The sequence below is a fragment of the Malus sylvestris genome, chromosome 5 (genome assembly GCF_916048215.2).
Source record: "Malus sylvestris chromosome 5, drMalSylv7.2, whole genome shotgun sequence".
Taxonomy (NCBI): domain Eukaryota; kingdom Viridiplantae; phylum Streptophyta; class Magnoliopsida; order Rosales; family Rosaceae; genus Malus; species Malus sylvestris.
In genome coordinates, this window is record NC_062264.1 from 39,587,312 (window position 1) to 39,723,160 (window position 135,849).

At 37.2% G+C, this 135,849-nt stretch overlaps 6 protein-coding genes, 1 long non-coding RNA gene and 6 pseudogenes across 13 annotated transcripts; 6 read left to right on the forward strand and 7 right to left on the reverse strand.

Moving 5' to 3' along the window:
- The first annotated feature begins 15,309 nt into the window (after positions 1-15,309).
- Positions 15,310-24,934, forward strand: LOC126622897 (wall-associated receptor kinase 5-like; annotated as a pseudogene).
- Positions 24,935-25,728: 794 nt separating this feature from the next.
- On the reverse strand, positions 25,729-29,337 carry LOC126624723 (uncharacterized). The gene is made up of 4 exons (XR_007624202.1): positions 29,194-29,337; positions 27,574-27,642; positions 26,703-26,762; positions 25,729-25,934 (listed from the first exon to the last, which is right to left on the reverse strand). It is a non-coding gene; the product is annotated as an uncharacterized LOC126624723 (long non-coding RNA).
- On the forward strand, positions 28,344-34,289 carry LOC126624718 (putative wall-associated receptor kinase-like 16; annotated as a pseudogene).
- On the forward strand, positions 28,364-74,640 carry LOC126624717 (putative wall-associated receptor kinase-like 16; annotated as a pseudogene).
- LOC126622898 (proteasome subunit alpha type-7-like) lies at positions 29,821-30,389 on the reverse strand. The gene is made up of 2 exons (XM_050291582.1): positions 30,366-30,389; positions 29,821-30,297 (listed from the first exon to the last, which is right to left on the reverse strand). The coding sequence occupies exons 1-2, from the start codon at positions 30,387-30,389 to the stop codon at positions 29,821-29,823; spliced, it is 501 nt and encodes a 166-aa protein (XP_050147539.1).
- On the forward strand, positions 61,920-67,201 carry LOC126622900 (wall-associated receptor kinase 2-like; annotated as a pseudogene).
- LOC126622901 (proteasome subunit alpha type-7-like) lies at positions 69,593-70,203 on the reverse strand. The gene is made up of 2 exons (XM_050291583.1): positions 70,165-70,203; positions 69,593-70,069 (listed from the first exon to the last, which is right to left on the reverse strand). The coding sequence occupies exons 1-2, from the start codon at positions 70,201-70,203 to the stop codon at positions 69,593-69,595; spliced, it is 516 nt and encodes a 171-aa protein (XP_050147540.1).
- Positions 74,641-102,307: 27,667 nt separating the features above from the next.
- LOC126622902 (wall-associated receptor kinase 3-like) lies at positions 102,308-109,086 on the forward strand (annotated as a pseudogene).
- Positions 109,087-109,983: 897 nt separating this feature from the next.
- On the reverse strand, positions 109,984-112,554 carry LOC126622903 (proteasome subunit alpha type-7-like). Its single transcript, XM_050291585.1, has 3 exons — positions 112,314-112,554; positions 112,188-112,249; positions 109,984-110,352 (listed from the first exon to the last, which is right to left on the reverse strand). The coding sequence occupies exons 1-3, from the start codon at positions 112,552-112,554 to the stop codon at positions 109,984-109,986; spliced, it is 672 nt and encodes a 223-aa protein (XP_050147542.1).
- Positions 112,555-112,723: 169 nt separating this feature from the next.
- LOC126624721 (putative wall-associated receptor kinase-like 16) lies at positions 112,724-115,107 on the forward strand (annotated as a pseudogene).
- On the reverse strand, positions 114,971-120,992 carry LOC126624716 (coatomer subunit alpha-1-like). 5 transcript variants are annotated; one of them, XM_050293817.1, is made up of 5 exons: positions 120,838-120,992; positions 120,577-120,732; positions 120,146-120,381; positions 119,244-119,738; positions 114,971-118,304 (listed from the first exon to the last, which is right to left on the reverse strand). In XM_050293817.1, exons 3-5 carry the CDS (start codon positions 120,351-120,353, stop codon positions 115,354-115,356), a joined length of 3,654 nt encoding a protein of 1,217 aa, XP_050149774.1. In that variant the 5' UTR covers positions 120,354-120,381; positions 120,577-120,732; positions 120,838-120,992; the 3' UTR covers positions 114,971-115,353. The 5 variants fall into 5 exon arrangements, with proteins under 5 accessions (XP_050149774.1, XP_050149776.1, XP_050149777.1 ...); XM_050293819.1 differs by having other exon boundaries at positions 120,577-120,669; positions 120,838-120,981; XM_050293820.1 differs by having other exon boundaries at positions 114,971-115,184; positions 115,318-118,304; positions 120,577-120,970.
- Positions 120,993-121,582: 590 nt separating this feature from the next.
- On the reverse strand, positions 121,583-126,752 carry LOC126624722 (histidinol dehydrogenase, chloroplastic). 2 transcript variants are annotated; one of them, XM_050293823.1, is made up of 14 exons: positions 126,372-126,752; positions 125,644-125,765; positions 125,471-125,523; positions 125,271-125,343; positions 125,092-125,193; positions 124,916-125,017; positions 124,721-124,792; positions 124,580-124,642; positions 124,464-124,505; positions 124,131-124,190; positions 123,933-124,043; positions 123,447-123,617; positions 122,655-122,745; positions 121,583-122,357 (listed from the first exon to the last, which is right to left on the reverse strand). In XM_050293823.1, the coding sequence occupies exons 2-14, from the start codon at positions 125,734-125,736 to the stop codon at positions 122,080-122,082; spliced, it is 1,311 nt and encodes a 436-aa protein (XP_050149780.1). In that variant the 5' UTR covers positions 125,737-125,765; positions 126,372-126,752; the 3' UTR covers positions 121,583-122,079. The 2 variants fall into 2 exon arrangements, with proteins under 2 accessions (XP_050149780.1, XP_050149781.1); XM_050293824.1 differs by lacking the exon at positions 126,372-126,752 and adding an exon at positions 126,289-126,310.
- Positions 126,753-127,454: 702 nt separating this feature from the next.
- Positions 127,455-130,937, reverse strand: LOC126621548 (uncharacterized). Of its 2 annotated transcripts, none has more exons than XM_050290074.1 (5): positions 130,392-130,937; positions 129,902-130,114; positions 129,132-129,280; positions 128,975-129,043; positions 127,455-128,883 (listed from the first exon to the last, which is right to left on the reverse strand). In XM_050290074.1, the coding sequence occupies exons 1-5, from the start codon at positions 130,584-130,586 to the stop codon at positions 127,683-127,685; spliced, it is 1,827 nt and encodes a 608-aa protein (XP_050146031.1). In that variant the 5' UTR covers positions 130,587-130,937; the 3' UTR covers positions 127,455-127,682. The 2 variants fall into 2 exon arrangements, with proteins under 2 accessions (XP_050146031.1, XP_050146030.1); XM_050290073.1 differs by having other exon boundaries at positions 130,386-130,937.
- Positions 130,938-135,849: the final 4,912 nt, after the last annotated feature.

Sequence of the window (135,849 nt, forward strand, 5' to 3'; positions counted from 1 at the left end):
TATCGTCAACTCGATCTCGTATTCAGGTAACTAGGTCGCCAGAAGAGATATAACTCTAGACAAGAACTAAGTTATTGTTGGTAACCAAGTAATGCCATATTTGACCATGTATATGAGTAAGTGGGTCATCTTGTTCTTTTAGAGCAATTTGAACAATTTGCAAATCAAATGTTATTATTTTTCGGATTGGTGTGTGTACCAAAGAGTTATCAGGTTTTTAGATTTTCATTTCATTTATCATTTCTTAATCTGATAATATGTATTCCATCTCTTCGAATCATGTCTGACAATCCCCATTGTCCTCTAGTTATCTTAATTGTTCCAAAGATCAAATGGCCATGAGCAACACATTTACCCTTTGTGTCGTTGCTCATTGTTGTGTTCTATTTGCATTGAAATGATGAATACAAAAATTCTTAGCTGCAGGATATCAGCCAACAATATATCTGCTACAGGATGCTCAAGCTTAACAAGTTTAGCTGCTTATCCAAACAACTTTATGACACTAGTAGAACTTTAAGGAAAAAAAATACACAAACTTGTAAGGTTTAGTTCAATGTTCTTGTTTTAGAACAATTACACTTCTAAGTTGAAGGTCAAAATTTAACTGGTTCCCACGCTTGAGATTTTCAAATTTTACAGGTAACTGTTGATTGAGCTCATTACTTCTAAATAGTGCAACAAATATACCCATACATACCACATTGTCTGAAAGAGGATCCATGACATTTCTTAAAACATGTTACCAATTTGCATGTTTCTTGTTTCATCCACCTGATGATGTCAGTATATCTCTTTTCAGAAATGGAAGGATTGTGGTGACGGACGAAGCATTGAACACAATGGATTTTACTAACCCTTAATTATGCTTCACTAATACTACCTTAAATATTTTGTATGATCAAGCTACGAAGTAATGAAATTCTGTGGAGGAAGATAAACATCATAAGATATGTTCTGGTGTACTATGACCTTAAGTTTGCAACTGCAAAGATATGGACAGTTGGTAATTAATGTAGTGACATGGAAAGTTGTTTCTTTAATATCTTCTTACTATCCCTTAATTTCACTTTGGTTGCCCGTTTGTTCATTTTTGTTTTAAATTTCTTAAAAAGAAATTTAAAAAAAAGAAAGCATTTCGACAACTGTATATTTTTTACAAAACCAAGAACCTGGTTAAAAGTCCAAACAAATTTCTAGATTCATCCCTCAATCCAGAGCTATCATGTTGTTGAAAACCATATATAGAAATTTTGAGTTATAAAACAAGATGTCACAATGACATTATACCAACAATGAATAAACAAAATTGCAACAAATATTGCCTAAAATTGCCAAATGCCATCACAATAAATAGGGAATTTCTCAAATCCATGACATCATCACCTCATCTAAATCCCATCCGATCTCCCACAATCCTCATTATCTGACTAGTCTCTATAGAGAACAAGTTGAACCATTTAAAATTTGTTCGGAAGAAATGGCCATGTCAAAGACGTTTACACTTTGCATCGTTGCTGTCTTGGTGTGCTCGGTTTGCATCGAAACAACGAGTGCAAAACCCATTGGATATCCAATCATGAGGCACGACCAGCCCATTCATTGTAGGGACTCACGTTGCCTGCCGCCGCCATCTCGTCGTTATCGCAGACGTTGTGAGTCGGATGAGAGGTGCCGAGGTGGTCGTAAATTAAAATAAATCTTCACAACCACAAGAGATTGATGAAACTTCAAGCCATTAACAAAAGTCCACCCTTTTCAGCTGAACCATTCTTATATATATATATATATTGTTCTTTATCTAAACTCATTGTGAGATTAGTATGATGTAACCTCGAAAATCCCCTTATTCATAACTAATTAATTGATAATTGTTTCTAAGTACAATCAAGATATATATATATATATATATATATATATATTGTTCTTTATCTAAACTCATTGTGAGATTAGTATGATGTAACCGCGAAATTCCCATTATTCATAACTAATTAATTGATAATTGTTTCTAAGTACAATCAAGTTCAACTTTCTTTTTTAATTATCCGCATCAATGACTGTTACACGAATCTGGCAAGTATTGAATTCAATACAACACGTGTAGCGAAAAGCTATTGAGTTTTGTTGTTTCTGAACCGGCGATATATTTGGAAGAGCAATGACTCTAGACTAAGAACTAGTTGATTCTTATTAACCAAGTTTATATGTCGACTCGATCTCGTATTCAGGTAACTAGGTTGCTAGAAGAAATATAACTCTAGACAAGAACTAGGTTATTGTTGGTAACCAAGTAATGATATCTGCCCATGCATCTCGACCAAGCGTTTCGTTCCATGGGGTGATGATGCATGCTTCATCATCGAACTCATATACAATGATTGTGAGGGGGAGAACAGGCGCGTAGCTTGTCTTAAATTAGAATAATTCTTCCGAAACACAAGAGATAATGATCTTCAAGACATTACCATTATGTACATATTTACAATATAGTTCTTCATCTAACTATTTTGTTAATGTGATGTGATTATAACGCACAATTTTTTTTCTTCATTCATCAAATCACGATAGTTCTTTGAAAACTAATTCTTTGTTGACCAAGTGATTAGCGATTTTGTAAACAAATGCGGTAAACACATCACTCTAATTCATAAAAGAATGATCATGAACACATACTCGTACCAGAAATTCAAGGGACGGATTGATTTTTGGTAACAGGTAGATATGTGAAAGCTACAAATATACGCTAACATAGCTACCATCAAAACTTGTCTATTACAATAACGGGCTAACTAGTCTATACATGAGCACAGAAATTCGTTGCAAACATTTCAAAATAGAAAATCTTAGCATTGCCTTTTTAACATGTAACTTTGCTACATCAGTTGAGACAAACCTTTCCATCTGAAACTATCAGAATGTAAATATGCGGTCTTCTGCTACGATCTTGGAAAACCCACAAATCAGTATCCTCGTTAGTTTGTCGCCATTTAAGGTTTTAACAGTGCTGAAATGAACTAAATATCGGCTAACAATATATTTGCTACAGGCAGCTTAAGCTTAACCAGTTTAGCTACTTATCCAAACAACTTTATGACACTAGTAGAACTTTAAGGAAAAAAAACACATAAACTTGTAAGGTTCAATGTTCTTGTTTTAGAACAATTATACTTCTAAGCTGAAGGTCAAAATTTAACTGGTTCCCGTGCTTGAGATTTTCAAATTTTACGGGTAACTGTTGATTGAGCTCACAACTTCTAAATAGTGCAACAAATATACGCATACATACCACATTGTCTTAATGAGGATCCATGACATTTCTTAAAACATGTTACCAATTTGCGTGTTTCTTGTTTCAACCACCTGATGACGTGTGTATATCTCTTTTCAAAAATGGAAGGACTGTGGCGATGGAGGAAGCATTGAACACAGTGGATTTTCCTAACCCTTAATTATGCTTCACTAATACTACCTTAAATATTTTGTATGATCAAGCTACGAAGTAATGAAATTCTGTGGAGGAAGATAAACATCATAAGATATGTTATGGTGTACTATGACCTTAAGTTTGCAACTGCAAAGATATGGACAGTTGGTAATTAATGTAGTGACATGGAAAGTTGTTTCTTTAATATCTTCTTACTATCCCTTAATTTCACTTTGGTTGCCCGTTTGTTCATTTTTGTTTTAAATTTCTTATAAAAAAATTAAAAAAAAAAGAAAGCATTTCGACAACTGTATATTTTTTACAAAACCAAGAACCTGGTTAAAAGTCCAAACAAATTTCTAGATTCATCCCTCAATCCAGAGCTATCATGTTGTTGAAAACCATATATAGAAATTTTGAGTTATAAAACAAGATGTCACAATGACATTATACCAACAATGAATAAACAAAATTGCAACAAATATTGCCTAAAATTGCCAAATGCCATCACAATAAATAGGGAATTTCTCAAATCCATGACATCATCACCTCATCTAAATCCCATCCGATCTCCCACAATCCTCATTATCTGACTAGTCTCTATAGAGACCAAGTTGAACCATTTAAAATTTGTTCAGAAGAAATGGCCATGTCAAAGACGTTTACACTTTGCATCGTTGCTGTCTTGGTGTGCTCGGTTTGCATCGAAACAACGAGTGCAAAACCCATTGGATATCCAATCATGAGGCACGACCAGCACATTCATTGTAGGGACTCACGTTGCCTGCCGCCGCCATCTCATCGTTATCGCAGACGTTGTAAGCTGGAAGAGAGGTGCCGAGGTGGTCGTAAATTAAAATAAATCTTCACAACCACAAGAGATTGATGAAACTTCAAGCCATTAACAAAAGTCCACCCTTTTCAGCTGAACCATTCTTATATATATATATATATATATATATATTGTTCTTTATCTAAACTCATTGTGAGATTGGTATGATGTAACCTCGAAAATCCCCTTATTCATAACTAATTAATTGATAATTGTTTCTAAGTACAATCAAGATATATATATATATATATATATTGTTCTTTATCTAAACTCATTGTGAGATTAGTATGATGTAACCGCGAAATTCCCATTATTCATAACTAATTAATTGATAATTGTTTCTAAGTACAATCAAGTTCAACTTTCTTTTTTAATTATCCGCATCAATGACTGTTACACGAATCTGGCAAGTATTGAATTCAATACAACACGTGTAGCGAAAAGCTATTGAGTTTTGTTGTTTCTAAACCGGCGATATATTTGGAAGAGCAATGACTCTAGACTAAGAACTAGTTGATTCTTATTAACCAAGTTTATATGTCGACTCGATCTCGTATTCAGGTAACTAGGTTGCTAGAAGAAATATAACTCTAGACAAGAACTAGGTTATTGTTGGTAACCAAGTAATGATATCTGCCCATGCATCTCGACCAAGCGTTTCGTTCCATGGGGTGATGATGCATGCTTCATCATCGAACTCATATACAATGATTGTGAGGGGGAGAACAGGCGCGTAGCTTGTCTTAAATTAGAATAATTCTTCCGAAACACAAGAGATAATGATCTTCAAGACATTACCATTATGTACATATTTACAATATAGTTCTTCATCTAACTATTTTGTTAATGTGATGTGATTATAACGCACAATCTTTTTTCTTCATTCATCAAATCACGATAGTTCTTTGAAAACTAATTCTTTGTTGACCAAGTGATTAGCGATTTTGTAAACAAATGCGGTAAACACATCACTCTAATTCATAAAAGAATGATCATGAACACATACTCGTACCAGAAATTCAAGGGACGGATTGATTTTTGGTAACAGGTAGATATGTGAAAGCTACAAATATACGCTAACATAGCTACCATCAAAACTTGTCTATTACAATAACGGGCTAACTAGTCTATACATGAGCACAGAAATTCGTTGCAAACATTTCAAAATAGAAAATCTTAGCATTGCCTTTTTAACATGTAACTTTGCTACATCAGTTGAGACAAACCTTTCCATCTGAAACTATCAGAATGTAAATATGCGGTCTTCTGCTACGATCTTGGAAAACCCACAAATCAGTATCCTCGTTAGTTTGTCGCCATTTAAGGTTTTAACAGTGCTGAAATGAACTAAATATCGGCTAACAATATATTTGCTACAGGCAGCTTAAGCTTAACCAGTTTAGCTACTTATCCAAACAACTTTATGACACTAGTAGAACTTTAAGGAAAAAAAACACATAAACTTGTAAGGTTCAATGTTCTTGTTTTAGAACAATTATACTTCTAAGCTGAAGGTCAAAATTTAACTGGTTCCCGTGCTTGAGATTTTCAAATTTTACGGGTAACTGTTGATTGAGCTCACAACTTCTAAATAGTGCAACAAATATACGCATACATACCACATTGTCTTAATGAGGATCCATGACATTTCTTAAAACATGTTACCAATTTGCGTGTTTCTTGTTTCAACCACCTGATGACGTGTGTATATCTCTTTTCAAAAATGGAAGGACTGTGGCGATGGAGGAAGCATTGAACACAGTGGATTTTCCTAACCCTTAATTATGCTTCACTAATACTACCTTAAATATTTTGTATGATCAAGCTACGAAGTAATGAAATTCTGTGGAGGAAGATAAACATCATAAGATATGTTATGGTGTACTATGACCTTAAGTTTGCAACTGCAAAGATATGGACAGTTGGTAATTAATGTAGTGACATGGAAAGTTGTTTCTTTAATATCTTCTTACTATCCCTTAATTTCACTTTGGTTGCCCGCTTGTTCATTTTTGTTTTAAATTTCTTATAAAAAAATTAAAAAAAAAGAAAGCATTTCGACAACTGTATATTTTTTACAAAACCAAGAACCTGGTTAAAAGTCCAAACAAATTTCTAGATTCATCCCTCAATCCAGAGCTATCATGTTGTTGAAAACCATATATAGAAATTTTGAGTTATAAAACAAGATGTCACAATGACATTATACCAACAATGAATAAACAAAATTGCAACAAATATTGCCTAAAATTGCCAAATGCCATCACAATAAATAGGGAATTTCTCAAATCCATGACATCATCACCTCATCTAAATCCCATCCGATCTCCCACAATCCTCATTATCTGACTAGTCTCTATAGAGACCAAGTTGAACCATTTAAAATTTGTTCGGAAGAAATGGCCATGTCAAAGACGTTTACACTTTGCATCGTTGCTGTCTTGGTGTGCTCGGTTTGCATCGAAACAACGAGTGCAAAACCCATTGGATATCCAATCATGAGGCACGACCAGCACATTCATTGTAGGGACTCACGTTGCCTGCCGCCGCCATCTCGTCGTTATCGCAGACGTTGTAAGCCGGAGGAGAGGTGCCGAGGTGGTCGTAAATTAAAATAAATCTTCACAACCACAAGAGATTGATGAAACTTCAAGCCATTAACAAAAGTCCACCCTTTTCAGCTGAACCATTCTTTTATATATATATATATATATATATATATTGTTCTTTATCTAAACTCATTGTGAGATTAGTATGATGTAACCTCGAAAATCCCCTTATTCATAACTAATTAATTGATAATTGTTTCTAAGTACAATCAAGATATATATATATATATATATATATATATTGTTCTTTATCTAAACTCATTGTGAGATTAGTATGATGTAACCGCGAAATTCCCATTAGTCATAACTAATTAATTGATAATTGTTTCTAAGTACAATCAAGTTCAACTTTCTTTTTTAATTATCCGCATCAATGACTGTTACACGAATCTGGCAAGTATTGAATTCAATACAACACGTGTAGCGAAAAGCTATTGAGTTTTGTTGTTTCTGAACCGGCGATATATTTGGAAGAGCAATGACTCTAGACTAAGAACTAGTTGATTCTTATTAACCAAGTTTATATGTCAACTCGATCTCGTATTCAGGTAACTAGGTTGCTAGAAGAAATATAACTCTAGACAAGAACTAGGTTATTGTTGGTAACCAAGTAATGATATCTGCCCATGCATCTCGACCAAGCGTTTCGTTCCATGGGGTGATGATGCATGCTTCATCATCCAACTCATATACAATGATTGTGAGGGGGAGAACAGGCGCGTAGCTTGTCTTAAATTAGAATAATTCTTCCGAAACACAAGAGATAATGATCTTCAAGACATTACCATTATGTACATATTTACAATATAGTTCTTCATCTAACTATTTTGTTAATGTGATGTGATTATAACGCACAATTTTTTTTCTTCATTCATCAAATCACGATAGTTCTTTGAAAACTAATTCTTTGTTGACCAAGTGATTAGCGATTTTGTAAACAAATGCGGTAAACACATCACTCTAATTCATAAAAGAATGATCATGAACACATACTCGTACCAGAAATTCAAGGGACGGATTGATTTTTGGTAACAGGTAGATATGTGAAAGCTACAAATATACGCTAACATAGCTACCATCAAAACTTGTCTATTACAATAACGGGCTAACTAGTCTATACATGAGCACAGAAATTCGTTGCAAACATTTCAAAATAGAAAATCTTAGCATTGCCTTTTTAACATGTAACTTTGCTACATCAGTTGAGACAAACCTTTCCATCTGAAACTATCAGAATGTAAATATGCGGTCTTCTGCTACGATCTTGGAAAACCCACAAATCAGTATCCTCGTTAGTTTGTCGCCATTTAAGGTTTTAACAGTGCTGAAATGAACTAAATATCGGCTAACAATATATTTGCTACAGGCAGCTTAAGCTTAACCAGTTTAGCTACTTATCCAAACAACTTTATGACACTAGTAGAACTTTAAGGAAAAAAAACACATAAACTTGTAAGGTTCAATGTTCTTGTTTTAGAACAATTATACTTCTAAGCTGAAGGTCAAAATTTAACTGGTTCCCGTGCTTGAGATTTTCAAATTTTACGGGTAACTGTTGATTGAGCTCACAACTTCTAAATAGTGCAACAAATATACGCATACATACCACATTGTCTTAATGAGGATCCATGACATTTCTTAAAACATGTTACCAATTTGCGTGTTTCTTGTTTCAACCACCTGATGACGTGTGTATATCTCTTTTCAAAAATGGAAGGACTGTGGCGATGGAGGAAGCATTGAACACAGTGGATTTTCCTAACCCTTAATTATGCTTCACTAATACTACCTTAAATATTTTGTATGATCAAGCTACGAAGTAATGAAATTCTGTGGAGGAAGATAAACATCATAAGATATGTTCTGGTGTACTATGACCTTAAGTTTGCAACTGCAAAGATATGGACAGTTGGTAATTAATGTAGTGACATGGAAAGTTGTTTCTTTAATATCTTCTTACTATCCCTTAATTTCACTTTGGTTGCCCGTTTGTTCATTTTTGTTTTAAATTTCTTATAAAAAAATTAAAAAAAAAGAAAGCATTTCGACAACTGTATATTTTTTACAAAACCAAGAACCTGGTTAAAAGTCCAAACAAATTTCTAGATTCATCTCTCAATCCAGAGCTATCATGTTGTTGAAAACCATATATAGAAATTTTGAGTTATAAAACAAGATGTCACAATGACATTATACCAACAATGAATAAACAAAATTGCAACAAATATTGCCTAAAATTGCCAAATGCCATCACAATAAATAGGGAATTTCTCAAATCCATGACATCATCACCTCAACTAAATCCCATCCGATCTCCCACAATCCTCATTATCTGACTAGTCTCTATAGAGACCAAGTTGAACCATTTAAAATTTGTTCGGAAGAAATGGCCATGTCAAAGACGTTTACACTTTGCATCGTTGCTGTCTTGGTGTGCTCGGTTTGCATCGAAACAACGAGTGCAAAACCCATTGGATATCCAATCATGAGGCACGACCAGCACATTCATTGTAGGGACTCACGTTGCCTGCCGCCGCCATCTCGTCGTTATCGCAGACGTTGTAAGCCGGAGGAGAGGTGCCGAGGTGGTCGTAAATTAAAATAAATCTTCACAACCACAAGAGATTGATGAAACTTCAAGCCATTAACAAAAGTCCACCCTTTTCAGCTGAACCATTCTTATATATATATATATATATATATATATATATATATTGTTCTTTATCTAAACTCATTGTGAGATTAGTATGATGTAACCTCGAAAATCCCCTTATTCATAACTAATTAATTGATAATTGTTTCTAAGTACAATCAAGATATATATATATATATATATATATATATATATATATTGTTCTTTATCTAAACTCATTGTGAGATTAGTATGATGTAACCGCGAAATTCCCATTAGTCATAACTAATTAATTGATAATTGTTTCTAAGTACAATCAAGTTCAACTTTCTTTTTTAATTATCCGCATCAATGACTGTTACACGAATCTGGCAAGTATTGAATTCAATACAACACGTGTAGCGAAAAGCTATTGAGTTTTGTTGTTTCTGAACCGGCGATATATTTGGAAGAGCAATGACTCTAGACTAAGAACTAGTTGATTCTTATTAACCAAGTTTATATGTCGACTCGATCTCGTATTCAGGTAACTAGGTTGCTAGAAGAAATATAACTCTAGACAAGAACTAGGTTATTGTTGGTAACCAAGTAATGATATCTGCCCATGCATCTCGACCAAGCGTTTCGTTCCATGGGGTGATGATGCATGCTTCATCATCGAACTCATATACAATGATTGTGAGGGGGAGAACAGGCGCGTAGCTTGTCTTAAATTAGAATAATTCTTCCGAAACACAAGAGATAATGATCTTCAAGACATTACCATTATGTACATATTTACAATATAGTTCTTCATCTAACTATTTTGTTAATGTGATGTGATTATAACGCACAATCTTTTTTCTTCATTCATCAAATCACGATAGTTCTTTGAAAACTAATTCTTTGTTGACCAAGTGATTAGCGATTTTGTAAACAAATGCGGTAAACACATCACTCTAATTCATAAAAGAATGATCATGAACACATACTCGTACCAGAAATTCAAGGGACGGATTGATTTTTGGTAACAGGTAGATATGTGAAAGCTACAAATATACGCTAACATAGCTACCATCAAAACTTGTCTATTACAATAACGGGCTAACTAGTCTATACATGAGCACAGAAATTCGTTGCAAACATTTCAAAATAGAAAATCTTAGCATTGCCTTTTTAACATGTAACTTTGCTACATCAGTTGAGACAAACCTTTCCATCTGAAACTATCAGAATGTAAATATGCGGTCTTCTGCTACGATCTTGGAAAACCCACAAATCAGTATCCTCGTTAGTTTGTCGCCATTTAAGGTTTTAACAGTGCTGAAATGAACTAAATATCGGCTAACAATATATTTGCTACAGGCAGCTTAAGCTTAACCAGTTTAGCTACTTATCCAAACAACTTTATGACACTAGTAGAACTTTAAGGAAAAAAAACACATAAACTTGTAAGGTTCAATGTTCTTGTTTTAGAACAATTATACTTCTAAGCTGAAGGTCAAAATTTAACTGGTTCCCGTGCTTGAGATTTTCAAATTTTACGGGTAACTGTTGATTGAGCTCACAACTTCTAAATAGTGCAACAAATATACGCATACATACCACATTGTCTTAATGAGGATCCATGACATTTCTTAAAACATGTTACCAATTTGCGTGTTTCTTGTTTCAACCACCTGATGACGTGTGTATATCTCTTTTCAAAAATGGAAGGACTGTGGCGATGGAGGAAGCATTGAACACAGTGGATTTTCCTAACCCTTAATTATGCTTCACTAATACTACCTTAAATATTTTGTATGATCAAGCTACGAAGTAATGAAATTCTGTGGAGGAAGATAAACATCATAAGATATGTTCTGGTGTACTATGACCTTAAGTTTGCAACTGCAAAGATATGGACAGTTGGTAATTAATGTAGTGACATGGAAAGTTGTTTCTTTAATATCTTCTTACTATCCCTTAATTTCACTTTGGTTGCCCGTTTGTTCATTTTTGTTTTAAATTTCTTATAAAAAAATTAAAAAAAAAGAAAGCATTTCGACAACTGTATATTTTTTACAAAACCAAGAACCTGGTTAAAAGTCCAAACAAATTTCTAGATTCATCCCTCAATCCAGAGCTATCATGTTGTTGAAAACCATATATAGAAATTTTGAGTTATAAAACAAGATGTCACAATGACATTATACCAACAATGAATAAACAAAATTGCAACAAATATTGCCTAAAATTGCCAAATGCCATCACAATAAATAGGGAATTTCTCAAATCCATGACATCATCACCTCATCTAAATCCCATCCGATCTCCCACAATCCTCATTATCTGACTAGTCTCTATAGAGACCAAGTTGAACCATTTAAAATTTGTTCGGAAGAAATGGCCATGTCAAAGACGTTTACACTTTGCATCGTTGCTGTCTTGGTGTGCTCGGTTTGCATCGAAACAACGAGTGCAAAACCCATTGGATATCCAATCATGAGGCACGACCAGCACATTCATTGTAGGGACTCACGTTGCCTGCCGCCGCCATCTCGTCGTTATCGCAGACGTTGTAAGCCGGAGGAGAGGTGCCGAGGTGGTCGTAAATTAAAATAAATCTTCACAACCACAAGAGATTGATGAAACTTCAAGCCATTAACAAAAGTCCACCCTTTTCAGCTGAACCATTCTTATATATATATATATATATATTGTTCTTTATCTAAACTCATTGTGAGATTATATATATATATATATATATATATATACTACCTTAAATATTTTGTATGATCAAGCTACGAAGTAATGAAATTCTGTGGTAGAAGATAAACATCATAAGATATGTTCTGGTGTACTATGACCTTAAGTTTGCAGCTGCAAAGATATGGACAGTTGGTAATTAATGTAGTGATATGGAAATGTTGTTTCTTTAATATCTTCTTACTATCCCTTAATTTCACTTTGGTTGCCCGTTTGTTCATTTTTGTTTTAAATTTCTTTAAAAAAAATTAAAAAAGAAAGCATTTCGACAACTGTATATTTTTTACAAAACCAAGACCTCGGTTCAAAGTCCAAACAAATTTCTTGCTTCACCCTTCAATCCAAAGTTGTCGTGTTGTTGTAAACCATATATAGAAATTTTGAGTTATAAAACAAGATGTCACAAAGACATTATACCAACAAATAATAAACAAAATTTCAACAAATATTGCCTAAGATTGCCAAATGTCATCACATTAAATAGGGAATTTCTCAAATCCATGACATCATCACCTCCTCTAAATCCCATTTGATCTCCCACAATCCTCATTATTTGACTAGTCTCTATAGAGACCAAGTTGAACCATTTAAAATTTGTTCGGAAGAAATGGCCATGTACTGGACGTTTACACTTTGCATCGTTGCTGTCTTGGTGTGCTCGGTTTGCATCGAAACAGCGAGTGCAAAATCCATTGGTTATCCAGTCACAAGGCACGACCAACCCATTCATTGTAGGGACTCACGTTGCCTGCCGCCGCCATCTCGTCGTTATCGCAGAGGTTGTGAGCCAGAGGAGAGGTGCCGAGGTGGTCGTAAATTAAAATAAATCTTCACAACCACAAGAGATTAATGAAACTTCAAGCCATTACCAAAAGTCCACCCTTTTCAGATGAAGATGGTGCCCATTCTTTTATATATATTCTATATATATACACATTTTTTTTTTATCTAAACTCATTGTGAGATTAGTATGATGTAACCGTAAAAATCCCCTTGTTCATAACTAATTAATTGATAATTGTTTCTAAATACAATCAAGTTCAACTTTCTTTTTTAATTATCCGCATCAATGACTGTTACACGAATCTACCAAGTATTGAATTCAATACAATACGTGTAGTGAAAAGCTATTGAGTTTCGTTCTTTCCGAACTGGCGATATATTTGGAAGAGCAATGACTCTAGACTAAGAACTAGTTGATTCTTATTAACCAAGTTTATATGTCAACTCGATCTCGTATTCAAGTAACTAGGTCGCCAGAAGAGATATAACTCTACAGAAGAACTAGGTTGTTGTTGGTAACCAAGTAATGATATCTGCCCATGAATCTCGACCAGGCGTATTGTTGCATGGGGTGACGATGCATGCTTCATCATCGAACTCATATACAATGACTATGAGGGGGAAAACAGGCATGTACCTTGTCTTAAATTAGAATAAGTCTTCCGAAACACAAGAGATAATGATCTTCAAGACTTTACCATTATGTACATATTTACAATATAGTTCTTCATCTAACTTATTTTGTAAATGTGATTTGATTATAATGCACAATCTTTTTTCTTCATTCATCAAATGACGATAATTCTTTGAAAACTAATTCTTTGTTGACCAAGCGATAGCAATTTTGTAAACAAATTCGGTAAACACATCACTCTTATTCGCAAAAAAAATGATCATGGACACATTCTCATATAAAAAATTAAAGGGACGGATTGATCTTTTGTAACAGGTTTGTGAAACCTAGAAATATACGCTAACATAGCTACCATCAGAACTTGTCTATTACAATAATGGGCTAACTAGTCTATACATGAGCACATAAATTGGTTGCAAACATTTCAAAATAGAAAATCTTAACATTGCCTTTTTAACATGTAACTTTGCTACATCAGTGGAGACAAACCTCTCTATATGAAACTATCAGATTGTAAATATGTGGTCATCTGCTACGATCTTGGAAAACACGCAAATCAGTGTCCTCGTTAGTTTGTCGCCATTTAAGGTTTTAACAGTGCTGAAATGATCAACTGGATATCGGCCAACAATATATCTGCTACATGCAACTTAAGATTAACCAGTTTAGCTGCTTATCCAAACAACTTTATGACACTAGTAGAACTTTAAGGAAAAAAAAACGCACAAACTTGTAAGATTTAGTTCAATGTTCTTGTTTTAGAACAATTACACTTCTAAGCTGAAGGTCAAAATTTAACCCGTTCCCGTGCTTGAGATTTTCAAATTTTACAGATAACTATTGATTGAGCTCACTACTTCTAAACAGTGCAACAAATATACCCATACATACCACATTGTCTTAACGAGGATCCATGGCATTTCTAAAACATGTTACCAATTTTCGTGTTCCATGTTTCATCCACCTGATGATGTGCATATATCTCTTTTCAGAAATGGAAGGACTGCGGCGACGGAGGAAACATTGAACACAGTGGATTTTCCTAACCCTTAATTATGCTTCACTAATACTACCTTAAATATTTTGTATGATCAAGCTACGAAGTAATGAAATTCTGTGGTAGAAGATAAACATCATAAGATATGTTCTGGTGTACTATGACCTTAAGTTTGCAGCTGCAAAGATATGGACCGTTGGTAATTAATGGAGTGACATGGAAACGTTGTTTCTTTAATATGTTCTTACTATCCCTTAATTTCACTTTGGTTGCCCATTTGTTCATTTTTGTTTTAAATTTCTTTAAAAAAAATAAAAAAAGAAAGCATTTCGACAACTGTATATTTTTTACAAAACCAAGACCTCGGTTCAAAGTCTAAACAAATTTCTAGCTTCACCCTTCAATCCAGAGCTATTGTGATGTTGAAAACCATATATAGAAATTTTGAGTTATAAAACAAGATGTCACAATGACATTATACCAACAATGAATAAACAAAATTGCAACAAATATTGCCTAAAATTGCCAAATGCCATCACAATAAATAGGGAATTTCTCAAATCCATGACATCATCACCTCTTCTAAATCCCATCCGATCTCCCACAATCCTCATTATCTGACTAGTCTCTATAGAGACCAAGTTGAACAATTTAAAATTTGTTCTGAAGAAATGGCCATGTCCAAGACGTTTACACTTTGCATCGTTGCTGTCAAGGTGTGCTCGGTTTGCATCGAAACAGCGAGTGCAAAATCCATTGGTTATCCAGTCATGAGGCACGGCCAGCCTATTCATTGTTGGGACTCACGTTGCCTGCCACCGCCATCTCGTCGTTATCCCAAGGTTGTGAGCCGGATGAGAGGTGCCGAGGTGGTCGTAAATTAAAATAAATCTTCATAACCACAAGAGATTGATGAAACTAATTCTCTGTTGACCACGCGGTTAGCAATTTTGTAAACAAATTCGGTAAACACATCACTCTTATTCGTAAAAAAATGATCATGAACACATACTCGTATAAAAAATTCAAGGGACAGATTGATCTTTTGTAACAGGTATGTGAAACCTACAAATATACGCTAACATAGCTACCATTAGAACTTGTCTATTACAATAACGGGCTAACTAGTCTATACATGAGCACAGAAATTAGTTGCGAACATTTCAAAATAGAAAATCTTAACATTGCCTTTTTAACATGAAACCTTGCTACATCAGTGGAGACAAACCTCTCTATCTGAAACTATCAGAATGTAAATATGTGGTCATCTGCTATGATCTTGGAAAACACGCAAATCAGTGTCCTCGTTACTTTGTCCCCATTTAAGGTTTTAACAGTGCTGAAATGATCAACTGGATATCGGCCAACAATATATCTACTACAGGAAACTTAAGCTTAACCAATTTAGCGGCTTATCCAAACAACTTTATGACACTAGTAGAACTTTAAGGAAAAAAAACACACAAACTTGTAAGGTTTAGTTCAATGTTCTTGTCTTAGAACAATTACACTTCTAAGCTGAAGGTCAAAATCTAACTCGTTCTCGCGCTTGAGATTTTCAAATTTTACAGGTAACTGTTGATTGAGCTCACTACTTCTAAACAGTGCAACAAATTTACCCATACATACCACATTGTCTTAATGAGGATCCATGGGATTTCTAAAACATGTTACCAATTTTCGTGTTCCTTGTTTCATCCACCTGATGATGTGTGTATATCTCTTTTCAGAAATGGAAGGACTGTGGCGACGAAGGAAGCATTGAACACAGTGGATTTTCCTAACCCTTAATTATGCTTCACTAATAATACCTTAAATATTTTGTATGATCAAGCTACGAAGTAATGAAATTCTGTGGTAGAAGATAAACATCATAAGATATGTTCTGGTGTACTATGACCTTAAGTTTGCACCTGCAAAGATATGGACAGTTGGAAATTAATGTGGTGACATGGGAACGTTGTTTCTTTAATATCTTCTTACTATCCCTTAATTTCACTTTGGTTGCCCGTTTGTTCATTTTTGTTTTAAATTTCTTTAAAAAAAATTAAAAAAGAAAGCATTTCGACAACTGTATATTTTTTACAAAACCAAGACCTCGGTTCAAAGTCCAAACAAATTTCTAGCTTCACCCTTCAATCCAGAGCTATCGTGTTGTTGAAAACCATATATAGAAATTTTGAATTATAAAACAAGATGTCACAATGACATTATACCGACAATGAATAAACAAAATTGCAACAAATATTGCCTAAAATTGCCAATTGCCATCACAATAAATAGGGAATTTCCCAAATCCATGACATCATCACCTCTTCTAAATCCCATCCGATCTCCCACAATCCTCATTATTTGACTAGTCTCTATAGAGACCAAGTTGAACCATTTAAAATTTGTTTTGAAGAAATGGCCATGTCCAAGACGTTTACACTTTGCATTCTTGCTGTCTTGGTGAGCTCAGTTTGCATCGAAATTGCGAGTGCAAAATCCATTGGTTATCCAGTCATGAGGCACGACTAGCCCATTCATTGTAGGGACTCACGTTGCCTGCCGCCGCCATCTCTTCGTTATCGCAGAGGTTGTGAGCTTAAGGAAAGGTGCCGAGGTGGTCGTAAATTAAAATAAATCTTCACAACCACAATAGATTGATGAAATTTCAAGCCATTACCAAAAGTCTACCCTTTTCAGCTGAAGATGGTGCGTATTCTTTTATAGATATACTATATATATATATATATATTGTTCTTTATCTAAACTTATTGTGAGATTAGTACGATGTAACCGTGAAAATCCCCTTATTCATAACTAATTAATTGATAATTGTTTCTAAATACAATCAAGTTCAACTTTCTTTTTTAATTATCCGCATCAATGACTGTTACACAAATCTGGCAAGTATTGAATTCAATACAACACGTGTAGCGAAAAGCTATTGAGTTTTGTTGTTTCCGAACCGGCGATATATTTGGAAGAGCAATGACTCTAGACTAAGAACTAGTTGATTCTTATTAACCAAGTTTATATGTCAACTCGATCTCGTATTCAGGTAACTAGGTCGCCAGAAGAGATATAACTCTAGACAAGAACTAGGTTATTGTTGGTAACCAACTAATGATATATGCCCATGAAGCTCGACCAGGCATCGTTGCATGGAGTGATGATGCATGCTTCATCATCGAACTCATATACAATGTCTGTGAGGGGGAGAACAGGCGCGTACCTTGTCCAAAATTAGAATAAATCTTCCGAAACACAAGAGATAATGATCTTCAAGACTTTACCATTATGTACATACTTACTATATAGTTCTTCATCTAACTATTTTGTGAATGTAATGTGATTATAACGCACAATCTTTTTGCTTCATTCGTCAAATGACGATAGTTCTTTGAAAACTAATTCTTTGTTGACCAAGCGGTTAGCGATTTGTAAACAAATTCGGTAAACACATCACTCTTATTCGTAAAAAAAATGATCAGGAACACATACTCGTTCCAAAAATTCTAGGGACGGATTGATCTTTTGTAACTGGTAGATATGTGAAAGCTACAAATATACGCTAACATAGCTACCATCAGAACTTGTCTATTACAATAACGGGCTAACTAGTCTATACATGAGCACAGAAATTCGTTGCAAACATTTCAAAATAGAAAATCTTAAAATTGCCTTTTTAACATGTAACTTTGCTACATCAGTGGAGACAAACCTCTTTATCTGAAACTATTAGATTGTAAATATGTGGTCATCTGCTAAGATCTTGGAAAACACACAAATCAGTGTCCTCGTTAGTTTGTCGCCATTTAAGGTTTTAACAATGCTGAAATGATCAGCTGGATATCGGCCAACAATATATTTGCTACAGGCAACTTAAGCTTAATCGGTTTAGCTGCTTATCCAAACAACTTTATGACACTCGTAGAACTTTACGAAAAAAAAAACACACAAACTTGTAAGGTTTAGTTCAATGTTCCTTTTTTAGAACAATTACACTTCTGAGCCGAAGGTCAAAATTTAACTCGTTCCCGCGCTTGAGATTTTCAAATTTTAGAGGTAACTGTTGATTGAGCTCACTACTTCTATACAGTACAACAAATATACCCATACATACCACATTGTCTTAAAGAGGATCCATGGCATTTCTTAAACATGTTACCAATTTTCGTGTTTCTTGTTTCATCCTCCTGATGATGTGTGTATGTCTCTTTTCAGAAATGGAAGGAATGTGGAAACGGAGAAAGCATTGAACAAAATAGATTTTCCTAACCTTCAATTATGCTTCACTAATACTGCCTTAAATATTTTGTATGATCAAGCTACGAAGTAATGAAATTCTGTGGTAGAAGATAAACATCATAAGATATACTCTGGTGTACTATGACTTTAAGTTTGCAGCTGCAAAGATCTGGACAGTTGGTAATTAATGTAGTGACATGGAAACGTTGTTTCTTTAATATCTTCTTACTATCCCTAAATTTCACTTTGGTTGCCCGTTTGTTCATTTTTGTTTTAAATTTCTTGAAAAAAATTAAAAAGAAAGCATTTCGACAACTCTATATTTTTTACAAAACCAAGACCTCGGTTCAAAGTCCAAACACATTTCTAGCTTAACCCTTCAATCCAGAGCGATCATGTTGTTGAAAACCATATATAGAAATTTTGAGTTATAAAACAAGATGTCACAATGACATTATACCAACAATGAATAAACAAAATTGCAACAAATATTGCCTAAAATTGCCAAATGCCATCACAATAAATAGGGAATTTCTCAAATCCCTGACATCATCACCTCTTCTAAATCCCATCCGATCTCCCACAATCCTCATTATTTGACTAGCCTCTATAGAGACCAAGTTGAACCATTTAAAATTTGTTCTGAAAATATGGCCATGTCCAATATGTTTACACTTTGCATCATTGTTGTCTTGGTGTGCTCGGTTTGCATCGAAACAGCGAGTGCAAAATCCATTGGTTATCCAGTCATGAGGCACGACCAGCCCATTCATTGTAAGGACTAACGTTGCCTGCCGCCGCCATCTCGTCGTTATCGCAGAGGTTGTGAGCCGGAGGAGAGGTGCCGAAGTGGTCGTAAATTAAAATAAATCTTCGCAACCACAAGTGATTGATGAAACTTCAAGCCATTACCAAAAGTCTACCCTTTTTCAGCTGAAGATGATGCCCATTATTTTATATATATACTATATATATTGTTCTTTATCTAAACTCATTGTGAGATTAGTATGATGTAACCGCAAAAATCCCCTTATTCATAACTAATTAATTGATAATTGTTTCTAAATATAATCAAGTTCAACTTTCTTTTTAATTATCCGCATCAATGACTGTTACATGAATCTGGCAAGTATTGAATTCAATACAACACGTGTAGCGAAAAGCTATTAAGTTTCGTTGTTTCTGAACTGGCGATATATTTGGAATAGCAATGACTCTAGACTAAGAACTAGTTGATTGTTATTAACCAAGTTTATATGTCAACTCGATCTCGTATTCAGGTAACTAGGTCGCCAGAAGAGATATAACTCTAGACAAGAACTAGGTTATTGTTGGTAACCAAGTAATGATATCTGCCCATGGATCTCGACCAAGCGTATCGTTGCATGGGGTGACGATGCATGCTTCATCATCGAACTCATATACAATGATTGTGAGGGGGAGAACAGGCGCGTAGCTTGTCTTATATTAGAATAAGTCTTCCGAAACACAAGAGATAATGATCTTCACGACATTACCATTATGTAAATATTTACTATATAGTTCTTCATCTAACTATTTTGTAAATGTGATGTGATTATAACGCACAATCTTTTTTCTTCATTCATCAAATGACAATGGTTCTTTGAAAACTAATTCTTTGTTGACCAAGCGATTAGCGATTTTGTAAACAAATGCGGTAAACACATCACTCTAATTCATAAAAGAATGATCATGAACACATACTCGTATCAGAAATTCAAGGTACGGATTGATCTTTTGTAACAGGTAGATATGTGAAAGCTTCAAATATACGCTAACATAGCAACCGTCAGAACTTGTCTATTACAATAATGGGCTAACTAGTCTATACATGAGCACATAAATTGGTTGCAAACATTTCAAAATAGAAAATCTTAGCATTGCCTTTTTAACATGTAACTTTGCTACATCAGTGGAGACAAACCTGTCCATCTAAAACTATCAAAATGTAAATATGTGGTCATCTGCTACGATCTTGGAAAACCCGCAAATCAGTGTCCTCGTTAGTTTGTTGGCATTTAAGGTTTTAACAATGTTAAAATGATCAACTGGATATCGGCCAACAATATATCTGCTACAGGCAGCTTAAGCTTAACCAGTTTAGCTTCTTATCCAAACAACTTTATGACACTAGTAGAACTTTAAGATAAAAAAAAAACACACACAAACTTGTAAGGTTTAGTTCAATGTTCTTGTTTTAGAACAATTACACTTCTAAGCTGAATGTCAAAATTTAATTGGTTCCCGCGCATGAGATTTTCAAATTTTATGGGTAACTGTTGATTGAGCTCACTACTTCTAAACAGTGCAACAAATATACCCAAACATGCCACAATTTCTGAATGAGGATCCATGACATTTCTTAAAACATGTTGCTATTGAAGATCTCCTTGTGTAACTCTTTCACAAATTAAGTGATAGTCGATCTCGATGGGTTTGGACTTGGCATGAAACACAGGATTGGTTGATAGAGTTATGGCTGAGATGTTATCACAGTGATTCATTGGTGCTTGATAAAGGGGAATGTGTAAATCACAAAATAACTATCTTATCCAGGCTATTTAAGCAGCTGTGATAGCAAGAGCTCAATACTCAACTTCTATGGATGAGCTCGATACTCAGCTTCTGTGACAATTCTTCGATACACAGTGTGCTTGATACTCAGCTTTTGTCTTATCACCGAAATTAAAAACAGGTTCGTCGTAGTTGGATGCGACACATGTGCTTTTTTTATCGGTCACCGTGTGAACAAAAGTACACAACCGGGTGCATGTCCATATGTGACAATCTTGACAACGCTATCGATCAGCTAGACACTTCCTCTGGCGTTGGATGTAGCCAAACTAAAATCCCTAGTGGGCTGAAAAATCAGACTCTAAATTTGAGAACCTTTAACAATCATACGGATGTGTGGGACTTCAACCCATGCAGCTACGCCTTGCTTGTGCAAGAAGGTGAGTTCAACTTCAACAGTACAAGTTTTCAAGAACTAAACGACACAACCCGACTTTCGGCGATTCTTGATTGGGAAATTGGGGATGAGTAATGTGATATAGCAGCTAATAACGAGAGCACTTTTGCATGCAAGGCAAATACTCCTGCCATGATCGGTCTTCAGGTTACACATGATGGTGCCTGCCAGGTTTCGTAGGGAACCCATACCTCCTAGGTGGTTGCGAAGGTAAATAAATCTAGACACCATTTGATTATTATCGTGTGCACTTTTGCATGCAAGGCGAATAAATCTAGACACCATTTGACCATTTGATTATTATGATGAACAATTTTGTGTTTATCAAAACATAGTAGGGTAAATCTTCAAAATGGTCCCTGAGATTTGCATAACTCATCACTTTGGTCCCTGAGATTCCAAATCAATAAAAGTGGTCCCTGAGATTGTCCACCATCCATCATTTTGGTCCTTCTATTAAAAACTTCGTTAAGTGTCCCAGAGTTCTTGGCCGGAAGTTTTGGCAATTTTCAAAGCTTGGTAACTCAATCGTTTCTAAACCAAATTCGACCCATATGTTAGTTTTATTTTACGTTTTTTGTGATTTTTTTGGGTAGTGCTATCCACATACTCGTTTTTACTTCTCACATATCCCTTTTAATTTCCAGGTGTCGGATCGAATGATTTGAAAAAGATCAATGAACAAAATTTAACAAGGGTACGTGAGAAGTAAAAATAGGTCTGTGAATAGCAATTCCCTTTTTTATACAAGGGATATTGGGGGAGGGAGGTCAAAGTTGGGCATTAATAAAGAATAACGGTGAATACTCTTAACCAATTAAACTACAAACCTCTTATTTTTCTTTAGGCATGCTTGTTTATTTACATATGTCGTAGCCTAAAATCATAAACCTATTATTTTCTTTTGAACAATTGACCTCAAATTTTATTTGCTCGACCCACTTATATTAGAATTCCTCTCTGCAACACGAATTTTTCAATAGATATTGTCGATAATGTATAGATCGTTATGTACATTTTCTTATTGAGATGATATCAAAATTGATTTCACGCCTTGTCATATACCATATGGACGGTTTGTCTTGCCCAGAGGATGACTAATATCTATGACTTAGAAAAGATCCATGTACAAAATGAATAAATAGTCTTCATTGTAGCTAGTATTATACGCACGTATGTCATTTTTTGTCCCAATATATCACCTTACTGTCGTAAACAAAACAACAAAACACTAGCCAGACAACAAAAACAAGATTAATACATTGATGATACGCTCTATATAATTTGTTTTTTAGCAATATATGTTATCTTTAACATCCTAATATTATAGACATGCATAAACAAACTATAAATAAGATTTTCTTGTTATTTTGCATCTTTTTGCAGGTGCCACTGGAGGCTTCTTGCTTTTACTAGGTGGATTTTCATGGATATATTGGGGGATGCAGAGAAGAAAGTTCATCAAACTCAAAGAAAATGGTGTGGCTTATTGTTACAGCAACAAATCGCTAGTCAAGGAGCCTCCATAGAGACAACCTTAACAATCATACGTAGTTCTTTCAATTACTCATGAATTACCCATTCATATTTTGAAGGTTAGGTTTTCCTAATATATATTCTACTTGGAACCTCCAACATAGAACGTATATCTAACATACAACCCGTCCGGACGTTCGGATCAAATATGAACATGAAAGACTTATTAAGTTTCATGAACCATGCAACCCTTAAAACGTGGTGTTCATCTTAAGTGAAATTACAATTATTAACCACAAGAAGCCAGCGCCAATTTCAGGGAACGTAATGTTCAAAATAAGGATGGGTAATTCATAAGTAATTGGAATAACTATATAGGATTGTTAAGGTAACGGCGGAACCCTAATGTCTCTTTAAATTGGTTTCTAGTTGATTTATTCAATTGTTTTTAATTTAAATTCATTTTTATTATTTTAAATCTCAAAATTAACATTTTCCAAACTCTATTTTAAATAATTAATTAAGAGTTGGTTTTAAATATACAAATTATTCATTCAATTCTTGTGAAAAATGACCTTGCTTAATTGAGTCGTTTATATTACAACTACCTTGTTCTCTTGTAAGTATTTTTAAGTTTTTTATCCCTATTTGTGCAAGCGGTAAAAATCCTATCAGTGAGGTTATTGGGTTATTGTTTAGAGTCAGAAGTTCCTCTACTAGTTTACGGGTTTGTCACTCATGGCACTCTCTTTCAGCACATTCATGGTAAAAAGAGCAAAGGATCATCATTTTCATTGGAATTATGACTGAAGATAACAGCTGGAGCACTAGCATACTTACACTCCTCCGCTCTCATGCAAATTATGCATCGATATGTGAAAGCGACAAATATACTATTAGATGTAAATTACACTACAAAAGTGTCAAACTTTGGAGCTTCACAATTGATTCCTCTAGACCAAGCTCAACTTGCAACTTTAGTGCAAGGAACATTCGAATACTTAGACCCTGAATACTTCCTCACGAATCAACTAACAGAAAAGAGTGATGTCTATAGCTTTGGAGTTGTCCTGATGGAGCTACTAACAAGCAAAGTGGCACTCGCTTTTGACAGGCCTGAGGAAGAGAGAAACCTAGCAAGCTTTTTTGTTTGTTAAAAGGAGGAGGATCGCTTGAATCAAATTCTCGATGATGATATGGTCAATGAGAGAAACATCGAGACACTAAAAACAGTGGCCAATCTCGCGAGAAGATGTGTAAGGTTAAAAGGGGAGGACAGGCCTAAGATGAAAGAAGTTGCCATGGAGTTGGAAGGAATGAGAATTACAGAAATGCATGCATGGGGAAAAGCTGAATTTATTCCAAAGGAGACTGAGTACTTACTTGGGGCAGCTAACTCAGATGTGTATCATGTGGATGTTAGGGCTGATTGTGGTCCTAGTACTGGTACAGCTAGTGAGTATGACAGCATGCAGATCCAGATGTTAATTTCATATGATGATGGACGATTGCTTGAAATAATCAACTCAACATTGTTTATCATTCTAGCCATAGTGAAGAACCTACAAACATTAAGTAGATGTCATTGTTAGTTGGTGTAGTCACATTGGCTAGAGCGGATGTGCTCTCTCTATGCACTCAAGTTTGAATTTTCCTAGATACAATTTAAATTTAGTAAAAAGTAAATATGGCCTGTATAAAAGATAACATTCTTCTTCATTCATTTTGAAAGTTTTTAGTTAGGGTGTGTAATGTGTATCAGAGCACTAGGTGGTGAAGATCCTTAAAAAAATAAAAAAAAATAAAAAAAAATAAAAGACCTTAAAAAAAGGGATCTCAAACAAGCCTTGCATGTAAGAAGTGGCCCAACATCAAAAACTAATTTCTTCTTCAAAAGGATTTGCATGGAATTTAGGGTGTGTATCAGAGCATTTGGTGGGGGATGTATACCAATTGTTTGACTGGTTAAATGTTGTGTATTGGCATTTAATGTTTGGACGTTAGACTTTGATACTTTCTGAAGCTAAATAAAAAATGAGTTTGGAAGATCCTGAGTTGGTAAGGAATGTAAAATACAGTAGAACATTGATAATTAATATTTGTTAAATTAATAATTTTGGTCGATCCCAATTGGAAATAAATGTTAGATTAAGAAGTTGATGGGGTTTGAACCCACCTTGTGGTGCAACAGCAACAACAACGCTTCTCTCTATTACTGTGGTACAAGGTCACTTGTAATTCTCTCTCATCTTTCACCCTTTCCAACTTCTCTCTCTATGGCCTCGTTTGACACGCCCCGACCCTGATATTCCCTGAATACCAGGATAGACACGTGCTGGCCGACACCCGAGGGTGACGAAAGCCATTAATTGATACAAAAGCTAAGTATAAGAAATAAATAAGGGTTAGAAATTTAAAATACGAAGAATTAATAATTTTAGGAACGTGCTCAGAGCATACAACTAACCTAATCACTAAAAAGGATTAAGATAAAATTGGATGAATAAGGAAGTGGGTCCTACATCGAGAGGATCCGAAGATGCTACTGCGGAAGTGTCTTCATGCCGGGATTAGGTGCCTTGATTCTAAGTCCTGAATGGGGGCGCAAAACAAAGGTGAGTGGGCCAAGTTCATATATATAATAATAATAAAACAATTATCAAGATATTAACCCCCACAGTTTATATATAATGAAAACTACTAGCATAATAAGTGATGGATTTAATGAAAATCCTAGCATGCCAAATATCTCAAAAGCCATATCGCGGAAACGCATCGCGGAAATCAAAACAGTAAACGTATCATAAATCGTCTCGTATAACGCGGTGTGCTGCTAGAAAGATCACTGAATAAATATAACTCCCGGCCCAATGCCTGCACCTCAATCTCTGTGCCCGTAGCCAGAGATAACTCCCTCCCGGCCCAGTGTCTGTCACCGTGTCCCTCAGCCTTTCGCTAGGGATTATTTCTCCCGGCCTACATGCCAACACCAGATCCTCGCCCCAGGCGGCATAGTGCCCACTAGGTACGCACAAATAGTTACGTCTCTCTTAAATAACCACTTCATAGCATAGGTTACCGATCATCGTCTACACTATAAAGAGGGGTTCAAAAACATGTTCTAGCATCCTATCGTCATCTATCAGATAGTCTACCAGTTCATGGTTTTTATAGAAAATATGATATATATTAAAATATAGCTCAATATAAGCTAACAATTATTTCCTCACCAAAACACGAGACGAAATCAATAAATTGAGTAAACAGGATTGATATAAATCAATTCATAAAATTCGTAGGCATGCTAATCATTTATGCAATTACTATTAAATCATGTAATTTTAGAAGGGGTTCACTCACAATACTTAGTTGCCAAAAGCTGCGCCACTAGTAAAGACGGAAACGTCACAATAATTGCCCCTAAGCACATAAAGAGTACAATAATTAAAACTATATAATAGCAATTGAATTTGGGAAAATGGACATTGGAAATGGATTCAGAACGTCGAATTACCCTAAGAAGGGTCCCGGACGAAAACCCGAAAAGTCAACCATAAAGTCAACGTTGACCGAGGGTCAACGATCAAATTAGGTCAAACGGATTTTAGGCTTGAAATCCGGATTAGGGTTTAGGTTTAGGTTAAGTAGGGTTAGGACCTATTGGGTTTTGAACTAAATAAAATAAGGGAATTGGGTTGGATGGGTTAGGCCCTAATAGATTTTAGAAACCTAGGGTTTTTGGGTTAAAAGGGTTTAGGATGGAAAAATTGGGGTTTGGGCTTTAGCCCAAACACACACACTAAAAGCACACACACACATGCACGGCATGCATGTGCATGCATAAACACACACACACACATGCCTAAGCATACCCACACACACACACGGGCACAAGGCCCTAAGGCCTCACAAGGGCAGGGCTTTAAGCCCCTTTAAATCAAAACCGGTCCAAGGCCATTTATATAAGGCCCGAGCCCTTTTTGGGTTTTAAAACCAATAAACAAAACTTAAAAACTAAAGGGGCTAGGGTTTTAGGCTTAAGACAACACGGGCCTAAGGCCCGAGGGAGAGGGAAAGGCCGGGTGGCCTGTTGCCAAGGAAGAAGAAGGCCGGAAATTCGGCCGGAAAACCACCCCACTTTAAACGGTCATAACTTTGTTACTACTCAACGAAATCAAGCGAGACAAAAAAAAAAAAGTTGTATTCCTTGAAGAGACGAAGAGAATGGTACCTCACACGACGTCTAACTCGCCGTTTTTTGGCCGAAAAATTCCTCGAAAGCCTCGGAGGTCGCCGGAAACTGGGTAAAATTCAAATGAGTATAACTTCTTCAATACGCCATTAAATTGAGTAAAACAAAAATGAAAGTTATAGTACTCGACGAGACGAAGAGATTGATACCTTTCACTAGGGCTGGAAAAAAATCCCAAAAATCCCAAACCAAACCAAAAAAATCCCGATCCCAAACCAAAATTCCCGAAATTTTCGGGACGTAATCCCAAACCAAACCGAAAGTTTCGGTATGGGATTCGGTATTGCATTTCATTTTTTCGGTATTCCCATACCGAACCGAAAAAAAAATATATATATATATATATAATTTTTTGATTATAAGAGAATTATTTCAACCGTTGATTGTTTTGGATTTAATCTATGTCGTTGATTAGTTTTTAGGTCAGATCACATTTAAGTTCCTCCGTTCATTCGATCCCTCAAGAATCCAATCCTACGACCAATCCTATTCCTACCAGGCCTATTATCCCTACAATCACCCCCAACAATCCGACCACCAACAACAATACCAACAATACTACAATCCCACCACCACCACCCAGGATTACGCCACCGCCCACCACCACTAATACCATCAAGAACCCATTTCGATTCATCCTCCCGGGGTCCCACTTCCGCCCCAACAGCCACAAACGGCGGATCCTGACCCGACCCATTTGCAGAATGCGTATTACCCACATGGGGTTGCGGAGGATCAGAAGCAGCAGGTGGATTCGAGCTCGGGCTATGGTGGGTTGAATGCAGCGGCCGTGGCAGCGCTTTCGCAGCTCTCGCAGCTTACTGGGAACATCGAGGCGGCCTAGCGGACTGCTCAACCCCCGGTAAGTGGTTGGTTTTCTTATTTCTGGTTTCAATTTAGCATTTTTTGTTATTAGGCACTGGGAATTCTTGTTCTTATAATAATGCGATGCCTTTTCTCTTTATCAGTCCAGTCTTATGAATTTGATGTGTATAATCTACTTGTAGTTCGGGGCATGTTTTCGCATTTAATTTGATATGTAGAGTGTGAACTTTGTTTTAAAACATGTTATATATTTTCTCGAATGTCTTCTTTCATTTGGTGAAATTCGGGTGGGGGTGAATTTATGGAACTTTTGGCTTTCGATATGAAGGTTATATCTTGACAAAATTCGTGCTATTTAGTTTTGACTGTAAGTAGATAAGCAAAAGGAGTGGAACTTGAGTCGCAGAAACTGCAGGTCATGTCTTCTTGACAAAATTCGTGCTATTTAGTTTTGGCTTTCGATATGAAGGTCATGTCTTCTTATTTGATTGAATCAAGTTAAGCCCATATGGGGCTGTTACATTCAGTGGGCACGGCCCAATATTAGGTTTTTGTCCAATTGGACCAATATTAGCTTTTTTTGTCCAAAAGCCCAAAATTATTTTGGGATTCCCGATTTGTCCCGAAATCCCGAAATTATTTCAGGATTCCCGAAAATTGGGATTCCTGAAAATTTGGTTTGGGATCGGTATTGAAATTGGGATTCCCGAAAATTTCGGTATGGGAATCGGGACAAGAGTTTCGGTATGGGATCCCATACCGAACCACCCCTACCTTTCACGCCGGCCAACTCGCTGTGGTTTGGCCGGAAATGACCTCGAAAGCCGTCGGACTCGCCGGAGGTTATTTTCTTGGTTTCGCCGAGTTGCGCAGAGGCAAGAGGAAGAGGAAAGGAACGAGGTTTAGATGGTGATTGTGTCTTCCTCGAGCAGGGAGTGCAGCTGGGTGTGAGTGTGGTCATAGAGAAGAGAGGAATAGGGTCATAGGTAAGAGAGGAATAGAAGTAAACGGGAAAAGGAAGAAGGAGAGGAAGAAAGAGAGAAGAGGGCTCGGGGACAAAATCAGGGGGGTGGGTCCGCTCACCATTTAAGACCAAAAACAAATTTTAAAAGGAAGATAAACTCCCAAACTTGATGAAAATACAAAAATACCATTTATGTATATTAAATCCCGAGACGGGTTGTTACATTGTTTGGCAACTCGGACTGTACTGACTATTTCTGTCAGATAGGATAAATAGTCACCGGATAGTACTGACTAAATTAGTCGGGTGTTTGGTGCAGTATCGGACTAATGACCGTATTATTTATATTGTGTTTGGTACTATACCGGATAGGAGGAATTTAAAGTATTATTATTTTAAGATAAACTGTAGAGATTAGTTTTAACCATAAAGTATTATCATGTCTCCCTGGGTGGTCCATTCTTAGCGGCCATAGCAGATGCTTTCTCTGCTTCTATGTCAACAACAATGGCATCAATTTCAGCTTCTTCAAGTTGCTTCAGACCATGATCCTTTGTCATCACAGCAACTTCTATGTGTTTTCCTCCACTCTCGACAACCTCAAGCAAAGCCCAGATTGCAAGCTTTACAGTTTCTTGCCCAGATCTCTCTGCCGCACCCCCCAAACTCCCTCCCTCTCTCTCCTTTCTTCTTCTTCCCCGACTGTTTGCAAGATCCAGTTGTAGAAGAAGCCCAGAGCCTTCGACGCGTGATGGCCAGACCTCGGGGATCTTGTAGCAGAGGAAGACATGGAGGCCGTAGGCGTTGACAGTGCCGGCAAGAATGACGACGGGGAGAACGACGTTAGCGAGAGGGACGACGGCGAGAGGAGATGTCGTGGAAACGAAGTGCGAGAGAGAGGGAAGTGAGCCAGACTAATAATCCATTCATTTTGGAAGGGTTTATTAAGCAGGTGTATACCCGACTAAATAGGCAGACTGACAACCGGCTTCGTATAATTAGTCATATCCGATGCTCTATAGGGTGTGCCAAACAAGGCCTATATGTGAATATAATTAATATATATATATATATATATATATTTTAATTATTTTTCATGAAGGGGGCTAGGCGGCCTCGGCAACCGCTAGGCGGCTTTGATGGTAAGTTGATTATAACGTCGTTCTTCCGCTGTGGTAATGAGGTTGGACGATTAGGCGACCATCCCAACGGGTTTCGATCTATAATTGCAGAGAAAGAAAGAAGAGGGACAGGACGGGTTTCGATCTACAATTGCAAAGAAAGAAAGAAGAGGGACAAGACGGGTTTCTATAGGGACAGCTTGGCTGGGGAGGGAGGGAGGGAGGGAGGGAGGGATATGCAATTGCAGAGAAATGGGGCGGCTGCTTAGGTAATTAGAGTTAGGGTTTGGTAAAGAAGAAAGAAGAGGGACGGCTTGGCTTGGTGGGGAGAGAGAGAGAGAGAGAGAGAAAGGTAGATGTATCTGTAGAGAAATGGGGCGGCTGTGCTTTAGAAAATTAGAGCTAGGGTTTTTTTGGCTAGGAATTGCATTCCTTTAAAACATGGCCGAATTTGTTTATAATGAAAAACAAAGGCCCAGTTCATTTTCAATGAAAAACAAAGGCCCAACAAATGATTAAAATAAATGGGATGACTAAATGTTACAAAATTAACATAAAAAGTTCTAAAATTTTACACATATACTTAAATCCGCCTTGACCACCTAGGCGGACCGCCTAGGCGTCCGCCTAGGCGCTAGGCGCTAGCGCCTAGCGTTTTTTAGAACCTTGAATAATAGGCAAGTGCAAGCTGCGCAATAACAGTTTGATACCAAAAAAAAAATTCTTCAAATGTCTTTTTAAGTGTTTTTACACTATGAAATGAAGTTCCGAGATGTTTGTAAAGAGTTTTTTATCCAAAAATTTTACAAAGCTCAGATATAGCAATGGAGAGTTGGATGTGAACCCAAGAATTTAACTGTCAATAATCCAATGGCGAAGATTCCAAGTAGAAATAAAAACTCCTTTTCCCCGTCTGTTTGGTTTCTTCATTTTTAACTCTCTTATATAAATGAAACCTACTGATTATTGGTCTATTATTTGTCTCGACTTTGTCACATAATTATTTGTCATCATTCTTTTGGTTTATAATCAGAGGACTATATGGTCCTTATCTGTCATCACCTTGCTTGGAATGTAAACCTGCAGACAAGAATTAGAGCCGGCTAAGACAACTTCAACCCGGACTGGAATATTAGAGCGTACAAATTAGTCCCGAGAAGGGAGATGTTGGCATGATTGCCATGGTACCTGGGATTCTTATCCAACTGGTCTCCTTCGTGGGATTGTTTGTATTTTTAGCTGCGGTAGCAGCAGCGCAAGCTTTGCCTGGCTGCCCAAACAAATGCGGGAATTTGTCAATCCCATACCCTTTTGGGATATCCGATGGCTGCCAGCTCAGTGATGAATTCCTCATCGTTTGCAACGAAACCTCACAACCCCCCACAGCATTTTTGACAGGAACTGCAATCCCGGTCTCCAACATATCCCTTGACGGCGAGCTACAAATAATGCAGTTTGTAGCAAGAGATTGTTACGTCGAGGGGGTTTATCAGATACCAAAAAAAGCAACACCCCAAGGCTAAAGCTCTTCCCTCCTTACACGATTTCCGGCACGAAAAACAAGTTCATTGCTGTTGGTTGTGACACTTACGCGATCTTTGAAGGAGTGCGTGGGAGCGAAAAGTACGTAACGGTTGCATGACCTTCTGCGAGAGCTTAGGGAGCATTCGTGAGTCTTGCTCCGGCATTGGGTGCTGCCAGACTTCAATCCCAAGTGGGCTTCAAGTTCGTACCGTGATGATGAGTAGCTACTCCAATCATACGCTTATATGGGACTTTAATCCATGTAGCTATTCCTTCATTGTGGAAGAAGGCCAGTTCACATTTTCTAATAGAAGTTTCCAAGAGCTCGAAAACACAAGCCGGCTTCCGATGGTTCTCAATTGGGCAATTGGGGATGAAGAATGTGATGCAGCTCAAAAGAGGGAGGACTATGCATGCAAGGGAAATAGCACTTGTGTCAGCCCCGTCAATCTGTCCGGCTACTTTTGTCAGTGCTTGCCAGGTTACGAAGGAAATCCGTACCTCCCAGAGGGTTGTCATGGTACTGATCATCTTTTAGATACACCTAATTTATAACTATGTGCCTTAATTATGTGTTAGTGAGTAATCTGTACTCTTTTCAGATATCGACGAGTGTGAGATTTCAAACCGTTGCAGCGCAGGAGCGTGTATAAATTTACCTGGAAATTATTCTTGTGTCTGTCCAAAAGGGTTCAAAGGCGACGGAATGAAAACTGGAACTGGAACTGGTTGCAGCAAAGACAATGGAAGCAATCTTTCCAAAAGCATTCGCTTGCTTATTATTTCATTGGGTAAGTATTTGCATTGGTAGACTATGTAACGGGCGTCGATCAAACTGTGTCACTATGTCAGCAATAAAATGTCGATTCCATTACCGTAGGCAACACAATATGGATGTGTATTGATTCTTTAATCTATAAACGGATGTCCTGCACAAAAAAATTCGGATTAAATGCATGCTATTGCTATATTATCATGTAGATCGTAATAAATTGAAGTCTAATTTGGTGGTGAATTGCAGCTGTGACAATAGCCTCCTTGATTTTCCTGGTGGGAGGTTCATGGACCTACTGGGGAATGAAGAAAAACAACTACATCAAACTCAGAGAAAAGTATTTCAAAGAGAATGGTGGCATGTTGTTACAACAACGACCCGCGAGTCGCCAAGGAGGATTGGTGGAGACAACAAAAATCTTTACAGCAGAAGAACTTGACAAGGCTACAGGCTACTACGATGACAGTAGAGTCCTCGGCGAAGGAGGCTACGGTACAGTTTACAAAGGAATACTACCAGATAATGAAGTGGTTGCCATAAAAAAGTCGAAAATCGGAGCTTCAATCCAAAGTGAGCAGTTTATAAACGAAGTTATTGTTCTTTCTCAAGTCAACCACAGAAATGTGGTGAAGCTACTGGGTTGCTGTTTGGAGACACAAGTGCCTTTACTAGTTTACGAGTTCATCACCAGGGGAACTCTTTTTTATCATCTTCATAACGTAAAGAGCAAAGAATCGTCGCTTTCGTGGGAGTTACGACTGAAGATCGCAGCTGAAACTGCCGGAGCACTAGCGTACTTGCACTCCTCCACTTCCATGCCAATCATACACCGAGATGTGAAAACAACAAATATATTATTAGACGAAAATTACACAGCAAAAGTGTCGGACTTCGGAGCTTCGCGATTGATTCCTCTAGATCAAGCTCAAATCACAACTCTAGTGCAAGGGACGCTAGGGTACTTGGACCCTGAATACTTCCATTCAAACCAGCTGACAGAAAAGAGTGACGTCTACAGTTTCGGAGTTGTTCTTGTGGAGCTGCTAACAAGAAAAGTGGCACTGTCATTTACTAGGCCTGAAGAAGAGAGAAACCTGGCAAACTTCTTCGTTTGTTCCGTGGAACAGGGTCGCTTGACTCAAATTCTCGATGACGACATAGTCACCGACAGAAATCTTGAGACACTGAAAAGAGTGGCTAATCTTGCAAGTAGATGCTTGAGGGTGAAAAGGGAGGAAAGGCCTAGCATGAAAAAGGTAGCAATGGAGCTAGAAGGATACAGACTCTGGCGAAGCATCCACGGAGAACTGCTGATTTCAGTCCAGAGGACACTGAATACTTGCTCGGGCCGCCTTCAATGGCTTATGCTAGAGGTGATAGTTGTTCCAGTACTAGCATAACCATTGGTGCAACTAGTGTGTACGAAGGCATGCAAATCGAAATGTTAATGCGACAGGGTGATGGCCGATAATCCATCGTTTCTCAATAGTGTACATCTTCGAATATAATTAACAGAAAGCTACTCAGGCACACAAGAAATGAAATACATTTCAAGCACAACATATTCAAAATCCCCGGCAGATTGACATTTCTCCGGTGGAATTCACAAACGAGTTCTAACACGAAAATGGTGTCTATAATATATGGAATTTCAAAGCTACAAGTCTCAGGAAAAGCAAGTAATTTGGACAACTCAATCTAATTTGTTTATTCTCAGAAGTCACAAGAATCACCGAGACCAAAATGCTCAACCTGTTCATTACAGCGAAAATCATGATCACGAACCTTGCAATAAAATTTGAAATAGAAATACAAGAGAAGCACAACCTAATCAAATTGCGTTCTTTAAAAGATAAACATTGCTCAAGGAGACGAGGGAGTTAAACATAACCGTTGTCATATGTGAAGGTTGAAACAGGAGATCATCTTATCCAACCACTGCAAGATCACAAACAGAACAGATCTTCCCTTCATGGTCCGGAACAAACCGAAAGCTGCAGTACGGGCATGACACATCCTTCTGTCCACAGTAAATAGGCACGTATGTTCCCCCTCAAACCACAAATGGGTTTCTGAAGGCATAGTTTAGCTGGGTTGCATCAGTCATGTTCTATTCTGCAGCTTGCAGGATTTGTCTTGCTGTCTTTGCATGGTTTTCAACGCTGGGGTTGGTCTCCAAAAGTCACCTGGCAAAGTTAGCTGCCGTGTTGAGATTACCAGCCTTATAGCAAACACTCATGGCATTTAGTAATGCTAGCCTCAAGTGAGGGATCTGAAGGTTACGGTGGGTGAAGTAAGCTGCTAGCTCCTGTTGGCGAACCGGATCGCCTTTAAGTTCCCTCCTCTTAATCTCCATCTTCAAACCCAGAACATACTCCTTTACAATGATTATTAATTCTTTTACTTCATCAACCTCTCTCCTTGAATCAACTACAATCAGAGGAATAGTATGCAGAATACCAAGGAAAAGACGTAAATTAAAATCTTCACAACCACAAGAGATTAATGAAACTTCAAGCCATTACCAAAAGTCCCTTTTCAGCTGAAGAGGGTGCCTATTCTTTTATATATATACTATATATATTGTTCTTTATCTAATCTCATTGTGATATTAGTATGTGTTGGGGCATAAAAAGACTTCACTACTTTGGAGATGTTTATCTCACAAAGAAGAATGTAATGCAGTGGAATTGATAGGCAAGAGAAAGAAAGAATACTCAAAGTATTACACAAGATTTTTATTCACTCACAAACTTAGTATAAGAGGAAACACTCAAACACTCTTAGAAGTTTTGTTGCTTCTTCTCACTTCTCACTTGTCACTCTCACTTCTCACTACTTGCTCTCTTGGTTGTTACAAATGGTGTGGATGCCTTCTCCTTTTATAGGCATGGATGGAACCTTGGAGAAGCATGGAAGCATCATGCTAGAGATATCTAGATAATTCCACTACCTTCCTAAGCTAGAATTGTCTACACTAATCTTGTATGTTGGTGGAATCCTCACCATTCTTCTAGACTCTTCCACCAACTTTTGCTAGAATTCTCTAGCATGTGCATAGATCTTTGTTTGTGCATGGGCTGGATCCATTATCTTTGGGTCAAGACAAGATTACAATTCAACATCCCCCCTTAATCTTGTCTTGTGACGCCGATTGTGTTCCTCAATCTAACAAAGTCTTCTTGCCTGAGTGGTTTGGTGAATATGTCGGCGACTTGGTCTTGTGACTTCACGTATTCCACTTGCACATCCTTTCTTGCAATACATTCTCTTATGTAATGATAGCGAGTATCCATGTGTTTGCTCCTGTCATGAAATACTAGATTATTTGCTAGAGCTATTGCAGACTTGTTGTCGACATAAATCTCTTTTGGCTCTTCTTGTGGCATGCTTAATTCTTTCAGCAAGTTTTTCAGCCAGATTGCGTGATAGACACATGAGGTAGCAACTACGTATTCAGCTTCGCAGGTAGAGAGTGTGATAATCAGTTGTTTCTTTGACATCCATGTGAATGCAATGTTTCCCATGAAGAACACAAATCCAGTAGTGCTTTTTCTATCATCTGAATCTCCTGCCCAATCACTGTCGCTATATTCAGCAAGTTTGTAGTTATCAAAACTTGAATAGAACAAGCTAAAGTTAACAGTACCGTAAAGATATCGAAGAATTTTTTTTGCGGTCTTCAAATGTGTAGTTGTGGGATTCTCCATGTAGCGACTGACTAATTCGACGGCATAGAGAATATCTGGTCTTGTGCAAGTCAAGTAGTGCAAGCTTCCAACTAGACTTTTGAAAAATGTTGGATTTACGCTTTCTCCTTTGTCATGCTTGGTTAGTTTGACTTCGCACTGGTGTGCTTATGGGCTTACAGTCGTCCATTTTGAACTTTTTTAGTACCTCATTTGTGTAGCTTTCTTGGGAGATGAAAATTCCTTCTTCGTTTTGCTTGACTTCAATGCCTAGGTAGTATGCCATCAGCCTGATGTTGGTAATCTCGAATTCTTTAGTCATCACTTTCGTGAACTCTTCATACATGCTTGGATTACTTCCGGTGAAGATTAGATCATCCACATATAAGCACACAATTAGAATATCTCCATCTTTGACTTTGACGTAGAGAGCATGTTCATGAGGGCACTTGGTGAAGTTGTTTTCTTGGAAGTACTTGTTAATGAGACTATTCCATGCTCATGGCACTTGTTTTAACCTATAGAGGGCTTTCTTCAGCTTCAGAACTTTGTCTTCATGCCCTTTGATTTCATAGCTTGGCGGTTGCTGAATGTAGACTTCTTCTTCAAGGACTTCATTTAGGAAAGTGGACTTCACACCCATTTGTTGAATCTTCATTTATTTTGAGTTGCCAAATAAATTAGTAATCGTATAGTTTCCAACCGAGCAATGGGTGCAAATACCTCATCGTAGTCGATTCCAGCTCTTTGACTATAGCCTTTTGCCACTAGTCTCTCCTTGTATCTTTCGACATCTTCGTTGGCATTTTTCTTTGTCTTGTACACCCATTTGACTCCGATGGCTTTGTGTTCTTTCGGAAGAATAGCGAATTCCCATGTATCATTTTTCTGGATTGATTCAATTTCTTCATCCATTGCTTTCCTCCACTTAGTATCTTGCACTGCTTCTTCAAAGTCGACTGGTTCACAATTAGCAAAGAGACAGAAAAATGTATGATTATCGAGTCTTTCAGCTACCTCATAGAGATCTCATAAACTTCTTGTGCGTGGTACTTCTCTTTCATTTAGACTCCCACTTGATGATGCTGATGCTGGTGAATTACCATGATTGGTTGATATTGGTGAAGCAAGTGGAGTAGTGGATTCTTGTTGAACCTCTCTTGTTTGCTCCATCATCCCTTGTTCATTCTCTTCTTCAAACTGAGGAAAAAAATGAAGATCACCTGCATGAGAGCCAAAATCCCATTCTTTTTCTTCATCAAACGTCACATCTCGACTGATCACCGTCTTCCCATTGTTTGGATTATACAACTTATAGCCTTTTGAAATTGAGTCATAGTCGATGAAGATGAACTTCTCACTTTTGTCGTCGAGTTTGGTTCTCCTTTCGTCTGGTACATGTACATGGGCTATGCTTCCAAAAACTCTTAGATGGGAGATACCCGGCTTTCTTCCACTCCATGCTTCTTATGGAGTCTTTCCCACACACTTCTTGTTGGAGACCGATTTGATAGGTAGACAGCATATGCTACCGCTCTGCCCACAACTCCTAAGGTAACCTCTTACTTTTAAGCATACTTCGAGCCATGTCAAGGATAGTTCGATTTTTTCTTTCCGCTACACCATTTTGTTGAGGGGATCTTGGAACTGTCAAAGGTCGACGAATTCCATTGGCTTCACAAAATTCTTGAAATTCCTTCGAAGTGAATTCTCCTCCTCGATCAAATCTTATGGCTTTGATCTTGCAACCACTTTCTTTTTCTACAACGGCTTTGAACTTCTTGAATGCTCCAAAGGCCTCTGATTTCTGCTTCAAGAAATATACCCAGGTTTTCCTTGAAAAATCATCAATGAAGAGAAGGAAATCATTATTTTTACCCAAAGAGCTTGGTTTTATTAGACCGCACACATCATTGTGAATAAGCTCGAGTGGCTTCTGGGCACTTGTGGTCGACTTCTTTGGAAAGCTTTTCCTGAACTGTTTCCCAAGTAAACATCATTCGTAAACTTGATCAAGGTGGTTGATGCATGATCGAATCATATTTATATATATTTTTACTTCGAATTCACTCGTCTTTTCTTAGTTAGTTCCTTATATTTTTGAGCTATTTACTTTGTTTTTGCGTATTATAGGATTTGTCTAGCAAAGAAAATAAAAATAGAACAAGTGAAATTTTATGTAATAAATTCGTCAAAACTGTCTGTGTAGATCAGCTTTTAAATAAAATTAAAAAAAAATAATAATGATAAGTCATGATGATGTTTGAAACATCATCATGATTCATGTTTTGTAGGAGAGTGTTGGACGGCAAAAACAAAAGAAAAGGAATAAAGAATGGAATGATGGAGGAATAAAAGCAACATAAAGAAAGGAATGGTGGAAAGAAAAACAGAAATTGAATAAGGAAAGGGGAGAAGTGAAAGGCAGCGAGGCTGCCAAAAAGAAAACAGAAAAATAAAGAGAGAGGGAGATAGCATATAAGCGGGGAGAGCGGAGAGACCAAGGGAAACGAAATAATAAAAAAATAAAAGAAGAAAAGAATAAGAGGGGGGCCTCGGGAAAAGCTGAGGGAGGAGAAAACCAGCTGCCCTTGGCAGCAACTTTCAGAAGGAAATAAGCCTCGAGTAGCTAGGGGAGCCTCGGAACCAGCAGAATAAAAACTTGGCAGCTTACGGGGAGTCCACACGCAGAGATTGGCGGGGAAAGAGGAGAGCTAAGCTGTCCTTGCAGCTTTGAACCAACACGTGCAGGGATAGACAGAAATCAGAGGGCTGCCTTGCGGAAACTGACAGAAAAGGATAGAGCAAGGCAGCAAGAAAAATTAGAGGCTTCACTCCATTTCTCTCGGTTAAATCTTTCCAAACTTATATTTTATTTCTGTTTTAATAATGTGTAACTAATTTTATTTTGGCTAGAGGTTAATTCAAAGCCATGAATATATTTGTAATATGAATTGATTACCTTCAGTTGTGATTTATAAGTTGTGATTTAATTTGCTTAACTGCTTGATTGATAACTTATTTTTGTATGTCGATTAAGAATGCATGCTTAATTTACATGCATGAATTTGATGCTAGAATATAAGTGAATTTCACCTAATCGTTATGAACTTATATTCATAAGTAGTGAAGGTTGCTAGTCACAATCACGTTAAGTAAATTCTAGGCTGGATTAACATGCGTATTCCATAGTTATGAATGCCTAGTCAATGTTTATGATTTCCGTTGAACTTAATGATCTTTGTTGAATGTCTCTATCATGCGTATTCCATAGTTAGGGACTTTGATGAGGAATAATTTGGTTGTAATGCGTATTCCATTCAATCCAATGAATCTAGGGAAATCTAAGAGTTAATTTAAGCGGACCTAATTAACTTGGAACATTGTCATTCACAATTTATTGAAAGAACAACTGAAAATCAATTTAGGTTGCATATGTGTCATGTGTGGAGAAGAACCCTCTAGCTAGTCTGTCACCTATCCTTTCACCTTAATTTCATACTTTTGTCAATTCTGTAATTTATTTAAGTTTAATTTACTTCTCGTCAAAACCAAATCCCCCCCCCCATTATTAAATTATATTATTTAGTAAGTTTCATTGTTGATAGTCTTTTAATTCAATTTCCGTCCATTTCAGTTCCTAGTGTCTAATTTGATTGTTTTCATTATTTTGAGTCATTCTAAGTGTGTTTCGAGTTATTAGAGTTTTTAGCCTAGTTTTGTGTCCTTGAGTCTTGTTTAATATTTTTAAATTAATTTAGAATAGATTAGCAATCCCTCCTAATCCCCGGCCTAGAACGATACCCTACTTACATCTATAATACATTTAATAAGTTACTCACCTCTTTGAATCAGGGAGTAGAAAATCAAAACCAGGAGATGCAAGATCGAGTCAAAAGAGTGGACGAATTGGATATGCAAGTTGGGCAGATTGTGGAATTCATGGCACATATTCGAGATCAAAGTGAACTTTCCAACTCAAACATTGCAAATTCAAAGGCAGAAAGTGAAATCGATGAAGCCATCACTTTGGAAGGTGACATGAAGGATGAAGCTGTCCCAGAACCATCCAAACACAGCCCGAACATGGATGAATTGCTGCTGCAAGCAGAAGAGGAGGAGGACGACCTGGGCAGTTTAGAAGAATTCTTGCTGCAAGCTCCTCAAATCCCTATGTCATCCAACTCAGGTGAGGAAGTTCTAAATTCACTTCATTCTAACATTATTCCACCGAATGTCCTTTGTCCTTGCAGGTTTTTTATTCCAAATATCAAAGAGAGTGAAAAAGACATTGTGGAAGCTCTTCCAAAGGTGCAAAGTGATATCCCAATTCTTGGTGCACCAAAACAAGTTCCCGATGGTATTGAAACGTTCAAAGAACCTTGCACACCAAGAAAAGGGATTCAAGAAAATGAAGTGGTTGAAGCATATCAAGAATACATCCAAGAGGCTGTGCATGAGATAATCAAGCCCAAAGCAGTTGAGTTTGATAACACGGGACAAGCCACAACCATCATAGTAAACCTGGCCAAGTTCAAAGTCCCGGAAATGTTCAAAGATGTGGTGTTTGTCATTGAGTTTGTGTCAGAAAAAGAAAGTAAGCCATCTTCTCCAATTCTAATTTTAATTTATACTAACATGTTTCTGATTTTGATGATTCAGGCACCCACTCTTGAATTTAAACCATTGCCGAATCATTTCAAGTATCACCTCCCATTAAAAGATAAATTCCATGCTTTGGAGCCGAGGGGAGTTTAAAGGAAAGATTCGTCCGGCTAAAGACGTTAAATCAAGCGCTTCTTGGGAGGCAACCCAAGCATTCAATGAAGAGAGACTTTGGAATCGCTAACCAAATCAGATTTGCATTCTTACACCCTTATCTTTACTGCTTTCATTTTATTTTGTTTAGTTAGTTGTGTTATTTGGTTGATTTTTGTGAGTTTGTGTTATTTAGTTTAAGTGTGGGGGAAGGTTAAACAAAGTCTTTTTACATTGATTTACATATTTTACATTGATTTAAAAAAAAAACAAAACAAAACAAAACACACCTAAAAAAAAATAAAAAAAATAAAAAAAATAAAAAAAAAACATAAAAGTAAAAATATTTTACAATGATGTGTAAACTAATAGCATTCATTGGTCAGGTGGTGCTTCAGTAGTCGGCGGAGCTTCAGCAGTCGGCGGGGCCACGGAAGGAGGAGGTATCGGAGGTTGATTAGTTGGAGCTTCACTACGCGGTGCCGCCCCAGAAGACGAAGGCAGATGCGGTTGGAACAAACCCACAAACCTCCGGTGATCAAGTAAAATCTGACCATCATTTTCCTGCAGCTGGTCAATTTTCCTCTTCATGTTTGTGGCATAATTGTGTGCAAGCTTGTGCAATTGTTTATTTTCATGCTTGAGTCCTCTAATCTCCTCTTTGAGACTCTGTATTTCAGCCACCAACGATTCAACGTGACGGGTTCGAGCAAATAGGCGTTGGGCCATGTTGGACACAGAACCCGCACACTGCACGCTAAGAGCCAGAGATTCCTTAACCGCCAATTCATCAGACCGTCTAGCGAGCAGTCTGTTATCTCTGGGGGTAACAAGGTTCCGGGCCACCACCGCAGCTGTCATATCATTTTTCATCACCGAATCCCCCACGGTAAGGGGACCGGTAGAGGATATGAAATATGGGCGCCATATGTTGTCTGGTGAAGGCGGAGCTGCCTCTTCACCAATGTTCAAGTCAAAACGACGATCGGAAGGGCCAGACATTTTTCAGAATGGTAAAGAAAAAATAGATCGGACAGATTAAGATTTTGGAAGTGCAAGAATGGAGTGTTTACAGGAGGGAGCTCAAGTGTGTTGTGGAACAAAATTAACGCCTCTATAAAAAGAAGAAATCAAAGAGGCGCTCCTCAGAGAGGCGTCCTCTCGCAAATCGAAGAGTCGGGGCTCCTTTCTCAAACGCCTAATTCTTTTCTCAAAAGAGGAGTTTCCTTTCTCAAAAGCCGGATTCTTTTCTCAAAAGAGGCGTTTCATTTCTTAAAAGTTGGGCTTGCTCAGAAACCACGAGCCGAACCCTGGATTTCAAAAGATCAATTTGTCCAGACGTGTGGTCACTCGTCACATGCAACTAGCAGCTTTGCGGAAATTATGGGCAGCTTTGTCAGAAAGCGCGTAATTTGTACTATTCATCCATCCACCGGCTGCCGACAATGAGTGAGGGAATAGTTCCGGTTGTGAAGAAAAGTCCTATAAGTATCTACCTTCGCCTTCCCACAGCAAAGGCACACCCTCTCAACACTTCTTCATCTCCGAGAATGTATTCCCAAAGAAACCTTTCTAGTCACTCTATATTTTTCATCCCCTGGGATACCCCTGCAAACAACCCATCCAGAGCACAAGTATTTCATATCATCAAGGTTGAGAGCACGAGTATCTCATATCATGCTTTCTCCATGTCCTTTCTCCAGTCAGCCCTTGCTCTCGAGTACTCATCATCTTATGCTTTTGCTTTGTTTCTCACTTATAAGGGAAGTGAAGATGATACCTCGAAGCATGTGGAGAGAACGTGTTGATTCATCCTCAACTAAGGACAAGGAGAAAGAGAGCAAGAGGTGGGCACTTGGAAAGATTGAAGAAAGAAACAGACCAACACCTCTCCCTCGTGCCTGCCCGTCGTGCAGAAGAAACAAGCAGAGAAGAATGCAGATTGCACAATCATCCCAGCAGAAGGAGTCTGAGATGAAGAACTAGAGAAGCTGCCACATCTGCTTGGAGAACAAATAAGGAACTGCAACATCACCAAAGAGCAAAGCCTCGCCGTACAATATCATCAAATCATCACTTGCAAGTAAAAAGCTAAGTGTCACCCCGTTCAAGAGGAAAGCTGTGGAAAGTCAACAAGCACGACCAATGATCACTTATTAGTTCTATTCATTGTCTTTTATCGTGATTTTCAATTTTTCGTTTGCAATTTTTTTTACATTTTCTTGCGTTACTTAACTGAATTATTTCTTTTCTTTGCAGGAATTTTTGGTTATTTCCACCCTTGAAGTTGATTGCAGAATTTTAGCTTGGGGGGGTCATCGCTTGATTTTACTGCAAACTAAGGAAGTTTTCAGTCCAATTGCTTTATTTTGTTTCTTATTATTTATTTATTTTATTTTTATTTGCATTATAGTGTTTTCTAACATTGGGGACAATGTCCAGTTTAAGTTTGGGGGTAAAGAGTATAAAAATGACCAAATTGAAATTTTTTTTTTTTTTTTTTTGTACCTTCAACTACGAACGAGTTTCATTTGTTTCCATGTTGTTGCTTTTTGTTTTCTTAATTAATTTTGTTTTCTTTTAAAAAAAAAATTTTAAAAATCGGAAAATTTAAAAATCCAAAAATATTGTCTTGTTTCCTTTATTGTTATGAATTAGATTTTTGTTAGTTTCCCGACCCAATGATATAATTGGATCAAATTTGAACCATGATTATCAAGAACTTAGTTAACATGTGTTTTGTGAAATTCCTAATTCTCTTGTTAGTTTTGTACATGTTTGACCATCTTTGAAAAACCAAATGCACATAGCCTTGTTAATGTGAAACTAAAGTATGACTTAAAGCTTCATATGTGAATTTAGTGACCATATACATCCTATGTGAGTTTTTGAGCCGATTGAAAGTGTGTGCATTTTTCATACTCCTATTCTTTCATGTGTGATGAACTTATGTGAGATACATCTCTAGAACTTGCGTAACGATCTTTCGAAATGTTTGTCATTGATTGCATGAACTTGGAAATGATAGAGGCATCAGGTTTACCACTATGGCCCAAATAACCATGTTTCCCAAATATATCATTAGATTGCCAATTTGAGCCGTGTATGTTGAGCCTTTTATTTCTTATCACCAGATATGTCTACCCTTATACCTGAAACATTTGTTTTTTTTTTCCTTACCCTTTCCAAGCAAGCTAGTGAGCAATGTGAGATTGTCTTATGAGAAATGTTTGTGAAGTACTTTGAAGGTGTAGTTATGTGTTTATCAAAAAAAAAAAAAAAAAAAAAAAAAAAAAAAAAAAAAAGGAGAAAAGAAAAAGAAAAAGAAAGATTGTATACAAAGAAAATAAAAAGTTTTTAAAGTTTCAGTTTAAGGGTGTGGTTGGAGGTGCTAGAAGAATTGCTAGAGAGCTTGAGTTCTTATAAATCTAAAGAAAAGAATTGCTTGCAATGTAGCTTGGAACTTGTGTTTTCCTATTCTTTCGTTTCAATAACCCTATCCCTAACCCTCATTACATCCAATAAAAGTCCTCTTGATTTAAGTTTTGCAATTACGACTGCGGAGAAGTGATCTTTATGCAAGCTTATGGTAGAACTTTCACATTTGATTCTTTGAGCGAAACACATTTAAACTAAACACATGTGTGATTGAGTGTATATCTCGTGAGAAGGTTGCTAGTTTGCATATGATGATTTTAAAAATATAAAAAAAATTTGCATTAGCATGGCTATCTCACACACTACACTTCAAGGATGATTCAAAGATTACTGCTAATATTTGAATAAGGAAGATGAACTTGGATTAGCTTGTTTGGTGCCAGCTATGGTTCTTGTTGATTTGTGTTCTCAAATGAAATTCTATGAGGGTCACATAGGGGGAAGCTAACGTTTTTCTTGTTACTACTTGTTCTTTTTTTCTTTGTTTTGCTCGAGGACTAGCAAAAGTTAAGTGTGGGGGTATTTGATCGGATCATATTTATATATATTTTTACTTCGAATTCATTCGTCTTTTCTTAGTTAGTTCCTTATATTTTTGAGCTATTTACTTTGTTTTTGCGTATTATAGGATTTGTCTAGCAAAGAAAATAAAAATAGAACAAGTGAAATTTTATGTAATAAATTCGTCAAAACTGTCTGTGTAGATCAGCTTTTAAATAAAATTAAAAAAAAATAATAATGATAAGTCATGATGATGTTTGAAACATCATCGTGATTCATGTTTTGTAGGAGAGTGTTGGACGGCAAAAACAAAAGAAAAGGAATAAAGAATGGAATGATGGAGGAATAAAAGAAACATAAAGAAAGGAATGGTGGAAAGAAAAACAGAAATTGAATAAGGAAAGGGGAGAAGTGAAAGGCAGCGAGGCTGCCAAAAAGAAAACAGAAAAATAAAGAGAGAGGGAGATAGCATAGAAGCGGGGAGAGGGGAGAGACCAAGGGAAACGAAATAATAAAAAAATAAAAGAAGAAACAGAAGGATGACAGGAGGGAGAGAGAGATAGGGACGGAAAGAAGCAGCCAAGCTGCCTTGAAAGGCAGCGCCATTTGAAAAGCTAGTGGGAGAGACTGACAGCGAGGTCAGGCGAGCAGAAAGCTGCCTTAGGCAGCGAGAAAAATAGGGAAGCAGAGAGCTGCCTTGGCAGGTCAGAGCCTTGCAGCGCAGGTCAGAAGGCACGGGCACAGTGAGAAGAAAATTAGAGGCTTCACTTCATTTCTCTCGGTTAAATCTTTCCAACTTATGTTTTACTTTTGGTTTAATTTGATAATAATGTGTAAATAATTTTATTTTGGCTAGAGGTTAATTCAAAGCCATGAATATATTTGTAATATGAATTGATTACCTTCAATTGTGATTTCTGAGTTGTGATTTAATTTGCTTAACTGCTTGATTGATAGCTTATTTTTGTATGTCGATTAAGAATGCATACTTAATTTACATGCATGAATTTGACGCTAGAATATAAGGGAGTTTCACCTAATCATTATGAACTTATATTCACAAGTAGTGAAGGTTGCTAGTCACAATCACGTTAAGTAAATTTTTGGCATAAGTTTCATGCAAATCATAGTTACGAATGCCTCGTCAATGCTTATAGTTTTCACAAAGTTTAATGATCTTTGATTGTATCTCTATTGTGCTTTTCACGTAGGGGACTTTTGAAGAATGTTTTGAATTGTTGTATGCGTTTTTCCGTCCAATTCAATAACTTAAGGAAAACTTGAAGATTAAAAAAGTGATGTTCACGGTTAATCTGAAGTATTGAGATTTACAATTTATTGAAAGAACAACTGAAAATCAATTTTGGTTGCATATGTGTCATGTGTGGAAAAGAACCCTCTAGCTAGTCTGTCACCTATCCTTTCACCTTAATTTCATACTTTTGTCAATTCTGTAATTTATTTAAGTTTAATTTACTTCTCGTCAAAACCAAACCCCCCCCATTATTAAATTATATTATTTAGTTAGTTTTCATTGTTGTTAGTCTTTTAATTCAATTTCCGTCCATTTCAGTTCCTAGTGTCTAATTTGATTGTTTTCATTATTTTTAGTCATTCTAAATGTGTTTCGAGTTATTAGAGTTTTTAGCCTAGTTTTGTGTCCTTGAGTCTTATTTAATATTTTTAAATTAATTTAGAATAGATTAGCAATCCCTCCTAATCCCCGGCCTAGAACGATACCCTACTTACATCTATACTACAATTGTCAACAAGAGGGTTTAATTTGTGTGTCAAGTAATTTTCACATCAATGCACGGTAAGCCATTCACCATCTCCTTCTTGGATAATAAATCTAGTCCCCCAAAATTAAAATGCCCAAAACGAAGATGCCAAAGCCAGGATGTGTCTTTGTAACATGTTTTGAGGCACTTTGCAACATCATTTTGAATATTCATAGGAAACATCCTATTCTTTGACATTTTCACCTTGGCAATTAATCTTCCATTGTCATCTCTAAGAAAAAGGCTATAATTTTTCATGTGAATATCATAACCTTTTTCTAAGAGTTGACCTAAGCTCAAAATGTTGCTTTTCATATTGGGCACATAGTAGACATTTGAAATTAATTGATGAGCGCCATTTTTAGGGGAATTAGGATGTTACCTTTTCCTTTTACGGGTATTTTGGATTCATCTCCAAAAGAAACGTTGCCACTCACCAATTCATTGAGCTCTATGAACATGCTTCTTCTTCCGCACATGTGGTTACTGGCGCCGGTGTCAATGTACCATGTATAGTCTTGGTCTCCATCATTGTTCTTGCATGCTAGTAGCACAACGCCATTATCTTCTTTCTCTTCTTTCACATAATTGACCTTCTCATCAAGCATGTTGCTTGGAGCTCTACATTCCCAAGCATAATGCCCAAACTTGTGACAATTGTAGCATTGAACTTGAGATTTTTCATACCTCAAGTTTGAGCGTCCTCTTCCATGACCTTTTGTTGAGCTTTCTCCTCTTTCGTAGTTACTATGGTTGTTGAAGTTCCAACCACGTCCACATCCATGTCCATGTCCGCGACCTCGACTACGACTTCTTCCGTACTGGCTTCTCTTGTTGTCGAAGCTTTCTTCTTTCTTTTTTGGCTGGACATGCGTCTTAAGGAGTTGCTCATCATTCCCTTGCCTTTTCTTATGTTTCTTTTCATATGCTTGTAGCGAACCCATTAATTGCTCTATACTAATTTGTTCCAAGTTTTTAGTTTCTTTAATTGTCACGACAATGTGCTTGAACTTGGGGTCCAACGAGCATAGTATCTTCTCCATAATTCTAACATCTTCTAACTTTTCTCCGTTTCTTTTTAATTGATTGGAAACGGCTAAGACTATTGAGTAATAATCAGAGATTGATTCAGACCCTTTCATTTGTAGAGATTCAAACTCACCTCTTAATACTTGAAGTCGAACCTTTTTCACTTGTTAGGCTCCTTTGTAAGAGGTATGGAGCTTCTCCCATGCTTGCTTGGCAGAGGTTACACTCGAGACATTCTCAAAGCCATTGTCATTTAATGCTTGGTAGATGAGGTAGAGAGCCTTTTTGTCTCTCTTTCTTGAATCTTTCAAACTCTCATTTTGGGGTTGGGACAAAGTAGCTTCATATTTTGGCTCAGTGTAGCCATTCTCCACGACTTCCTATACATCGTGTGCTCCCAAAAGGGCCTTCATTTTGATACTCCAATTATCGAAGTTGTTCTTGTCGAGCACTGGAACTTGGAAGGCTGCCATAGCGTTGCTAGCCATAGCTCTAGTACCACTTTGTTAGGGCTTAAAAAGACTTCACTACTTTGGAGATGTTTATCTCACAAAGAAGAATGTAATGCAGCAGAATGGATAGGCAAGAGAAAGAAAGAATAGTCAAAGTGTTACACAAGATTTTTATTCACTCACAAACTTAGTACAAGAGGAAACACTCAAACACTCTTAGAAGCTTTGTTGCTTCTTCTCACTTCTCACTTGGCACTCTCACTTCTCACTACTTGCTCTCTTGGTTGTTACAAATGGTGTGGATGCCTTCTCCTTTTATAGGCATGGATGAAACCTTGGAGAAGCATGGAAGCATCATGCTAGAGATATCTAGATAATTCCACTACCTTCCTAAGCTATAATTGTCTACACTAATCTTGTATGTTGGTGGAATCCTCACCATTCTTCTAGACTCTTCCACCAACTTGAACTTTGCAAGAATTCTCTAGCATGTGCATGGATCTTTCTTTGTGCATAGGCTGGATCCATTATCTTTGGGCCAAGACAAGATTACAATTCAACAATATGATGTAACAGCGAAAATCCTCTTATTCATAACTAATTAATTCATAATTGTTTCTAAATACAGTCAAATTCAGCTTTCGTTTTTTATTATCCGCATCAATGATTGTTACACGAATCTGGAAAATATTGAATTCAATACAACACGTGTAGCGAAAAGCTGTTGAGTTTCTTTGTTTCCTAACCGGCGATATATTTGGAATACTCTAGACTAAGAACTAGTTGATTCTTATTAACCAAGTTTATCGTCAACTCGATCTCGTATTCAGGTAACTAGGTCGCCAGAAGAGATATAACTCTAGACAAGAACTAAGTTATTGTTGGTAACCAAGTAATGCCATATTTGACCATGTATATGAGTAATTGGGTCATCATGTTCTTTTAGAGCAATTTGAACAATTTGCAAATCAAATGTTATTATTTTTCGGATTGGTGTGTGTACCAAAGAGTTATCAGGTTTTTAGATTTTCATTTCATTTATCATTTCTTAATCTGATAATATGTATTCCATCTCTTCGAATCATGTCTAACAATTCCCATTGTCCTCTAGTTATCTTAATTGTTCCAAAGATCAAATGGCCATGAGCAACACATTTACCCTTTGTGTCGTTGCTCATTGTTGTGTTCTATATGCATTAAAATGATGAATACAAAAATTCTTAGCTGCAGGATATCAGCCAACAATATATCTGCTGCAGGATGCTCAAGCTTAACAAGTTTAGCTGCTTATCCAAACAACTTTATGACACTAGTAGAACTTTAAGGAAAAAAAAATACACAAACTTGTAAGGTTTAGTTCAATGTTCTTGTTTTAGAACAATTACACTTCTAAGTTGAAGGTCAAAATTTAACTGGTTCCCACGCTTGAGATTTTCAAATTTTACAGGTAATTGTTGATTGAGCTCATTACTTCTAAATAGTGCAACAAATATACCCATACATACCACATTGTCTTAATGAGGATCCATGACATTTCTTAAAACATGTTACCAATTTGCATGTTTCTTGTTTCATCCACCTGATGATGTCAGTATATCTCTTTTCAGAAATGGAAGGATTGTGGTGACGGACGAAGCATTGAACACAATGGATTTTCCTAACCCTTAATTATGCTTCACTAATACTAGCTTAAATATTTTGTATGATCAAGCTACGAAGTAATGAAATTCTGTGGAGGAAGATAAACATCATAAGATATGTTCTGGTGTACTATGACCTTAAGTTTGCAACTGCAAAGATAAGGACAGTTGGTAATTAATGTAGTAACATGGAAAGTTGTTTCTTTAATATCTTCTTACTATCCCTTAATTTCACTTTGGTTGCCCGTTTGTTCATTTTTGTTTTAAATTTCTTAAAAAAAATTTTAAAAAAAAAGAAAGCATTTCGACAACTGTATATTTTTTTACAAAACCAAGAACCTGGTTAAAAGTCCAAACAAATTTCTAGCTTCATCCCTCAATCCAGAGCTATCATGTTGTTGTAAACCATATATAGAAATTTTGAGTTATAAAACAAGATGTCACAATGACATTATACCAACAATGAATAACAAAATTGCAACAAATATTGCCTAAAATTACCAAATGCCATCACAATAAATAGGGAATTTCTCAAATCCATGACATCATCACCTCATCTAAATCTCATCCGATCTCCCACAATCCTCATTATCTGACTAGTCTCTATAGAGACCAAGTTGAACCATTTAAAATTTGTTTTGAAGAAATGGTCATGTCAAAGACATTTACACTTTGCATCGTTGCTGTCTTGGTGTGCTCGGTTTGCATCGAAACAGCGAGTGCAAAATCCATTGGATATCCAATCATGAGGCACGACCAGCCCATTCATTGTAGGGACTCACGTTGCCTGTCGCCGCCATCTCGTCGTTATCGCAGAGGTTGTGAGCCGGAGGAGAGGTGCCGAGGTGGTCGTAAATTAAAATAAATCTTCACAACCACAAGAGATTGATGAAACTTCAAGCCATTAACAAAAGTCCACCCTTTTCAGCTGAAGATGGTGCCCATTCTTATATATATATATTGTTCTTTATCTAAACTCATTGTGAGATTAGTACGATGTAACCGCGAAAATCCCCTTATTCATAACTAATTAATTGATAATTGTTTCTAAGTACAATCAAGCTCAACTTTCTTTTTTAATTATCCGCATCAATGACTGTTACACGAATCTGCCAAGTATTGAATTCAATACAACACGTGTAGCGAAAAGCTATTGAGTTTTGTTGTTTCCGAACTGGCGATATATTTGGAAGACCAATGACTCTAGACTAAGAACTAGTTGATTCTTATTAACCAAGTTTATATGTCAACTCGATCTCGTATTCAGGTAACTAGGTCGCTAGAAGAAATATAACTCTAGACAAGAATTAGGTTATTGTTGGTAACCAAGTAATGATATCTGCCCATGCATCTCGACCAGGCGTTTCGTTCCATGGGGTGATGATGCATGCTTCATCATCGAACTCATATACAATGATTGTGAGGGGGAGAACAGGCGCGTAGCTTGTCTTAAATTTGAGTAAGTCTTCCGAAACACAAGAGATAATGATCTTCAAGACATTACCATTATGTACATATTTACAATATAGTTCTTCATCTAACTATTTTGTTAATGTGATGCGATTATAACGCACAATCTTTTTTCTTCATTCATCAAATCACGATAGTTCTTTGAAAACTAATTCTTTGTTGACCAAGTGATTAGCGATTTTGTAAACAAATGCGGTAAACACATCACTCTAATTCGTAAAAGAATGATCATGAACACAAACTCGTACCAGAAATTCAAGGGACGGATTGATTTTTGGTAACAGGTAGATATGTGAAAGCTACAAATATACGCTAACATAGCTACCATCAAAACTTGTCTATTACAATAACGGGCTAACTAGTCTATACATGAGCACAAAAATTCGTTGCAAACATTTCAAAATAGAAAATCTTATCATTGCCTTTTTAACATGTAACTTTGCTACATCAGTTGAGACAAACCTTTCCATCTATCAGAATGTAAATATGTGGTCTTCTGCTACGATCTTGGAAAACCCACAAATCAGTATCCTCGTTAGTTTGTCGCCATTTAAGGTTTTAACAGTGCTGAAATGATCAACTGGATATCGGCTAACAATATATTTGCTACAAGCAGCTTAAGCTTAACCAGTTTAGCTACTTATCCAAACAACTTTATGACACTAGTAGAACTTTAAGGAAAAAAAACACACAAACTTGTAAGGTTCAATGTTCTTGTTTTAGAACAATTACACTTCTAAGCTGAAGGTCAAAATTTAACTGGTTCCCGTGCTTGAGATTTTCAAATTTTACGGGTAACTGTTGATTGAGCTCACAACTTCTAAATAGTGCAACAAATATACGCATACATGCCACATTGTCTTAATGAGGATCCATGACATTTCTTAAAACATGTTACCAATTTGCGTGTTTCTTGTTTCAACCATCTGATGACGTGTGTATATCTCTTTTCAGAAATGGAAGGATTGTGGCGTCGGAGGAAGCATTGAACACAGTGGATTTTCCTAACCCTTAATTATGCTTCACTAATACTACCTTAAATATTTTGTATGATCAAGCTACGAAGTAATGAAATTCTGTGGTAGAAGATAAACATCATAAGATATGTTCTGGTGTACTATGACCTTAAGTTTGCAGCTGCAAAGATATGGACAGTTGGTAATTAATGTAGTGATATGGAAATGTTGTTTCTTTAATATCTTCTTACTATCCCTTAATTTCACTTTGGTTGCCCGTTTGTTCATTTTTGTTTTAAATTTCTTTAAAAAAATTTAAAAAAGAAAGCATTTCGATAACTGTATATTTTTTACAAAACCAAGACCTCGATTCAAAGTCCAAACAAATTTCTAGCTTCACCCTTCAATCCAAAGTTGTTGTGTTGTTGTAAACCATATATAGAAATTTTGAGTTATAAAACAAGATGTCACAAAGACATTATACCAACAAAATAATAAACAAAATTTCAACAAATATTGCCTAAAATTGCCAAATGCCATCACATTAAATAGGGAATTTCTCAAATCCATGACATCATCACCTCCACTAAATCCCATTTGATCTCCCACAATCCTCATTATTTGACTAGTCTCTATAGAGACCAAGTTGAACCATTTAAAATTTGTTCGGAAGAAATGGCCATGTACAAGACGTTTACACTTTGCATCATTGTTGTCTTGGTGTGCTCTGTTTGCATCGAAACAGCGAGTGCAAAATCCATTGGTTATCCAGTCACAAGGCATGACCAACCCATTCATTGTAGGGACTCACGTTGCCTGCCGCCGCCATCTCGTCGTTATCGCAGAGGTTGTGAGCCGGAGGAGAGGTGCCGAGGTGGTCGTAAATTAAAATAAATCTTCACAACCACAAGAGATTAATGAAACTTCAAGCCATTACCAAAAGTCCACCCTTTTCAGATGAAGATGGTGCCCATTCTTTTATATATATTCTATATATATGTATATATATACATATTGTTTTTTATCTAAACTCATTGTGAGATTAGTATGATGTAACCGTAAAAATCCCTTATTCATAACTAATTAATTGATAATTGTTTCTAAATACAATCAAGTTCAACTTTCTTTTTTAATTATCCGCATCAATGACTGTTACACGAATCTGCCAAGTATTGAATTCAATACAATACGTGTAGCGAAAAGCTATTGAGTTTCGTTCTTTCCGAACCGGCGATATATTTGGAAGAGCAATGACTCTAGACTAAGAACTAGTTGATTCTTATTAACAAAGTTTATATGTCAACTCGATCTCGTATTCAAGTAACTAGGTCGCCAGAAGAGATATAACACTAGAGAAGAACTAGGTTGTTGTTAGTAACCAAGTAATGATATCTGCCCATGAATCTCAACCAGGTGTATTGTTGCATGGTGTGACGATGCATGCTTCATCATCGAACTCATATACAATGACTATGAGGGGGAGAACAGGCATGTACCTTGTCTTAAATTAGAATAAGTCTTCCGAAACATAAGAGATAATGATCTTCAAGACTTTACCATTATGTACATATTTACTATATAGTTCTTCATCTAACTATTTTGTAAATGTGATTTGATTATAATGCACAATCTTTTTTCTTCATTCATCAAATGACGATAATTCTTTGAAAACTAATTCTTTGTTGACCAAGCGATAGTAATTTTGTAAACAAATTCGGTAAACACATCACTCTTATTCGTAAAAAAAATGATCATGAACACATACTCGTATAAAAAATTCAAGGGACGGATTGATCTTTTGTAACAGGTATGTGAAACCTAGAAATATACGCTAACATAGCTACCATCAGAACTTGTCTATTACAATAATGGGCTAACTAGTCTATACATGAGCACATAAATTGGTTGCAAACATTTCAAAATAGAAAATCTTAACATTGCCTTTTTAACATGTAACTTTGCTACATCAGTGGAGACAAACCTCTCTATCTAAAACTATCCGATTGTAAATATGTGGTCATCTGCTACGATCTTGGAAAACACGCAAATCAGTGTCCTCGTTAGTTTGTCGCCATTTAAGGTTTTAACAGTGCTGAAATGATCAACTGGGTATCGGCCAACAATATATCTGCTACATGCAACTTAAGATTAACCAGTTTAGCTGCTTATCCAAACAAATTTATGACACTAGTAGAACTTTAAGGAAAAAAAATCGCACAAACTTGTAAGGTTTAGTTCAATGTTCTTGTTTTAGAACAATTACACTTCTAAGCTGAAGGTCAAAATTTAACTCGTTCCCGTGCTTGAGATTTTCAAATTTTACAAATAACTGGTGATTGAGCTCACTACTTCTAAACAGTGCAACAAATATACCCATACATACCACATTGTCTTAATAAGGATCCATGGCATTTCTAAAACATGTTACCAATTTTCGTGTTCCTTGTTTCATCCACCTGATGATGTGCGTATATCTCTTTTCAGAAATGGAAGGACTGCGGCGACGGAGGAAGCATTAAACACAGTGGATTTTCCTAACCCTTAATTATGCTTCACTAATACTACCTTAAATATTTTGTATGATCAAGCTACGAAGTAATGAAATTCTGTGGTAGAAGATAAACATCATAAGATATGTTCTGGTGTACTATGACCTTAAGTTTGCAACTGCAAAGATATGGACAGTTGGTAATTAATGTAGTGACATGGAAACGTTGTTTCTTTAATATCTTCTTACTATCCCTTAATTTCACTTTGGTTGCCCGTTTGTTCATTTTTGTTTTAAATTTCTTTAAAAAAATTAAAAAAGAAAGCATTTCGACAACTGTATATTTTTTACAAAACCAAGACCTCGGTTCAAAGTCTAAACAAATTTCTAGCTTCACCCTTCAATCCAGAGCTATTGTACTGTTGAAAACCATATATAGAAATTTTGAGTTATAAAACAAGATGTCACAATGACATTATACCAACAATGAATAAACAAAATTGCAACAAATATTGCCTAAAATTGCCAAATGCCATCACAATAAATAGGGAATTTCTCAAATCCATGACATCATCACCTCTTCTAAATCCCATATGATCTCCCACAATCCTCATCATTTGACTAGTCTCTATAGAGACCAAGTTGAACCATTTAAAATTTGTTCTGAAGAAATGGCCATGTCCAAGACGTTTACACTTTGCATCGTTGATGTCTTGGTATGCTCGGTTTGCATCAAAACAGCGAGTGCAAAATCCATTGGTTATCCAATCATGAGGCACGACCAGCCCATTCATTGTAGGGACTCACGTTGCCTGCCACCGCCATCTCGTCGTTATCCCAAGGTTGTGAGCCGGATGAGAGGTGCCGAGATGGTCGTAAATTAAAATAAATCTTCATAACCACAAGAGATTGATGAAACTAATTCTCTGTTGACCACGCAGTTAGCAATTTTGTAAACAAATTCGGTAAACACATCACTCTTATTCGTAAAAAAAATGATCATGAACACATACTCGTTCCAAAAATTCAAGGGACAGATTGATCTTTTGTAACAGGTATGTGAAACCTACAAATATACGCTAACATAGCTACCATTAGAACTTGTCTATTACAATAACGGGCTAACTAGTCTATACATGAGCACAGAAATTGGTTGAAAACATTTCAAAATAGAAAATCTTAACATTGCCTTTTTAACATGAAACCTTGCTACATCAGTGGAGACAAACCTCTCTATCTGAAACTATCAGAATGTAAATATGTGGTCATCTGCTATGATCTTGGAAAACACGCAAATCAGTGTCCTCGTTAGTTTGTCCCCATTTAAGGTTTTAACAGTGCTGAAATGATCAACTGGATATCGGCCAACAATATATCTACTACAGGAAACTTAAGCGTAACCAATTTAGCGGCTTATCCAAACAACTTTATGACACTAGTAGAACTTTAAGGAAAAAAAACACACAAACTTGTAAGGTTTAGTTCAATGTTCTTGTTTTAGAACAATTACACTTCTAAGCTGAAAGTCAAAATCTAACTCGTTCCCGCGCTTGAGATTTTCAAATTTTACAAGTAACTGATGATTTAGCTCACTACTTCTAAACAGTGCAACAAATATACCCATACATACCACATTGTCTTAATGAGGATCCATGGCATTTCTTAAACATGTTACCAATTTTCGTGTTCCTTATTTCATCCACCTGATGATGTGTGTATATCTCTTTTCAAAAATGGAAGGACTGTGGCGACGGAGGAAGCATTGAACACAGTGGATTTTCCTAACCCTTAATTATGCTTCACTAATAATACCTTAAATATTTTGTATGATCAAGCTACGAAGTAATGAAATTCTGTGGTAGAAGATAAACATCATAAGATATGTTCTGGTGTACTATGACCTTAAGTTTGTAGCTGCAAAGATATGGACAGTTGGAAATTAATGTGGTGACATGGAAACGTTGTTTCTTTAATATCTTGTTACTATCCCTCAATTTCACTTTGGTTGCCCGTTTGTTCATTTTTGTTTTAAATTTCTTTAAAAAAATTAAAAAAGAAAGCATTTCAACAACTGTATATTTTTTACAAAACCAAGACCTCAGTTCAAAGTCCAAACAAATTTCTAGCTTCACCCTTCAATCCAAAGCTATCGTGTTGTTGAAAACCATATATAGAAATTTTGAGTTATAAAACAAGATGTCACAATGACATTATACCGACAATGAATAAACAAAATTGCAACAAATATTGCCTAAAATTGCCAATTGCCATCACAATAAATAGGGAATTTCCCAAATCCATGACATCATCACCTCTTCTAAATCCCATCCGATCTCCCACAATCCTCATTATTTGACTAGTCTCTATAGAGACCAAGTTGAACCATTTAAAATTTGTTTTGAAGAAATGGCCATGTCCAAGATGTTTACACTTTGCATTCTTGCTGTCTTGGTGAGCTCAGTCTGCATCGAAACTGTGAGTGCAAAATCCATTGGTTATCCAGTCATGAGGCACGACTAGCCCATTCATTGTAGGGACTCACGTTGCCTGCTGCCGCCATCTCTTCGTTATAGCAGAGGTTGTGAGCCGAAGGAGAGGTGCCGAGGTGGTCGTAAATTAAAATAAATCTTCACAACCACAATATATTGATGAAATTTCAAGCCATTACCAAAAGTCTACCCTTTTCAGCTGAAGATGGTGCGTATTCTTTTATATATATATACTATATATATATATATATATATATATTGATCTTTATCTAAACTTATTGTGAGATTAGTATGATGTAACCATGAAAATCCCCTTATTCATAACTAATTAATTGATAATTGTTTCTAAATACAATCAAGTTCAACTTTCTTTTTTAATTATCCGCATCAATGACTGTTACACAAATCTGGCAAGTATTGAATTCAATACAACACGTGTAGCGAAAAGCTATTGAGTTTTGTTGTTTCCGAACCGGCAATATATTTGGAAGAGCAATGACTCTAGACTAAGAACTAGTTGATTGTTATTAACCAAGTTTATATGTCAACTCGATCTCGTATTCAGGTAACTAGGTCGCCAGAGGAGATATAACTCTAGACAAGAACTAGGTTATTGTTGGTAACCAAGTAATGATATCTGCCCATGAAACTCGACCAGGCGTATCGTTGCATGGAGTGATGATGCATGCTTCATCATCGAACTCATATACAATGTCTGTGAGGGGGAGAACAGGCGTGTACCTTGTCTAAAATTAGAATAAATCTTCCGAAACACAAGAGATAATGATCTTCAAGACTTTACCATTATGTACATACTTACTATATAGTTCTTCATCTAACTATTTTGTAAATGTGATGTGATTATAACGCACAATCTTTTTTCTTCATTCGTCAAATGACGATAGTTCTTTGAAAACTAATTCTTTGTTGACCAAGCGGTTAGCGATTTGTAAACAAATTCGGTAAACACATCACTCTTATTCGTAAAAAAAATGATCAGGAACACATACTCGTTCCAAAAATTCTAGGGATGGATTGATCTTTTGTAACAGGTAGATATGTGCAAGCTACAAATATACGCTAACATAGCTACCATCAGAACTTGTCTATTACAATAACGGGCTAACTAGTCTATACATGAGCACAGAAATTCGTTGCAAACATTTCAAAATAGAAAATCTTAAAATTGCCTTTTTAACATGTAACTTTGCTACATCAGTGGAGACAAACCTCTTTATTGGAAACTATCAGATTGTAAATATGTGGTCATCTGCTAAGATCTTGGAAAACACGCAAATCAGTGTCCTCGTTAGTTTGTTGCCATTTAAGGTTTTAACAATGCTGAAATGATCAGCTGGATATCGGCCAACAATATATCTGCTACAGGCAGCTTAAGCTTAACCAGTTTAGCTGCTTATCCAAACAACTTTATGACACTCGTAGAACTTTACGGAAGAAAAAAAACACACAAACTTGTAAGGTTTAGTTCAATGTTCCTTTTTTAGAACAATTACACTTCTAAGCTAAAGGTCAAAATTTAACTCGTTCCCGCGCTTGAGATTTTCAAATTTTAGAGGTAACTGTTGATTGAGCTCACTACTTCTATACAGTACAACAAATATACCCATACATACCACATTGTCTTAATGAGGATCCATGGCATTTCTTAAACATGTTACCAATTTTCGTGTTTCTTGTTTCATCCTCCTGATGATGTGTGTATGTCTCTTTTCAGAAATGGAAGGAATGTGGCAACGGGGAAAGCATTGAACAAAATGGATTTTCCTAACCTTCAATTATGCTTCACTAATACTGCCTTAAATATTTTGTATGATCAAGCTACGAAGTAATGAAATTCTGTGGTAGAAGATAAACATCATAAGATATGCTCTGGTGTACTATGACTTTAAGTTTGCAGCTGCAAAGATCTGGACAGTTGGTAATTAATGTAGTGACATGGCAACGTTGTTTCTTTAATATCTTCTTACTATCCCTTAATTTCACTTTGGTTGCCCGTTTGTTCATTTTTGTTTTAAATTTCTTGAAAAAAATTAAAAAGAAAGCATTTCGACAACTCTATATTTTTTACAAAACCAAGACCTCGGTTCAAAGTCCACACACATTTCTAGCTTAACCCTTCAATCCAGAGCTATCATGTTGTTGAAAACCATATATAGAAATTTTGAGTTATAAAACAAGATGTCACAATGACATTATACCAACAATGAATAAACAAAATTGCAACAAATATTGCCTAAAATTGCCAAATGCCATCACAATAAATAGGGAATTTCTCAAATCCCTGACATCATCACCTCTTCTAAATCTCATCCGATCTCCCACAATCCTCATTATTTGACTAGCCTCTATAGAGACCAAGTTGAACCATTTAAAATTTGTTCTGAAAATATGGCCATGTCCAAGACGTTTACACTTTGCATCGTTGCTGTCTTGGTGTGCTCGGTTTGCATCGAAACAGCGAGTGCAAAATCCATTGGTTATCCAGTCATGAGGCACGACCAGCCCATTCATTGTAGGGACTAACGTTGCCTGCCGCCGCCATCTCGTTGTTATCGCAGAGGTTGTGAGCCGGATGAGAGGTGCCGAAGTGGTCGTAAATTAAAATAAATCTTCGCAACCACAAGTGATTGATGAAACTTCAAGCCATTACCAAAAGTCTACCCTTTTCAGCTGAAGATGTTGCCCATTCTTATATATATATACTATATATATTGTTCTTTATCTAAACTCATTGTGAGATTAGTATGATGTAACCGCGAAAATCCCCTTATTCATAACTAATTAATTGATAATTGTTTCTAAATATAATCAAGTTCAACTTTCTTTTTAATTATCCGCATCAATGACTGTTACATGAATCTGGCAAGTATTGAATTCAATACAACACGTGTAGCGAAAAGCTATTAAGTTTCGTTGTTTCTGAACTGGCGATATATTTGGAATAGCAATGACTCTAGACTAAGAACTAGTTGATTGTTATTAACCAAGTTTATATGTCAACTCGATCTCGTATTCAGGTAACTAGGTCGCCAGAAGAGATATAACTCTAGACAAGAAATAGGTTATTGTTGGTAACCAAGTAATGATATCTGCCCATGGATCTCAACCAAGCGTATCGTTGCATGGGGTGACGATGCATGCTTCATCATCAAACTCATATACAATGATTATGAGGGGGAGAACAGGCGCGTAGCTTGTCTTATATTAGAATAAGTCTTCCGAAACACAAGAGATAATGATCTTCAAGACATTACCATTATGTAAATATTTACTATATAGTTCTTCATCTAACTATTTTGTAAATGTGATGTGATTATAATGCACAATCTTTTTTCTTCATTCATCAAATGACAATGGTTCTTTGAAAATTAATTCTTTGTTGACCAAGTGGTTAGCGATTTTGAAAACAAATGCGGTAAACACATCACTCTAATTCATAAAAGAATGATCATGAACACATACTCGTATCAGAAATTCAAGGTACGGATTGATCTTTTGTAACAGGTAGATATGTGAAAGCTTCAAATATACGCTAACATAGCTACCGTCAGAACTTGTCTATTACAATAATGGGCTAACTAGTCTATACATGAGCACATAAATTGGTTGCAAACATTTCAAAATAGAAAATCTTAGCATTGCCTTTTTAACATGTAACTTTGCTACATCAGTGGAGACAAACCTCTCCATCTAAAACTATCAAAATGTAAATATGTGGTCATCTGCTACGATCTTGGAAAACCCGCAAATCAGTGTCCTCGTTAGTTTGTTGCCATTTAAGGTTTTAACAATGTTGAAATGATCAACTGGATATCGGCCAACAATATATCTGCTAGAGGCAGCTTAAGCTTAACCAGTTTAGCTTCTTATCCAAACAACTTTATGACACTAGTAGAACTTTAAGATAAAAAAAAAACACACAAACTTCTAAGGTTTAGTTCAATGTTCTTGTTTTAGAACAATTACACTTCTAAGCTTAATGTCAAAATTTAATTAGTTCCCGCGCTTGAGATTTTCAAATTTTATGGGTAACTGTTGATTGAGCTCACTACTTCTAAACAGTGCAAGAAATATACCCAAACATGCCACAATTTCTGAATGAGGATCTATGACATTTCTTAAAACATGTTGTTATTGAAGATCTCCTTGTGTAACTCTTTCACAAATTAAGTGATAGTCGATCTCGATGGGTTTGGACTTGGCATGAAACACATGATTGGTTGATAGAGTTATGGCTGAGATGTTATCACAGTGATTCATTGGTGCTTGATAAAGGGGAATGTGTAAATCACAAAATAACTATCTTATCCAGGCTATTTAAGCAGCTGTGATAGCAAGAGCTCAATACTCAACTTCTATAGATGAGCTCGATACTCAGCTTCTGTGACAATTCTTCGATACACAATGTGCTTGATACTCAGCTTTTGTCTTATCACCGAAATTAAAAACAGGTTCGTCGTAGTTGGATGCGACACATGTGCTTTTTTTATCGGTCACCGTGTGAACAAAAGTACACAACCGGGTGCATGTCCATATGTGACAATCTTGACAACGCTATCGATCAGCTAGACACTTGCTCTGGCGTTGGATGTAGCCAAACTAAAATCCCTAGTGGGCTGAAAAATCAGACTCTAAATTTGAGAACCTTTAACAATCATACGGATATGTGGGACTTCAACCCATGCAGCTACACCTTACTTGTGCAAGAAGGCGAGTTCAACTTCAACAGTACAAGTTTTCAAGAACTAAACGACACAACCCGGCTTTCGGCGATTCTTGATTAGGAAATTGGGGATGAGTAATGTGATATAGCAGCTAATAACGAGAGCACTTTTGCATGCAAGGCAAATACTCCTGCCATGATCGGTCTTCAGGTTACACATGCTGGTGCCTGCCAGGTTTCGAAGGGAACCCATACCTCCTAGGTGGTTGCGAAGGTAAATAAATCTAGACACCATTTGATTATTATCGTGTGCACTTTTGCATGCAAGGCGAATAAATCTAGACACCATTTGACCATTTGATTATTATGATGAACAATTTTGTGTTTATCAAAACATAGTAGGGTAAATCTTCAAAATGGTCCCTGAGATTTGCATAACTCATCACTTTGGTCCCTGAGATTCCAAATCAATAAAAGTGGTCCCTGAGATTGTCCACCATCCATCATTTTGGTCCTTCTATTAAAAACTTCGTTAAGTGTCCCAGAGTTCTTGGCCGGAAGTTTTGGCAATTTTCAAAGCTTCGTAACTCAATCGTTTCTTAAACAAATTCGACCCATAATATATCAAAATGAAGATAGGATAGTTTAGAATAAGATTATACCTCTTTCGAAGCCCAATGGTTGCCGGTGATTGCCAGAAAATAGCCTCAAAGTTGACTAGTCCGAGTGAAAACTTGAAAACTCGCCAAAAACTGGGTAAACTTTAAACGTTCATAACGTCTTCAATACTCAATGCAATTAAGTGATTCAAAAACAAATATCATACTTCTCGATGAGAAAAAGAGAATGGTACCTTTTTTTATGGCTAAAGCGCCGTGTTTTGGCCGGAAAACGGCTCAAAAGTGGCGAACTCAGCCACTTTTGAGCCTTTTTCGGCCAAACCACAACGATTTAGCTGTCAAAAAAGTACCACTCTCTTTGTCTCGTCGAGAAGTATGATTTTAGTTTTTAAATCACTTGATTTCGTTGAGTATTGAAGAAGTTATGAACGTTTAAAGTTTACCCAGTTTCCGGCGAGTTTTCAAGTTTTCACTTTGACCAGTCAACTTTAAGGCTATTTTCTGGCAATCTCTGGAAACCATTGGGCTTCGAAATAGGTATAATATTATTCTACACTTTTCTATCTTCATTTTGATATATTATGGGTCGAATTTGGTTAAGAAACGATTGAGTTCCGAAGCTTTGAAATTTGCCCAAACTTCCGGCCAAGAGCTCCGGGACACTTAACGGAGTTTTTAATGGAATGACCAAAATGATGGATGGTGGACAATCTCATGGACCACTTTTATCGATTTGGAATCTCAGGGACCAAAGTGATGAGTTATGCAAATCTCAGGGACCATTTTGGCGATTTACCCAACATAGTATACATGTGTGTTTGTAAATGTATGTATGTATGTATGTTTTGTCGGAAAATATTAGTATTTTGGTTTATTTGAATGTTTGGTTTTCTGGGCTTAGCCCGTTAGAATTAGGTTTTGTTAGAAATTAAGGTTAGGTTATTATAAATAGGATGCTTTGTTATTCATTAGAAATCAAGCTAGTCACAATGTAGTTTCTTAGGGTTTTGTAGCCGTTCCGGCATTCTCATTAGTTTAATAATATTCCTATTATTTTGTTAATCTCGTTCGTTGCGCACTCTGATATTCAACTTGGTATCAGAGCAGGTTAAATCCTTCGGGAATTAATCTATTTTGGGGGGGTTGATATCGATCTGTTTGTTCAGTATCAAACTATCAGTTTTGTTTTAGTTCGGGTTTTGTTGTTTGAAAACAAAGAAAAAAATTGAATCTGTTTGTTTGGGACTTGGGACGCACACCGCGCTGAACCCAGAACCCCAAACTCATTGTGCCGTTCGTTATCTACCAGAACCCAAACCTGCACCGAAGCTGTCATTGGCATCCACTCCACTCCGTCATTGAGCCGCAAACCCGCCATCACACCCACCAAAATAACATCGCTACTTACTGCCTAACCAACCCTCTACCCTGTAGCCGCTTAATCCTCGTACCGAACCATCACCATCTCGCTGCCGCCTGGAACCACCTGCCTGCTGAACATATAAACTCGTCCGCTGACCCGCATGCTCGTTCTCACTCTCACCCAAACCCGTGAACCCAATCTGCACCCTGCCGCTGCAACTAGAAACCTAGCACATCTGTCGTTCGTCTCCAACACCAGTCGCATCACCACTTCGTTCCCTGAACTGCTGCTGCGTCTAGACCCGCACCACCTCGCCACCCTACACCCAATCTAAAACACTCGATGACCCACACTTGAAGTTGTTGCCTGCGCGCCGCGTCGGATCGGATCTGATGAACCTCCCGCCGCCTTGGACCCAACTCTATCATGCTACTAAACCTGCATCTGCTGTGCTTGTTTTGCAGGTATGAAGAAAACCAAATCTTTGGAAAGGGAAGTAAGAAAAAAAAAGGAAAAAGAAAGAAAGGAAAATTGAAGCAAAAGGAAGTGAAGAAAAGAAAAAAGAAAAAATTGTTGCTATTTATTTTAGGCCCTCACGGGCAAGGTAAAAAAAAACATGGTTAAGTTTGTGTTTGGGCCACACAAGTGATAGTATTTGTGTTTGTTCGTTCATTCGTTGCTACAATTGGGATATGAAAATCTCGTTCGTTTAGTGACGGTTTATTTCCATACTCTCAACACTAGCCAGTTTGAATCAGATTTAGTTTGCTAGCAAGAATCAAGAATCAGTTAGCCAGTTCGCCAACCTGCCTGTCTATCTGTCCGCGCTGCGAAGCCTATCTGTCTGTCTGTCCGCACTGTGAAGCCTGCCTATCTATCTGTCCGCGCTGCGGAGCCTGCCTGCTTGCTTGTCTGTCCACGTTGCGGAGCCTGCCTATCTGTCCGCCTAACAGAGCCAGTCCGCATCTGCTTGTTTGCAAACCCATGTCGTATATCGTCATAAGTTTGACAGGGGGTGTTGGAAAATATTAGTATTTTGGTTTATTTGAATTTTTGGTTTTCTGGGCTTAGCTCGTTAGAATTAGGTTTTGTTAGAGATTAGGGTTAGGTTATTATAAATAGGATACTTTGTTATTCATTAGAAATCAAGCTAGTCACAATGTAGTTTCTTAGGGTTTTGTAGCCGTTCCGGCATTCTCGTTAGTTTAATAATATTCATATTATTTTGTTAATCTCGTTCGTTGCGCACTCTGATATTCAACTGCCTACTTATTTGATTATGGTTAAATCACATTATTGGTAGCCTATTGTGAGGCTTAGCTCCTCACCCCCTTAGTGTAGATAATATCGTTTGTTCAAAAAAAAAAACAAATAAATTTTCAATTTGCTCGACTTTCTTGGTATATATGATTGTATTGTTAGGCTCATTGGAGTTGCGTTGAGGGATTCAGCATACATTGGATCCCTTTATATCTTATCATCTGTTGCGAAGTACTAGCAGAAAAAAACAGCAGTAGTAAGCAAATAATTGCCACTTTGGTTGGGGTGCGAATTGCTGTTAGCTAGAGACAAGAAAATTGGGTGATGACTACATTAGTAAAGCATGCACTATGCAGTAATAAGCTAAAGAACATTTCCTTCATTTTGTATATATTGATATAATGTGAGAATAATTATACCAATTAGCCACAAATGCTGTGGTTTTGTATATATTGATATATAGTACATGAACTGTGGCCTTTGGCATTTTTTAGCAGTGAGTTGTTGACAGAATGGCTCAAATTTGAGATTTTACCTTATATTGGATTTTAATTCATTCTTTTTCTTTTCAGATATTGATGTGCAAAGCTTCAAACTCCTGCAGTATTGGAACCTGCATAAATTCAGTGGGAAATTATTCTTGTGAATGTCCGAAAGGGTACAAAAATGACGACAAGGATGAAAAAAGTTGCATCAAGGACAATGGTCGAGCAAAGCTCAGCCTCCTGCTTATTATTTCACTAGGTATGCATATGTTAGTTTTATTTTACGTTTTTTGTGATTTTTTTGGGTAGTGCTATCCACATACTCGTTTTTACTTCTCACATATCCCTTTTAATTTCCAGGTGTCGGATCGAATGATTTGAAAAAGATCAATGAACAAAATTTAACAAGGGTACGTGAGAAGTAAAAATAGGTCTGTGAATAGCAATTCCCTTTTTTATACAAGGGATATTGGGGGAGGGAGGTCAAAGTTGGGCATTAATAAAGAATAACGGTGAATACTCTTAACCAATTAAACTACAAACCTCTTATTTTTCTTTAGGCATGCTTGTTTATTTACATATGTCGTAGCCTAAAATCATAAACCTATTATTTTCTTTTGAACAATTGACCTCAAATTTTATTTGCTCGACCCACTTATATTAGAATTCCTCTCTGCAACACGAATTTTTCAATAGATATTGTCGATAATGTATAGATCGTTATGTACATTTTCTTATTGAGATGATATCAAAATTGATTTCACGCCTTGTCATATACCATATGGACGGTTTGTCTTGCCCAGAGGATGACTAATATCTATGACTTAGAAAAGATCCATGTACAAAATGAATAAATAGTCTTCATTGTAGCTAGTATTATACGCACGTATGTCATTTTTTGTCCCAATATATCACCTTACTGTCGTAAACAAAACAACAAAACACTAGCCAGACAACAAAAACAAGATTAATACATTGATGATACGCTCTATATAATTTGTTTTTTAGCAATATATGTTATCTTTAACATCCTAATATTATATTTTTATAGACATGCATAAACAAACTATAAATAAGATTTTCTTGTTATTTTGCAATCTTTTTGCAGGTGCCACTGGAGGCTTCTTGCTTTTACTAGGTCGATTTTCATGGATATATTGGGGGATGCAGAGAAGAAAGTTCATCAAACTCAAAGAAAATGGTGTGGCTTATTGTTACAGCAACAAATCGCTAGTCAAGGAGCCTCCATAGAGACAACCTTAACAATCATACGTAGTTCTTTCAATTACTCATGAATTACCCATTCATATTTTGAAGGTTAGGTTTTCCTAATATATATTCTACTTGGAACCTCCAACATAGAACGTATATCTAACATACAACCCGTCCGGACGTTCGGATCAAATATGAACATGAAAGACTCATTAAGTTTCATGAACCATGCAACCCTTAAAACGTGGTGTTCATCTTAAGTGAAATTACAATTATTAATCACAAGAAGCCAGCGCCAATTCCAGGGAACGTAATATTCAAAATAAGCATGGGTAATTCATAAGTAATTGGAATAACTAAATAGGATTGTTAAGGTAACGGCGGAACCCTAATGTCTCTTTAAATTGGTTTCTAGTTGATTTATTCAATTGTTTTTAATTTAAATTCATTTTTATTATTTTAAATCTCAAAATTAACATTTTCCAAACTTTGTTTTAAATAATTAATTAAGAGTTGGTTTTAAATATACAAATTATTCATTCAATTCTTGTGAAAAATGACCTTGCTTAATTGAGTCGTTTATATTACAACTACCTTGTTCTCTTGTAAGTATTTTTAAGTTTTTTATCCCTATTTGTGCAAGCGGTAAAAATCCTATCAGTGAGGTTATTGGGTTATTGTTTAGAGTCAGAAGTTCCTCTACTAGTTTACGGGTTTGTCACTCATGGCACTCTCTTTCAGCACATTCATGGTAAAAAGAGCAAAGAATCATCATTTTCATTGGAATTATGACTGAAGATAACAGCTGGAGCACTAGCATACTTACACTCCTCCGCTCTCATGCAAATTATGCATCGAGATGTGAAAGCGACAAATATACTATTAGATGTAAATTACACTACAAAAGTGTCAGACTTTGGAGCTTCACAATTGATTCCTCTAGACCAAGCTCAACTTGCAACTTTAGTGCAAGGAACATTCGGATACTTAGACCCTGAATACTTCCTCACGAATCAACTAACAGAAAAGAGTGATGTCTATAGCTTTGGAGTTGTCCTGATGGAGCTACTAACAAGCAAAGTGGCACTCGCTTTTGACGGGCCTGAGGAAGAGAGAAACCTAGCAAGCTTTTTTGTTTGTTAAAAGGAGGAGGATCGCTTGAATCAAATTCTCGATGATGATATGGTCAATGAGAGAAACATCGAGACACTAAAAACAGTGGCCAATCTCGCGAGAAGATGTGTAAGGTTAAAAGGGGAGGACAGGCCTAAGATGAAAGAAGTTGCCATGGAGCTGGAAGGAATGAGAATTACAGAAATGCATGCATGGGGAAAAGCTGAATTTATTCCAGAGGAGACTGAGTACTTACTTGGGGCAGCTAACTCAGATGTGTATCATGTGGATGTTAGGGCTGATTGTGGTCCTAGTACTGGTACAGCTAGTGAGTATGACAGCATGCAGATCCAAATGTTAATTTCATATGATGATGGACGATTGCTTGAAATAATCAACTCAACATTGTTTATCATTCTAGCCATAGTGAAGAACCTACAAACATCAAGTAGATGTCATTGTTAGTTGGTGTAGTCACATTGGCTAGAGCGGATGTGCTCTCTCTATGCACTCAAGTTTGAATTTTCCTAGATACAATTTAAATTTAGTAAAAAGTAAATATGGCCTGTATAAAAGATAACATTCTTCTTCATTCATTTTGAAAGTTTTTAGTTAGGGTGTGTAATGTGTATCAGAGCACTAGGTGGTGAAGATCCTTAAAAAAATTAAAAAAAATTAAAAAAAACCTTACAAAAAGGGATCTCAAACAAGCCTTGCATGTAAGAAGTGGCCCAACATCAAAAACTAATTTCTTCTTCAAAAGGATTTGCATGGAATTTAGGGTGTGTATCAGAGCATTTGGTGGGGGATGTATACCAATTGTTTGACTGGTTAAATGTTGTGTATTGGCATTTAATGTTTGGACGTTAGACTTTGATACTTTCTGAAGCTAAATAAAAAATGAGTTTGGAAGATCCTGAGTTGGTAAGGAATGTAAAATACAGTAGAACATTGATAATTAATATTTGTTAAATTAATAATTTTGGTCGATCCCAATTGGAAATAAATGTTAGATTAAGAAGTTGATGGGGTTTGAACCCACCTTGTGGTGCAACAGCAACAGCAACGCTTCTCTCTATTACTGTGGTACAAGGTCACTTGCAATTCTCTCTCATCTTTCACCCTTTCCAACTTCTCTCTCTATGGCCTCGTTTGGCAGCTCGGACTGTACTGACTATTTCTATCGGATAGGATAAATAGTCACCGGATAGTACTGACTAAATTAGTCGGGCATTTGGTGCAGTATCGGACTAATGACCGTATTATTTATATTGTGTTTGGTACTATACCGGATAGAAGGAATTTAAAGTATTATTATTTTAAGATAAACTGTAGAGATTAGTTTTAACCATAAAGTATTATCATGTCTCCCTGGGTGGTCCATTCTTAGCGGCCATAGCAGATGCTTTCTCTGCTTCTATGTCAACAACAATGGCATCAATTTCAGCTTCTTCAAGTTGCTTCAGACCATGATCCTTTGTCATCACAGCAACTTCTATGTGTTTTCCTCCACTCTCGACAACCTCAAGCAAAGCCCAGATTGCAAGCTTTACAGTTTCTTTCCCAGATCTCTTTGCCGCACCCCCCAAACTCCCTCCCTCTCTCTCCTTTCTTCTTCTTCCCCGACTGTTTGCAAGATCCAGTTGTAGAAGAAGCCCAGAGCCTTCGACGCGCAACGGCCAAACCTCGGGGATCTTGTAGCAGAGGAAGACATGGAGGCCGTAGGCGTTGACAGTGTCAGCAAGAATGACGACGGGGAGAACGACGTTAGAAAGAGGGACGACGGCGAGAGGAGATGTCGTGGAAACGAAGTGCGAGAGAGAGGGAAGTGAGCCAGACTAATAATCCATTCATTTTGGAAGGGTTTATTAAGCAGGTGTATACCCGACTAAATAGGCAGACTGACTAAATTAATCTGGCGGCTATTTTATACGGGAGGGCACCAAACAACCGGCTCCGTATAATTAGTCATATCCGATTCTTTATACGGTGTGCCAAACAACCGGGAGGGCACCAAACAACCGGCTCCGTATAATTAATATATATATATATTTTTTTATTTTTTTTAATTATTTTTCATGAAATTTTATTCATGAAAAACACTTAATTGTTTGTTCATTTTTTTTTAAAGTACAGTTTTGTAAATTATTTTGCAGAAATAGTGTCTTTTTCTAGAATAGTGTCACCGTTTTAAAAAAAGGTGTCACTGTTTATGAAAATAGTGATCACTATTTTTTAAAATTAATTCATTTTTAAGAAACAGTATTTCCTACTAATAAATTTTTATTAAACATTAAAAATTTATTAATAATAATTTTGTTCAATTTTTTTACGCGATTAATAATTCATATTATTATGTCTTAAAATATGACTAATTGTTAATTTTTATGCATTACCAAAAAAAGGAGGGGAGGAAGGAGTGATGTGAGAAAGAGAAAGAGAAGAGAGAGAAAAGAAAGAAAGAAATGTTGAGAGAAGAGAGAGATATGATGGTGAAGTCGGTGAAATAATAGCAGTGTTCTAAAACGCGGCCTAGGCGGCGCCTAGGCACTGGGCGGTGGTTCGCCGCTGCGATTAAACCAAAATCATCGAAGAAATCGGGAAGGGTATTAGGCGACGCTGGAGGGGGCTAGGCGGCCTCGGCGACCGCTAGGCGGCTTTGATGGTAAGTCAATTATAACGTCGTTCTTCCGCTGTGGTAATGAGGTTGGACGATTGGGCGACCATCCCAACGGGTTTCGATCTGTAATTGCAGAGAAAGAAAGAAGAGGGACAGGACGGGTTTCGATCTACAATTGCAGAGAAAGAAAGAAGAGGGACAAGACGGGTTTCTATAGGGACAGCTTGGCTGGGGAGGGAGGGAGGGAGGGATATGCAATTGCAGAGAAATGGGGCGGCTGCTTAGGTAATTAGAGTTAGGGTTTGGTAAAGAAGAAAGAAGAGGGACGGCTTGGCTTGGTGAAGAGAGAGAGAGAGAGAGAGAGAGGTAGATGTATCTGTAGAGAAATGGGGCGGTTGTGCTTTAGAAAATTAGAGCTAGGGTTTTTTTGGCTAGGAATTGCATTCCTTTAAAACATGGCCGAATTTGTTTTTAATGAAAAACAAAGGCCCAGTTCATTTTCAATGAAAAACAAAGGCCCAACAAATGATTAAAATAAATGGGATGACTAAATGTTACAAAATTAATATAAAAAGTTCTAAAATTTTACACATGTACTTAAATCCGTCTTGACCGCCTAGGCGCTAGGCGCTAGCTGGCCGCCCGACTAGCGCCTAGCGTTTTTTAGAATCTTGAATAATAGGCAAGTGCAAGCTGCGCAATAACAGTTTGATACCAAAAAAAATATTCTTCAAATGTCTTTTTAAGTGTTTTTACACTATGAAATGAAGTTCCGAGATGTTTGTAAAGAGTTTTTTATCCAAAAATTTTACAAAGCTCAGATATAGCAATGGAGAGTTGGATGTACCCAAGAATTTAACTGTCAATAATCCAATGGCGAAGATTCCAAGTAGAAATAAAAACTCCTTTTCCCCGTCTGTTTGGTTTCTTCATTTTTAACTCTCTTATATAAATGAAACCTACTGATTATTGGTCTATTATTTGTCTCGACTTTGTCACATAATTATTTGTCATCATTCTTTTGGTTTATAATCAGAGGACTATATGGTCCTCATCTGTCATCACCTTGCTTGGAATGTAAACCTGCAGATAAGAATTAGAGCCGGCTAAGACAACTTCAACCCGGACTGGAATATTAGAGCGTACAAATTAGTCCCGAGAAGGGAGATGTTGGCATGATTGCCATGGTACCTGGGATTCTTATCCAACTGGTCTCCTTCGTGGGATTGTTTGTATTTTTAGCTGCGGCAGCAGCAGCGCAAGCTTTGCCTGGCTGCCCAAACAAATGCGGGAATTTGTCAATCCCATACCCTTTTGGGATATCCGATGGCTGCCAGCTCAGTGATGAATTCCTCATCGTTTGCAACGAAACCTCACAACCCCCCACAGCATTTTTGACAGGAACTGCAATCCCGGTCTCCAACATATCCCTTGACGGCGAGCTACAAATAATGCAGTTTGTAGCAAGAGATTGTTACGTCGAGGGGGTTTATCAGATACCAAAAAAAGCAACACCCCAAGGCTAAAGCTCTTCCCTCCTTACACGATTTCCGGCACGAAAAACAAGTTCATTGCTGTTGGTTGTGACACTTACGCGATCTTTGAAGGAGTGCGTGGGAGCGAAAAGTACGTAACCGGTTGCATGACCTTCTGCGAGAGCTTAGGGAGCATTCGTGAGTCTTGCTCCGGCATTGGGTGCTGCCAGACTTCAATCCCAAGTGGGCTTCAAGTTCGTACCGTGATGATGAGTAGCTACTCCAATCATACGCTTATATGGGACTTTAATCCATGTAGCTATTCCTTCATTGTGGAAGAAGGCCAGTTCACATTTTCTAATAGAAGTTTCCAAGAGCTCGAAAACACAAGCCGGCTTCCGATGGTTCTCAATTGGGCAATTGGGGATGAAGAATGTGATGCAGCTCAAAAGAGGGAGGACTATGCATGCAAGGGAAATAGCACTTGTGTCAGCCCCGTCAATCTGTCCGGCTACTTTTGTCAGTGCTTGCCAGGTTACGAAGGAAATCCGTACCTCCCAGAGGGTTGTCATGGTACTGATCATCTTTTAGATACACCTAATTTATAACTATGTGCCTTAATTATGTGTTAGTGAGTAATCTGTACTCTTTTCAGATATCGACGAGTGTGAGATTTCAAACCGTTGCAGCGCAGGAGCGTGTATAAATTTACCTGGAAATTATTCTTGTGTCTGTCCAAAAGGGTTCAAAGGCGACGGAATGAAAACTGGAACTGGAACTGGTTGCAGCAAAGACAATGGAAGCAATCTTTCCAAAAGCATTCGCTTGCTTATTATTTCATTGGGTAAGTATTTGCATTGGTAGACTATGTAACGGGCGTCGATCAAACTGTGTCACTATGTCAGCAATAAAATGTCGATTCCATTACCGTAGGCAACACAATATGGATGTGTATTGATTCTTTAATCTATAAACGGATGTCCTGCACAAAAAAATTCGGATTAAATGCATGCTATTGCTATATTATCATGTAGATCGTAATAAATTGAAGTCTAATTTGGTGGTGAATTGCAGCTGTGACAGTAGCCTCCTTGATTTTCCTGGTGGGAGGTTCATGGACCTACTGGGGAATGAAGAAAAACAACTACATCAAACTCAGAGAAAAGTATTTCAAAGAGAATGGTGGCATGTTGTTACAACAACGACCCGCGAGTCGCCAAGGAGGATTGGTGGAGACAACAAAAATCTTTACAGCAGAAGAACTTGACAAGGCTACAGGCTACTACGATGACAGTAGAGTCCTCGGCGAAGGAGGCTACGGTACAGTTTACAAAGGAATACTACCAGATAATGAAGTGGTTGCCATAAAAAAGTCGAAAATCGGAGCTTCAATCCAAAGTGAGCAGTTTATAAACGAAGTTATTGTTCTTTCTCAAGTCAACCACAGAAATGTGGTGAAGCTACTGGGTTGCTGTTTGGAGACACAAGTGCCTTTACTAGTTTACGAGTTCATCACCAGGGGAACTCTTTTTTATCATCTTCATAACGTAAAGAGCAAAGAATCGTCGCTTTCGTGGGAGTTACGACTGAAGATCGCAGCTGAAACTGCCGGAGCACTAGCGTACTTGCACTCCTCCACTTCCATGCCAATCATACACCGAGATGTGAAAACAACAAATATATTATTAGACGAAAATTACACAGCAAAAGTGTCGGACTTCGGAGCTTCGCGATTGATTCCTCTAGATCAAGCTCAAATCACAACTCTAGTGCAAGGGACGCTAGGGTACTTGGACCCTGAATACTTCCATTCAAACCAGCTGACAGAAAAGAGTGACGTCTACAGTTTCGGAGTTGTTCTTGTGGAGCTGCTAACAAGAAAAGTGGCACTGTCATTTACTAGGCCTGAAGAAGAGAGAAACCTGGCAAACTTCTTCGTTTGTTCCGTGGAACAGGGTCGCTTGACTCAAATTCTCGATGATGACATAGTCACCGACAGAAATCTTGAGACACTGAAAAGAGTGGCTAATCTTGCAAGTAGATGCTTGAGGGTGAAAAGGGAGGAAAGGCCTAGCATGAAAAAGGTAGCAATGGAGCTAGAAGGATACAGACTCTGGCGAAGCATCCACGGAGAACTGCTGATTTCAGTCCAGAGGACACTGAATACTTGCTCGGGCCGCCTTCAATGGCTTATGCTAGAGGTGATAGTTGTTCCAGTACTAGCATAACCATTGGTGCAACTAGTGTGTACGAAGGCATGCAAATCGAAATGTTAATGCGACAGGGTGATGGCCGATAATCCATCGTTTCTCAATAGTGTACATCTTCGAATATAATTAACAGAAAGCTACTCAGGCACACAAGAAATGAAATACATTTCAAGCACAACATATTCAAAATCCCCGGCAGATTGACATTTCTCCGGTGGAATTCACAAACGAGTTCTAACACGAAAATGGTGTCTATAATATATGGAATTTCAAAGCTACAAGTCTCAGAAAAGCAAGTAATTTGGACAATTCAATCTAATTTGTTTATTCTCAGAAGTCACAAGAATCACCGAGACCAAAATGCTCAACCTGTTCATTACAGCGAAAATCATGATCACGAACCTTGCAATAAAATTTGAAATAGAAATACAAGAGAAGCACAACCTAATCAAATTGCGTTCTTTAAAAGATAAACATTGCTCAAGGAGACGAGGGAGTTAAACATAACTGTTGTCATATGTGAAGGTTGAAACAGGAGATCATCTTATCCAACCACTGCAAGATCACAAACAGAACAGATCTTCCCTTCATGGTCCGGAACAAACCGAGAGCTGCAGTACGGGCATGACACATCCTTCTGTCCACGATAAATAGGCACGTATGTTCCCCCTCAAACCACAAATGGGTTTCTGAAGTCATAGTTTAGCTGGGTTGCATCAGTCATGTTCTTTTCTGTAGCTTGCAGGATTTGTCTTGCTGTCTTTGCATGGTTTTCAACGCTGGGGTTGGTCTCCAAAAGTCACCTGGCAAAGTTAGCTGCCGTGTTGAGATTACCAGCCTTATAGCAAACACTCATGGCATTTAGTAATGCTAGCCTCAAGTGAGGGATCTGAAGGTTACGGTGGGTGAAGTAAGCTGCTAGCTCCTGTTGGCGAACCGGATCGCCTTTAAGTTCCCTCCTCTTAATCTCCATCTTCAAACCCAGAACATACTCCTTTACAATGATTATTAATTCTTTTACTTCATCAACCTCTCTCCTTGAATCAACTACAATCAGAGGAATAGTATGCAGAATACCAAGGAAAAGACGTAAATTAAAATCTTCACAACCACAAGAGATTGATGAAACTTCAAGCCATTACCAAAAGTCCCTTTTCAGCTGAAGAGGGTGCCTATTCTTTTATATATATACTATATATATTGTTCTTTATCTAATCTCATTGTGATATTAGTATGTGTTGGGGCATAAAAAGACTTCACTACTTTGGAGATGTTTATCTCACAAAGAAGAATGTAATGCAGTGGAATTGATAGGCAAGAGAAAGAAAGAATACTCAAAGTATTACACAAGATTTTTATTCACTCACAAACTTAGTATAAGAGGAAACACTCAAACACTCTTAGAAGTTTTGTTGCTTCTTCTCACTTCTCACTTGTCACTCTCACTTCTCACTACTTGCTCTCTTGGTTGTTACAAATGGTGTGGATGCCTTCTCCTTTTATAGGCATGGATGGAACCTTGGAGAAGCATGGAAGCATCATGCTAGAGATATCTAGATAATTCCACTACCTTCCTAAGCTAGAATTGTCTACACTAATCTTGTATGTTGGTGGAATCCTCACCATTCTTCTAGACTCTTCCACCAACTTGAACTTTGCTAGAATTCTCTAGCATGTGCATAGATCTTTGTTTGTGCATGGGCTGGATCCATTATCTTTGGGTCAAGACAAGATTACAATTCAACATCCGCCCTTAATCTTGTCTTGTGACGCCGATTGTGTTCCTCAATCTAACAAAGTCTTCTTGCCTGCGTGGTTTGGTGAATATGTCGGCGACTTGGTCTTGTGACTTCACGTATTCCACTTGCACATCCTTTCTTGCAATACATTCTCTTATGTAATGATAGCGAGTATCCATGTGTTTGCTCCTATCATGAAATACTAGATTATTTGCTAGAGCTATTGCAGACTTGTTGTCGACATAGATCTCTTTTGGCTCTTCTTGTGGCATGCTTAATTCTTTCAGCAAGTTTGTCAGCCAGATTGCGTGATAAACACATGAGGTAGCAACTACGTATTCAGCTTCGCAGGTAGAGAGTGTGATAATCAGTTGTTTCTTTGACATCCATGTGAATGCAATGTTTCCCATGAAGAACACAAATCCAGTAGTGCTTTTTCTATCATCTGAATCTCCTGCCCAATCACTGTCGCTATATTCAGCAAGTTTGTAGTTATCAAAACTTGAATAGAACAAGCTAAAGTTAACAGTACCGTAAAGATATCGAAGAATTTTTTTTACGGTCTTCAAATGTGTAGTTGTGGGATTCTCCATGTAGCGACTGACTAATTCGACGGCATAGAGAATATCTGGTCTTGTGCAAGTCAAGTAGTGCAAGCTTCCAACTAGACTTTTGAAAAATGTTGGATTTACGCTTTCTCCTTTGTCATGCTTGGTTAGTTTGACTTCGCACTGGTGTGCTTATGGGCTTACAGTCGTCCATTTTGAACTTTTTTAGTACCTCATTTGTGTAGCTTTCTTGGGAGATGAAAATTCCTTCTTCGTTTTGCTTGACTTCAATGCCTAGGTAGTATGCCATCAGCCTGATGTTGGTAATCTTGAATTCTTTAGTCATCACTTTCGTGAACTCTTCATACATGCTTGGATTACTTCCGGTGAAGATTAGATCATCCACATATAAGCACACAATTAGAATATCTCCATCTTTGACTTTGACGTAGAGAGCATGTTCATGAGGGCACTTGGTGAAGTTGTTTTCTTGGAAGTACTTGTTAATGAGACTATTCCATGCTCATGGCACTTGTTTTAACCTATAGAGGGCTTTCTTCAGCTTCAGAACTTTGTCTTCATGCCCTTTGATTTCATAGCTTGGCGGTTGCTGAATGTAGACTTTTTCTTCAAGGACTTCATTTAGGAAAGTGGACTTCACACCCATTTGTTGAATCTTCATTTATTTTGAGCTGCCAAATAAATTAGTAATCGTATAGTTTCCAACCGAGCAATGGGTGCAAATACCTCATCGTAGTCGATTCCAGCTCTTTGACTATAGCCTTTTGCCACTAGTCTCTCCTTGTATCTTTCGACATCTTCGTTGGCATTTTTCTTTGTCTTGTACACCCATTTGACTCCGATGGCTTTGTGTTCTTTCGGAAGAATAGCGAATTCCCATGTATCATTTTTCTGGATTGATTCAATTTCTTCATCCATTGCTTTCCTCCACTTAGTATCTTGCACTGCTTCTTCAAAGTCGACTGGTTCACAATTAGCAAAGAGACAGAAAAATGTATGATTATCGAGTCTTTCAGCTACCTTATAGAGATCTCATAAACTTCTTGTGCGTGGTACTTCTCTTTCATTTAGACTCCCACTTGATGATGCTGATGCTGGTGAATTACCATGATTGGTTGATATTGGTGAAGCAAGTGGAGTAGTGGATTCTTGTTGAACCTCTCTTGTTTGCTCCATCATCCCTTGTTCATTCTCTTCTTCAAACTGAGGAAAAAAATGAAGATCACCTGCATGAGAGCCAAAATCCCATTCTTTTTCTTCATCAAACGTCACGTCTCGACTGATCACCGTCTTCCCATTGTTTGGATTATACAACTTATAGCCTTTTGAAATTGAGTCATAGTCGATGAAGATGAACTTCTCAATTTTGTCGTCGAGTTTGGTTCTCCTTTCGTCTGGTACATGTACATGGGCTATGCTTCCAAAAACTCTTAGATGGGAGATACCCAGCTTTCTTCCACTCCATGCTTCTTATGGAGTCTTTCCCACACACTTCTTGTTGGAGACCGATTTGATAGGTAGACAGCATATGCTACCGCTTCTGCCCACAACTCCTAAGGTAACCTCTTACTTTTAAGCATACTTCGAGCCATGTCAAGGATAGTTCGATTTTTTCTTTCCGCTACACCATTTTGTTGAGGGGATCTTGGAACTGTCAAAGGTCGACGAATTCCATTGGCTTCACAAAATTCTTGAAATTCCTTCAAAGTGAATTCTCCTCCTCGATCAAATCTTATGGCTTTGATCTTGCAACCACTTTCTTTTTCTACAACGGCTTTGAACTTCTTGAATGCTCCAAAGGCCTCTGATTTCTGCTTCAAGAAATATACCCAGGTTTTCCTTGAAAAATCATCAATGAAGAGAAGGAAATCATTATTTTTACCCAAAGAGCTTGGTTTTATTAGACCGCACACATCATTGTGAATAAGCTCGAGTGGCTTCTGGGCACTTGTGGTCGACTTCTTTGGAAAGCTTTTCCTGAACTGTTTCCCAAGTAAACATCATTCGTAAACTTGATCAAGGTGGTTGATGCATGATCGGATCATATTTATATATATTTTTACTTCGAATTCACTCGTCTTTTCTTAGTTAGTTCCTTATATTTTTGAGCTATTTACTTTGTTTTTGCGTATTATAGGATTTGTCTAGCAAAGAAAATAAAAATATAACAAGTGAAATTTTATGTAATAAATTCGTCAAAACTGTCTGTGTAGATCAGCTTTTAAATAAAATTAAAAAAAAATAATAATGATAAGTCATGATGATGTTTGAAACATCATCATGATTCATGTTTTGTAGGAGAGTGTTGGACGGCAAAAACAAAAGAAAAGGAATAAAGAATGGAATGATGGAGGAATAAAAGAAACATAAAGAAAGGAATGGTGGAAAGAAAAACAGAAATTGAATAAGGAAAGGGGAGAAGTGAAAGGCAGCGAGGCTGCCAAAAAGAAAACAGAAAAATAAAGAGAGAGGGAGATAGCATAGAAGCGGGGAGAGCGGAGAGACCAAGGGAAACGAAATAATAAAAAAATAAAAGAAGAAAAGAATAAGAGGGGGGCCTCGGGAAAAGCTGAGGGAAGAGAAAACCAGCTGCCCTTGGCAGCAACTTTCAGAAGGAAATAAGCCTCGGGTAGCTAGGGGAGCCTCGGAACCAGCAGAATAAAAACTTGGCAGCTTACGGGGAGTCCACACGCAGAGATTGGCGGGGAAAGAGGAGAGCTAAGCTGTCCTTGCAGCTTTGAACCAACACGTGCAGGGATAGACAGAAATCAGAGGGCTGCCTTGCGGAAACTGACAGAAAAGGATAGAGCAAGGCAGCAAGAAAAATTAGAGGCTTCACTCCATTTCTCTCGGTTAAATCTTTCCAAACTTATATTTTATTTCTGTTTTAATAATGTGTAACTAATTTTATTTTGGCTAGAGGTTAATTCAAAGCCATGAATATATTTGTAATATGAATTGATTACCTTCAGTTGTGATTTATAAGTTGTGATTTAATTTGCTTAACTGCTTGATTGATAACTTATTTTTGTATGTCGATTAAGAATGCATGCTTAATTTACATGCATGAATTTGATGCTAGAATATAAGTGAATTTCACCTAATCGTTATGAACTTATATTCATAAGTAGTGAAGGTTGCTAGTCACAATCACGTTAAGTAAATTCTAGGCTGGATTAACATGCGTATTCCATAGTTATGAATGCGTAGTCAATGTTTATGATTTCCGTTGAACTTAATGATCTTTGTTGAATGTCTCTATCATGCGTATTCCATAGTTAGGGACTTTGATGAGGAATAATTTGGTTGTAATGCGTATTCCATTCAATCCAATGAATCTAGGGAAATCTAAGAGTTAATTTAAGCGGACCTAATTAACTTGGAACATTGTCATTCACAATTTATTGAAAGAACAACTGAAAATCAATTTAGGTTGCATATGTGTCATGTGTGGAAATGAACCCTCTAGCTAGTCCGTCACCTATCCTTTCACCTTAATTTCATACTTTTGTCAATTCTGTAATTTATTTAAGTTTAATTTACTTCTCGTCAAAACCAAATCCCCCTCCCCATTATTAAATTATATTATTTAGTAAGTTTCATTGTTGATAGTCTTTTAATTCAATTTCCGTCCATTTCAGTTCCTAGTGTCTAATTTGATTGTTTTCATTATTTTGAGTCATTCTAAGTGTGTTTCGAGTTATTAGAGTTTTTAGCCTAGTTTTGTGTCCTTGAGTCTTGTTTAATATTTTTAAATTAATTTAGAATAGATTAGCAATCCCTCCTAATCCCCGGCCTAGAACGATACCCTACTTACATCTATAATACATTTAATAAGTTACTCACCTCTTTGAATCAGGGAGTAGAAAATCAAAACCAGGAGATGCAAGATCGAGTCAAAAGAGTGGACGAATTGGATATGCAAGTTGGGCAGATTGTGGAATTCATGGCACAGATTCGAGATCAAAGTGAACTTTCCAACTCAAACATTGCAAATTCAAAGGCAGAAAGTGAAATCGATGAAGCCATCACTTTGGAAGGTGACATGAAGGATGAAGCTGTCCCAGAACCATCCAAACACAGCCCGAACATGGATGAATTGCTGCTGCAAGCAGAAGAGGAGGAGGACGACCTGGGCAGTTTAGAAGAATTCTTGCTGCAAGCTCCTCAAATCCCTATGTCATCCAACTCAGGTGAGGAAGTTCTAAATTCACTTCATTCTAACATTATTCCACCGAATGTCCTTTGTCCTTGCAGGTTTTTTATTCCAAATATCAAAGAGAGTGAAAAAGACATTGTGGAAGCTCTTCCAAAGGTGCAAAGTGATATCCCAATTCTTGGTGTACCAAAACAAGTTCCCGATGGTATTGAAACGTTCAAAGAACCTTGCACACCAAGAAAAGGGATTCAAGAAAATGAAGTGGTTGAAGCATATCAAGAATACATCCAAGAGGCTGTGCATGAGACAATCAAGCCCAAAGCAGTTGAGTTTGATAACACGGGACAAGCCACAACCATCATAGTAAACCTGGCCAAGTTCAAAGTCCCGGAAATGTTCAAAGATGTGGTGTTTGTCATTGAGTTTGTGTCAGAAAAAGAAAGTAAGCCATCTTCTCCAATTCTAATTTTAATTTATACTAACATGTTTCTGATTTTGATGATTCAGGCACCCACTCTTGAATTTAAACCATTGCCGAATCATTTCAAGTATCACCTCCCATTAAAAGATAAATTTCATGCTTTGGAGCCGAGGGGAGTTTAAAGGAAAGATTCGTCCGGCTAAAGACGTTAAATCAAGCGCTTCTTGGGAGGCAACCCAAGCATTCAATGAAGAGAGACTTTGGAATCGCTAACCAAATCAGATTTGCATTCTTACACCCTTATCTTTACTGCTTTCATTTTATTTTGTTTAGTTAGTTGTGTTATTTGGTTGATTTTTGTGAGTTTGTGTTATTTAGTTTAAGTGTAGGGGAAGGTTAAACAAAGTCTTTTTACATTGATTTACATATTTTACATTGATTTAAAAAAAAAAACAAAACAAAACACACCTAAAAAAAACAAAAAAAAAAACATAAAAGTAAAAATATTTTACAATGATGTGTAAACTAATAGCATTCATTGGTCAGGTGGTGCTTCAGTAGTCGGCGGAGCTTCAGCAGTCGGCGGGGCCACGGAAGGAGGAGGTATCAGAGGTTGATCAGTTGGAGCTTCACTACGCGGTGCCGCCCTAGAAGACGAAGGCAGATGCGGTTGGAACAAACCCACAAACCTCCGGTGATCAAGTAAAATCTGACCATCATTTTCCTGCAGCTGGTCAATTTTCCTCTTCATGTTTGTGGCATAATTGTGTGCAAGCTTGTGCAATTGTTTATTTTCATGCTTGAGTCCTCTAATCTCCTCTTTGAGACTCTGTATTTCAGCCACCAACGATTCAACGTGACGGGTTCGAGCAAATAGGCGTTGGGCCATGTTGGACACAGAACCCGCACACTGCACGCTAAGAGCCAGAGATTCCTTAACCGCCAATTCATCAGACCGTCTAGCGAGCAGTCTGTTATCTCTGGGGGTAACAAGGTTCCGGGCCACCACCGCAGCTGTCATATCATTTTTCATCACCGAATCCCCCACGGTAAGGGGACCGGTAGAGGATATGAAAGATGGGCGCCATATGTTGTCTGGTGAAGGCGGAGCTGCCTCTTCACCAATGTTCAAGTCAAAACGACGATCGGAAGGGCCAGACATTTTTCAGAATGGTAAAGAAAAAATAGATCGGACAGATTAAGATTTTGGAAGTGCAAGAATGGAGTGTTTACAGGAGGGAGCTCAAGTGTGTTGTGGAACAAAATTAACGCCTCTATAAAAAGAAGAAATCAAAGAGGCGCTCCTCAGAGAGGCGTCCTCTCGCAAATCGAAGAGTCGGGGCTCCTTTCTCAAACGCCTGATTCTTTTCTCAAAAGAGGAGTTTCCTTTCTCAAAAGCCGGATTCTTTTCTCAAAAGAGGCGTTTCATTTCTTAAAAGTTGGGCTTGCTCAGAAACCACGAGCCGAACCCTGGATTTCAAAAGATCAATTTGTCCAGACGTGTGGTCACTCGTCACATGCAACTAGCAGCTTTGCGGAAATTATGGGCAGCTTTGTCAGAAAGCGCGTAATTTGTACTATTCATCCATCCACCGGCTGCCGACAATGAGTGAGGGAATAGTTCCGGTTGTGAAGAAAAGTCCTATAAGTATCTACCTTCGCCTTCCCACAGCAAAGGCACACCCTCTCAACACTTCTTCATCTCCGAGAATGTATTCCCAAAGAAACCTTTCTAGTCACTCTGTATTTTTCATCCCCTGGGATACCCCTGCAAACAACCCATCCAGAGCACAAGTATTTCATATCATCAAGGTTGAGAGCACGAGTATCTCATATCATGCTTTCTCCATGTCCTTTCTCCAGCCAGCCCTTGCTCTCGAGTACTCATCATCTTATGCTTTTGCTTTGTTTCTCACTTATAAGGGAAGTGAAGATGATACCTCGAAGCATGTGGAGACAACGTGTTGATTCATCCTCAACTAAGGACAAGGAGAAAGAGAACAAGAGGTGGGCACTTGGAAAGATTGAAGAAAGAAACAGACCAACACCTCTCCCTCGTGCCTGCCCGTCGTGCAGAAGAAACAAGCAGAGAAGAATGCAGCTTGCACAATCATCCCAGCAGAAGGAGTCTGAGATGAAGAACTAGAGAAGCTGCCACATCTGCTTGGAGAACAAATAAGGAACTGCAACATCACCAAAGAGCAAAGCCTCGCCGTACAATATCATCAAATCATCACTTGCAAGTAAAAAGCTAAGTGTCACCCCGTTCAAGAGGAAAGCTGTGGAAAGTCAACAAGCACGACCAATGATCACTTATTAGTTCTATTCATTGTCTTTTATCGTGATTTTCAATTTTTCGTTTGCAATTTTTTTTACATTTTCTTGCGTTACTTAACTGAATTATTTCTTTTCTTTGCAGGAATTTTTGGTTATTTCCACCCTTGAAGTTGATTGCAGAATTTTAGCTTGGGGGGGTCATCGCTTGATTTTACTGCAAACTAAGGAAGTTTTCACTCCAATTGCTTTATTTTGTTTCTTATTATTTATTTATTTTATTTTTATTTGCATTATAGTGTTTTCTGACATTGGGGACAATGTCCAGTTTAAGTTTGGGGGTAAAGAGTATAAAAATGACCAAATTGAAATTTTTTTTTTTTTTTGTACCTTCAACTACGAACGAGTTTCATTTGTTTCCATGTTGTTGCTTTTTGTTTTCTTAATTAATTTTGTTTTCTTTTAAAAAAAAAAATTTAAAAATCGGAAAATTTAAAAATCCAAAAATATTGTCTTGTTTCCTTTATTGTTATGAATTAGATTTTTGTTAGTTTCCCGACCCAATGATATAATTGGATCAAATTTGAACCATGATTATCAAGAACTTAGTTAACATGTGTTTTGTGAAATTCCTAATTCTCTTGTTAGTTTTGTACATGTTTGACCATCTTTGAAAAACCAAATGCACATAGCCTTGTTAATGTGAAACTAAAGTATGACTTAAAGCTTCATATGTGAATTTAGTGACCATATACATCCTATGTGAGTTTTTGAGCCGATTGAAAGTGTGTGCATTTTTCATACACTCCTATTCTTTCATGTGTGATGAACTTATGTGAGATACATCTCAAGAACTTGCGTAACGATCTTTCGAAATGTTTGTCATTGATTACATGAACTTGGAAATGATAGAGGCATCAGGTTTACCACTATGGCCCAAATAACCATGTTTCCCAAATATATCATTAGATTGCCAATTTGAGCCGTGTATGTTGAGCCTTTTATTTCTTATCACCAGATATGTCTACCCTTATACCTGAAACATTTGTTTTTTTTTTCCTTACCCTTTCCAAGCAAGCTAGTGAGCAATGTGAGATTGTCTTATGAGAAATGTTTGTGAAGTACTTTGAAGGTGTAGTTATGTGTTTATCAAAACAAAAAAAAAAAAAAAAAAAAAAAGGAGAAAAGAAAAAGAAAAAGAAAGATTGTATACAAAGAAAATAAAAAGTTTTTAAAGTTTCAGTTTAAGGGTGTGGTTGGAGGTGCTAGAAGAATTGCTAGAGAGCTTGAGTTCTTATAAATCTAAAGAAAAGAATTGCTTGCAATGTAGCTTGGAACTTGTGTTTTCCTATTCTTTCGTTTCAATAACCCTATCCCTAACCCTCATTACATCCAATAAAAGTCCTCTTGATTTAAGTTTTGCAATTACGACTGCGGAGAAGTGATCTTTATGCAAGCTTATGGTAGAACTTTCACATTTGATTCTTTGAGCGAAACACATTTAAACTAAACACATGTGTGATTGAGTGTATATCTCGTGAGAAGGTTGCTAGTTTGCATATGATGATTTTAAAAATATAAAAAAAATTTGCATTAGCATGGCTATCTCACACACTACACTTCAAGGATGATTCAAAGATTACTGCTAATATTTGAATAAGGAAGATGAACTTGGATTAGCTTGTTTGGTGCCAGCTATGGTTCTTGTTGATTTGTGTTCTCAAATGAAATTCTATGAGGGTCACATAGGGGGAAGCTAATGTTTTTCTTGTTACTACTTGTTCTTTTTTTCTTTGTTTTGCTCGAGGACTAGCAAAAGTTAAGTGTGGGGGTATTTGATCGGATCATATTTATATATATTTTTACTTCGAATTCACTCGTCTTTTCTTAGTTAGTTCCTTATATTTTTGAGCTATTTACTTTGTTTTTGCGTATTATAGGATTTGTCTAGCAAAGAAAATAAAAATAGAACAAGTGAAATTTTATGTAATAAATTCGTCAAAACTGTCTGTGTAGATCAGCTTTTAAATAAAATTAAAAAAAAATAATAATGATAAGTCATGATGATGTTTGAAACATCATCATGATTCATGTTTTGTAGGAGAGTGTTGGACGGCAAAAACAAAAGAAAAGGAATAAAGAATGGAATGATGGAGGAATAAAAGAAACATAAAGAAAGGAATGGTGGAAAGAAAAACAGAAATTGAATAAGGAAAGGGGAGAAGTGAAAGGCAGCGAGGCTGCCAAAAAGAAAACAGAAAAATAAAGAGAGAGGGAGATAGCATAGAAGCGGGGAGAGCGGAGAGACCAAGGGAAACGAAATAATAAAAAAATAAAAGAAGAAACAGAAGGATGACAGGAGGGAGAGAGAGATAGGGACGGAAAGAAGCAGCCAAGCTGCCTTGAAAGGCAGCGCCATTTGAAAAGCTAGTGGGAGAGACTGACAGCGAGGTCAGGCGAGCAGAAAGCTGCCTTAGGCAGCGAGAAAAACAGGGAAGCAGAGAGCTGCCTTGGCAGGTCAGAGCCTTGCAGCGCAGGTCAGAAGGCACGGGCACAGTGAGAAGAAAATTAGAGGCTTCACTTCATTTCTCTCGGTTAAATCTTTCCAACTTATGTTTTACTTTTGGTTTAATTTGATAATAATGTGTAAATAATTTTATTTTGGCTAGAGGTTAATTCAAAACCATGAATATATTTGTAATATGAATTGATTACCTTCAGTTGTGATTTCTGAGTTGTGATTTAATTTGCTTAACTGCTTGATTGATAGCTTATTTTTGTATGTCGATTAAGAATGCATACTTAATTTACATGCATGAATTTGACGCTAGAATATAAGGGAGTTTCACCTAATCATTATGAACTTATATTCACAAGTAGTGAAGGTTGCTAGTCACAATCACGTTAAGTAAATTCTTGGCATAAGTTTCATGCAAATCATAGTTACGAATGCCTCGTCAATGCTTATAGTTTTCACAAAGTTTAATGATCTTTGATTGTATCTCTATTGTGCTTTTCACGTAGGGGACTTTTAAAGAATGTTTTGAATTGTTGTATGCGTTTTTCCGTCCAATTCAATAACTTAAGGAAAACTTGAAGATTAAAAAAGTGATGTTCACGGTTAATCTGAAGTATTGAGATTTACAATTTATTGAAAGAACAACTGAAAATCAATTTTGGTTGCATATGTGTCATGTGTGGAAAAGAACCCTCTAGCTAGTCTGTCACCTATCCTTTCACCTTAATTTCATACTTTTGTCAATTCTGTAATTTATTTAAGTTTAATTTACTTCTCATCAAAACCAAACCCCCCCATTATTAAATTATATTATTTAGTTAGTTTTCATTGTTGTTAGTCTTTTAATTCAATTTCCGTCCATTTCAGTTCCTAGTGTCTAATTTGATTGTTTTCATTATTTTGAGTCATTCTAAATGTGTTTCGAGTTATTAGAGTTTTTAGCCTAGTTTTGTGTCCTTGAGTCTTATTTAATATTTTTAAATTAATTTAGAATAGATTAGCAATCCCTCCTAATCCCCGGCCTAGAACGATACCCTACTTACATCTATACTACAATTGTCAACAAGAGGGTTTAATTTGTGTGTCAAGTAATTTTCACATCAATGCACGGTAAGCCATTCACCATCTCCTTCTTGGATAATAAATCTAGTCCCCCAAAATTAAAATGCCCAAAACGAAGATGCCAAAGCCAGGATGTGTCTTTGTAACATGTTTTGAGGCACTTTGCAACATCATTTTGAATATTCATAGGAAACATCCTATTCTTTGACATTTTCACCTTGGCAATTAATCTTCCATTGTCATCTCTAAGAAAAAGGCTATAATTTTTCATGTGAATATCATAACCTTTTTCTAAGAGTTGACCTAAGCTCAAAATGTTGCTTTTCATATTGGGCACATAGTAGACATTTGAAATTAATTGATGAGCGCCATTTTTAGGGGAATTAGGATGTTACCTTTTCCTTTTACGGGTATTTTGGATTCATCTCCAAAAGAAACGTTGCCACTCACCAATTCATTGAGCTCTATGAACATGCTTCTTCTTCCGCACATGTGGTTCTTGGCGCCGGTGTCAATGTACCATGTATAGTCTTGGTCTCCATCATTGTTCTTGCATGCTAGTAGCACAACGCCATTATCTTCTTTCTCTTCTTTCACATAATTGACCTTCTCATCAAGCCTGTTGCTTGGAGCTCTACATTCCCAAGCATAATGCCCAAACTTGTGACAATTGTAGCATTGAACTTGAGATTTTTCATACCTCAAGTTTGAGCGTCCTCTTCCATGACCTTTTGTTGAGCTTTCTCCTCTTTCGTAGTTACTATGGTTGTTGAAGTTCCAACCACGTCCACATCCATGTCCATGTCCGCGACCTCGACTACGACTTCTTCCGTACTGGCTTCTCTTGTTGTCGAAGCTTTCTTCTTTCTTTTTTGGCTGGACATGCGTCTTAAGGAGTTGCTCATCATTCCCTTGCCTTTTCTTATGTTTCTTTTCATATGCTTGTAGCGAACCCATTAATTGCTCTATACTAATTTGTTCCAAGTTTTTAGTTTCTTTAATTGTCACGACAATGTGCTTGAACTTGGGGTCCAACGAGCATAGTATCTTCTCCATAATTCTAACATCTTCTAACTTTTCTCCGTTTCTTTTTAATTGATTGGAAACGGCTAAGACTATTGAGTAATAATCAGAGATTGATTCAGACCCTTTCATTTGTAGAGATTCAAACTCACCTCTTAATACTTGAAGTCGAACCTTTTTCACTTGTTAGGCTCCTTTGTAAGAGGTATGGAGCTTCTCCCATGCTTGCTTGGCAGAGGTTACACTCGAGACATTCTCAAAGCCATTGTCATTTAATGCTTGGTAGATGAGGTAGAGAGCCTTCTTGTCTCTCTTTCTTGAATCTTTCAAACTCTCATTTTGGGGTTGGGACAAAGTAGCTTCATATTTTGGCTCAGTGTAGCCATTCTCCACGACTTCCTATACATCGTGTGCTCCCAAAAGGGCCTTCATTTTGATACTCCAATTATCGAAGTTGTTCTTGTCGAGCACTGGAACTTGGAAGGCTGCCATAGCGTTGCTAGCCATAGCTCTAGTACCACTTTGTTAGGGCTTAAAAAGACTTCACTACTTTGGAGATGTTTATCTCACAAAGAAGAATGTAATGCAGCAGAATGGATAGGCAAGAGAAAGAAAGAATAGTCAAAGTATTACACAAGATTTTTATTCACTCACAAACTTAGTACAAGAGGAAACACTCAAACACTCTTAGAAGCTTTGTTGCTTCTTCTCACTTCTCACTTGGCACTCTCACTTCTCACTACTTGCTCTCTTGGTTGTTACAAATGGTGTGGATGCCTTCTCCTTTTATAGGCATGGATGAAACCTTGGAGAAGCATGGAAGCATCATGCTAGAGATATCTAGATAATTCCACTACCTTCCTAAGCTATAATTGGCTACACTAATCTTGTATGTTGGTGGAATCCTCACCATTCTTCTAGACTCTTCCACCAACTTGAACTTTGCAAGAATTCTCTAGCATGTGCATGGATCTTTCTTTGTGCATAGGCTGGATCCATTATCTTTGGGCCAAGACAAGATTACAATTCAACAATATGATGTAACAGCGAAAATCCTCTTATTCATAACTAATTAATTCATAATTGTTTCTAAATACAGTCAAATTCAGCTTTCGTTTTTTATTATCCGCATCAATGATTGTTACACGAATTTGGAAAATATTGAATTCAATACAACATGTGTAGCAAAAAGCTGTTGAGTTTCTTTGTTTCCTAACCGGCGATATATTTGGAATACTCTAGACTAAGAACTAGTTGATTCTTATTAACCAAGTTTATCGTCAACTCGATCTCGTATTCAGGTAACTAGGTCGCCAGAAGAGATATAACTCTAGACAAGAACTAAGTTATTGTTGGTAACCAAGTAATGCCATATTTGACCATGTATATGAGTAATTGGGTCATCATGTTCTTTTAGAGCAATTTGAACAATTTGCAAATCAAATGTTATTATTTTTCGGATTGGTGTGTGTACCAAAGAGTTATCAGGTTTTTAGATTTTCATTTCATTTATCATTTCTTAATCTGATAATATGTATTCCATCTCTTCGAATCATGTCTAACAATTCCCATTGTCCTCTAGTTATCTTAATTGTTCCAAAGATCAAATGGCCATGAGCAACACATTTACCCTTTGTGTCGTTGCTCATTGTTGTGTTCTATATGCATTAAAATGATGAATACAAAAATTCTTAGCTGCAGGATATCAGCCAACAATATATCTACTGCAGAATGCTCAAGCTTAACAAGTTTAGCTGCTTATCCAAACAACTTTATGACACTAGTAGAACTTTAAGGAAAAAAAAAATACACAAACTTGTAAGGTTTAGTTCAATGTTCTTGTTTTAGAACAATTACACTTCTAAGTTGAAGGTCAAAATTTAACTGGTTCCCACGCTTGAGATTTTCAAATTTTACAGGTAATTGTTGATTGAGCTCATTACTTCTAAATAGTGCAACAAATATACCCATACATACCACATTGTCTTAATGAGGATCCATGACATTTCTTAAAACATGTTACCAATTTGCATGTTTCTTGTTTCATCCACCTGATGATGTCAGTATATCTCTTTTCAGAAATGGAAGGATTGTGGTGACGGACGAAGCATTGAACACAATGGATTTTCCTAACCCTTAATTATGCTTCACTAATACTAGCTTAAATATTTTGTATGATCAAGCTACGAAGTAATGAAATTCTGTGGAGGAAGATAAACATCATAAGATATGTTCTGGTGTACTATGACCTTAAGTTTGCAACTGCAAAGATATGGACAGTTGGTAATTAATGTAGTAACATGGAAAGTTGTTTCTTTAATATCTTCTTACTATCCCTTAATTTCACTTTGGTTGCCCGTTTGTTCATTTTTGTTTTAAATTTCTTAAAAAAAAATTTTAAAAAAAAAGAAAGCATTTCGACAACTGTATATTTTTTTACAAAACCAAGAACCTGGTTAAAAGTCCAAACAAATTTCTAGCTTCATCCCTCAATCCAGAGCTATCATGTTGTTGTAAACCATATATAGAAATTTTGAGTTATAAAACAAGATGTCACAATGACATTATACCAACAATGAATAACAAAATTGCAACAAATATTGCCTAAAATTACCAAATGCCATCACAATAAATAGGGAATTTCTCAAATCCATGACATCATCACCTCATCTAAATCTCATCCGATCTCCCACAATCCTCATTATCTGACTAGTCTCTATAGAGACCAAGTTGAACCATTTAAATTTTGTTTTGAAGAAATGGTCATGTCAAAGACATTTACACTTTGCATCGTTGCTATCTTGGTGTGCTCGGTTTGCATCGAAACAGCGAGTGCAAAATCCATTGGATATCCAATCATGAGGCACGACCAGCCCATTCATTGTAGGGACTCACGTTGCCTGTCGCCGCCATCTCGTCGTTATCGCAGAGGTTGTGAGCCGGAGGAGAGGTGCCGAGGTGGTCGTAAATTAAAATAAATCTTCACAACCACAAGAGATTGATGAAACTTCAAGCCATTAACAAAAGTCCACCCTTTTCAGCTGAAGATGGTGCCCATTCTTATATATATATATATATATATATATATATATATATATATATATATATATATATATATATATTGTTCTTTATCTAAACTCATTGTGAGATTAGTACGATGTAACCGCGAAAATCCCCTTATTCATAACTAATTAATTGATAATTGTTTCTAAGTACAATCAAGCTCAACTTTCTTTTTTAATTATCCGCATCAATGACTGTTACACGAATCTGCCAAGTATTGAATTCAATACAACACGTGTAGCGAAAAGCTATTGAGTTTTGTTGTTTCCGAACTGGCGATATATTTGGAAGACCAATAACTCTAGACTAAGAACTAGTTGATTCTTATTAACCAAGTTTATATGTCAACTCGATCTCGTATTCAGGTAACTAGGTCGCTAGAAGAAATATAACTCTAGACAAGAATTAGGTTATTGTTGGTAACCAAGTAATGATATCTGCCCATGCATCTCGACCAGGCGTTTCGTTCCATGGGGTGATGATGCATGCTTCATCATCGAACTCATATACAATGATTGTGAGGGGGAGAACAGGCGCGTAGCTTGTCTTAAATTTGGATAAGTCTTCCGAAACACAAGAGATAATGATCTTCAAGACATTACCATTATGTACATATTTACAATATAGTTCTTCATCTAACTATTTTGTTAATGTGATGCGATTATAACGCACAATCTTTTTTCTTCATTCATCAAATCACGATAGTTCTTTGAAAACTAATTCTTTGTTGACCAAGTGATTAGCGATTTTGTAAACAAATGCGGTAAACACATCACTCTAATTCGTAAAAGAATGATCATGAACACAAACTCGTACCAGAAATTCAAGGGACGGATTGATTTTTGGTAACAGGTAGATATGTGAAAGCTACAAATATACGCTAACATAGCTACCATCAAAACTTGTCTATTACAATAACGGGCTAACTAGTCTATACATGAGCACAAAAATTCGTTGCAAACATTTCAAAATAGAAAATCTTATCATTGCCTTTTTAACATGTAACTTTGCTACATCAGTTGAGACAAACCTTTCCATCTATCAGAATGTAAATATGTGGTCTTCTGCTACGATCTTGGAAAACCCACAAATCAGTATCCTCGTTAGTTTGTCGCCATTTAAGGTTTTAACAGTGCTGAAATGATCAACTGGATATCGGCTAACAATATATTTGCTACAAGCAGCTTAAGCTTAACCAGTTTAGCTACTTATCCAAACAACTTTATGACACTAGTAGAACTTTAAGGAAAAAAAACACACAAACTTGTAAGGTTCAATGTTCTTGTTTTAGAACAATTACACTTCTAAGCTGAAGGTCAAAATTTAACTGGTTCCCGTGCTTGAGATTTTCAAATTTTACGGGTAACTGTTGATTGAGCTCACAACTTCTAAATAGTGCAACAAATATATGCATACATACCACATTGTCTTAATGAGGATCCATGACATTTCTTAAAACATGTTACCAATTTGCGTGTTTCTTGTTTCAACCACCTGATGACGTGTGTATATCTCTTTTCAGAAATGGAAGGACTGTGGCGTCGGAGGAAGCATTGAACACAGTGGATTTTCCTAACCCTTAATTATGCTTCACTAATACTACCTTAAATATTTTGTATGATCAAGCTACGAAGTAATGAAATTCTGTGGTAGAAGATCAACATCATAAGATATGTTCTGTTGTACTATGACCTTAAGTTTGCAGCTGCAAAGATATGGACAGTTGGTAATTAATGTAGTGATATGGAAATGTTGTTTCTTTAATATCTTCTTACTATCCCTTAATTTCACTTTGGTTGCCCGTTTGTTCATTTTTGTTTTAAATTTCTTTAAAAAAATTTAAAAAAGAAAGCATTTCGATAACTGTATATTTTTTACAAAACCAAGACCTCGATTCAAAGTCCAAACAAATTTCTAGCTTCACCCTTCAATCGAAAGTTGTTGTGTTGTTGTAAACCATATATAGAAATTTTGAGTTATAAAACAAGATGTCACAAAGACATTATACCAACAAATAATAAACAAAATTTCAACAAATATTGCCTAAAATTGCCAAATGCCATCACATTAAATAGGGAATTTCTCAAATCCATGACATCATCACCTCCTCTAAATCCCATTTGATCTCCCACAATCCTCATTATTTGACTAGTCTCTATAGAGACCAAGTTGAACCATTTAAAATTTGTTCGGAAGAAATGGCCATGTACAAGACGTTTACACTTTTCATCATTGTTGTCTTGGTGTGCTCTGTTTGCATCGAAACAGCGAGTGCAAAATCCATTGGTTATCCAGTCACAAGGCATGACCAACCCATTCATTGTAGGGACTCACGTTGCCTGCCGCCGCCATCTCGTCGTTATCGCAGAGGTTGTGAGCCGGAGGAGAGGTGCCGAGGTGGTCGTAAATTAAAATAAATCTTCACAACCACAAGAGATTAATGAAACTTCAAGCCATTACCAAAAGTCCACCCTTTTCAGATGAAGATGGTGCCCATTCTTTTATATATATTCTATATATATGTATATATATACATATTGTTTTTTATCTAAACTCATTGTGAGATTAGTATGATGTAACCGTAAAAATCCCCTTATTCATAACTAATTAATTGATAATTGTTTCTAAATACAATCAAGTTCAACTTTCTTTTTTAATTATCCGCATCAATGACTGTTACACGAATCTGCCAAGTATTGAATTCAATACAATACGTGTAGCGAAAAGTTATTGAGTTTCGTTCTTTCCGAACCGGCGATATATTTGGAAGAGCAATGACTCTAGACTAAGAACTAGTTGTTTCTTATTAACAAAGTTTATATGTCAACTCGATCTCGTATTCAAGTAACTAGGTCGCCAGAAGAGATATAACACTAGAGAAGAACTAGGTTGTTGTTAGTAACCAAGTAATGATATCTGCCCATGAATCTCAACCAGGTGTATTGTTGCATGGGGTGACGATGCATGCTTCATCATCGAACTCATATACAATGACTATGAGGGGGAGAACAGGCATGTACCTTGTCTTAAATTAGAATAAGTCTTCCGAAACATAAGAGATAATGATCTTCAAGACTTTACCATTATGTACATATTTACTATATAGTTCTTCATCTAACTATTTTGTAAATGTGATTTGATTATAATGCACAATCTTTTTTCTTCATTCATCAAATGACGATAATTCTTTGAAAACTAATTCTTTGTTGACCAAGCGATAGTAATTTTGTAAACAAATTCGGTAAACACATCACTCTTATTCGTAAAAAAAATGATCATGAACACATACTCGTATAAAAAATTCAAGGGACGGATTGATCTTTTGTAACAGGTATGTGAAAACTAGAAATATACGCTAGCATAGCTACCATCAGAACTTGTCTATTACAATAATGGGCTAACTAGTCTATACATGAGCACAGAAATTGGTTGCAAACATTTCAAAATAGAAAATCTTAACATTGCCTTTTTAACATGTAACTTTGCTACATCAGTGGAGACAAACCTCTCTATCTAAAACTATCCGATTGTAAATATGTGGTCATCTGCTACGATCTTGGAAAACACGCAAATCAGTGTCCTCGTTAGTTTGTCGCCATTTAAGGTTTTAACAGTGCTGAAATGATCAATTGGATATCGGCCAACAATATATCTGCTACATGCAACTTAAGATTAACCAGTTTAGCTGCTTATCCAAACAACTTTATGACACTAGTAGAACTTTAAGGAAAAAAAATCGCACAAACTTGTAAGGTTTAGTTCAATGTTCTTGTTTTAGAACAATTACACTTCTAAGCTGAAGGTCAAAATTTAACTCGTTCCCGTGCTTGAGATTTTCAAATTTTACAAATAACTGGTGATTGAGCTCACTACTTCTAAACAGTGCAACAAATATACCCATACATACCACATTGTCTTAATGAGGATCCATGGCATTTCTAAAACATGTTACCAATTTTCGTGTTCCTTATTTCATCCACCTGATGATGTGCGTATATCTCTTTTTAGAAATGGAAGGACTGCGGCGACGGAGGAAGCATTAAACACAGTGGATTTTCCTAACCCTTAATTATGCTTCACTAATACTACCTTAAATATTTTGTATGATCAAGCTACGAAGTAATGAAATTCTGTGGTAGAAGATAAACATCATAAGATATGTTCTGGTGTACTATGACCTTAAGTTTGCAACTGCAAAGATATGGACAGTTGGTAATTAATGTAGTGACATGGAAAAGTTGTTTCTTTAATATCTTCTTACTATCCCTTAATTTCACTTTGGTTGCCCGTTTGTTCATTTTTGTTTTAAATTTCTTTAAAAAAAATTAAAAAAGAAAGCATTTCGACAACTGTATATTTTTTACAAAACCAAGACCTCGGTTCAAAGTCTAAACAAATTTCTAGCTTCACCCTTCAATCCAGAGCTATTGTACTGTTGAAAACCATATATAGAAATTTTGAGTTATAAAACAAGATGTCACAATGACATTATACCAACAATGAATAAACAAAATTGCAACAAATATTGCCTAAAATTGCCAAATGCCATCACAATAAATAGGGAATTTCTCAAATCCATGACATCATCACCTCTTCTAAATCCCATACGATCTCCCACAATCCTCATCATTTGACTAGTCTCTATAGAGACCAAGTTGAACCATTTAAAATTTGTTCTGAAGAAATGGCCATGTCCAAGACGTTTACACTTTGCATCGTTGCTGTCTTGGTATGCTCGGTTTGCATCGAAACAGCGAGTGCAAAATCCATTGGTTATCCAATCATGAGGCACGACCAGCCCATTCATTGTAGGGACTCACGTTGCCTGCCACTGCCATCTCGTCGTTATCCCAAGGTTGTGAGCCGGATGAGAGGTGCCGAGATGGTCGTAAATTAAAATAAATCTTCATAACCACAAGAGATTGATGAAACTAATTCTCTGTTGACCACGCAGTTAGCAATTTTGTAAACAAATTCGGTAAACACATCACTCTTATTCGTAAAAAAAAATGATCATGAACACATACTCGTTCCAAAAATTCAAGGGACAGATTGATCTTTTGTAACAGGTATGTGAAACCTACAAATATACGCTAACATAGCTACCATTAGAACTTGTCTATTACAATAACGGGCTAACTAGTCTATACATGAGCACAGAAATTGGTTGAAAACATTTCAAAATAGAAAATCTTAACATTGCCTTTTTAACATGAAACCTTGCTACATCAGTGGAGACAAACCTCTCTATCTGAAACTATCAGAATGTAAATATGTGGTCATCTGCTATGATCTTGGAAAACACGCAAATCAGTGTCCTCATTAGTTTGTCCCCATTTAAGGTTTTAACAGTGCTGAAATGATCAACTGGATATCGGCCAACAATATATCTACTACAGGAAACTTAAGCGTAACCAATTTAGCGGCTTATCCAAACAACTTTATGACACTAGTAGAACTTTAAGGAAAAAAAACACACAATCTTGTAAGGTTTAGTTCAATGTTCTTGTTTTAGAACAATTACACTTCTAAGCTGAAAGTCAAAATCTAACTCGTTCCCGCGCTTGAGATTTTCAAATTTTACAAGTAACTGATGATTTAGCTCACTACTTCTAAACAGTGCAACAAATATACCCATACATACCACATTGTCTTAATGAGGATCCATGGCATTTCTAAAACATGTTACCAATTTTCGTGTTCCTTATTTCATCCACCTGATGATGTGTGTATATCTCTTTTCAAAAATGGAAGGACTGTGGCGACGGAGGAAGCATTGAACACAGTGGATTTTCCTAACCCTTAATTATGCTTCACTAATAATACCTTAAATATTTTGTATGATCAAGCTACGAAGTAATGAAATTCTGTGGTAGAAGATAAACATCATAAGATATGTTCTGGTGTACTATGACCTTAAGTTTGTAGCTGCAAAGATATGGACAGTTGGAAATTAATGTGGTGACATGGAAACGTTGTTTCTTTAATATCTTCTTACTATCCCTCAATTTCACTTTGGTTGCCCGTTTGTTCATTTTTGTTTTAAATTTCTTTAAAAAAATTAAAAAAGAAAGCATTTCAACAACTGTATATTTTTTACAAAACCAAGACCTCAGTTCAAAGTCCAAACAAATTTCTAGCTTCACCCTTCAATCCAGAGCTATCGTGTTGTTGAAAACCATATATAGAAATTTTGAGTTATAAAACAAGATGTCACAATGACATTATACCGACAATGAATAAACAAAATTGCAACAAATATTGCCTAAAATTGCCAATTGCCATCACAATAAATAGGGAATTTCCCAAATCCATGACATCATCACCTCTTCTAAATCCCATCTGATCTCCCACAATCCTCATTATTTGACTAGTCTCTATAGAGACCAAGTTGAACCATTTAAAATTTGTTTTGAAGAAATGGCCATGTCCAAGATGTTTACACTTTGCATTCTTGCTGTCTTGGTGAGCTCAGTCTGCATCGAAACTGTGAGTGCAAAATCCATTGGTTATCCAGTCATGAGGCACGACTAGCCCATTCATTGTAGGGACTCACGTTGCCTGCTGCCGCCATCTCTTCGTTATAGCAGAGGTTGTGAGCCGAAGGAGAGGTGCCGAGGTGGTCGTAAATTAAAATAAATCTTCACAACCACAATATATTGATGAAATTTCAAGCCATTACCAAAAGTCTACCCTTTTCAGCTGAAGATGGTGCGTATTCTTTTATATATATACTATATATATATATATATATATATATATATATATATATATATTGTTCTTTATCTAAACTTATTGTGAGATTAGTATGATGTAACCATGAAAATCCCCTTATTCATAACTAATTAATTGATAATTGTTTCTAAATACAATCAAGTTCAACTTTCTTTTTTAATTATCCGCATCAATGACTGTTACACAAATCTGGCAAGTATTGAATTCAATACAACACGTGTAGCGAAAAGCTATTGAGTTTTGTTGTTTCCGAACCGGCGATATATTTGGAAGAGCAATGACTCTAGACTAAGAACTAGTTGATTGTTATTAACCAAGTTTATATGTCAACTCGATCTCGTATTCAGGTAACTAGGTCGCCAGAGGAGATATAACTCTAGACAAGAACTAGGTTATTGTTGGTAACCAAGTAATGATATCTGCCCATGAAACTCGACCAGGCGTATCGTTGCATGGAGTGATGATGCATGCTTCATCATCGAACTCATATACAATGTCTGTGAGGGGGAGAACAGGCGTGTACCTTGTCTAAAATTAGAATAAATCTTCCGAAACACAAGAGATAATGATCTTCAAGACTTTACCATTATGTACATACTTACTATATAGTTCTTCATCTAACTATTTTGTAAATGTGATGTGATTATAACGCACAATCTTTTTTCTTCATTCGTCAAATGACGATAGTTCTTTGAAAACTAATTCTTTGTTGACCAAGCGGTTAGCGATTTGTAAACAAATTCGGTAAACACATCACTCTTATTCGTAAAAAAATTGATCAGGAACACATACTCGTTCCAAAAATTCTAGGGATGGATTGATCTTTTGTAACAGGTAGATATGTGAAAGCTACAAATATACGCTAACATAGCTACCATCAGAACTTGTCTATTACAATAACGGGCTAACTAGTCTATACATGAGCACAGAAATTCGTTGCAAACATTTCAAAATAGAAAATCTTAAAATTGCCTTTTTAACATGTAACTTTGCTACATCAGTGGAGACAAACCTCTTTATTGGAAACTATCATATTGTAAATATGTGGTCATCTGCTAAGATCTTGGAAAACACGCAAATCAGTGTCCTCGTTAGTTTGTTGCCATTTAAGGTTTTAACAATGCTGAAATGATCAGCTGGATATCGACCAACAATATATCTGCTACAGGCAGCTTAAGCTTAACCAGTTTAGCTGCTTATCCAAACAACTTTATGACACTCGTAGAACTTTACGGAAGAAAAAAAACACACAAACTTGTAAGGTTTAGTTCAATGTTCCTTTTTTAGAACAATTACACTTCTAAGCTAAAGGTCAAAATTTAACTCGTTCCCGCGCTTGAGATTTTCAAATTTTAGAGGTAACTGTTGATTGAGCTCACTACTTCTATACAGTACAACAAATATACCCATACATACCACATTGTCTTAATGAGGATCCATGGCATTTCTTAAACATGTTACCAATTTTCGTGTTTCTTGTTTCATCCTCCTGATGATGTGTGTATGTCTCTTTTCAGAAATGGAAGGAATGTGGCGACGGGGAAAGCATTGAACAAAATGGATTTTCCTAACCTTCAATTATGCTTCACTAATACTGCCTTAAATATTTTGTATGATCAAGCTACGAAGTAATGAAATTCTGTGGTAGAAGATAAACATCATAAGATATGCTCTGGTGTACTATGACTTTAAGTTTGCAGCTGCAAAGATCTGGACAGTTGGTAATTAATGTAGTGACATGGCAACGTTGTTTCTTTAATATCTTCTTACTATCCCTTAATTTCACTTTGGTTGCCCGTTTGTTCATTTTTGTTTTAAATTTCTTGAAAAAAATTAAAAAGAAAGCATTTCGACAACTCTATATTTTTTACAAAACCAAGACCTCGGTTCAAAGTCCACACACATTTCTAGCTTAACCCTTCAATCCAGAGCTATCATGTTGTTGAAAACCATATATAGAAATTTTGAGTTATAAAACAAGATGTCACAATGACATTATACCAACAATGAATAAACAAAATTGCAACAAATATTGCCTAAAATTGCCAAATGCCATCACAATAAATAGGGCATTTCTCAAATCCCTGACATCATCACCTCTTCTAAATCCCATCCGATCTCCCACAATCCTCATTATTTGACTAGCCTCTATAGAGACCAAGTTGAACCATTTAAAATTTGTTCTGAAAATATGGCCATGTCCAAGACGTTTACACTTTGCATCGTTGCTGTCTTGGTGTGCTCGGTTTGCATCGAAACAGCGAGTGCAAAATCCATTGGTTATCCAGTCATGAGGCACGACCAGCCCATTCATTGTAGGGACTAACGTTGCCTGCCGCCGCCATCTCGTTGTTATCGCAGAGGTTGTGAGCCGGATGAGAGGTGCCGAAGTGGTCGTAAATTAAAATAAATCTTCGCAACCACAAGTGATTGATGAAACTTCAAGCCATTACCAAAAGTCTACCCTTTTCAGCTGAAGATGTTGCCCATTCTTTTATATATATACTATATATATTGTTCTTTATCTAAACTCATTGTGAGATTAGTATGATGTAACCGCGAAAATCCCCTTATTCATAACTAATTAATTGATAATTGTTTCTAAATATAATCAAGTTCAACTTTCTTTTTAATTATCCGCATCAATGACTGTTACATGAATCTGGCAAGTATTGAATTCAATACAACACGTGTAGCGAAAAGCTATTAAGTTTCGTTGTTTCTGAACTGGCGATATATTTGGAATAGCAATGACTCTAGACTAAGAACTAGTTGATTGTTATTAACCAAGTTTATATGTCAACTCGATCTCGTATTCAGGTAACTAGGTCGCCAGAAGAGATATAACTCTAGACAAGAAATAGGTTATTGTTGGTAACCAAGTAATGATATCTGCCCATGGATCTCAACCAAGCGTATCGTTGCATGGGGTGACGATGCATGCTTCATCATCAAACTCATATACAATGATTGTGAGGGGGAGAACAGGCGCGTAGCTTGTCTTATATTAGAATAAGTCTTCCGAAACACAAGAGATAATGATCTTCAAGACATTACCATTATGTAAATATTTACTATATAGTTCTTCATCTAACTATTTTGTAAATGTGATGTGATTATAATGCACAATCTTTTTTCTTCATTCATCAAATGACAATGGTTCTTTGAAAATTAATTCTTTGTTGACCAAGTGGTTAGCGATTTTGAAAACAAATGCGGTAAACACATCACTCTAATTCATAAAAGAATGATCATGAACACATACTCGTATCAGAAATTCAAGGTACGGATTGATCTTTTGTAACAGGTAGATATGTGAAAGCTTCAAATATACGCTAACATAGCTACCGTCAGAACTTGTCTATTACAATAATGGGCTAACTAGTCTATACATGAGCACATAAATTGGTTGCAAACATTTCAAAATAGAAAATCTTAGCATTGCCTTTTTAACATGTAACTTTGCTACATCAGTGGAGACAAACCTCTCCATCTAAAACTATCAAAATGTAAATATGTGGTCATCTGCTACGATCTTGGAAAACCCGCAAATCAGTGTCCTCGTTAGTTTGTTGCCATTTAAGGTTTTAACAATGTTGAAATGATCAACTGGATATCGGCCAACAATATATCTGCTAGAGGCAGCTTAAGCTTAACCAGTTTAGCTTCTTATCCAAACAACTTTATGACACTAGTAGAACTTTAAGATAAATAAAAAAACACACAAACTTCTAAGGTTTAGTTCAATGTTCTTGTTTTAGAACAATTACACTTCTAAGCTGAATGTCAAAATTTAATTAGTTCCCGCGCTTGAGATTTTCAAATTTTATGGGTAACTGTTGATTGAGCTCACTACTTCTAAACAGTGCCACAAATATACCCAAACATGCCACAATTTCTGAATGAGGATCTATGACATTTCTTAAAACATGTTGTTATTGAAGATCTCCTTGTGTAACTCTTTCACAAATTAAGTGATAGTCGATCTCGATGGGTTTGGACTTGGCATGAAACACAGGATTGGTTGATAGAGTTATGGCTGAGATGTTATCACAGTGATTCATTGGTGCTTGATAAAGGGGAATGTGTACATCACAAAATAACTATCTTATCCAGGCTATTTAAGCAGCTGTGATAGCAAGAGCTCAATACTCAACTTCTATAGATGAGCTCGATACTCAGCTTCTGTGACAATTCTTCGATACACAATGTGCTTGATACTCAGCTTTTGTCTTATCACCGAAATTAAAAACAGGTTCGTCGTAGTTGGATGCGACACATGTGCTTTTTTTATCGGTCACCGTGTGAACAAAAGTACACAACCGGGTGCATGTCCATAAGTGACAATCTTGACAACGCTATCGATCAGCTAGACACTTGCTCTGGCGTTGGATGTAGCCAAACTAAAATCCCTAGTGGGCTGAAAAATCAGACTCTAAATTTGAGAACCTTTAACAATCATACGGATGTGTGGGACTTCAACCCATGCAGCTACTCCTTACTTGTGCAAGAAGGCGAGTTCAACTTCAACAGTACAAGTTTTCAAGAACTAAACGACACAACCCGGCTTTCGGCGATTCTTGATTAGGAAATTGGGGATGAGTAATGTGATATAGCAGCTAATAACGAGAGCACTTTTGCATGCAAGGCAAATACTCCTGCCATGATCGGTCTTCAGGTTACACATGCTGGTGCCTGCCAGGTTTCGAAGGGAACCCATACCTCCTAGGTGGTTGCGAAGGTAAATAAATCTAGACACCATTTGATTATTATCGTGTGCACTTTTGCATGCAAGGCGAATAAATCTAGACACCATTTGACCATTTGATTATTATGATGAACAATTTTGTGTTTATCAAAACATAGTAGGGTAAATCTTCAAAATGGTCCCTGAGATTTGCATAACTCATCACTTTGGTCCCTGAGATTCCAAATCAATAAAAGTGGTCCCTGAGATTGTCCACCATCCATCATTTTGGTCATTCTATTAAAAACTTCGTTAAGTGTCCCAGAGTTCTTGGCCGGAAGTTTTGGCAATTTTCAAAGCTTCGTAACTCAATCGTTTCTTAAACAAATTCGACCCATAATATATCAAAATGAAGATAGGATAGTTTAGAATAAGATTATACCTCTTTCGAAGCCCAATGGTTGCCGGTGATTGCCAGAAAATAGCCTCAAAGTTGACTAGTCCGAGTGAAAACTTGAAAACTCGCCAAAAACTGGGTAAACTTTAAACGTTCATAACGTCTTCAATACTCAATGCAATTAAGTGATTCAAAAACAAATATCATACTTCTCGATGAGAAAAAGAGAATGGTACCTTTTTTTATGGCTAAAGCGCCGTGTTTTGGCCGGAAAACGGCTCAAAAGTGGTGAACTCAGCCACTTTTGAGCCTTTTTCGGCCAAACCACAGCGATTTAGCTGTTAAAAAAGTACCACTCTCTTTGTCTCGTCGAGAAGTATGATTTTAGTTTTTAAATCACTTGATTTCGTTGAGTATTGAAGAAGTTATGAACGTTTAAAGTTTACCCAGTTTCCGGCGAGTTTTCAAGTTTTCACTTTGACCAGTCAACTTTAAGGCTATTTTCTGGCAATCTCTGGAAACCATTTGGCTTCAAAATAGGTATAATATTATTCTACACTTTTCTATCTTCATTTTGATATATTATGGGTCGAATTTGGTTAAGAAACGATTGAGTTCCGAAGCTTTGAAAATTGCCGAAACTTCCGGCCAAGAGCTCCGGGACACTTAACGGAGTTTTTAATGGAATGACCAAAATGATGGATGGTGGACAATCTCATGGACCACTTTTATCGATTTGGAATCTCAGGGACCAAAGTGATGAGTTATGCAAATCTCAGGGACCATTTTGGCGATTTACCCAACATAGTATACATGTGTGTTTGTAAATGTATGTATGTATGTATGTTTTGTCGGAAAATATTAGTATTTTGGTTTATTTGAATGTTTGGTTTTCTGGGCTTAGCCCGTTAGAATTAGGTTTTGTTAGAAATTAAGGTTAGGTTATTATAAATAGGATGCTTTGTTATTCATTAGAAATCAAGCTAGTCACAATGTAGTTTCTTAGGGTTTTGTAGCCGTTCCGGCATTCTCGTTAGTTTAATAATATTCCTATTATTTTGTTAATCTCGTTCGTTGCGCACTCTGATATTCAACTTGGTATCAGAGCAGGTTAAATCCTTCGGGAATTAATCTATTTTGGGGGGGTTGATATCGATCTGTTTGTTCAGTATCAAACTATCAGTTTTGTTTTAGTTCGGGTTTTGTTGTTTGAAAACAAAGAAAAAAATTGAATCTGTTTGTTTGGGACTTGGGACGCACACCGCGCTGAACCCAGAACCCCAAACTCATTGTGCCGTTCGTTATCTACCAGAACCCAAACCTGCACCGAAGCTGTCATTGGCATCCACTCCACTCCGTCATTGAGCCGCAAACCCGCCATCACACCCACCAAAATAACATCGCTACTTACTGCCTAACCAACCCTCTACCCTGTAGCCGCTTAATCCTCGTACCGAACCATCACCATCTCGCTGCCGCCTGGAACCACCTGCCTGCTGAACATATAAACTCGTCCGCTGACCCGCATGCTCGTTCTCACTCTCACCCAAACCCGTGAACCCAATCTGCACCCTGCTGCTACAACTAGAAACCTAGCACATCTGTCGTTCGTCTCCAACACCAGTCGCATCACCACTTCGTTCCCTGAACTGCTGCTGCGTCTAGACCCGCACCACCTCGCCACCCTACACCCAGTCTAAAACACTCGATGACCCATACTTGAAGTTGTTGCCTGCGCGCCGCGTCGGATCGGATCTGATGAACCTCCCGCCGCCTTGGACCCAACTCTGTCATGCTACTAAACCTGCATCTGCTGTGCTTGTTTTGCAGGTATGAAGAAAACCAAATCTTTGGAAAGGGAAGTAAGAAAAAAAAAAGGAAAAAGAAAGAAAGGAAAATTGAAGCAAAAGGAAGTGAAGAAAAGAAAAAAGAAAAAATTGTTGCTGTTTATTTTAGGCCCTCACGGGCAAGGTAAAAAAAAAACATGGTTAAGTCTGTGTTTGGGCCACACAAGTGATAGTATTTGTGTTTGTTCGTTCGTTCGTTGCTACAATTGGGATATGAAAATCTCGTTCGTTTAGTGACGGGTTATTTCCATACTCTCAACACTAGCCAGTTTGAATCAGATTTAGTTTGCCAGCAAGAATCAAGAATCAGTTAGCCAGTTCGCCAACCTGCCTATCTATCTGTCCGCGCTGCGAAGCCTATCTGTCTGTCTGTCCGCACTGTGAAGCCTGCCTATCTATCTGTCCGCGCTGCGGAGCCTGCCTGCTTGCCTGTCTGTCCACGTTGCGGAGCCTGCCTATATGTCCGCCTAACAGAGCCAGTCCGCAGCTGCTTGTTTGCAAACCCATGTCGTATATCGTCATAAGTTTGACAGGGGGTGTTGGAAAATATTAGTATTTTGGTTTATTTGAATGTTTGGTTTTCTGGGCTTAGCTCGTTAGAATTAGGTTTTGTTAGAGACTAGGGTTAGGTTATTATAAATAGGATACTTTGTTATTCATTAGAAATCAAGCTAGTCACAATGTAGTTTCTTAGGGTTTTGTAGCCGTTCCGGCATTCTCGTTAGTTTAATAATATTCATATTATTTTGTTAATCTCGTTCGTTGCGCACTCTGATATTCAACTGCCTACTTATTTGATTATGGTTAAATCACATTATTGGTAGCCTATTGTGAGGCTTAGCTCCTCACCCCCTTAGTGTAGATAATATCGTTTGTTCAAAAAAAAAAACAAATAAATTTTCAATTTGCTCGACTTTCTTGGTATATATGATTGTATTGTTAGGCTCATTGGAGTTGCGTTGAGGGATTCAGCATACATTGGATCCCTTTATATCTTATCATCTGTTGCGAAGTACTAGAAGAAAAAAACAGCAGTAGTAAGCAAATAATTGCCACTTTGGTTGGGGTGCGAATTGCTGTTAGCTAGAGACAAGAAAATTGGGTGATGACTACATTAGTAAAGCATGCACTATGCAGTAATAAGCTAAAGAACATTTCCTTCATTTTGTATATATTGATATAATGTGAGAATAATTATACCAATTAGCCACAAATGCTGTGGTTTTGTATATATTGATATATAGTACATGAACTGTGGCCTTTGGCATTTTTTAGCAGTGAGTTGTTGACAGAATGGCTCAAATTTGAGATTTTACCTTATATTGGATTTTAATTCATTCTTTTTCTTTTCAGATATTGATGTGCAAAGCTTCAAACTCCTGCAGTATTGGAACCTGCATAAATTCAGTGGGAAATTATTCTTGTGAATGTCCGAAAGGGTACAAAAATGACGACAAGGATGAAAAAAGTTGCATCAAGGACAATGGTCGAGCAAAGCTCAGCCTCCTGCTTATTATTTCACTAGGTATGCATATGTTAGTTTTATTTTACGTTTTTTGTGATTTTTTTGGGTAGTGCTATCCACATACTCGTTTTTACTTCTCACATATCCCTTTTAATTTCCAGGTGTCGGATCGAATGATTTGAAAAAGATCAATGAACAAAATTTAACAAGGGTACGTGAGAAGTAAAAATAGGTCTGTGAATAGCAATTCCCTTTTTTATACAAGGGATATTGGGGGAGGGAGGTCAAAGTTGGGCATTAATAAAGAATAACGGTGAATACTCTTAACCAATTAAACTACAAACCTCTTATTTTTCTTTAGGCATGCTTGTTTATTTACATATGTCGTAGCCTAAAATCATAAACCTATTATTTTCTTTTGAACAATTGACCTCAAATTTTATTTGCTCGACCCACTTATATTAGAATTCCTCTCTGCAACACGAATTTTTCAATAGATATTGTCGATAATGTATAGATCGTTATGTACATTTTCTTATTGAGATGATATCAAAATTGATTTCACGCCTTGTCATATACCATATGGACGGTTTGTCTTGCCCAGAGGATGACTAATATCTATGACTTAGAAAAGATCCATGTACAAAATGAATAAATAGTCTTCATTGTAGCTAGTATTATACGCACGTATGTCATTTTTTGTCCCAATATATCACCTTACTGTCGTAAACAAAACAACAAAACACTAGCCAGACAACAAAAACAAGATTAATACATTGATGATACGCTCTATATAATTTGTTTTTTAGCAATATATGTTATCTTTAACATCCTAATATTATATTTTTATAGACATGCATAAACAAACTATAAATAAGATTTTCTTGTTATTTTGCAATCTTTTTGCAGGTGCCACTGGAGGCTTCTTGCTTTTACTAGGTCGATTTTCATGGATATATTGGGGGATGCAGAGAAGAAAGTTCATCAAACTCAAAGAAAATGGTGTGGCTTATTGTTACAGCAACAAATCGCTAGTCAAGGAGCCTCCATAGAGACAACCTTAACAATCATACATAGTTCTTTCAATTACTCATGAATTACCCATTCATATTTTGAAGGTTAGGTTTTCCTAATATATATTCTACTTGGAACCTCCAACATAGAACGTATATCTAACATACAACCCGTCCGGACGTTCGGATCAAATATGAACATGAAAGACTCATTAAGTTTCATGAACCATGCAACCCTTAAAACGTGGTGTTCATCTTAAGTGAAATTACAATTATTAATCACAAGAAGCCAGCGCCAATTCCAGGGAACGTAATATTCAAAATAAGCATGGGTAATTCATAAGTAATTGGAATAACTAAATAGGATTGTTAAGGTAACGGCGGAACCCTAATGTCTCTTTAAATTGGTTTCTAGTTGATTTATTCAATTGTTTTTAATTTAAATTCATTTTTATTATTTTAAATCTCAAAATTAACATTTTCCAAACTTTGTTTTAAATAATTAATTAAGAGTTGGTTTTAAATATACAAATTATTCATTCAATTCTTGTGAAAAATGACCTTGCTTAATTGAGTCGTTTATATTACAACTACCTTGTTCTCTTGTAAGTATTTTTAAGTTTTTTATCCCTATTTGTGCAAGCGGTAAAAATCCTATCAGTGAGGTTATTGGGTTATTGTTTAGAGTCAGAAGTTCCTCTACTAGTTTACGGGTTTGTCACTCATGGCACTCTCTTTCAGCACATTCATGGTAAAAAGAGCAAAGGATCATCATTTTCATTGGAATTATGACTGAAGATAACAGCTGGAGCACTAGCATACTTACACTCCTCCGCTCTCATGCAAATTATGCATCGAGATGTGAAAGCGACAAATATACTATTAGATGTAAATTACACTACAAAAGTGTCAGACTTTGGAGCTTCACAATTGATTCCTCTAGACCAAGCTCAACTTGCAACTTTAGTGCAAGGAACATTCGGATACTTAGACCCTGAATACTTCCTCACGAATCAACTAACAGAAAAGAGTGATGTCTATAGCTTTGGAGTTGTCCTGATGGAGCTACTAACAAGCAAAGTGGCACTCGCTTTTGACGGGCCTGAGGAAGAGAGAAACCTAGCAAGCTTTTTTGTTTGTTAAAAGGAGGAGGATCGCTTGAATCAAATTCTCGATGATGATATGGTCAATGAGAGAAACATCGAGACACTAAAAACAGTGGCCAATCTCGCGAGAAGATGTGTAAGGTTAAAAGGGGAGGACAGGCCTAAGATGAAAGAAGTTGCCATGGAGCTGGAAGGAATGAGAATTACAGAAATGCATGCATGGGGAAAAGCTGAATTTATTCCAGAGGAGACTGAGTACTTACTTGGGGCAGCTAACTCAGATGTGTATCATGTGGATGTTAGGGCTGATTGTGGTCCTAGTACTGGTACAGCTAGTGAGTATGACAGCATGCAGATCCAAATGTTAATTTCATATGATGATGGACGATTGCTTGAAATAATCAACTCAACATTGTTTATCATTCTAGCCATAGTGAAGAACCTACAAACATCAAGTAGATGTCATTGTTAGTTGGTGTAGTCACATTGGCTAGAGCGGATGTGCTCTCTCTATGCACTCAAGTTTGAATTTTCCTAGATACAATTTAAATTTAGTAAAAAGTAAATATGGCCTGTATAAAAGATAACATTCTTCTTCATTCATTTTGAAAGTTTTTAGTTAGGGTGTGTAATGTGTATCAGAGCACTAGGTGGTGAAGATCCTTAAAAAAATTTTAAAAAAATTAAAAAAAACCTTACAAAAAGGGATCTCAAACAAGCCTTGCATGTAAGAAGTGGCCCAACATCAAAAACTAATTTCTTCTTCAAAAGGATTTGCATGGAATTTAGGGTGTGTATCAGAGCATTTGGTGGGGGATGTATACCAATTGTTTGACTGGTTAAATGTTGTGTATTGGCATTTAATGTTTGGACGTTAGACTTTGATACTTTCTGAAGCTAAATAAAAAATGAGTTTGGAAGATCCTGAGTTGGTAAGGAATGTAAAATACAGTAGAACATTGATAATTAATATTTGTTAAATTAATAATTTTGGTCGATCCCAATTGGAAATAAATGTTAGATTAAGAAGTTGATGGGGTTTGAACCCACCTTGTGGTGCAACAGCAACAGCAACGCTTCTCTCTATTACTGTGGTACAAGGTCACTTGCAATTCTCTCTCATCTTTCACCCTTTCCAACTTCTCTCTCTATGGCCTCGTTTGGCAGCTCGGACTGTACTGACTATTTCTGTCGGATAGGATAAATAGTCACCGGATAGTACTGACTAAATTAGTCGGGCGTTTGGTGCAGTATCGGACTAATGACCGTATTATTTATATTGTGTTTGGTACTATACCGGATAGAAGGAATTTAAAGTATTATTATTTTAAGATAAACTGTAGAGATTAGTTTTAACCATAAAGTATTATCATGTCTCCCTGGGTGGTCCATTCTTAGCGGCCATAGCAGATGCTTTCTCTGCTTCTATGTCAACAACAATGGCATCAATTTCAGCTTCTTCAAGTTGCTTCAGACCATGATCCTTTGTCATCACAGCAACTTCTATGTGTTTTCCTCCACTCTCGACAACCTCAAGCAAAGCCCAGATTGCAAGCTTTACAGTTTCTTGCCCAGATCTCTCTGCCGCACCCCCCAAACTCCCTCCCTCTCTCTCCTTTCTTCTTCTTCCCCGACTGTTTGCAAGAATGACGACGGGGAGAACGACGTTAGAAAGAGGGACGACGGCGAGAGGAGATGTCGTGGAAACGAAGTGCGAGAGAGAGGGAAGTGAGCCAGACTAATAATCCATTCATTTTGGAAGGGTTTATTAAGCAGGTGTATACCCGACTAAATAGGCAGACTGACTAAATTAATCTGGCGGCTATTTTATACGGGAGGGCACCAAACAACCGGCTCCGTATAATTAGTCATATTCGATGCTCTATACGGTGTGCCAAACAAGTATATAATTAATATATATATATATATATTTTTTTTTTTTTTTATTATTATTTTTCATGAAATTTTATTCATGAAAAACACTTAATTGTTTGTTCATTTTTTTTTAAAGTACAGTTTTGTAAATTATTTTGCAGAAATAGTGTCTTTTTCTAGAATAGTGTCACCGTTTTAAAAAAAGGTGTCACTGTTTATGAAAATAGTGATCACTATTTTTTAAAATTAATTCATTTTTAAGAAACAGTATTTCCTACTAATAAATTTTTATTAAACATTAAAAATTTATTAATAATAATTTTGTTCAATTTTTTTACGCGATTAATAATTCATATTATTATGTCTTAAAATATGACTAATTGTTAATTTTTATGCATTACCAAAAAAAGGAGGGGAGGAAGGAGTGATGTGAGAAAGAGAAAGAGAAGAGAGAGAAAAGAAAGAAAGAAATGTTGAGAGAAGAGAGAGATATGATGGTGAAGTCGGTGAAATAATAGCAGTGTTCTAAAACGCGGCCTAGGCGGCGCCTAGGCACTGGGCGGTGGTTCGCCGCTGCGATTAAACCAAAATCATCGAAGAAATCGGGAAGGGTATTAGGCGACGCTGGAGAGGGCTAGGCGGCCTCGGCGACCGCTAGGCGGCTTTGATGGTAAGTCGATTATAACGTCGTTCTTCCGCTGTGGTAATGAGGTTGGACGATTGGGCGACCATCCCAACGGGTTTCGATCTGTAATTGCAGAGAAAGAAAGAAGAGGGACAGGACGGGTTTCGATCTACAATTGCAGAGAAAGAAAGAAGAGGGACAAGACGGGTTTCTATAGGGACAGCTTGGCTGGGGAGGGAGGGAGGGAGGGAGGGAGGGATATGCAATTGCAGAGAAATGGGGCGGCTGCTTAGGTAATTAGAGTTAGGGTTTGGTAAAGAAGAAAGAAGAGGGACGGCTTGGCTTGGTGAAGAGAGAGAGAGAGAGAGAGAGAGGTAGATGTATCTGTAGAGAAATGGGGCGGTTGTGCTTTAGAAAATTAGAGCTAGGGTTTTTTTGGCTAGGAATTGCATTCCTTTAAAACATGGCCGAATTTGTTTTTAATGAAAAACAAAGGCCCAGTTCATTTTCAATGAAAAACAAAGGCCCAACAAATGATTAAAATAAATGGGATGACTAAATGTTACAAAATTAATATAAAAAGTTCTAAAATTTTACACATGTACTTAAATCCGTCTTGACCGCCTAGGCGCTAGGCGCTAGCTGGCCGCCCGACTAGCGCCTAGCGTTTTTTAGAATCTTGAATAATAGGCAAGTGCAAGCTGCGCAATAACAGTTTTATACCAAAAAAAATATTCTTCAAATGTCTTTTTAAGTGTTTTTACACTATGAAATGAAGTTCCGAGATGTTTGTAAAGAGTTTTTTATCCAAAAATTTTACAAAGCTCAGATATAGCAATGGAGAGTTGGATGTACCCAAGAATTTAACTGTCAATAATCCAATGGCGAAGATTCCAAGTAGAAATAAAAACTCCTTTTCCCCGTCTGTTTGGTTTCTTCATTTTTAACTCTCTTATATAAATGAAACCTACTGATTATTGGTCTATTATTTGTCTCGACTTTGTCACATAATTATTTGTCATCATTCTTTTGGTTTATAATCAGAGGACTATATGGTCCTCATCTGTCATCACCTTGCTTGGAATGTAAACCTGCAGATAAGAATTAGAGCCGGCTAAGACAACTTCAACCCGGACTGGAATATTAGAGCGTACAAATTAGTCCCGAGAAGGGAGATGTTGGCATGATTGCCATGGTACCTGGGATTCTTATCCAACTGGTCTCCTTCGTGGGATTGTTTGTATTTTTAGCTGCGGCAGCAGCAGCAGCAGCGCAAGCTTTGCCTGGCTGCCCAAACAAATGCGGGAATTTGTCAATCCCATACCCTTTTGGGATATCCGATGGCTGCCAGCTCAGTGATGAATTCCTCATCGTTTGCAACGAAACCTCACAACCCCCCACAGCATTTTTGACAGGAACTGCAATCCCGGTCTCCAACATATCCCTTGACGGCGAGCTACAAATAATGCAGTTTGTAGCAAGAGATTGTTACGTCGAGGGGGTTTATCAGATACCAAAAAAAGCAACACCCCAAGGCTAAAGCTCTTCCCTCCTTACACGATTTCCGGCACGAAAAACAAGTTCATTGCTGTTGGTTGTGACTCTTACGCGATCTTTGAAGGAGTGCGTGGGAGCGAAAAGTACGTAACCGGTTGCATGACCTTCTGCGAGAGCTTAGGGAGCATTCGTGAGTCTTGCTCCGGCATTGGGTGCTGCCAGACTTCAATCCCAAGTGGGCTTCAAGTTCGTACCGTGATGATGAGTAGCTACTCCAATCATACGCTTATATGGGACTTTAATCCATGTAGCTATTCCTTCATTGTGGAAGAAGGCCAGTTCACATTTTCTAATAGAAGTTTCCAAGAGCTCGAAAACACAAGCCGGCTTCCGATGGTTCTCAATTGGGCAATTGGGGATGAAGAATGTGATGCAGCTCAAAAGAGGGAGGACTATGCATGCAAGGGAAATAGCACTTGTGTCAGCCCCGTCAATCTGTCCGGCTACTTTTGTCAGTGCTTGCCAGGTTACGAAGGAAATCCGTACCTCCCAGAGGGTTGTCATGGTACTGATCATCTTTTAGATACACCTAATTTATAACTATGTGCCTTAATTATGTGTTAGTGAGTAATCTGTACTCTTTTCAGATATCGACGAGTGTGAGATTTCAAACCGTTGCAGCGCAGGAGCGTGTATAAATTTACCTGGAAATTATTCTTGTGTCTGTCCAAAAGGGTTCAAAGGCGACGGAATGAAAACTGGAACTGGAACTGGTTGCAGCAAAGACAATGGAAGCAATCTTTCCAAAAGCATTCGCTTGCTTATTATTTCATTGGGTAAGTATTTGCATTGGTAGACTATGTAACGGGCGTCGATCAAACTGTGTCACTATGTCAGCAATAAAATGTCGATTCCATTACCGTAGGCAACACAATATGGATGTGTATTGATTCTTTAATCTATAAACGGATGTCCTGCACAAAAAAATTCGGATTAAATGCATGCTATTGCTATATTATCATGTAGATCGTAATAAATTGAAGTCTAATTTGGTGGTGAATTGCAGCTGTGACAGTAGCCTCCTTGATTTTCCTGGTGGGAGGTTCATGGACCTACTGGGGAATGAAGAAAAACAACTACATCAAACTCAGAGAAAAGTATTTCAAAGAGAATGGTGGCATGTTGTTACAACAACGACTCGCGAGTCGCCAAGGAGGATTGGTGGAGACAACAAAAATCTTTACAGCAGAAGAACTTGACAAGGCTACAGGCTACTACGATGACAGTAGAGTCCTCGGCGAAGGAGGCTACGGTACAGTTTACAAAGGAATACTACCAGATAATGAAGTGGTTGCCATAAAAAAGTCGAAAATCGGAGCTTCAATCCAAAGTGAGCAGTTTATAAACGAAGTTATTGTTCTTTCTCAAGTCAACCACAGAAATGTGGTGAAGCTACTGGGTTGCTGTTTGGAGACACAAGTGCCTTTACTAGTTTACGAGTTCATCACCGGGGGAACTCTTTTTTATCATCTTCATAACGTAAAGAGCAAAGAATCGTCGCTTTCGTGGGAGTTACGACTGAAGATCGCAGCTGAAACTGCCGGAGCACTAGCGTACTTGCACTCCTCCACTTCCATGCCAATCATACACCGAGATGTGAAAACAACAAATATATTATTAGGCGAAAATTACACAGCAAAAGTGTCGGACTTCGGAGCTTCGCGATTGATTCCTCTAGATCAAGCTCAAATCACAACTCTAGTGCAAGGGACGCTAGGGTACTTGGACCCTGAATACTTCCATTCAAACCAGCTGACAGAAAAGAGTGACGTCTACAGTTTCGGAGTTGTTCTTGTGGAGCTGCTAACAAGAAAAGTGGCACTGTCATTTACTAGGCCTGAAGAAGAGAGAAACCTGGCAAACTTCTTCGTTTGTTCCGTGGAACAGGGTCGCTTGACTCAAATTCTCGATGACGACATAGTCACCGACAGAAATCTTGAGACACTGAAAAGAGTGGCTAATCTTGCAAGTAGATGCTTGAGGGTGAAAAGGGAGGAAAGGCCTAGCATGAAAAAGGTAGCAATGGAGCTAGAAGGATACAGACTCTGGCGAAGCATCCACGGAGAACTGCTGATTTCAGTCCAGAGGACACTGAATACTTGCTCGGGCCGCCTTCAATGGCTTATGCTAGAGGTGATAATTGTTCCAGTACTAGCATAACCATTGGTGCAACTAGTGTGTACGAAGGCATGCAAATCGAAATGTTAATGCGCCAGGGTGATGGCCGATAATCCATCGTTTCTCAATAGTGTACATCTTCGAATACAATTAACAGAACGCTACTCAGGCACACAAGAAATGAAATACATTTCAAGCACTAACATATTCAAAATCCCCGGCAGATTGACATATCTCCGGTGGAATTCACAAACGAGTTCTAACACGAAAATGGTGTCTACAATATATGGAATTTCAAAGCTACAAATCTCAGGAAAAGCAAGTAATTTTGACAACTCAATCTAATTTGTTTATTCTCGGAAGTCACAAGAATCACCTAGACCAAAATGCTCAACCTGTTCATTACAGCGAAAATCATGATCACGAACCTTGCAATAAAATTTGAAATAGAAATACAAGAGAAGCACAACCTAATCAAATTGCGTTCTTTAAAATATAAACCCTGCTCAAGGAGACGAGAAAACTAACATAACCGTTGTCGTAGGTGAATGTTGAAACTGGAGATCATCTTATCTGGGTAGGAGAGCAGAGCAAACCAGATGCATCTGATCCAACCACTGCAAGATCACAAACAGAACAGATCTTCCCTTCATGGTCAGGAACAAACCGAGAGCTGCAGTACGGGCATGACACATCCTTCTGTCCACGGTAAATAGGCACGTATGTTCCCCCACAAACCACAAATGGGTTTCTGAAATCATAGTTTAGCTGGGTTGCATCAGTCATGTTCTTTTCGGCAGCTTGCAGGATTTGTCTTGCAGTCTTTGCATGGTTTTCAACGCTGGGATTGGTCTCCAAAAGTCGCCTGGCAAAGTTAGCTGCCGTGTTGAGATTACCAGCCTTATAGCAAACACTCAGGGCATTTAGTAATGCTAGCCTCAAGTGAGGGATCTGAAGGTTGCAGTGGGTGAAGTAAGCTGCTAGCTCCTGTTGGCGAACCGGATCGCCTTTAAGTTCCTTCCTCTTAATCTCCATCTTCAAACCCAGAACATACTCCTTTACAATGATTATTAATTCTTTTACTTCATCAACCTCTCTCCTTGAATCAACTACAATCAGAGGAATAGTATGCAGAATACCAAGGAAAATACGTAAAGCATCAGCAAATTTCCCTTGGGTTGTGGCCTTGTAACCCACCTTAAGCTTCTCTTCTAGCTCAGAGAATTTAAATACAAGAGCAGGAGGACCCCTAACATTAGGAGTAGCTGATTCACTCCATCCCCTCTCAATGGCCACGGTAAGCACAGGAGCTGTCGAGAAGGCACGTAGATACGTATGACTGCCCATGTGTAAATCGAGAAATAATTGTCTTAAGGGATCAAAGTTCTTTATACCCAGCTGCCTGCTCAACAAACGCATTGCAATATCGAAATTCCCAGCTGCAGCATGTTCGGCAGCCAGAGATGATTTCTGGGACCAGATTTGACTTACAGGCATACCTGGAGTTGGGGCAACAAACACAGAAGAACGGGCATTGCTGGCAGTTTTTGGAGTATCAATCTCAGGTGGAAGTTCAAGATCTTCAAGATCCCATCCTTCCTCCTCATTTTCCTCGTGTGCTTCCTCATCATCCAGCACTGCACTGATGTCTCCATTTGGAATCTTGTCCACATCAACAATATCCAAATCCTCTCCCCAATCAGCATCTGTAGCCTCTTCATACTCTTCCTCAACATTCTTGCCCACATTATCAAGACCACCCTCAAATATTCCTCTCATGACCCTCAACAAGGGCCAATCTCCACCGCAGATGATTGGCGTAGGAGGTATCAAAAGAGAGGGAGATTTCCCCTTGGGTAAAACAGGAACATTATCTCCCAGTTCAGCTGCCAAACGTTCAGCAATATCATGGAGCCCATGGATTACAGCTGTGCTATAAGCAAGAGGTAAATGACCTGCATTCTCCAAGATCTTAACACGTTCTCTGATATCACCCAAATACAAAGCATTGTGGAACTGACCCATCACATCATTCTTGACTTCAGCAATTTTCAGCATTTTAGATAATTTATCCAAGTTTCCAGTCACAAGATATAGGAATGATAGCCTCTCAAAATTCTTTGTCCTCTGATACGCATATTCTACAATGCCTGCATTACCCTGACGTAGGGCCTCCACTCCCAATCGATACCAGTGATCTTTCTCATCAATTTCCTTGGCAGAAGCAACAGCAATCTGGATGTTCCCACTCCCTAGTGCCAAGTTGAAGCGAGTCCTCTCATCCTTCACAAAATGAAGAGCAACTTCAGGGAAACCTTTCTGCTGTAGATATGCAATCATGGCCTGGCCACAGAGCTCAGAACTCCTAATCATGCTCATAACCTGGTCATACCTTTTCTTCAGTAAGGATAACTTGAAAACATATTCTGTTGCATCAACAACAATGGCACAGTTCTTCCCATCTCGATCCAAGCAATGTATGGTGTTTCCATACACTTTTGTTATGTACACTGGAATGTCAAGGGTCCTGATGATTCCACTATCCCCATTAGGAAGGCAGTATTTGATGTGGTTCAAGGTTGTATATAGGAAGACGCCATTGTCATCCCAAGCTCCACTCTTTACACGAATTGTCTCATGGAGAGTGCACTGATGCACAAGCTTCTTATTGGCTATCACAATTGAATGTTTGCTAAGTAAAGCAACGCTCTCCATGTCATTTGACCAAACAATATACCTTACAAAAGGAGTTTGAAGCTCTCCAACAATAATTCTCTGCTGCAGGTCAAAAATAATGACTCTGTCCTCTGCCCTGCAGAGCAAGTTTCCAGTTCCAGCATAAAATATTGCATCAGCAACAATAGGTAGGGCACTCTTCTTGACAATCTCATTTTTCAGATTTTTAACTATAACTTGGTTGGTGCTCTTTTCAAGCACTGCAAACCTATTGCGAGCCACGAACACAGCTGGGCCTCCGATTCCTCTTTTTGCCTCCTGCATAGTATCACCCCGACCAAAGCTATCTTTGGGTATAATGTATAGTTCATAAGAACCCCCTTCCGTATCTGAACCTATCAAAACAGCATTTTCGGTAGGGCTGTAAGATAGTGTTTTTGCCCCTTGATTCAAGTTGGAAGAACCAGGCCTTCGAATTGGGATAACCTGACTGTCTCTCTGGGTGGAGAACTCATAGAAGCGGAGAAAACGATCTTTAACATAGTACATTGAATCACCGCTAACAGAAAAAGCAGGACGCTCCCTCTCCAATTTAAAGACAATCATGCCACTATCATGCCCAGCAGCCAAGAGGTTCATTTCAGGATGTGCTGAAAGAATCCAGAACCTATCATGCTCCCTACGAAATGTCTGAAGACCAGTTCGTTTTGTTGCATCCCAGACTCGGATACTTCTATCCTCTGAATTGGACACAATAATATCCTGCCTTGAATGGAATAGAACACAGGATACATTGTTCATGTGCCCCCTTAGAGTGTCCACTTCCCAAGCCTTTGTATCTGAAATTGAAAAGATTTAACAGGTGACCATTTGCCAGTTCAACCAAACAGGATTTCATAACTCTATTTTTAGATTTCTAATGTGCACACACTACAAGAGTATTTACAAAAATTTGAATATATGCATACTATTTAGCAAGGAATATATAAGTACATATCCAAAAGCAATTGTGTGGCTTTTTTCAGTGCTAATGATATTACTTGTGACACAGTGACACTTGCCATGAATTAACTTTACGAAAGTTAGAATACCTAGTTTCTAGATGCTAATGAGGTGAAATGACACCCTATAAAGATTCCAGTTTCTTCCCTTTTTTTCTTTGGGTGAGGAAGGGGGAGAGATATGTTTTTTTCCCTCATGATAGGAAACAAGACTTAAATTAAAAAATCATGCACAGTACCAACGGATGTCTGGTATTTGACAGAATAATAATAGAAAAAAATTAAATGATAATTCAGGCTAACAAACTAATTCATTGCCCTCTCTTTAACAACGTGAAACAATTTACCCCTATGGCTTACCAAAGGAATGACAAAAGAACAAAAAAATGTTCAAAAAATTTTAGGTTACTATATCATGTGCTCGGTTGCTACAGAAAGGCAGATATTGAGAACGATGATGAAAGACTAAAAGATTGGTCTTTAAGATATATTCCTAACACATGTTGTGTTTGACATAATGAGAACTTGATCTATTATCTAAAGAGAAATAGAATTAAATGAATAATTCGATTTATATATTCCCAACTATTTAAATTTACAGAATTAAAGTTTAAACCAAATGTCATTCAAGGATTTTTCACCTGACTGTGGTACATGAAAGCAAGAAGTAGATGCATTAATATTTTTGTTTCTTGTTAAAACCAATCTAAGAGAGGTGCGTAGTAAAAAAAATTGTTTATTTCACAGGAAACCTGAAATAAAAGAAAAAAGACATACCATTCATCCGCCAAAGTTTCACTTGTCGATCGTCTGCTCCAGAGACGATCAGAGGGAGTGTAGGATGAAATGATGCCCAATTCACACCCCGATCATGACCTTCCAAAACATACTTCACAACAGCATCAACTCCACCAAAGAAATCTGCATTCATCTGACTCAAGCGCATGATGTCATCTGCTGGGGCAACCGTCTTTTTCCTGAGGGCACCAATATCCCAAACACGAACAGTTTGATCCAATGATGCTGAGACAACAAGATCCTCCTTTGGATGGAATAAGGCACACATGACGTAATGGTTGTGTCCAGTGAGCACAGAAATACAAGTTCGGGACTGCCAATTCCATATTCTAATTGTCTGGTCATCACTCGCACTAACAATCCACGGATACTCATGATGGAATTGAACAGTTCGGATGTAATCAAGGTGTCCAAGAAGTGTAAACAAACACCTATGCAACTTGTAATTCCATACCTTGATCTTGTAATCATCCCCTGCCATTTAAGCATAAACAATCAATTACCTCTCTCAAGACTCTTCCAAATCGGCAGCCGTCATAATAAAATAAGACTTTACAGACAAGTAAATGGTTGACAGATCCAGAAAAACACAGGTAACCCAATTTCAGATTAAGAATATAAGAGTGAATGGTTCAGATCTGATTGATTCTACAGGGCATCAAGAAGAAGCTAATGAACTACACTACCAATTATAACGGATGCATAGGGCGAGGTACAGCAAGATGACCACACATTACACAATGTGACCGAACTACCACGGCAGTATAACTTACATTATATCCATTTCATATCGAATCTATAACGTCAAGTGCCTGAAATTTGCAGATTTATACACAGAGCGAACGAACCGACAAAAATAAGATTGAATTGTGGCGTTATACCTCCGGAGACGAAAAGCGGCTGAGAGGAGTGGAAATGGACGCCACGTACAGGGCCATCGTGCTCGTCAAAACGGTCGATGAGAGTGCCCATTCGGTAATCCCAGAGCTGGATCACACCGCTGTGGAGACTGGCCAAGATCCATGGCCGCTTGGGGTGAAAGCTCAGCCCTTTCACCCGATTACTCTTGGTCTCGAATTTCGTCAGCATCTCAAATCCCAATTGAAACCCCCCCTAACTGAAATCAAAGATCAAACAACCAAGAACAATTCAATTGACTAAACTCAATTCAATAATACAAATCACCCCTCAAAGTCTCCCAATTGGCAATGCTTTCGATCTAATTATCCATTTTTTTCCTAATCAATTTCTCAGCAACCAATCAGGATGTGAATTCGCGATTAAAATCAGAAGTAGAGAGAGAGACATGTACCTCAGATCTGGGAATGCGGATTCTTGATTAGCAGTGTGGAAATACGAGACCACGGATTGGTTCGGCAAATCGTCTAATGATCAAATTTCTCGGCTTTTCTCGGAAACCAATCAGCAGGCGAAAGAAAATCGGCAAGAGAGAGAGAGAGATTCAGATCTGGGAATTCAGAGGTGAAATCATTTGAAGGCTGAACACATCCAAATGCAATGCACAGAGAGAGAGAGAGAGAGAGAGAGGAGAGAGAGAGGGAGGGTTCAGTACCAGCAGGCAGTGACCTTGTTGCAGATCTGCTTTTCGTTTCGGGATTCAAGCAGGAAGCTTTTTTATTTCTTTCTTTCTTTCTTTTCGTTCTCGGTTGTTTCCTGTTTACGTTTTAATTTTTTTTCCTTTTTATTTTTATTTTGTTTTTTGTTTTTTGGACAAGGTGTGACCTGTGGTCGCGTTTAATTCCTTTCGATACTGATTTTTAGGGTTTTTTTTTTTTTCCTGTATGGGGGGAAATTATCTACAAAAATTGGAATTTCTCTCTCTCAAAAAAAAAGAGCTTAAATTGGATCTTCTTTTAACTATTGGAGTAACCCCAATAACCTGTAACTCAAGTTGTTTTATCCATATAATCAAGATCATGTAGTCAACTTCTCGCACCCTCAATCCTTCAATCGTTTGGATAAAAACAAAAAATGTTGAAGAAAGACGTCATTTCCTTGTTGTTTGTGTCGTCTTATTCTTCGTCTTGTTTACCCAAAATCTTTCTAGAGTTAAAAGAGAAACCAACACGATTAATTGGAAATGATATGGAAAAAATTTTGTTGATACATGTTGTTTTAAAATATGGAATGTGATTTCTTTCAAAATAAAAATGTGCTTGCTTCGTTTTTTTCTTGGTCAATTAATGTGCTTACTTCGTTTTCATCTACGGACATGTATGCATCAATAGATATTTTAATGATTGACAATGAATTTGAATCATGACTAAAATAGGTTAAGGGTTCGATTTACTCTAATGTAAGGGAAACAAAATTGAACGGCTTGCATTGCATCACATCAACAGCAACAAGCCTTGTAATACATCATTGCATTTATCAAAAGCTTTAGAGCTTATTTGAAAGTATTTTTAAAATGACTAAAAACGTTTTAGATAAAAAAGGTTTTGAGTTTCCAAAAACACTCAGACGTGCTTCTTGTAAGAAGCCCTTAAAGTGCTTTTTTAGAATTCACTTGCATTTTCATAAAGATTAGTTTCAAAAACACTTCCAAACGAACCCCAACGTTTATTGAAATTTGGGGAAAAAGAAGGAAAAAGGAATGCTTCAAAAGAAAGAAAACATTACCAACCTACAACAAAGTTTAATGGTATTCCACCCACCAGTTTTGCTCTATAGTACAACGATCAAAATTCACCCACCGCAGATTTTTCAATAGTAGCTGGTACATCCCCAAAAACGGCAATTTGCCCCAAAGGGGAGAACAAATTTGGCAAATGCTCTTGCTGCGAAAATCACCTTATGTTAGGACCTGCCGGGCTTCGATATCCTTAAGTCTAAGGGTTACAGCTCTCTTGTGCGCCTCTAGTCCCTCAACTTCGGCCATGGTAGCCACATATGGGCCGAGCTTTTGCAAACCTTCCTCTGTCAAAGACTGCACTGTCATGTACTTGAGAAATGAGTCCAAAGACACGCCACCATACATCCTCGCATAACCATACGTTGGAAGGACGTGGTTCGTCCCACTTGCGTAGTCTCCCACACTCTCTGGTGTCCACTGCCCTAAAAATACAGAACCTGCGCGCGAAAGATATCGAAATTTAGATATCTAATTATTTTATCTCAGCTGGAAACAAAATCCTAAGGCTGAAGCTAGTGAGTTTCATCTGTACAACTACAAGTCCAAATGAGAGATCACTAATCATGGCATGACAATCACGTAGACCAACGTTTGGAACCACCGGCAAAATGGAAGCAAAGATCAACATAGTGATACACAAATGAAAGACAAAAGGGAGGAAAACTATTGTTAAAAGAAAAATTAAAGGAATAAAAAGGACAAAACTGTCAAGTTGCAGGATAAGAGAAGTACACCTGCATTTTCAATGAAACTCTCCCACTTTTCTGCATCCTGGACATTGATGATCAGATGCTCGGGTGCATACAAGTTTGAAAAAGACACTGCCTGAAACAGCCATCATCATGTCTAATTTCGGGATCACACAGAACGTCTCAAACGACATACAGGTAAGCAAAGATGATGCATGTAGCCCAGAAGTTAACATAGTTATCATAAAAATACTAAAAACAAACACTTTTTATCAAACGCACCAATTGAGATAATAAAAATTTGGACAAAAATAATGAGGATCTTTAATGTTGAGAGCCAAATGAACTGAACCAAGAGACAGCAACAATGCAATTAAAATTTTCCATGCAAGGGGAATGCTGAGACAAAAATTTCACTTTTGGACACAAATCACATAAAAATTCAGCTCGAGTAAGTAACTAATATAATGAGGCAACTTAAGGACGTAACCCTAGGCTGTAATCTCTCCTTTTAGGACCAACACTAAAACTCTTAAAGTGAGACTGTTCTAATCTTATATATAACAACCCAATATTACCTTCTTGCCACATTACTATCTCCTTACTAGTTCAAGACTTTAGAGTAGAAATCTATGATTATTTCATTTAACGGAACTTTGCTAGACTCTGCAACCTCTCCAAAGGTAATTTAACATTGGATGAGATGAAATGCATGCTACAAATACCCCTACACTACTCACCATCCTTGACCGATTTCACAAGTGATTCCAGTGAAGTAAATACAGGGACTTCCTAAATTTACTGACAGACATATCATATCAAGATGCAAGGACAAACCTCAACCATATCCCTAGCAAACACTGTGAAACTGTGGCTCAGTGCTTTTGAAGCAAACGCTCCCCTTGGTAGGCTTTGGCACTGCTTGCTGATTTCCTCTTCTATACCTTTAAGATCCACGCCATCCCCAGCAATTACAAGAACAACTTGACTATCAGGGCCGTGCTCAGCCTGAAATTGTATTAGTTACTCAGGTTGCCCACAAGCATCCCAAAATACTATATCAATCATTTAGATTTCATATAATGCAGTAAAAGATCTGCAACAAATAACAATGTGCTAGACATCTTATAATAAGAGGATTGAGAAATACAGCGGTCCTGCTTTAGCCACTTCAGTAGACTAAAGTTGAAACAAAGCCTAAATCTTTAAAACTGTAAGGGTGCAAATTGTATTGAGTTAAACATCCAGTATCTCTTATAAATGTTAAATTACAAAAGTGATCACCCACAAACTTAGAAAAAGCATTGCAGAACAAGGAAGCACCTGAGAAAGTAAATCAGCAGCTATATGAACAGGACTGGCATGTTTGTCAGCAATGACCAAAACTTCTGAAGGGCCCGCAGGCATGTCAATTGAAACCATGGCTTCGCTGTTCTGGTAAACACAATAATCTAACTTAACTCCCATGTTTCAGCTTCACTAAAAGTTAAGCAAAGAACTTGGAATTGTAAGTATATGTACCTGGAGAATCATTTTTGCAGCAGTGACATATTGATTTCCAGGGCCAAAAATTTTTTCAACCTGAAAATTATTTGAATCAAATAATTAGATAAATAAGAGCAAAAGATTACATTTTCTTTAGATTGATCACAAATGAATTTCAAAGAAAATTACAACATAATAGCTAAGCTAATTTTTGTCCTCTGCTTTTCTTATACGACTGATCCTCTATTTTATCAAAAGAAATCATGCTCAGAACATGAGCTAATAATTGGGTAACAAATACAAGGCATAGTGCAAATATATGGACAAGTTATGAACAACACAATAACAATATAAAAGGGAAAGTAACACCTTTGGGCAAGATTCCGTACCCCAAGCCATAGCAGAGATTGCCTGTAAAGCAAAAAGAATTATCAGATTACTGTATGTGATAAAACATAAATGTTGTATATTTGGTGTTTACAGACCTGTGCGCCACCAGCTTTAAGGATGTGAGTTACACCAGCCTTCTTAGCACAATATAGTACTTCCTGAGGAGTAAAACAAAAAATGATCAACTCTAAATTTGAATCCCCTCATAACGCATTCCATCCAAAGTAAAGAATCACCTTGCATATGGTGCCATCCTGACTTGGGGGAGTGGCGAGAACAACAGTTTTACACCCAGCAATCTGTGCAGGCTGGTAAACATGATAAAAGCATTTGTCCATCAATCTTTATGATTTAAAATTTGAGAACCATGATAAAGATCAAAAGGATGACATGACCAAAAGCAAGTTTTACAACAAAAATCATCAACTTACAACAGAAAGCATCAGAGCTGTTGAAGGTAAAACTGCAGTTCCTCCTGGAACATAAACACCCACAGAACCAATGCTTCTTGCCACCCGTTTACATTTGACACCCTGAAAGGTTAAAGATGCTTAAAGACTCTGGGTATATACTATATAGAAAAAAGCAAGCTGCAATATAGGTTTACCTTCATGTTCTCAACAGTTTTCTCAGCTGATTTCTGAGCAAAATGAAATGCATATATATTGTCATATGCCACGTCAAATGCTTCTTTAATAACTGCATCGAGCTGCATAAGAAAAATATCAGAATTCAATACATAAAATTAATATCTTGTATCCAGAAAACACGTCTACATAGAGATACCTCAGGATCTGGAAGCTCGGATACTTCTACAACTATATTATCCAGTTCAACTTTGTCAAACTTTGCAGTATACCTGTGTGAGAGAAAAATAAATAAAGCATATTAAAACAACAAATTCTTTAGGGATTAAAGGTGTGCTAATAAATAAAAAGTAATAACAAATCAATAAAATGATAAAAAGGAATTAAAGAAGTACATACTCCTTAACCGCAGCATCGCCTCTTTTACGAACCTCATCAACTATAGGGTTGACCTGACCAAGTATAGCTACTTTATTGAATGAGTTACTTCATTTATGAATATAAATACGAACAAAAAAGTTGCCCAAGTTCTTAAAGAACAGTCAGGATTTGAGAACAAAAGAAAGGCTCACAGTGCTGAAAATTGAAGAAAAATCAATTCGAGGACGCGCTTTCAAGCTTTCAACCTCAGGTGGGGCTAGTTCAGATAACCTATAAGACTTCATTGAGCAAGTTATCCCCTTACCAGCAAACCCTGAGCAAACAATCAACTTTAGTAAATCAAGAAATGAAATATTAATAAAGAAAAGCATTAAATTTACGGGTGAACACCTAACATCTACCACATTACTTCCATATATGATTATATGGTCACACAAACAGCATTTATACATAAATTCACCTCTTAACTATATAAATGTCTTACATTTCGTAAACTTTATTTGCATGTATGCACTCATAAACGGTTCAAATGAAACAAATTTAAACTCTTTAGTTTTTATACAACTGATTAACTTTTAATAGGATTCGTATTTTTCAATCTAACCTTCAAATATCCTCTAATCATGCACGCAATTTTACCAAATTTCGAGTAAACTCGATATCAACAAGCACTATGCTAACACGAAATTCGTCACACAAGGTGAAAATAACTACAGAGTTACATTCAATGTGAGTTAAAAAATCACTCTTTCAATTGACCATTACAGTTTGACTCCAAAATTAAAGGCATGAACTGCAATTCAGTGAAAGAAACCGAAGAAATGATGGATTCATACCTCGCCGGAGAAAAGAAAAAAGAATTGACCTTTTTGCATTTACGCACGAAAATGGCAGAGGGGAGGGGGAATTTAAGATATACCTGCAAAGTGGAAAGTAAGCGTGATGCGGTGACTGATGACTGTGAGCGTACGGGCAGCCACTAGACGGAGCCAACCCAAGTTGATGAAGGAGAAGATGAGATGGACTTCGGAGAGAGTCGCCGGAAACGGGAGAAACGGAGATGAGGTCGTCGGAAACGGGAGATGAAGTCGCCGCCAAGATGAGAGAAAGATGAAGTCGCGAGAAAAAGATGAGGACTTTACTATCGGGGAAACTGGATTTGGATCGGATCCAAATTAGGATTCCTCACCGTCATTCGTTCATGGTGAAATTATTTGATTTTTTTATTTAAATTAAATATAAATATTATTTGACGAAAACCAAACTATACAAAATGAATTAAAAAAAAATCCTCTTTGAGAAAACTGAAGAAAACAAACAGATGACTAGGAAAAGAATGAAATATACAATATTAATAATAACAACAAAATATATAATTATATACATAAATTAATAAGTACATATATAACATTAATAATATCAGTCTGGTACAGTATATTTTGGTACCGTACCTAATATATATCGGTGTAAATATCATACTATTACCAATGGGTACAAATAAGTGACACAAATTTGGTAGAGGATGATTAGTAATTCTATTGATACGATAATTTGAAAAAAAAAAGCTCACCCCTAGTTATACTAGCTAATGCGAGGTTGGAGTGGCCAGGGTTGCAAACCGGGTTTGGATTCAAACTTTCCTCACTTGAGATTGGGTTAGGAGTTCAACCCAAACCAAACTAAAATTAAGGAGAACGAGATATGTTATTTTATTGGACCGTCAGTTTAATTCAAGGCGTCCCACATTAATATTCGGACAACATAACGGGAGAAAATGAGGGATGATTCGAGTAGAGGGAGGGAAAAGAGAGAGATTGAGGCGAACGTATAAAGCAAAGCTAAAAAGTTCGCCTTCAATTTTCAATTCTTGAATTTCATTTTGTGTATACATTTATACAGCATATCTCTCACATTGTTTCCAAGAAAAAATTGTAAACTAAAAACAAAAAACGAAATAATTATCTTTAGTTTTTCAATAGGGAAAAAGTTTATAACTCCAAAGTAATTGAAGAAGCAACAAGTTATTGATTCCTTCCTTCCTTAAGCTTTTTACCCATTGGAGGCTTGGAGCATCCAATAAGCAAAAAATAGTTGTAAACTTTGTATCAAAAAAAAACCCTTTTACGCATACAAATCTTGAAGTAAAAATGTCACACTGAGACGAAAACAAGAGAATAAAATCATACAGAAATTCTCCAACTACTGCAAATATAAGACTGATACTGATTCCTCATGGACTATCTTGACATTCAGTTATATCCTGGAAACTCTGCAACCTTTTTCTTCTGCCCACCTTCGGAACTGGGGATGATGAACTGATGTAATCCACTGATTCTCGCTCCTGCTGCTGATCAAAGCGCAAAGAACGGCGCACTGCAGAGTTCCTTGGTGAGCCAGCATTTCCGGATATAACATTTTTGTCTTTGAGATCAACTGATTCAAGCTTGGAGCCCAGACTTTTCACTTGAGTTTGCAGACAAGGACTTTCAGGGGGTATGTTACTATTCAGGTTTTCGTTGTTTTCAAAGTATTCAGAGCTAAGAAACTGTTGTTCTTCTTCTTCGACCATATCTGCCCAACTTTTCTTACCACAACTGTACATTGAAGAACTGACCACCGTGGCTTTGTCTTTCAGTTGGAAACAGTCATCATTCATCCGAGAGGTATGCTTCCAATTTCCACTTGCTATAGGTTGCAGAATGGATCGTACTGCTGCATCTCCTTGGGGCCTCCTCAAATCTCTGCTAATTGGTGAAGACAAACTAGAGACCGAGTTGTGAAGTGCGACTTCTGACTTTCCAACAGTTGAAGCTAGCAAACCTTCATTGAGACTTCGAGCAGCAGGAGCTCGCACATTTTCTGTTCTTGGACATCGGTCAAATGAGAGTTCTTCATTTGAACTTCCAACATTACGTCCCCATATTTCCCTCCTGGGGTGTCCACCATTAAGTCCCCACGGAGATCTTCTTGGTTGAGAAAATTGAATTTCTGGATCCCATATAGCAGGAGCTGGAGAAAACAATGTCTTCACATTTGGAGTTGTTTCTGCTCCTGGTATACCACCCAGATTTTCCTTCATTATGCTGGAAAAACTAGACCTGCCCTCACACGGGTTTTTCAAATAACGATCTTTCTTCCAATGATCAACAGATACAGTCTCCCCTTCGCGACCATCTGCCTGCCTTCTGGAGAACATGTGAGATCTTCCATCCTGTTCAACTGGTCTTAAAACTGATTGTGCCTTTCGTTCGGTCAGCATTTGATAAGCACGCTCAAAAGACTTGGCATAAGATTCATCCATTGGTTTATTTCCAGATGAATCTCTTACAACTTGCAGCAGAGATTTTGCTTCTGTAAATCTGTTCATATGCATCAAACAGATTGCTAAATTGCATTGCTTGTTCTTATCCGGCTCCAATGACAGAGCTTTCCTGAGATTTTTTTAAAGAACAAATCATATACAATTAGAAAAATATATCGTTTCACATGTGGGTATATAAAGCAGGATGAACAGAAACTTACAAGTAGTATTCTTCGGCAGTTTTGTAATCACCTTTCAGCAAGTAAGCCCAGGCCAAGTTTCCTAGTATTCTGCATTGATAGATTACCCAAGTCATCTAATTATGCAGAACTTTGCAGTCGAATTAGTAAGAAGAATGAGAAAAGCAGTGAAATTCACCTTGCTCTCTCTTGTTCAACAGTAATTTGAACCTTCCTCCCCTGAGATCTTGCAGTCTTTGTCCTCCTTCCACAAAAAGCTACACCTTCGTCAATGTGTTTCAATTTGGACTGAAGCATTTCAATCTCTTCTTCAATCCTTCCCGACCGCTGCAAAACAGATAAATGTAAAGCAAAGTGAGCAACACATAAACATACATAGACACCGACAAAGAGAAGGATATGCAATTGCAATAACCTTACTGCAACATGTTGATATACCTTGAAATTATGATAGGAATATTCAGCAGTACCGTGTAGAAATAGATGTTAAGGAATACAAGCATTCGAGTAATAGATATTCAGAAACAATACCTTGTCGATAAACTCCCATAAATATATTCTACTGATGCATAACGAGAGAGAAATAAAAAAAAAGGAAGGAAATAAAAGGCCACAGGAGAGGAACTCCTGATTTTTAATTTACACTGCAAGTCTGCCCAGAAAAGTTACAACAAGGCCTACTTTTAGCGGCTTAGTTGCCTCAACATATTACAACAAAGCCTTATCCCACTAAGTCGCCTCAACATAGGAAGAAAATATTGTGACCTAGTTCTAGACTTCTAGCAGTTCCTACTTTCGACTCACATTTGAGCACCAAACCTTCTTAAAGTCCTGAATATCATGTGTACAATATTTTACAGCTCCTACCATGATGGAGTTAGAACCGGGTATTCAAACAAGAAGATAACAAAATAAAAGTAATTTGTCGTAGAAATGAAGGTGCTTTACCTTGTACAGTTCAACTAAAACATTGTTAAGAGATTCCTGAGAATCATGCGGGCAGAGATGACGAAAAGACTTGATAGCTTCAATAGCCTCCTCCGCTCGATCCAATTGTTTCATCACAATTGCCATGTCTTTCAAGGCACTATCAACTCGATCCCCAGCATTTATAGCAGCCCAGAAGAGGGATATGGCTTTGCCTGGATCCTTTTCTATCAACTGCATTTGAAGAACGCAAATCAATCAAACAATATAGCAGTGGAAACCAATTGCAAGAAAGATATCCCAGTGTCAATTCCATTAACTAAGGGAACAAAATTGGTCTCTAAATTCTTACCTTCCAGGAAAAAAAAAATCATTAGGGGAAACCAATTAACAAGAAAGAAAAACAGTAGCTAATTTTGAAAAATAAGAACCGAAAGAAAGAAAAATCAGATAACCCATAAGAAAATTTATACCAAATTACGCATAAAAATTCAATCTTTCATACCTGCACCTGTTTGGCTCTGACGTAGGGAGACTCGCCGGCAGGCACTTTATGCACAATGTGAAAATGATCCTCTCTGTCAGAAGGCGACACTCTCTTCCTCTCTGACATCGGCACCACCGGAGGAGTTGGCGGCGCCGTCTTCCATGTCGCAGGCGGCGTCGAGAAGCCTCTTGTGCCAAAGTTCTTGTCTCGGGTCCACATTGGGCTATTACCACGAGAGAAAAATCTATGAAATTACCCAGGAAAAATGTCACTTTCTCAGGAAAATCTTGAGACCCTTTTGGTGAATCTCTCCAAGAAAGGGATTTTGGTTGCCGGAAGGACGCGTCACTTTCTAAGGAAAGTTTTCAGAAGCGTTTCTTGATAGAGCGAGAAAGCGTTGCAGAGAGAGAGGGAAGGAAAACAAGTTCGTTTGCCTTGCCGTGAATTGTTTATATAGTTATGGGTTTCTGGGGATCGATGGGAAAGTGAGAGAAGATCACATAGAAAGTGAAAGAAACATGCAGAAAGGTGAGCGAAGTCGAATTGAGAATTGAGAGAAAGTGAAAGAAAATTAGCCGTTTATTCGTTTCAAAAGAGAATAAAAAGAAAAATTAGCCGTTTAATTATAATAACTAGCCGTTGGGATTAGGGACGCTTCACACACGCAAAAAAAGTTGAACAATAGCGGTTTACATCGGATTAAATTTATATTTTCCATCTATTTGATCTATGTGTAGCAAATGTGTGATGTTTTTAAGCTTCATAGAAACTAAATTGTATGATTGGTTGTCGTTTTAAAATATGAAATATTGATTGTGGAGAAAATGAAGCATGATGACGATCATTTTTTACGCAAAGTGATTTTAACGTAAATTAAAAAAATACATAATACACTTGTTGTATCATCAATTTAACGAAAAAAATTTAACATAAGGCATAAAGATAAAATTTCAAATCCTGAAAGACCAAAATGAGAAATGTAAGTAATACTGAAATATACGTTGTGATAGTAAAATTACACGACATAAAAGAATAATTTAATAAAAATTGATATCCTCCAAATTGTTACATAATCACTTTTGGACATTATTTAGACCCAAATAATTGCATGCCTCTTGTTGGTCAAATATATTAGCTTTTATGACCTCAATCTCAGCCACCACCCCAAACACTTTAACGCCGGCAACCTCAGCTGCCTCCGCCACTTTCATCACGTACTTCTCTATCGCCGGCAACACACGCTCGCGCACCTGCGCATTGATGTCCAATATCGCAAACGCATTGCGGATGCAACGCTGGCAGAGTGCAGGCGAGGCTATAACGTGGGGAGGCATAACGTCGGATAGGGTTGGTGGTCAGCACCGGAGAGACCACGTCTTTGAGCACGGTGCGCGATGCGAGGTCGTTGTTGTAAGTTAGGAGCTGGAATTGGAGTCTTTGTCTGGTGCGAATTTCAAGCGTGGCGCAAGCAGTTTGTTGTGATGAGTTTTCGTTCTTGAACTCGGACATGTGCATACGGTAGGCCAACTTGAACCCCATTGCATTGGTGATCAATTTGTTTACCACAAAAAATCGTAGCCACAACCACGAGCAAGCCAATAGATTAATTAGATTGAGATCATGCCACTATTAGACCACAAATTTAGTTTTGAGTAATAATCAAAATTCCTTAATGTTGTGTAGAATTCCTTAATGATCGTGTCGTGTCAAACTTGTTAACTTAATGTATTTTAAACTTCAATCTCAAATCCAGCTTATTTTACTCATTAAGGACAATATATTACTTCAATAAATAATAAAAAAAACTCATATAAATTTATAAATTCCTTTTGATTCAACAATGCAACTATAATTATCTTGTTACGAACCACATCTACGTGCCCCATAAATTGAGAGAGGTACTAAGAGAGATAGGGATTTATTTTAATTAATTAACGAGTTGAAACGGGGAGAAGACCTTATTGAACCCGTTATTTAAAGAGTTGACCGATAAATAACCAAATCTCGACTCAAACTTTTTTTTTTTGTCAAATTAACTTGTCGTGCATAAAATTTCCAGGTCTCAATTCTAAATCCCTTAAAACCAAGAACATTGTAGATACCCTTTAAATTCTAGACAACATATTTTTCAATGGATTTGATTATTCATCCTATTGTGTATTCCTAAAAGAGAAATCAAGTTACATTAAATAATAAAAAACATTGAAAAACATTGGCACATATATACTTAATTTGTTAAAATTTACTATCTTGATCCTAATAGATGCAGAGTGAAGCCGGCAACTCGCACCAACTATCGCTAACAGTAACACGCCTCGTTGAGAAATAATCGTGGTATAATTGCTTGATAATGAGATTAAGAAATTAATGAAGTGCTTAATTTAATCACCCCTAACGAACTGCGCGCCTTGTGTTGATCGAAAATGTCAGCTTTTCTGCTTCAATCTCAGCCACCACCCCAAACCCTCCGAAACCGTAAACCTCAGCGGCTTCCACCATATACCATTCTATCTGGGGCGCCTCACGCTCGCGCACAGTCCTATTAATTTCCAAACTCGAAAGTGCGTTGCGGATGCAGTACTGGCGCAGTTCCGGCAGTGCCACTTCGCGGGGAGGCACCGCGATGGGGTTGGTGGTCAGGTCCGGGGAGACCACGTCGTTGAGGACGCACGTAGCGAGTGATGGGACGTCAAGGCCGTTGGAAGTTAGGACTCGGAGCTGGAGCCGCTGTCTCTTGCGGATTTCTAAAGTTGGTGACGTAATTTGCTGGCAATGCGGTGATGGGTTTTCGTATTTGATGGCGTGCATGTGAAGAACGTAGGTGATCAAGTCGAACTCCACTGATGGAAGAAAGAAGGCCGCAAGATTATTGCCGGTTCATATGAATAGGTAAGTCTGACAGGGGAAAGCTTGGGGAATAAGTAACTTGGTACGAAATTAGGAAAATTAATCCTATTTCAATTAGGAAACCCGCCCATGCATGGTTTAACTTGGGTACCAAGTAAATATCAAAATTTAGGAATTCTGGGAAAACGTTGACCAATAATATTTGATCGTTAGATTGGCCTGAGAATTCCTCCTTGCATTAGGATAAAGAGTGAGTAATTTGTTAGCCTTACAAGGTTATACAATTAAAACACAAACAAATGAGTGACTGACCTGATTCCAATGACAGTTGTCGAAGATGCAGCAGCCATGCAATCAAGACGTGATCGATAAAATTCCAATCTTTATATTTGCCGTGACAAACAGAAAACACCAACTCTTCTGTAAACTCCTAGCTTTATGACAATGCTCTATGGGAAGCCTTAGTTGTCGTCTCTAGGGTTAGCAGGGACCGGTGTTTATATACTAGCCAAAAAGTCTTAGATTCCGTCCATAAGGGAAAACTAAAACTCTTCTTTCTTGGCTCTCAAGTAAAATATCATAATCATATATTATTAAGAATTCCATCAATCCTATTTCCAATATAAGACACCTTATATAGAATTAATATCTTTAAGAGATTAAATCACAATTAACATTATTCTCCAATATTACATTCCTATTACATGTAGTAGACCACTTAAGGTTGATTTATATTGGATAAATCCAACATTCTCCCACTTGGTCTACAAAATGTAATATTCACGTTTATACTTGAGATTGGAGACTAATATCACTTTAGTGGCCATGTAACAGTGATTACATCTCGTCCTTAATACAGCTTCTGTCAAATGCATTTCTTAACATGGAACTAACAAGGTTGTAGGATTGACACAATCCAGAACCTTCATAATCACACATGCTAAGATCCTCATTCACATGAAACACAAATTATGATCAAGAGATGAAACTTTAAATAAACTTTAAATTAACTAAAATGTCTTACTTTATATCATCTCAGGTCCACCTTATTGTAACTCACAAGTTACACTTTATGCTTTTTCGAAGCCTTAAATCTACCAATGCAGATATCCTTCATCTAATGAAACCACCATAACCTGAAGGTGTGAATACATCTCCAAAACAATCATGCATCACTTTCATTAGATCAGCAATAATACAAACAATGTTTGTAGCCAACAGACACAACTGAAAATACCAAATAGGCACATGTCCAAGTAAAATATCCCAAAACTTCATAAAACAAATTAATTCAACACTTGTGAGCAAGATGAATTAATATGTTTTTGACACTGATCTATGCACCATACCAGTTACTTTCATAGTGATTTCCAACACCTGCGGGCAAGATGGAAATCCTCACAACTGAGTCAGTGCACAAACCATGTCATGCCATTTAATATGCAATTTGATAACAACTTGATATCTGATATATATTTTATCAGATGATTGACTAGCACACGAAAAATGTGACTTAATGAATCCAACTAGAGATTAATATGAATACATGGATTCTATACATACTTTATAGGTCATCTGCAAATGTAAGGCATTACTAACACGAAACTCAAACTCCCACTGATATGCAACATCGTTACTTAATTTGCAAATCAATACTTAAATCATATTTTTGAAAATATGCCTTTGGGAATAGCCTTACTCAGTCAATGAACCTCAATGAAAGGTACAACAAAGAATGAAAGCATTCACCGCTGTTACACAAAACATGCATCCAACAACCATCTTATATGTATTAATAAGTTCACATTCATGCTAAGTCCTTATGAGCCCCAAAACAAATGATCAACCGAGAAATCCAAATGATTGCAAGTAACAGAAAAATGTACGCATGCAACTTAAACATATTATAGATATTCAAGTAACCCAAATTCATGAAGATAGAATAATGCTTTAATAGATTCATGCAAGTCCACTTAATGCTCACAATTTTAGAATAACTCCCACTAAGTTCTCGGAGTTTATACTTGCAAATAAGTTAATGAGTGTGAAGCCCAATTTTCGTTCACTAATTCTCCCACTAGGGCAAACACTCGTTAATATATTCTTTCAAAGATGTTCCTAAAGAAAATTGCTTTATATTTTAGACATAATAAAATAGACATTACAACCAACACAAAGTTGTCAAACAGAATTTCAGTAACGAGTTACACTTACTTTAGAATTTATCATAATTAATTTACAAGCTTGATTGCTACCAAATTTATACTGATCAAAATAGACATACTGATCTTCATAAAATAGAAATACAGAGCCATTTTGGGTCAAAATAGTAGTCTAAAGTCACATCTCAAAAAACATCACAATCTGCCAGTAAAAACTGTCTATACGAGCATGGGTTACTAGTAAATTCACCATAATTAACATACATGGCAGAAAATTACGAAAATTTGCAGACACATATTAGACATCTATATGTTAAACATATCCAAAATTCAGGTCATTTGGTGACCATTAGACATGTCATTCACCCGATTTAAATCAAGACACGTAATCTGCCAGAAACAATTATGTGCTTCTATCATGAATTTATGCATCCATAACAAATTCAATTTCATATCATTTCAATTTCGATGTC

What these genes read in the sequence shown, in the direction of transcription:
- LOC126622903 (XM_050291585.1), bottom strand. Translation starts at nt 112,554, where the DNA reads ATGTTGGAGACCGGGATTGCAGTTCCTGTCAAAAATGCTGTGGGGGGT. An exon ending in CAGTTGGATAAGAATCCCAG is followed by an intron (nt 112,250 to 112,313) that starts GTACCATGGCAA and finishes CTAATATTCCAG; the next exon opens with TCCGGGTTGAAGTTGTCTTA. An exon ending in AGGTTTACATTCCAAGCAAG is followed by an intron (nt 110,353 to 112,187) that starts GTGATGACAGAT and finishes ATGGATTATTAG; the next exon opens with TCTGGCTCACTTCCCTCTCT.
- LOC126624716 (XM_050293817.1), bottom strand. Translation starts at nt 120,353, where the DNA reads ATGCTGACGAAATTCGAGACCAAGAGTAATCGGGTGAAAGGGCTGAGC. An exon ending in GCCGCTTTTCGTCTCCGGAG is followed by an intron (nt 119,739 to 120,145) that starts GTATAACGCCAC and finishes CTTAAATGGCAG; the next exon opens with GGGATGATTACAAGATCAAG. An exon ending in GAAACTTTGGCGGATGAATG is followed by an intron (nt 118,305 to 119,243) that starts GTATGTCTTTTT and finishes TTTCAATTTCAG; the next exon opens with ATACAAAGGCTTGGGAAGTG.
- LOC126624722 (XM_050293823.1), bottom strand. Translation starts at nt 125,736, where the DNA reads ATGAAGTCTTATAGGTTATCTGAACTAGCCCCACCTGAGGTTGAAAGC. An exon ending in TTTCTTCAATTTTCAGCACT is followed by an intron (nt 125,524 to 125,643) that starts GTGAGCCTTTCT and finishes ATACTTGGTCAG; the next exon opens with GTCAACCCTATAGTTGATGA. An exon ending in CTGCAAAAATGATTCTCCAG is followed by an intron (nt 124,044 to 124,130) that starts GTACATATACTT and finishes TGTGTTTACCAG; the next exon opens with AACAGCGAAGCCATGGTTTC.
- LOC126622901 (XM_050291583.1), bottom strand. Translation starts at nt 70,203, where the DNA reads ATGACTAATTATACGGAGCCGGTTGTTTGGTGCCCTCCC. An exon ending in CGGTTGTTTGGTGCCCTCCC is followed by an intron (nt 70,070 to 70,164) that starts GTATAAAATAGC and finishes ATGGATTATTAG; the next exon opens with TCTGGCTCACTTCCCTCTCT.
- LOC126622898 (XM_050291582.1), bottom strand. Translation starts at nt 30,389, where the DNA reads ATGACTAATTATACGAAGCCGGTT. An exon ending in CTAATTATACGAAGCCGGTT is followed by an intron (nt 30,298 to 30,365) that starts GTCAGTCTGCCT and finishes ATGGATTATTAG; the next exon opens with TCTGGCTCACTTCCCTCTCT.
- LOC126621548 (XM_050290073.1), bottom strand. Translation starts at nt 130,586, where the DNA reads ATGTGGACCCGAGACAAGAACTTTGGCACAAGAGGCTTCTCGACGCCG. An exon ending in TCAGAGCCAAACAGGTGCAG is followed by an intron (nt 130,115 to 130,385) that starts GTATGAAAGATT and finishes CTTCAAATGCAG; the next exon opens with TTGATAGAAAAGGATCCAGG. An exon ending in ACTGCCGAAGAATACTACTT is followed by an intron (nt 128,884 to 128,974) that starts GTAAGTTTCTGT and finishes AAAAAATCTCAG; the next exon opens with GAAAGCTCTGTCATTGGAGC.